Source organism: Vipera berus (genome assembly GCF_964194415.1).
Source record: "Vipera berus genome assembly, chromosome: W".
Lineage (NCBI taxonomy): Eukaryota > Metazoa > Chordata > Lepidosauria > Squamata > Viperidae > Vipera > Vipera berus.
Window position 1 is genome coordinate 30,011,918 of NC_138210.1, and position 122,775 is coordinate 30,134,692.

The 122,775-nt window shown below is 44.7% G+C and overlaps 1 protein-coding gene across 1 annotated transcript; it reads left to right on the forward strand.

Moving 5' to 3' along the window:
- Window positions 1–42,647: 42,647 nt before the first annotated feature.
- On the forward strand, window positions 42,648–109,722 carry LOC308676252 (importin subunit beta-1-like; the record flags this gene model as incomplete). Its single annotated transcript, XM_081342066.1, has 12 exons — window positions 42,648–42,724; window positions 43,079–43,140; window positions 44,482–44,540; window positions 54,442–54,624; window positions 54,963–55,163; window positions 55,932–56,084; window positions 63,164–63,223; window positions 64,212–64,301; window positions 64,406–64,516; window positions 76,351–76,452; window positions 86,098–86,322; window positions 109,585–109,722. Exons 2-12 carry the CDS (start codon window positions 43,101–43,103, stop codon window positions 109,720–109,722), a joined length of 1,362 nt encoding a protein of 453 aa, XP_081198192.1. The 5' UTR covers window positions 42,648–42,724; window positions 43,079–43,100.
- Between the last annotated feature and the right edge of the window lie 13,053 nt (window positions 109,723–122,775).

Sequence of the window (122,775 nt, forward strand, 5' to 3'; positions counted from 1 at the left end):
GAGATGAAGCGCCGAAGATGGGGTATGGACAGTAGTTGGAGATCCAGCCGGTCCGAATCTGATCGATTGCGGTTAAGAACCTCAACGAGGTCTTATCTTGCCGCGATGGAGGCGGCGAAGTCTAACTACTTCGCTGCCCTCATCGCTTCCGCAGATAATCTCCCGGCCGCCCTGTTTAGGGTCACTCGCTCCCTCCTTAATCAGGAGGTGAGGGAGGAGCCCTTGCAGGGGCGGGCCGAGGAGTTTAGTCAGCATCTGACGGATAAAATCGCTCAGATCCAGGCTGGTCTGGACTCCGACTGGGCAGAGTCGGACGGGGGGGAGACGAGCGGTCTTGGAAATATTATCTGGGATGAATTCGATCCTGTGACTCTGGAAGAGGTGGACAGGATCATGGGGAGGCTGAGTTCCACCACGTGTTTGTTGGACCCGTGCCCCTCCTGGCTGGTGTATGCAGCTCGGGAGGGGACACGAGGCTGTATCCCTGCAGTAATAACTGCTTCCTTGAGGGAGGGTAGCTTCCCTCCCACCTTGAAGGAGGTGGTGGTGAGGCCCCTCCTCAAGAAGCCTGTCCTGGATCCAGCTGTTTTGAACAACTATCGTCCTGTCTCCAACCTTCACTTTGTAGCGAAGGTTGTTGAGAGCGTGGTGGCACGTCAGCTCCCTCTGTTCCTGGATGAAACTGACTATCTGGACCCGTAGCAATCGGGTTTCAGGCCTGGGTACAGCACAGAGACGGCATTGGTAGCGCTGGTGAATGAACTCTGGCGGGCTCGGGACAGGGGTTGTTCCTCTGTCCTAGTCCTATTAGACCTCTCAGTGGCTTTCGATACCATCGACCATGGTATCTTGCTGCAGCGTCTCAGGGGGTTGGGAGTGGGGGGCACTGTTCTACAGTGGTTCTCCTCCTACCTCCTGGGCCGCTCATAGTCGGTGTTGGCAGGAGGGCAGAGGTCGGCCCCGAGGCCTCTCATTTGTGGAGTTCCTCAGGGGTCGGTCCTCTCTCCCCTCTTGTTCAACATCTATATGAAGCCGCTGGGTGAGATCATTCGTGGTTTTGGGGTGGGGTATCATCAGTACGCTGATGATATCTAGCTTTTTCTGTCCACCCCGAACCAACCTAGTGATGCCCTCGACGTGATGTCCTGTTGCCTGGAGGCGGTCCGGGTCTGGATGGGGAGAAACAGGCTTTGACTTAATCCCGCCAAGACTGAGTGGCTGTGCATACTGGCATCTCGGATTAACCAGTCTATTCCATCGTTAATTATGGGGGGTGAAGTGTTACCCCCCGTTGATAGGGCTCGCAACTTGGCTGTCCTCCTGGATTCACGGCTCAGTTTGAAAGATCATATAGGAGCCGTGGCCAGGGGGGCTTTTGCCCAGGTTTCCCTGGTGCGCCAGTTGCGGCCCTATTTGGACCGAGATGCCCTACGTACAGTCACTCATGCGCTTGTGACCTCCTGGATAGACTACTGCAATGCTCTCTACATGGGGCTGCCCTTGAGGACCACTCGGAGGCTTCAGCTGGTGCAGAATGCGGCTGCGCGAGTTGTGATGGGGGTTTCCCGATACTCCCATGTAACGCCTCTTCTCCGCGAGCTGCATTGGCTTCCAGTTGCCCTCCGGGTGAGATTCAAGGTGCTGGTGATGACCTATAGAGCCCTAAATGGCATGGGTCCGGACTATCTTCGGGAGCACCTGCTGCCAGCATCAACTTCCCATCGTCCTGTGCACTCCCACAGGGAGGGCCTCCTCAGGGTGCCGCCGGTCAGGGACTGCCGGCTGGCGGCCCCCAGGGGGAGAGCGTTCTCGGTGGGTGTGCCTGCCCTTTGGAATCAGCTGCCTGTGGAACTCCGGATGGCCCCCGACCTTTGCTCGTTTCGCCGGGACCTAAAAACTTGGCTATTCGAGCTTGCCGGCCTGGACTGAGGGTTTTGGGTTAAGGTTTTAATTTTTAATTATTATTTTGGGGCTATTTAATTTAATTTTATTTTAACCTGTATATATTGTACTGTTTTAATTTGCCCTGTAAACTGCCCTGAGTCCCTCGGGAAAAGGGCGGTATATAAATCGAAATAAATAAATAAATAAATAAATAAATAAATAAATAAATAAATAAATAAATAAATAAATAAATCTCCGCAGGACACAGCGATGGCCGAGATCCTAAGCGGTGTGAGCACCCGTTACAGGAAAAATGCAGAACGTTTGCTGAACAAAATGAAACATCATCAGCACATCTCAACCTGGGATGATCGCGGTACCTTTTTATACTTTGTGGCAGCCCCTTAGATATTGGAACACTGCTATCATGTCACCCCTCACTCTTCTCTTCGTTAAACTACACATACCCAATTCCAGCAACCGTTCCCTATATGTTTTAGCCTCCAGCCCCCTAATCATCTTTGTTGCTCTTCTCTGTACCCTTTCTAGAGTCTCGACATCTTTTTTACATTGTGGTGACCAAAACTGGATGCAGTATTCCGGGTGTGGCCTTACCAAAGCATTGTAAAGTGGTATTAGTACTTCACTTGATCTTGATTCTATCCCTCTGTTAATGCAGCCTAGCACTGTGTTGGCTTTTTTGGCAGCTGCAGCACACTGCTGGCTCATATTGAAGTGATTGTCTACTAGGACTCCGAGATCCCTCTCACAGTTACTACTATTGAGCAAGGTACCACCTATACTATACCTGTGCATTTTTCTTTATTTTACAGTAAGGCAGGCATGTCTGCATGCACTGGTGACAGTTACAGGTTCCAAGTCCCCTTCCCACCTTTATAGTTTTTACAAACAGCTTTACCATTTGATCATTTTTAATATCGGCATTGGAGTACATCTTTAAAATATTTTCATAGTCTACTCCTTTAGTCTGGTTCAGTAGAAAAAACACACAGTGTTGCCCGCAGGTCACAGCGCTGGGGTGTTGCAGTTGGCGTTGGTGAAATGTGTACTTCTCAGCTTGCTGCTCTAAAAACATCACTATGGAGCCAGGAAAGTCAGGGCTATCTGGCAGTCTTCCATAAGAATAAAAGAAAATCGCGATATCTGGGAGATGGGAAGTAGAGGGCCAGCCAGTGTTCACCAGGCAGAGTGTGAGGGTGGGTATTTACAATTAATCCAAAAGGTCTTTTGGAGATTTGTCTCTGGGGTAGGAGGTCACAAGGGTAGACCCCTAGAAAGGCAGTATTTCCAGAGAACAAGTGGCGGAGTTGCAGTGTGTCCATACTCAAATATAATCAAAAAGCACATTCCTTGTGTGACTTATTTCAATAAGGTTTTCGAAGATTGCATAGAGAATCATGTTGACGGTGTTGGGGAGGGGTTGCGCAAATCTTGGAAATATTATCTGGGATGAATTCGATCCTGTGACTCTGGAAGAGGTGGACAGGATCATGGGGAGGCTGAGTTCCACCACGTGTTTGTTGGACCCGTGCCCCTCCTGGCTGGTGTATGCAGCTCGGGAGGGGACACGAGGCTGTATCCCTGCAGTAATAACTGCTTCCTTGAGGGAGGGTAGCTTCCCTCCCACCTTGAAGGAGGTGGTGGTGAGGCCCCTCCTCAAGAAGCCTGTCCTGGATCCAGCTGTTTTGAACAACTATCGTCCTGTCTCCAACCTTCACTTTGTAGCGAAGGTTGTTGAGAGCGTGGTGGCACGTCAGCTCCCTCTGTTCCTGGATGAAACTGACTATCTGGACCCGTAGCAATCGGGTTTCAGGCCTGGGTACAGCACAGAGACGGCATTGGTAGCGCTGGTGAATGAACTCTGGCGGGCTCGGGACAGGGGTTGTTCCTCTGTCCTAGTCCTATTAGACCTCTCAGTGGCTTTCGATACCATCGACCATGGTATCTTGCTGCAGCGTCTCAGGGGGTTGGGAGTGGGGGGCACTGTTCTACAGTGGTTCTCCTCCTACCTCCTGGGCCGCTCATAGTCGGTGTTGGCAGGAGGGCAGAGGTCGGCCCCGAGGCCTCTCATTTGTGGAGTTCCTCAGGGGTCGGTCCTCTCTCCCCTCTTGTTCAACATCTATATGAAGCCGCTGGGTGAGATCATTCGTGGTTTTGGGGTGGGGTATCATCAGTACGCTGATGATATCTAGCTTTTTCTGTCCACCCCGAACCAACCTAGTGATGCCCTCGACGTGATGTCCTGTTGCCTGGAGGCGGTCCGGGTCTGGATGGGGAGAAACAGGCTTTGACTTAATCCCGCCAAGACTGAGTGGCTGTGCATACTGGCATCTCGGATTAACCAGTCTATTCCATCGTTAATTATGGGGGGTGAAGTGTTACCCCCCGTTGATAGGGCTCGCAACTTGGCTGTCCTCCTGGATTCACGGCTCAGTTTGGAAGATCATATAGGAGCCGTGGCCAGGGGGGCTTTTGCCCAGGTTTCCCTGGTGCGCCAGTTGCGGCCCTATTTGGACCGAGATGCCCTACGTACAGTCACTCATGCGCTTGTGACCTCCTGGATAGACTACTGCAATGCTCTCTACATGGGGCTGCCCTTGAGGACCACTCGGAGGCTTCAGCTGGTGCAGAATGCGGCTGCGCGAGTTGTGATGGGGGTTTCCCGATACTCCCATGTAACGCCTCTTCTCCGCGAGCTGCATTGGCTTCCAGTTGCCCTCCGGGTGAGATTCAAGGTGCTGGTGATGACCTATAGAGCCCTAAATGGCATGGGTCCGGACTATCTTCGGGAGCACCTGCTGCCAGCATCAACTTCCCATCGTCCTGTGCACTCCCACAGGGAGGGCCTCCTCAGGGTGCCGCCGGTCAGGGACTGCCGGCTGGCGGCCCCCAGGGGGAGAGCGTTCTCGGTGGGTGTGCCTGCCCTTTGGAATCAGCTGCCTGTGGAACTCCGGATGGCCCCCGACCTTCGCTCGTTTCGCCGGGACCTAAAAACTTGGCTATTCGAGCTTGCCGGCCTGGACTGAGGGTTTTGGGTTAAGGTTTTAATTTTTAATTATTATTTTGGGGCTATTTAATTTAATTTTATTTTAACCTGTATATATTGTACTGTTTTAATTTGCCCTGTAAACTGCCCTGAGTCCCTCGGGAAAAGGGCGGTATATAAATCGAAATAAATAAATAAATAAATAAATAAATAAATAAATAAATAAATAAATAAATAAATAAATAAATCTCCGCAGGACACAGCGATGGCCGAGATCCTAAGCGGTGTGAGCACCCGTTACAGGAAAAATGCAGAACGTTTGCTGAACAAAATGAAACATCATCAGCACATCTCAACCTGGGATGATCGCGGTACCTTTTTATACTTTGTGGCAGCCCCTTAGATATTGGAACACTGCTATCATGTCACCCCTCACTCTTCTCTTCGTTAAACTACACATACCCAATTCCAGCAACCGTTCCCTATATGTTTTAGCCTCCAGCCCCCTAATCATCTTTGTTGCTCTTCTCTGTACCCTTTCTAGAGTCTCGACATCTTTTTTACATTGTGGTGACCAAAACTGGATGCAGTATTCCGGGTGTGGCCTTACCAAAGCATTGTAAAGTGGTATTAGTACTTCACTTGATCTTGATTCTATCCCTCTGTTAATGCAGCCTAGCACTGTGTTGGCTTTTTTGGCAGCTGCAGCACACTGCTGGCTCATATTGAAGTGATTGTCTACTAGGACTCCGAGATCCCTCTCACAGTTACTACTATTGAGCAAGGTACCACCTATACTATACCTGTGCATTTTTCTTTATTTTACAGTAAGGCAGGCATGTCTGCATGCACTGGTGACAGTTACAGGTTCCAAGTCCCCTTCCCACCTTTATAGTTTTTACAAACAGCTTTACCATTTGATCATTTTTAATATCGGCATTGGAGTACATCTTTAAAATATTTTCATAGTCTACTCCTTTAGTCTGGTTCAGTAGAAAAAACACACAGTGTTGCCCGCAGGTCACAGCGCTGGGGTGTTGCAGTTGGCGTTGGTGAAATGTGTACTTCTCAGCTTGCTGCTCTAAAAACATCACTATGGAGCCAGGAAAGTCAGGGCTATCTGGCAGTCTTCCATAAGAATAAAAGAAAATCGCGATATCTGGGAGATGGGAAGTAGAGGGCCAGCCAGTGTTCACCAGGCAGAGTGTGAGGGTGGGTATTTACAATTAATCCAAAAGGTCTTTTGGAGATTTGTCTCTGGGGTAGGAGGTCACAAGGGTAGACCCCTAGAAAGGCAGTATTTCCAGAGAACAAGTGGCGGAGTTGCAGTGTGTCCATACTCAAATATAATCAAAAAGCACATTCCTTGTGTGACTTATTTCAATAAGGTTTTCAAAGATTGCATAATCATGTTGACGGTGTTGGGGAGGGGTTGTGCAAATCTAATTTCGGCTCTGAGGTTACCGTTCCTGATCAAAGAATAGTGCTCAGAGCACCCCTGATCAGGACTCAAGTCAAAACAATACAAAGTATTCCCTCGGTTAAACTCTTCCTGGATGATTAACAGTGGCCTGTCTTTCATGCCTTTGCCTGTGGCCTGCACCATCTGCATGTACTCTGTCACAAAAAGACCGTGCTCATAATCAGGCTGAAGAGGACTTCCGGTGACGTTGCGGACCAGGCGAGCGGGTGAAGAAAGTTCTCTTCCCCCCCAGCTCAATCTTTTCGCCGATTTGCGGCTAAACGTGGCCGTTGCCAGCCCCAGAGAGGCTGGTAAGGAAGAGCGGATGCGCTAGAACACGGGGAGCAGCGCGAGCTCTCCGACGATTGTCGCGCGGCTCTGATCCCAGGGCAAAAAGCTGGCCCCGTAATGGCAGCCCCAATACCACGACGCCACTAACTTGGACATTACCAGCTGTGCAGTGCGGGCAGATAAGGATAGTCTGCAAGCCCCAATAAAGAACTTTCTTGTTTATACCTGGCTTGGAGATCAGCTTTCCTCGGGGGAGGAGTGGAAGCTTCAGAGCGGAGCAGCAGTTGAGCTAGTGATTGATGGTGGTGAATTTTACTTTTACTTTCTTTTGGATCTAAAAACTAAGTTGGATTCTGGACTTTGCGATCTGTTTTGAGGGGCCTCTCCCTTTTTTTAGTTGGCTTTTCTCCTGACTGCTTTATCGAGCGGCTGTTTGGCTGTGCAAGGATTTGCCGAACAATTAACAATTAATATCTTGCTGGCTGATTAGTTCCTTTACATTTTTGCTGATTCACAGTGTGCATCTGGAGTGTGGAATATGCCTTTCACTATTTGAACTGGAACAGTGGCATTTTGAAGAAGGCTTTCGATTATTGGAACTTTTTGGACTCTGCTCCTTGATTTACACTGATTTTTTTCCTGTGTTTTTTTTCCCTTAATTGAGGTGATATTATTAACTCTAGACATAAGATTTTTTGCTTGTATCTCTGGATAAATTTATTGTTTATAAGTATTTTGGCTTTACAGTTAGATGAACTAATTCAAATAACTATTAATTTGGTTAATTAAACTCATAGGGGGAGGGGGAAGGTAGCAAAAAAGGGGGGAAAGGAAAAGGAAAGGAAAGGGGGAAAAGGGGGATTACTATATTGGGTGTGGGTAGTATATAATTTTTAAAAAGGGTTTGGAGACCTTATGGAAATGTCGAGTTCCTCTGCAGCAGTTAAACCAAAAAAGGGTTTCACAACGCCTCCTACACCACATAGAGTGATTGAAAGTATGGCAGCTGAGAAGTCTCCATCCCTCCAGGGGATTCAAAATTTAATATATTCTATGCAGGAAACGATGGTACGGAATCAGGAATCTATGGCAAAGGATTTAGCGGATTTAAAAAATGAAGTGGGGGATATGAGAGGTGAGATACAGCAATTAAATACTCGATTTAAGGAGATACGGGCAACTTTGGAGGAGCATGATGGGAAAATTCAAGAATCAGCAACCAAGATTCAAAAAGTGGAAGGGAAAGTGGAAAGGGTTGAGCTTAAACAAATAGTAATTAACAGGGAGATGGAAGATGAAATTATTAAATTGGATATGGAAAGATCCGCACTTCTCTTGAGGTTTCAGAATATTGGTGAGGAATCTGGTGAAAATTTGCTTGAAGTGATCTCAGGAATTGTGGCGGAGATGTTACAAAGAGAGGTTGAAATGGTACGCGGAGATATTGACGAATGCTTTCGGGTGTACACTTCCTATACTAGGAAATTTAAACTTCCAAAAGAAATATATGTTAGATTTAGTAAAAAGGCGCTTAGGGATGAAGTGTACCAAAAGTCTAGAAGCCAGACCTTCTCTCATGCTGGGAAGCAAATCACTGTGTTAAGACAATTACCCCGTAGGGTCAGAGAGAGAAGGCAGAAATATTTGGCACTGATATCCGAACTTAGAAGATTAGACATAAGATATAAGTGGCTAGTTCCTGATGGTCTCTCATTGACGTGGCAAGGCAAGAGAATTTGGTTGGACAACCCCCAAGATGCACAGGTTTTTTTAGCTAATGAGATCAAACCTTCGGGAATGGAGTCTGGGTACGAAATGGGAGTGAAGGAATCAGAAGGTGGTGCGACAGGGGGAAGGGTGGATGATGTGGGGAGCAAGGGAGACAAAGAGGAAAAGGAGAAGTATCAGAGAGTGACTAGACAGACCACCAGGGCAAGAATGGCGGAGAAATGAAAATGGGCGATGTATGATTACTTTCAGTTAATGTTAATGGTTTGAATTTTCCGGTCAAAAGGAAACGTGTTTTTTCAAAATTGTTAAAGTTGGGAGTGGATATAGTGTGTCTCCAGGAAGTGCACATTAAAAAACAACATGAAACTGTTTTGCATTGTCCAAAATTAGGTAATTTATTTGTGGCCTTAGCAGATAAAAAGCAAAGGGGAGTGGTTTTTTATGTTAAACAGTATCTGAAAGCTAAATTAATTTATCAAGGCGAAGATGGGAGAGTCCCAATGATTGAAGTCGAGATTGGTTGTCACAGGACACTGCTGGTGGGGATATATGCCCCGAATGGAGCCCAAAAGCAATTTTATGAAAGGCTGTATTATAGGTTGGTAGATTTGCAGTATGATCAAATTTGCATAATAGGTGATTTTAATGGGATTATAAATAAGGAGATGGACTATAATTGTGATCAGGAACAAGGGGCTAGGCGGCTGACAGATAGGCGGATACTTCCCAAAATATGTGATGAGATGAGGGAGGAGCTTGGCCTTCGAGATGCCTGTCAGGAGTTGAACCCAAACGGGAAGCAATTTACTTTCTTTTCTACGAGGCATAGATCTGGACATGGTGTGGATGACGGCCGAGATAAGATCTCTAGCCATTGTGGAAATACAGACTAATTTATGGGCTGATCACAACCCCATAGTGGTGGTATGGGGTGAAGGTAGGATTGGGAAAAGGAGAAGGTGGACCCTTGATGTAACAATATTAAGAGATATAGAATTCCAGCAGTTAATTAAGAGAGAGATGGAGCTTTTTTTAGGGAAAACGATAATGGGGAGACATCGTTACAAATCCTTTGGGATACGGCGAAAGCTTATATGTATGGGGTGGCAATTAAATTTATCGCGAGGAAGAAAAAGGTTAAATTACGGGAAAGGGAGGAGTGGGTAGAGAAATTAAGAGAAGCAGAAGGGGACTTACAATTACACCCATCAGATCGAAATTTGGGAGAGAAGGTTGATAGAATTAGACATCAGATTATGTTATTAGAACAGGTTGATTTGGCCCAGAAAATTCAAAGTGTCAGGCAGCACCATTTTGAGCACGCTAACAAAGCAGGGCATTGGTTGACTTACCAGTTGAAGAAAGAGAAAGAGAAAAGGTTTATTGATCAACTACAAGATGAGACAGGAGAGATTAGAGTAGATATGGATGGAAAGAAGAGGATTGCACAAGATTTTTTTTCACATCTATACTTTGGAGAAGAGCTACAGGAGAATAAGATCTTGGACTATCTGACTTATGTGGATCCCCCTGTAGTCCCACAAGACATGAGGGAGCTTCTGAACGAAGAGATAACAGAGGGGGAGATAGAAAGTGTGATTAGGAGTCAAAAGACGGGTAAGACTCCAGGGACAGATGGCTTGCCTGCCGAAATTTATAAATTGCTCTCAGAGACTTTGGTGAAATATTTGAAAGATCTATTTAACGCAGTTTTAGAGGAATCTGTAGTTCCCAAATCTTGGTCCGAAGCCTATATCACATTAATTCCTAAAGAAGGCACTGATCACTCACAAATCAAGAATTATAGACCTATCTCCCTTTTAAATACAGATTACAAGATATTTGCTTCTATTATGGCTGGGAGACTTAAAAGATTTTTGAGTAGCTTTATTCATAGTGACCAAAATGGTTTTTTACCATCTAGGCAGATTAGGGATAACTTGAGAATCAAAATCGATGTGCTGGAGTATTATGAGGCCCAACCCGATAAACAGTTAGCATTGGTATTCCTTGATGCCCAAAAGGCATTTGACAAGGTGAATTGGAGGTATCTAAACAGGTTAGTGAGGTACATGGATTTTGGTCCAAGGTTTTTGAATGCATTTCAGGCGATTTATAAGGAGCAAACTGCCAAAATTTTGATTAATAGAGAGGAATTGGAAGAGGTGAAAATAGAGAAAGGAACGAGGCAAGGCTGTCCTATGTCTCCCTTGTTATTTATTTTATCTTTGGAGCCATTTTTGAAAGCCTTGAGAGGAGACCCAGAAGTTAAAGGGTTGAGGATAAAAGAACAAGAATATAAAGTCCAGGCGTTCGCGGACGATTTAGTGCTTATTCTTGAAGAACCTATAAATTCGGGTAAGCGTCTCTTGGAGAAGTTGGAGGAGTATGGACAGGTTACAGATCAACAGAGAAAAAACGAAAGTTATGGTAAAGAATATGACGATAGCGCAAAGGCTGGAGTTGCAAGGCAAGTTGGGGCTGCAGGTGGAACGCAAGGTAAAATATCTTGGAATCTGGCTCACAGAAAGGTGCTCCTCAATTAAAGAAAACAACTATCAAAAATTATTGGTACAAATATGCAAGGATTTGGAGAAGTGGAACAAATTGCCCCTGTCTTTATTTGGTAGAATAGCATTAGTAAAGACGCAGGTTTTGTCGAGATTTCTTTTTCTTTTTCAAACAGCTCCAGTGAAGTTAGACAATTCGTTTTTTAAGAACTTGGAAAGACTTGTTTCTAGATTTGTTTGGGCAAATAAAAAACCTCGGGTTAAAGCTAAGATAATGCAAGGACCAAAGGCAGAGGGAGGACTTGGGCTCCCTAATTGGAAGTATTATTATGTTGCGGCATTGTTAGTTTGGATAAGGGAGTGGATGACTCTCCAAAATAGGCGGTTGTTAGCGTTAGAGGGACATGATCTATCCCAAGGGTGGCATGCTCATCTGTGGTGGGAGTCAGGAAGCCCACCGAAATATTTTATTAGGCATTATTTGCGTAATATACTATTAGGGGCTTGGTCGTTAGTTAGGAAGAAGTTTTATACGAGGACACCGTATTGGCTGTCGCCGATGGAAGCATTGACCTACCCTGATGTGTTTAACCCAGAAAAAAGGGTGATTTATAAAGAATTATTGCATTCAAATGGAGAATTTAAATCTAAATCACAATTGCAGGAACAGGGTATCCAGGTAGATTGGTGGGCGTATATGCGGCTTCAAAGTCAGTTTATGAAGGAGAGAGTGGCGCCAGGGTTTACTAGAGAAGCTCAAGGATTCGATAAGATTCTTTTCAGGAAAAGTGAGAAGTTGCTGGCAAAATGTTATTCTTTACTATTGGATATGGATGGGTTAAATGAACTTACAGAGGGCTTTAGGGTCGCATGGGAAAGGAATCTGGGTTACCAAATTGACCGTGATAATTGGCGGTCCATTTGGGAGAAAAATGTTAGGCTAACGAAATCTACTGCATATAAGGAGAACACTTATAAGATGATGTTTCATTGGCATCTCCCTCCAGCTAGATTGGGTAAAATGTTTTTGGGTGTGTCCCCAGCGTGTTGGAAGTGTGGAGAAAGAGAGGGCACCTATTACCACCAGTGGTGGACCTGCGGTGAAGCGAGGAAGTATTGGCATCGGCTTCATATATGGTTGAATGAGATTTCGGGACATTCTGTTAAACTGACTCCTGAGACGTTTTTGTTAGGCTTAAAACCAGACAATCTGAATAGATCTGCATGGTATTTGATGTCGCATTTGTTAACGGCGGCACGGATATTATGGGCTCAATATTGGAAGAATTCTGTTAGTCCTCCCGAGGATCTGTTAATCAAGAAATTTATTGATTGTGCGGAATCGGACCGTTTGACCATGCTGTTGAAAGATAAGGGGGATACAGATTATTATTTATCTTGGAGACCGTGGTATGAATGGTTGACAAAAAGGGATGGTTACGGGAAGGATCGATTATATAATGTAACAGCAACTTGTCTAAATTATTAGAATGTTTATTATTATGTTTTGTATTTTTTAAAAGAATTTTAATAAGCACTGTGATGTATTGTTATGATGTAGTTGTGGATGATTTCAATAAAATAAAAATATATATTCAAAAAAAAATAATCAGGCTGAAGAGGCTTTGCAGGAATCTGCTCGCCATCACAATGCAAGGCGCAAAAATTGACATTGCAGTGTTGAAAATTGAACGGGTTTCTTTCATAATCCCCACTAAAAGATGCATTGTCCACAAACCCAGTCACTAATTGTTTAGGTAGCTGACCCAGAAATAGATTTTCCTGATTACACACAAGGCTACCTGCAGGAATGCTGTAAACCTTCATCCCCACTCGGTCAATGGGGTATTTGGCATTGGAGGAGAGCAAAGCTTCTACATGACCAAGGCGCACTCCCGGGGCTACTTTTACACGTTTTACAAAGACAGAAGCCGCCAAGAGTTGCACTTTGTAATTCTCATTGCCATCCTTCATCACGCAAAATTCATTTCTGCTTCTTGTGAGTTTGACTTTCACATCAACACCGTTAATTAGCAGTCTGTCTTGAAAAAACAGATCGCTATGCAGAGGCCCTAGCAGGTCCCATTTACGACTACCGGCCTTGTGTCTTCCTCTCGCTTTAAAACCGGAGTTCCCAGCGGCTGTCAGTAGAGTACTCTCCATGAGGTCCAAGTCATCTTTGTAAAAACCACCAGCTGTAAATTGGGTACCCAGCGCATCACCACCAAAGTTCAGAATCAGTTCAATCATGGCCCGGTAAGAATAGCAATGATGGCTCTGTGTAATGAGCTGATCTCTCAAGGTAACATCCAGCTGATTAAACAGTGATGCTATGGGGTAGTTGGTCAGGGCCACCCTAGCCCTGTCATCAATATCCGATCCGTCAGCCTTTACAATCTTGCAACTCACATACAGCAGGGTGTTGTTTAAATCTGTGTAATGCTCACCATGCCCCGTGATAAAAAATTCCAGGGGAGCATTGGGTGTCAGCGCTGATAAAGGTGGGATCTCGACATAGGTACTGTTTTCAATACTGGTCTGTGTAGGTGCCAGTTGAAAAAGATCCAGTTCTGATTTAACACATTCCTCTGAAGCAGAATGAATAAATGCCATATCATATTAGAATATGTCTTCCTTGTCACAGGGCTTCCTCTTCTGCGCACGTCTCCTCTTGGTATGGCGGGTCTTTTTCACAAGTCTTCTCTTTTTAAACAGAATAGGCTGGCCCAATGTGTAATTCTTCTTGGTTATGATCATCCCTGATCCATCCTGCCCCCTCTCAACAACACGGGATACAAGATGACCCGCAACATCTCTGGCAATGTTTTTGGCAGCACATTTCACATGTGGCTTAATGATTTCTAATCCTCGCCTCAAAAAAGGCATTGCTTTTCGAAAAAGTCCATGGAACAGACCCCCTAAACCTGTCCCGTACATAATGGGGGCTCCTCGGAAACCTGAAAGGCCGCCACCAGCTTGTGCCCTGTAGTAAGCCACGTAGTCTTGAGGGTTCCCGTGCTCCTTGATCACAACCATCCTTCACTTTTCCGAGGTCTAAAATGAAGCTTGACAATGCACGTTTTTGTCCTGATCTGTTTTGATTTCTATGGTAATGGTATCGATGTGATGTTTGCTGACCGGTACATAATGTGGATGGTCATAGGTCATTGTGACGAAATCATTGTCTTGCCCTCGCAAAGGCACACAGCGCAGTAATGGCACATAGAAGTCGCCCACTATCTGGAGCTCTACAATGTCTGTGTAAACATATAAGGTGCTGAATCCAGGGAACATACCTAACAGATGTCCAACTTCTCTGCTAACTAGAATGGTGTGCGGTTCATCTCCTTTAAGATTAATTTTTCGACCCACTGAATCATAATGTAGGGTTGTCTTAGGTCCATCCTTGACGTTTGATATAATCTTGTTCATATTTTCTAACAGATGTCGGATGCTGTTATAGTACCCGCTTCTCAAAGAAAAATGCCATCTCTTTCTCTCATTAGCAATTTCAAAATATCCAGGTGAAGTTAATGTGTGCCAACTATGCAGATACTGTATCTCTGCTAGCGCTACTTCCCACGATCCTGGAAGATCCAACGATCTCGCTAATTGAATAGTAAAATTAGAATTTTTGTTTTGGGGGAAAATTGCTGCTGATGCATTGCTGGGTAGGGTGATGTAAAACTCCTCCATATCAAAGATGTTGTATTTCAGTCTCGTTAACCCAACTGTTCAACTTCTCTGGCCGGCCAGTCCATTTGACTAGAAACTCTCTGTGTCTCCCCCGCCCTCTTTTTTGGATAATTTTCTCTATCCTGTATATGCGCTGTTGGTCAGCAGGAACCTTTTGGAGCTCCTCAAAGTAAAAAGCCCCCTTTACAGGGTCACCCGTGTAATCATTTAATCTATACACAACTCTTTCCCCCCTTGACTCCAGTTCCTTGATGATGAATATCTCATCTGTATAGGTTTGCTGATAGCCCTTTTCAAACTTACCCCTCAGTCTGGATACTCTGAAATGATCTCCCACCTTAAGACATTTTTTCTTTCTTTTACTTTTTAAAGCTACCCCATAAAGCCTCATCCACACATCCCTTTCGTTAGACAAATTTACGGTATTAGGAGCAGTCCCGATGCTACGATGGTAAGTGCTATTGTACCCCTGAAGAGTATCTGCCAAAATGTCTACATACTGATGTGTATTTCTAGCTGTGAAATATCTCCAGAGTTTGTTTTTTAGGGTTCTATTAAACCTCTCTATAACGGCTGCTTTAGTTTCACTATGAGTGACAAAATGATGAATGCCATAATGTGCTAAAAGTTTCTTCAGCAGGGTATTCAAGAACTCTTTACCTGGTATGATAAAGTGGGCACAAAATATTCAGGAACCAATCTCGTTGGACACCTGGGAGATAATTTGGGTCAGAAATGTTAAATTTACTCAGGCTCAAAACTTAAGAGAAATTTTTTATAAAATGTTTTATAGATGGCATCTGGATCCCAAGAAGTTGTCTAACATGTATCCTAATTTACAGTCTAAATGTTGGAGATGTGGTAGTTCAGAAGCTACCTATTTTCACATGTGGTGGACTTGTAGAAACATAAAAGCTTTTTGGATCAAAATTTGGTGGAACATTCAAAAGATTTTTAAGAGAAAGATAAAGTTTTCTCCGCAATTGTTTTTATTGGGTATTGTTGTAGATTGTGATGTTAAAGAAACACTTGATGTTGAACATGATAACAGCAGCACGGTTACTGGTGGGACAATATTGGAAGAAGGATAGTTTGCCCACTATAGAAGAATGGGTGTTTAAAGTTTCGAATCTTGCAGAAATGTCTAAGATTTCTGCTTATTTGAAAGATCATTCACAGGAAAGATATATTTCAGTTTGGAGGAGATGGATAAATTATATTCAGAACAAATATGGGACTAAAAAGTTCCATTTAGCTTATGAGTAGATTTTAGTGGGATATTGTTATTGGTACTTTGTTTGTAGTTATGTTAAAGGGGAGTTAAAGCACATTATGAATTTGGTTAATTGTATATTATGCATAATTTTTATTTAGAATATGATTATTGTAACTATAATCCTGTATTTAGCTCTGGGAAGTGGGGGGGTTTGGGGTGGGAGGGATTTGGGGATATATTGTAAAATTTTGTTTTTGTAAAACTCTTTAATAAAAAAAAGAACTCTTTACCTGCATCTGTCTGTATTTTTCGGGGTGCGTGTCCTGTTTCAAAGATATTCTGGAAGGCAGCTGTAACTTCCCTCCCTGTTTTATCAGATAAAGGGGACGCCCAGGCATATTTAGATAACACATTGATAACTGTTAAGATGTACTTTTTTCCATGGTTCTCCTTTGAAAACTTGGAGACATCTATGAGATCAACCTGCCATTGATGATCTAAGCCAGACACTACTGTTTTATTTCTAGGAAAATTAATTCTTGCAGGCTTATGAAGCGTATAAGCGTCTTGCCCTGACAGCCACGTCTTGACTTGTTTCACGGTGAGGTTTTTATCATGTTTTCTAGCTTCCTGAAAAAGGCTATTCACACCTCCATAACTATCTACACATCCCGGTGTATAATAAATACGGCTTAGAAACTTTTCATGCATCATTATACTGAAAGAAAACTGACAAATGGTCAAGCGTTGACATTAACACAGTCTTTTATTGGTTATACAGAGTTCAGAGGAGTGGCACGGCTCCACCATCAGAAAAATACCCCTCATCTCCACTATCAGAATCAGAAGATAAACCCCCATAACAGGCTATTTTACAATACGTTGACCCGCCTGTACCCTCCAATCCGTGTCCGCAGTCGCAAGCAAGCCAGACTTTACACAAATTGCAGCTCTTTAACTCACAGGGTTGGTAGTGTGGTCTCTGGGATAGCTCAGAACCCCAGTTATAGTCTAGATCAGAAAAATCTGCAGAAGCTTTGTGACCACGGCGATTACCACAGGAATATAAAATCGGGGTGTCTTGAAGTGTTTGCTGTCTAGGCGTTATTAATTCGGAGTCTGCAAAATATAAAGCACATCCTGCTAGTATGATATCAGCGCCAGCAGCATTTACATTAACATAAATAAAAACATATTTTACTTACCATTGCAGGGAGATAATGTAGCATCATTCATCATTTCACAGGCTGTACGGTAAGTTAAAATTACAACACATCATGCTACAGCCAGGCAAAATGGGCCTGAATAAAAAATTTTCTTTATCATAACCCCGGCAACAGATTTTGTCACATTCTTCCGGCTGGGGCCTTGTGTCATCCCGTGTGACGCTCGCTTTTGCAGTTGTTTTAAAATCAGCTTTGGAACCAGAGGTTGCCATCTTCAAAACACTGCTGGAATTAAATCACTAGCTGTTCAGACCTGCCTGTACAATCTCCCCCGCGCATGCTATGACACATCTTTGAGCCTTGCGCCTGTCCAGAATCACGGGGTATGACATCCCGGACATGTCCCGAACAAGGCCTAACCCCCTTTTTTACTCTCAGGCACAAACACGCATGCCCGGATCCGCAGCCCTAACATGTCCGAACAAGTCTACCACCCACCTGGCTAGTTGCCTCTTGTGAGCATTTTAATTCCTGTTAATATTTCTTGTCTTTTTGCTGTAGGGGGTGCAGAATAAATTTTATTAAGGCCGTGCTTCGTACGGTTACATGTACATGCGGATTTGAGGGCTCAATTGACAAAATATGTGACTTTAGATTTTTACAAAGGTAAAAACCAGCTGCGGGTTTTAAATGGTTTCTTTTCCTCCACCCTGCATTCAAGAAAATGATTTTAAAACTTCCTAGAAATAAATAGCTTTTAGAAAAAGGGGGTTAAATGCAATGCCTGGCCACCTTTTAGGGCCTCCTTTTTTCCCTGCTTTTGAGGCGCTGATTTTTAAAACTCCACAAAAATTAAAAGCATCATTAGGCTAGAATGATTAGAAATAAAAAGCATTTTTTATTATTATTATTTTCCAGCTCCCCAAAGCAGGGCATGTTTCCTAAAAGCAGAGGCCTCTGTTAATTATTTACTTTATTTAGCTTATTCTGTTTGATTTGAATGCCCATAGAGTCAGTCTAGGGTTAAGCTAATCATGTACCCAGAGGGTTGCCTGCCTTGACTTATTGATGGGGTTAGGTTCAAGACGCCTTATCTGAAAATAGGGTTGCTAAAAAGCATTTATTATTATTTTCCAGTTCCCCAAAGCAGGGCATGTTTCCTAAAAGCAGAGGCCTCTGTTAATTATTTACTTTATTTAGCTTATTCTGTTTGTTTTGAATGCCCATAGAATTAGTCTAGGGTTAAGCTAATCATGTACCCAGAGGGTTGCCTGCCTTGACATTGATGGGGTTAGGTTCAAGATGCCTTATCTGAAAATAGGGTTGCTAAGGTTACTCTTGCTTATCCTGATGGGCTTAGGCCTACACATCACTTCCGCTCGCCTTATCTGAAAATAGGGCGGTTACTTCCGCATAGGGCCATGATCTGCTGACGTAATCAACACCACGTGGGTTTGTTTACTTTGATGACATCACTGATCAAAAGTACTGATAATTTTCATTAAAAAAGGTATACACTATAACTACTGTTGTATATAGATGCTCTGTTTCCTTTTTCTGCTGTTCAGGGTTGCTGCAGTGTGTTTGTGCTAGTCTGAATAGAGTTCTTACACAGCTTCTCTTGTGGGAGGTTGTGTTATTAATTTGGTAGTGGGGCACTTGATTGGAGTGGGTGGTTCTTCAGTACAATTGTGTTTCTAGTTTGCCATTGTGGTTTCTGCTGATCAGGATATCCAGGAAGGGTAGTGAATTGTTGCTTTCTTCTCCTCTAGTAAACTGGATTCCTTTGAAGATGTTGATGGTTTTGTGGGTGTTCTCTAATTAGTCCTTTTTATTATGGTAAAGGTGTCGTCTACATACCTGATCCATATTGTGGGTTGTATTTGTGGGAGTGCTATCGATTCCAGACGTTGCATTACAAGCACCACTATGAGTCCTAAAAGCGGTGAACCCATAGGTGTACCTTTGATTTGTTGGTAAGTGTTGTGATTCAGGGTCAGCCTGTAGGTTCGGCAGACGACTCAGAGGAGGAGGAGGGGGGTGTTGAAGAGCTTGCTGAGGGGATTGGACAGCTTGATGAGAGCCCCCAGCCAGGCCCCTCTCATCTGGTCACAACGCAGACCCAGCTGTGTGAGCCTGACAGCGTGGATGAAGATGACCCACAGTTGGCCCTGTTCAAGGACGCCCGACGCAGGAGGCAGTCAATCAGGAGTAAACAGAGGAAGGCAATGGGGCACCTCGGAAGGAGGCAGAGAGAGGCCACGCCCTGAACTGTATTTAAGAAGAATGTGTGGGAGGGCTGGTTTGCTGAAGGCAACCGCTTGGATAGTTCCTGTTTCATAGCTCCTGGTTCATGGTTAGTGTCTTGTCTTGCTCTGTTTTATGTGAATAAATTTGGCAGGCTTTATTCCAGCCTCTTGCCGTTTGTAAAGGGGTTGTCCCTGCTTTTGCTGCAGGGCCGGTAGCAGGCTGGTACAGAACAGTTTGCCTTCAGCCTCCCACCCCTTACTATCCTTATGGAGCAGCTACGTGCTGAGAATGCCCAGCTCACCCAGCAACTCACTTTGCTGGCAGCTCAGGTGGCTCAACTGCAAGCTCATGTCTATGCTGCACCCCCACCATCACCCCCACCCAGGAGAAAATGCCAAGTTGCGATGCCGGATAAATTTACTGGCAATCCAGAACTGTTTCCTGCTTTCCTGGGACAATGCCAGCTCTTTATCAGCGTGAGAGCAGCTGATTTCCCCACTGACCGGGATAAGGTGGGGTTTGTGTTAAGCCTTCTTTCGGGTGATGCAGCTCGTTGGGGCACGCCTCTGCTGGCTCAACCTAGCCCATTGTTGGACAACTTTGTGGGGTTTTGTGATCATATGCGTCTGATGTATGAGGACCCTATTAAGAAGCAGACTGCTACTCAACGCCTGAAAGCTCTGAGGCAGGGTCAACAGGGCTATATCACAGGGCTATATCACCGATTTTCGGCTGCTTAGCCAGGATTCCGCCTGGAATGAGGCTGCGCTTGTGGATGCCTTCCAGGATGGATTGTCAGAGGAGATGTTGGATGAGCTGGCCCGTGTGGATATTCCCTCAGACCTGAATGGGCTGATCCATCTCTGCCTGCGGATCGATGCTCGGTTGCAGCAGCGAAGGAGTCGCCGTGCCACCCCACAGACCCCTGCAGCCCCTGTTGTGCGTGAGCCCCCAGTTCAAAGGGAGCAGCTAATGGAGCTGGGTGCTGCCAGGTCTCGTCTATCGGTGACTGAAATGAACAGACGACGATCGGGGGGGGGGTTGTGTTTTTACTGTGGGGACCCTGGGTATTTGGCTGCTTTTTGCCCAAAGAAGCGACAGCGGGCATCAGTGACCGAGTCTGCCCCGAGAAAGTCCCCTACTTTTCTGTCGGGAAACGCCCCGAGCCCGATCTAGACGGTGTGATAGATCGGGCGTCCCACAACAACACTGAGCGACGTCTTTCCGATGCTGCCTGTGGACCTCCACGGCATCTGATATTGGAGGCACGTCTGATCCTTCCTGGCAAGCCAGAGGGGATTCCAGTCCATGCCTTAATTGACTCTGGGGCCACCACAAATTTTATGGACTCAGCATTTGTGGCCAAATGGGCTGTTCCCCAGTGCCCGGTGGATCCGCCCATGTTAGTGGAGACTATTGATGGTCGAGTGCTCCTGTCTGGGCCAATTAGGGCCACCACGCAACCATTATGTATGGCCATCAGTTCCCATGTGGAGGCCATCCAGTTCTATATCACCTCAGATCTGCACTTACCCGTGGTCTTGGGACTGGCGTGGCTCCGGGCGCATGACCCACAGATCTATTGGTCACAGAACTTGGTCACCTTTCCCAGCTTGCAGTGCGTGGACCACTCCTGCCATATCTGTGCCGGCGAGGTGGAGGGTTCCCCAGGGGTTTCCTTGCCTCCCGAACTGTCCGACTTTGCTGATGTGTTCAGCGAGACAGAGGCGGATCAATTATCCCCGCACAGGCCCTATGACTGCCCCATTGATTTAGTCCCTGATGCGCCACTCCCAGTGGGGCGTTTGTACTCCATGTCGGACCCCGAGTTGGCTGCATTGCGGGACTTTCTGGAGAAGAATTTGGCTCGTGGTTTCATCCGGCCCTCGTCCTCGCCAGTGTCTGCACCCGTGCTCTTCGTCAAAAAGAAGTCGGGCGAATTGCGGCTTTGCTGCGATTATAGGAAACTCAACGCCATCACGGTGCGCAATCGTTACCCGCTGCCCCTCATCCCCGAACTCTTGGACCGACTCCGGGAGGCTAAGATCTTCACGAAACTGGACCTGCGTGGATCTTACAACCTCGTCAGGGTTCGGCCGGGTGATGAGTGGAAGACGGCATTTGGTACTCGCTATGGACATTTTGAGTACACGGTGATGCCGTTTGGCCTGACCAATGCCCCCGCCGTGTTTCAGCATTTCATGAACGACATTTTCCGGGATTTGTTGGATCAGTTTGTCGTGATCTACTTGGACGACATCCTGATCTACTCCCCGTCGCGTGAGGTGCACCATCAGCATCTCCATCAGGTCCTGCAGCAACTCCGAGAACATCGGCTGTTTGCCAAGTTGGAGAAGTGCCAGTTCTACCGGGTGACCATCGATTTCCTGGGTCACCGCATTTCTCCTGAGGGCATCGCCATGGAGCCGAGTAAGGTTGAGTCTTTGCAGAGTTGGCAACCCCCGCATCGCGTGAAGGATGTTCAGCGACTTCTTGGGTTCGCCAACTATTACCGAACTTTCATCCCTGGGTTTGCTGCCTTGACAGCCCCCCTCACCCGGCTCCTGCAGAAGAAGACTCGGTTCCAGTGGAACGCTCCAGAACAACGGGCTTTCCAGACTTTGAAGGAAGCCTTCATGAAGGAGCCCATCTTGAAGCATCCTGACCCGCAACGGCCGTTTGTTGTGGAGGCGGACGCCTCCGACATTGCCATTGGGGCGGTGTTACTCCAGGCAACGATGCCCAGCGGTACCCTCTTCCCTTGCGCGTACCATTCACGAAAACTGAACCCTTCGGAGCGCAATTATACAATCTGGGAGAAGGAGCTGCTGGCCATCAAAGTGGCGTTCGAGGCCTGGAGGCATCATCTGGAGGGAGCGCGGCATCAAATCGAGGTCCGGACGGACCATAAGAATTTGGAAAGCCTGCAGACCGCTCGGAATTTGAACCAACGTCAGATCCGGTGGTCTCTTTTCTTTGCGAGGTTTGACTTCCGGGTTCGGTACATACCTAGTGGGCACAATCAAAGAGCGGATGCTCTGTCCAGGAAGCCCGAATATTCCCGAGTGGAAGACAAGCTTCTGCCCAGGACAGTGATCCCCATCGAGTCTTTTGCTGCGGTGCGGGAGCCGGTTGATATACGGGCTCGGATCCGGGAGGCACAGCAGCAGGAGGTGTGGGTGGCTCAGCGGAAGGAGGAGGTGGGGCCAGATTCTCCTTGGACGGTCACGGATGGACTCTTGTATTATCGTGACAGGCTCTACGTTCCGGGAGGGCCACTCAGGGGACTCATCCTCAGCCAGTGTCACGATAACTCGGTGGCGGGGCATTTTGGCCTGTTCAAGACCCTGAACCTGGTCTCCCGTACCTTCTGGTGGCCCCGAGTCCGACACGACGTCCAGTCCTATGTCACTTCCTACATCCCATGCAGGCAGGCCAAGTCAGCGACAGGGGCCCCGCCTGGATTACTGCAGCCCTTGCCGACACCCAAAAGACCCTGGGGGGCTGTGTCCATGGACTTTCTGATGGATGTACCCCCATCCTCTGGTTTTACAACAGTGTATGTGGTGGTAGACATGCTGACCAAGATGGCGCACTTCATCCCCTGTCGCGGCTTACCGTCAGCCCGCGCCACTAGTCGTATGTTCATTCAGCAGGTGTTTCGGCTGCACGGCCTCCCTGATAGAGTCGTCTCTGATAGGGGGGCCCAGTTTACAGCCCGCTTCTGGCAGGAGTTGATGCATGCGTTGGATATCAAGATTTGCCTCTCGTCCGCGCATCATCCTCAAACTGACGGGGGAACCGAGAAGGTCATCGGTATCCTGGAACAATATCTGCGCTGCTACGTCAATCTGCAGCAAAACAATTGGGTGGACTATCTGGCCATAGCTGAGTTTGCATTTAACAATTCGCAGCACACCTCCACACAGATGACACCGTTCTTGGCCAATGTGGGATATCACCCCCGGTTTTTCCCCCTTTCTCCCGTGGACTCACCGGAGCCGGCAGCGAACGACTTCCGGTCGCCTATCGCTTAACTCTGCCACGTTCCCTGCACGTGCACCCAGTCTTTCATCGGTCTCTGTTGGTCCCCGAGGAACCGGCCTGTCCACTCCGCCAAGCAGAACCTCCCCCATCAGGACCTCGTGATGGAGGCAGCACCCCCGAGTACGAGGTCGCCAGCATCAGGGATTCCCGTTGGATGAAAGTCATTTCCAGTACCTGATTGAATGGAAAGGTTACGGACCAGAGGACTTCACCTGGGAAGAGGCGACTGCCGTTCATGCCCCTGCGTTGGTGACCGCTTTTCATGAACAATTTCCATCCCGACCGCATCCGTATCGGCAGACCCGGGGGAAGGGCCCTGCGGTGCGGGATAGTGTTGTGATTCAGGGTCAGCCTGTGGGTTCGGCAGTTGGGTCAGACGACTCAGAGGAGGAGGAGGGGGGTGTTGAAGAGCTTGCTGAGGGGATTGGACAGCTTGATGAGAGCCCCCAGCCAGGCCCCTCTCATCTGGTCACGACGCAGACCCAGCTGTGTGAGCCTGACAGCGTGGATGAAGATGACCCACAGCTGGCCCTGTTCAAGGACGCCCGACGCAGGAGGCAGTCAATCAGGAGTAAACAGAGGAAGGCAATGGGGCACCTCGGAAGGAGGCAGAGAGAGGCCACGCCCTGAACTGTATTTAAGGGGAATGTGTGGGAGGGCTGGTTTGCTGAAGGCAACCGCTTGGATAGTTCCTGTTTCATAGCTCCTGGTTCATGGTTGGTGTCTTGTCTTGCTCTGTTTTATGTGAATAAATTTGGCAGGCTTTATTCCAGCCTCTTGCCGTTTGTAAAGGGGTTGTCCCTGCTTTTGCTGCAGGGCCGGTAACAGGCTGGTACAGAACAGTAAGTTTGTCCATCAAATTGAAAGTATGTGGTTAGGCAGAGGCTGATAAGATCCATGATCTTGGATGTTTCAATCTTTGTGTATTTGGTTAAGTCGGGTATTGTGTATGTAGAAATGCCAGGCTAGTATAGCCATCACAACACCAGGTGGCATTGGTCAGGCGTCCTGATTGGTCAACCTGTCTGGCGGGAAATATACAACACCGGGTTGGGTTTTACCTGGCCGGCGGGAAAATAGAGCAACCGCTTTGGCTGGCTTCATGGGCAGCAGTAGGCTATAAGAGGACACTGGGGGTTTTGGGACTCAGTTCCATCTTGTAATCAATAAAGGTATCTTGTACTATGTTGTCTCGTTCCTGTGTCCACGCGGTCGCCCACGCTACAACAGTGGCGACGAAGGTGGGATCTCGTGAAGTGCAGTAAGTCAGGACTCTGGAAAAGCCGGACAGCGTCAGCCACATAGGGCAGAGAGACTGCAGCACACCGCAGATGCACAAACCATTGTAACCCACAAGGGGGCGTTCAGAGTCAACAGACTGCAGTTTGGCATCTCAGCAGCCCCAGGTATCTTCCAAGAGGTGACGGAGATAACTTTAAAAGTTATTCCTGGGGTTTGTCCCTATTTTGATGATGTGTTAATTGCTGGAGAGGATGAGGGAATATTGGCTAACAGGCTAGAAGCTGTGCTTGAAAGATTTAGGGTAGCTGGCCTGAAGCTCAAAAGGGAGAAATGCTCCATTGGAGTGGCATCCATGGAGTTCTTGGGTTATAGAATCGATGCTTAGGGCATTCACCCTACTGAATCTAAAATCAAAGCAATTAAATTGGCTCCAGCTCCAAAAAATAAGGCAGAGTTACAAGCCTTTTTGGGGTTAATTAATTTTACCACACATTCCTGCCACATAAAGCTGCCATAGCTGAACCTTTGCACAGGTTACTAGACAAAAAAACACCTTGGGCATGGAAGGAGGTTCATGTTAAGAGTTTTGAGAACCTCAAACAGTTACTGTCAAGTGGCTCCACAGTAACGCATTTTATCGAAAACAAACCCATCTGCTTAGCTTGTGATGCATCACCATATGGGGTGGGCGCTGTAATAAGCCATGTGGAAGCAAATGGGGAACAGAAACCCATTGCATACTACTCCAGAACCTTATCCAGGGCAGAGAGGAATTATGCACAAATTGATAAAGAAGCATTGGCAATAGTAGCAGGTGTTAAAAAATTCCATGATTATTTATATGGAAGACACTTTACCATCTTCACAGACCACAAACCATTGCTGGGACTATTTACAACAGACAGACAAACACCGCAAATAATGTCCCCAAGGATGTTAAGATGGTCACTATTCCTCTCTGCATATACGTACAAAATTGTCTACAGACCCGGAAAGGAGATGGGACATGCAGACGCTTTAAGCAGATTGCCCTTACCAGTAATTGACCCTGATCCTGCACCAGTAGGTCAAGTCTTGGCCTTACAAGAACTCCCTGAATGCCCTCTCACGGCAAGGGATATTGCAGCTGGCACAGCCAGTGATGCTGTACTCTGTAGAGTGGCATTGTAGGTACAATCCGGCTGGCAAGAAAAAAACCCTGGGCCACAATTTCAGGCGTACTTTGTGAGGAGGAATGAAATGTCCTCACACAAAGGATGTCTGTTATGGGGCAAAAGAGTGAGAGTGCCAGACAAACTCAGATGTAGAGTCTTAAAAGACCTACATGAGGATCACCCCAGAATTGTGCGCATGAAAGCCCTTGCAAGGAGCTACCTGTGGTGGCCGGGCCTGGACAAAGACATTGAGGAACAAGTAGCGGAATGCTACCAATGTCAAAGATCCAGACCTGAGCAAACGCATGCTCCTGTGCACAGGTGGGAAACCACACACAACCCGTGGTCCAGGGTACACATAGATTACGCTGGGCCTTTTCAGGGGCAACTATTCTTAGTGGTTGTGGATAGCTATTCTAGGTGGTTGGAGGTGGTGCCTGTAACAAGTATGACATCTGCTAAGACCATACAGGTGCTGAGGGGGCTCTTTGCCACACATGGGTTACCTGATGTAATTGTATCTGATAATGGGCCTCAATTCACATCTACCGAATTCCAGGATTTCCTCAAGGCCAACTCGATTAGACACACAATGGCTGCACCGTTCCACCCATTCAGTAATGGCTTGGCTGAGAGAAATGTAAGATCAACGAAAGATGCACTGCGAAGAATTATTGCTGGTGATTGGCATCAGAGACTGGCGCAATTTTTGCTGGCTCAACACACTACACCCTGCACAGTGACGGGTAAGAGCCCAGCTGAGCTGCGCTGGGGAAGAAGACTAATAACCAGATTGGACAGACTACACCCAGACAGGGTGGCCGCAGAGGCGGAACAGCCCAACACAGCCAGGAAATTGTCTGTAGGTGATTTAGTGTGGGCCAGGAACTATGGGGTGGTGGATGAGAAGTGGATACAAGGGGTGGTAGTGGATAAAATAGGTCCGTTGTCATACATTGTTGAGGGGGAAGGGGGCCGGCAGGTCAGAAGACATATTGACCAGTTAAGGAAGCAGGCACCGGAGAACCTCGCACAACAACAAGAGGGTTATACACAGCAGCCAAAAGGGTCACCTATAGAACCACTACAGGATTTTTCGGATAGATGGCAACCATCACTCCCAGCAGCAGCAGCTAATCAAGTAGCGAAGCCAACAACATCCCAATCAAGGCCGGCAATGCCATCAGAAACAGACAGTGAAACTGTACCAGCAAAATGGCCTCAGCAGGAACTCACCACAGAGCTAACATGGGAGGGGGATCAGCCATTGGCCGGAGAGGTAACTTTTGAAAGCGAAGCAGCGGCTGGGAAGCAACCGGGAAGGCCAGGACTCACAAAACCCCGGCATACCTCAAGGACTATGTGAGGCTGTGAAGGGGTAGTGGGTAGGAAGAGTAGTAGGGGAATGTTAACAGTAGTAGTTGTCTCGTTGGGGGGGGAAGGGGTGTTGTGTATGTAGAAATGCCAGGCTAGTATAGCCACAACACCAGGTGGCATTGGTCGGGCGTCCTGATTGGTCAACCTGTCCGGCGGGAAATATACAACACCGGGTTGGGTGTTACCTGGCCGGCGGGAAAATAGAGCAGCCGGGTTGGCTGGGTTCATGGGCATCAGTAGGCTATAAGAGGACACTGGGGGGGTTGGGACTCAGTTCCATCTTGTAATCAATAAAGGTATCTTGTACTATGTTGTTTCATTCCTGTGTCCACGCGGTCGCCCACGCTACAACATCGGGTGTGCTGTGGAAGAAGGTTGTCATAGATTCTTTGACTGATTCCAGGTCTATGGATATGAAAAGGGGTGTGACATCAAATGAGACCATGATTTTATCCTCATGTATTGTCATGTTTTTGATTCTTTGAAGGCACTGTAGTGGGGAATTGATGGAGTAATTGCTTCCCCCTGTGAGGTGCCCAACCTTTTTTGTTATTTCTTTTGCGATGTTGTAGGTAGGAGTCTCTGGTAATGATACAATTGGATGGAGAGGTATGTCAGGCAACTGCAAAACAAGCTAACAGTAAACAGCCCAACCAAAGAACCTCCAAGACCACTACCACCAACACTGACAGGGCAAGCCACTAGACTAGAATATAAATTGAGAGCAAACCCCACTCCCTTACTAGCACTGATGTTACCTGGTTTGGGTAATGAAATGTTTGCAACAAAGCAATCAATCTCAGAGAGCACCAATGACACCTCATTTCAACCCTGAGCTATTCTCTTTTATCAGTCTCTTTCCTCTCCTATTCAGCTGTCATTTTTCACATGATTCTGAAACATGCACATTCTAAGTTCAGTACTTTCTTAATAATGCTGCTCTAAACTCGTTGTACCATACTGAAGTATAACTTATGCTAAAATTAATCAAGGAACTGTTTTGTGACTTGGATCCTAAGAACTGAAGAAGTGGGAGTAAATGGTGTATAAATTTCATGTAACAATAAGTTAACAAGTATAGACACAAGCTAAATTATAAGATACCCTTATGGGCAATACCGAAACACACAATAGAAAATATAAATGTTGGGTTTAAACATGATGTGACTACATATAAGGAAATTTTAAGTTTGGAAAGGAATGTATGGCATTTGAAGCCGTATAATCTTCTACGAGGAGAAAAGATTGTTCAAACTTGGTTTCAGTATGGGCAATTACAGGCCAGGTGGAAAGAAGATCAGAAAATTGGTTTTTCAATGACTGATGAAAATTTGGTAAAGCAAATTAGAAACCAGGGTCAAGCACATATTAAACAGATATATCTTGCACTGATAGAAATTGATTCAGAGACAGAACTTGTTAAAGATTGTATGATAAAGTGGGCTCAGAATTTTCAAGAAGTTATTACAATGGATACCTGGGAAAAGATTTGGGTGAGAAATGTAAAATTTACGCAAGCTCAAAATTTAAGAGAGAACTTTTATAAAATGTTTTATAGATGGCATTTAGATCCTAAAAAATTAGCAAGTATGTATCCGAACTACCAGCCTAAATGTTGGAGGTGTGGTGGTGAAGATGCAACGTATTTTCATATATGGTGGACCTGTAAAAAGGTTAAAGCATTTTGGATTAAAATCTGGTGGAATATGCAGAAGATATTTAAGAAAAGGATAAAGTTTTGTCCGCAATTGTTTTTACTGGGTATTATTACTGATACTACTGTTGTGGACACTAAGCTGATGTTGAATTTAATTACGGCAGCAAGACTTTTAGTAGGGCAATATTGGAAGAAGGAAGAACTGCCGACTTTAGAAGAATGGACTTTAAAAGTTTCTAACCTGGCGGAAATGGCAAAGATCTCGGCGTATTTGAAAGACCATTCGCAACAGAGATATATTGTGGAGTGGAAAAAATGGATTGATTACATCCAGAATAAATATGGGACTAAAAAGTTTCATTTAGTGTGGGAACGGCCAGAATTTGGTCTCCCAAGAATTTGGCTTTTCACCTTTCAGCCTTTCCGTGCCTTCCTAGTTGGGCCTCTCTGTAGCTTCAGTGCAGAGAACACTCTCCTGGCTGGGAGGGGGGCCTGGCATGTGGGAGGTTTGGGAAACGCTATGATAAAGACTTCACATGCATCTTATGCTATCTTGTTTTTGTGTGATCTCATAAGCACCTGAGTATCCAATTATTTCTGTGTATCCTATTTGGTATGAGACTGATGTAACTTTTTGTAAGATTGGAGGTGAATAAAAGTTCAGCGGGCAGTGCTCGGGGGAGTTCTTTTTCTGGAGATGAGGCTGCCTGGCTGGTTCAAAGCTCTCTATCGACTCAGGTCTGAATTCTTTTTCCTTCGTCTGAATTCCTGTCCCTACATCTGAATTTCTTTCCCCTTCATCTGGTGACCCCGACGTGATCTGCTGCGAGTGGATACGTCTGACGGTCTCCATACTCATCGCCTGGAACCCACAACTGGTGACCCCGACGTGATTCTGCGGAATACGTCTTCAGCTGTCCATCCTCATTCACCCGATGGTGGCCGTGCTCAACCTGGCTGTTCACAAGCAGCAGGTTCCCAGCAACCCAGCTGCTTCCAGCAACGGGTTCCCAGCACCCCGACGTGATCTGCTGTGAGTGGATACGTCTGACGGTCTCCATACTCATCGCCTGGAACCCACAATTTAGCATTTCAATAAGTATTGATGTGATATTTATATTGCTTGTAGTCATTTCATAAGAGTTAAAGTGCGATAGATTTAATAGCTTATTGTTGTTTGCATATGGTAGACTATGATTGTTTTTACTTTTATACCTTGTATTTAGCTCTGGGAAGTCGGGGAGGGGGGAAAGGGAGGGAGGGAGGTGTTGGGGGAGGGTTGGGAAGAGGGGGGAGGGTTGGGAAGAGGGGGGGTTGGGAGGGGTTTTGTTTTGTTAAAGATAAAATGTACTGAACAACTTTTCAATAAAAAAATAATAATAAGTTAACAAGCCTAGAAAGAAAGGGTGGGGGAGAAGACTCCAACCCTGAGAAAATTAAAATGTGACAGAAAACTAGGCTCTATTTGCTGATGTATTTATTTGATGGTCTACTGTTACCCTTAACCCCCCTCCCAAAATATCCAGATGTATTTTTTAAGTCACCAAATATTTGCCTACCCTTGAAAACTGGTTGAGCCTCCCTCTTCTTGAAGGTTGATTAGGAGGCTTAGCTGCAAAGATTTGTTCCCTTGTGTTTATTGAATTAGGCTTCAGGGCTCTGTCTAGATATATAAATCCTAACATTACTGCTGTTATGTTCTTAGTTCGGTTAGGCATTGATGAGGCAGAGTATTGAAACAGCAAGCATGTTTATTAACTCACAACAGAAGCAGCCCTAGAGGCTGCCGAACAGCTATATATACAGTTCACCTCTAGGCGGCAACCAATAGGTTTAAAGTAACAGTTTCCCACCCCAAACATAATTATCAGCTTGGAGACAGTCTGGGTTTCAGTAACAGAAACTGTTAAGCAATCCTACACTTAAATACAGCAATTAAGGTCACACATTAATCAAGTGATATCAACAGTTGAGGCCAATTACACCTCTTCCCCCTAGATAGCTCAAACTCTCAAATTCTTGACATAGTCCTGCAAGTACTTAGGCGGCCTTCGCGACTGACCCAAACGTCTAGGGGTTGCTGAAGCCTCCTGGTCTACCTGCTCGCCTGCTAGGCTGGGTAGACCAGGACTATGAGGCCTGGTGGATTCGGGTTGACTTGAGTCCCTTTGGCTGGCCTGTTCCAGTAGGCCCAAGCCAAAGCCCATTTGTGAAGCAAAGTCTGCTGGGCTGGCACTCGGCGCTGTTTGCCGGATCTGCTCAGTGGATGCGGACTGTGTGTCTGGGGAGAACTCATCTACGGCCATTCCTCAGCGGAGAGTCCTGTTGGAGTGTGTAAGCTCCTCTGTTGGGCCGCTGTTGTGCTGCCCCTGCTGGCGGCCCTCTTAAGAGTCCTGAGCCAGCGACTGGTTCGCTAGCCTCCGACGCAGCTGGTCAATGTGCCAGCGAATGACTCGCCCAACTTCCAGGATCACCTTGTAAGAGAGTGGCCCTGACACCTTAGCAACCACGGCTACCACCCACAAAGCCCCTTGCCCATAATTCTGGGCCCAAACCCAGTCACCAACTTGCAAATTTCGTGGTCACTTTGGCTGTGTTGTGTCCACGGCAACTCGATCAGGGTGTAGCCAGTCCAGCTTGGTGATCAAGCATCGGCCCCATCTGAGTTCGGCTGGGCTTCTGCCCGTGGCGGTGCAGGGAGTTGTGCGTTGGCAGAGTAAAAAATCTGCCAGTCTGTGGTGCCAATCCCCTGTGATGATCCGCTTCAGAGATTCCTTGGTTGTGCGGACCATGTGTTCTGCTTGGCCGTTTGAGGGCGGGTGAAAGGGAGCCGAAGTGGCGTGCCTTATTACATTAGCCCTGAGGAAGGACTGGAATTCTGCAGCGGTGAATTGGGCCCCATTGTCGTCTGGTAACCTGTGCGTTGCAAAGATCCTGTGCAGTTCCTGGATGGTCCTGGTAGTAGTCATAGTTAGAACTGGTGCGACTTCTAACCATTTGGAGTGACTGTCCACCACAATTAGGAACAGCTGTCCCTGAAAGGGCCCGGCGAAATCAATGTGGATTCTTGACCATGGTGTGTGTGTGTGTGTGTGTGTGTGTGTGTGTGTGTGTGTGTGTGTCCTCCCATTGGTGGACAGGGGCTTGCGGCATCTCAGGCCTGGATTGCTGGCAAGTGTAGTAGCCATGTACTTGGGCCTCAACAGCTTTATCTAGCCCTGGCCACCAAAGGTAGCTCCTTGCAAGTGCCTTCATCCGGACTATTCCCGGATGTCCCTCATGCCGAGACTCTAAAACCCTGGGCCTTAAAGAGCTCGGGACTATGACCCGAGTCCCCCAAAGGATGCACCCTTTATGAGCTGACAGCTCATCTTTCCTCATAAAAAAACTCATAATCATCATAATAATAGTAAAGTTGGAAGGGACCCTGGGACATTTGTCCAGCCATCCTGTGTGCACCCAATTCAACACGTGGCTAAGCGTTGTGTCAGCGGCTGTCTCAGCAGCCACATCCCTAGCGTGAAGGGGAGACTCCGGCAAATCCTGGATAGCCAGGATGTGTGCAGCCGGAGTGGGATCTGGTTCTACGTGTGGCAGGGGCAACCTGCTAAGGCCGTCTGTATGGCCCATTTCTCTGCCCGGTTTGTGAACCAGCCTGTAGCTGTAGGCTGAAAGGAAGATAGACCACCTCAGCATTCGAGGAGACAGAATCTGAGGTGTCTGTTTGTTCATGGTGAACAACCCTCGAAGTGGCTTGTGGTCCGTGAAGACCGTGAACTGGCAGCCATACAAGTAGACATGGAACTTTTTCACTCTGGTCACAATGGCCAGGGCCTCCTTGTCAATTTGCGCGTAGTTGCGCTCTGCGGACGACAGGGTCCTAGAGTAATAAGCAATGGGAGTCTGCCTCCCATCAGCCATTAAGTGGCTCAACACAGCCCCAACCCCATATGGGGATGCATCACATGCGATGCAAACAGTCAGCTTCTCATTAAAATGAGTGAGGACTGAGTTCGAAGACAGCAGTGATTTGACTGCCTTGAAACTTCTCTCGTGGATGCTGGTCCACTGCCACTAAGCCTTTTTATCCAAGAGCCGGTGTAACTGCTCTGCCACTGCGACCTTGTATGGAAGGCATGGTAAAAATTCAAAAGGCCCAGAAAGGCCTGAAGCTCTCCCTTGGATTTCAGACTTGGGGCCTGCTGGATTGCTTTTAGCTTGGAGTCTGCTGGATGAATGCCTTCGGCATCGATACGGAAACCAAGGAACTCGGTTGACTCTACCCCAATCTTACACTTTTCCTTTTTTAATTTAAGTCCCATGTCTCGGAACCACTGAAGGACGGCTTTAAGCCATTCAGCCAGAATCTACTGATTCCCCAGCTATGAGGACATCATTGAAATAGGGGCATACCCCTGGAATGCCCTTGAGCGTGTGCTCCATAACTCCCTGGAAAAGCCCTGGGGCTACACTCACCCCGAACTGTAGGCGCTTAACCTTCAAGGCCCCCCTATGGGTGACAATAGTCTGGGCTACCGCCATGGCCTCATCAACAGGCAGTTGCTGGTAGGCTTGCGCCAAATCTAATTTGGCAAACACACGACCTCCTTGCACTGACGCCAAAATATGGCTGACTACTGGCACCGGATATGCGTGTTGTTGAAGTGCCCTATTGATGGTGCACTTATAATCAGCGCATATGCGTACCTCTCCGTTGGCCTTAAGTGGCGTTACTATAGGGGTCTCCCACACCCCACTGTCTACGGGCTGCAATACCCCTTGTCTCACCAGCTTGTCCAGCTCTGCGTTGATTTTGGGTTTTAGGGCGAAAGGCCCTCTACGAGGCTTGATCCATATTGGGGTTACCATAGGATCAAGCTTGAGGGCGAGCGGAGGACCCTTGTACTCCCCTAGATTTGAGCTGAAGACATCAGCGAACTCTTGGCAGACTGAAAACAGGTCTGCCCCTTGTGTCCTATGAATGCCGGTCACTTTAATGCCCAATGCATCAAACCAATCGAGGCCTAAGAGCCTTGTGCGTTGGCCTTCCACCACTACATCTAGTGGACCCTGAAAACCCTTGAATTGCACCAGAAGTGTGGCTTCGCCTTTGACTGCCACCCGGGAGTTTTGGAAGTCTGTGAGCAGTAAATTAGACAGCCGGAGTTTGGCCCGTCTGTCGCTGCGATTGCAAATATGCCTGAAAGTTCCTTCGGAAATGATGAACAAGGCTGAGCCTGTGTCCAGTTCCATGTTGCCCCGGTACCTCTCTTGAATGTGTCTTCTGGTGGACCGTCCCTCTGGCAACATTGGCAGACAGCGGCAATGTGGCCTGGTTTGCCACATGCCTGTCACGATGCTGTTCAGAAACAGCATTCTGAGAGGCGATGGCGGCCTCCGCAGCCCATGCATCTATGGAAAGGAACTACCTTCTCAGCTGGCCGCGGTCTCTTCTCCGGTTGCTTCCGTAGGTGGTCGACTTCGTAGTCCGAATCGGTGTCTTCCGTATGCTCGGTGTCCTTGTGGTTGATGGTTTCTGTGCTGGGCGTGCTTTTGGAGGGCTGTAGCGCTTTAACAGCCCTTCCAGCTGCTTCATCAGCCATGACCTCCTTCAAGGCCTCCTGTAGTGACAGAGTCTCCTTTGCAAAGTTTTTTTTGCTGGAGCTCTCGATTTCTTAATCCACAGACTAAACGATCCCTCAGTCTTTCCTCCAAGTCCACGAAATTGCAAAGCTGAGACGCTTGCCGAAGAGCAGCTATGAATTCCGTTGCAGATTTTTTTTTAAATTCCATTTATATCCCGCCCTTCTCCGAAGACTCAGGGCGGCTTACAAGCTTAGCAGTAGCCTTCATTCTATGTATATGCCTGCTTATTAGGGCTTTCACACACACCCCAAGCAGCATTATTACAAAGTCAGCTTAATTGCCCCCAACAATCTGGGTCCTCATTTTACCTACCTCGGAAGGATGGAAGGCTGAGTCAACCTTGAGCCTGGTGGGATGCGAACCTGCACTAATTGCAGGCAGATGGTGTTACTTAAGGAGGCATTAGCCCACTGCTCCACCAAGGCTCTTTATTTGCTGGGCTGTTGCTCCCGCTGCTCAAATATTTGCCTTTACGCTATGAAAGATAATTTGGGCTCAAAGTGGTCCCAGAGCTTTTTCTTCAGATCCGCGTAGGTGACCGACTCGAGCGGCGCAGGGGCAACCAGGTTCTCGGCAATGTTGAAGGTGGCGGGACCGCACACGCAAAGGAGTGTCATGGCCTTCAGTCCGTCTTCACCGACCTAGTTAGCGTGGAGGTAATTTTCGATGTGAGAGATGTGGGAGCTCTATCTCTTGGGGTGCACCACGTCAAATTCTTCGAGTTTTCCAACCTTCACCATGGTGAGTTGCTTCTTGCTCGCAATCCCTTGTGCTGCTGGCTTCTGTGCTGGCCCTAGGACGGATCCTTAGGGTGTGGTGGTCTCCAGCGTGACTTGCTGGCAGACCAAGGGGGGGGGGAAACGTAGTTCCTGCCAGGCTCTGGTGCTGGCCTCACCCCCTAGTGACTTCAGGCTCTCTTGGTTAAGCAGCACATCCCACCTTCGTTGCCACCGTTATGTTCTTAGTTCAGTTAGGCATTGACGAGGCAGAGTGTTGAAACAGCAAGCATGTTTATTAACTCACAACAGAAGCAGCCCTAGAGGCTGCTGAACAGCTATATATACAGTTCGCCTCTAGGCGGCAACCAATAGGTTTAAAGTGAAAGGAATAAAATATTATTCAGAAATTTCTAATGAGTCTAAAGGACATTAGAAGAAGCCACCTGAAAATCCTAAGTAATAACGACTGTCTCTCTATCTCATCTAAAAGTTGACAAGTACAAATGTGACAAGCTGAAAACGCTAGCTAACCTAAACCGCAAGAAAAGGAAATACAGAAATAACTATAGGTGCCGAGCTTTGTTAACAAAAAATTAGATGGTGATAGATAGGATGTGTACAAAGGGGCTTCGTGGAACATGGGAGGGACAGTGGTTTTAGGCGGTCTGGATAGTTTATCGGATGATTAGGGAAGGGGCGTTGAGTGCGATAGGGGAGGGGGGAATCTGTGTCAGAGATAGGATATAAAAATGTGTCAAACAGCTCTGTAAGGTGTAACTGACCTCCTGTGTGGGTTTCAGTTCACCAAGCCTTTGCAAACGCTTCTTTTTAAATAAAAACTGTTACTGGAATTCCAAGTGAGTTTGTTTGTTTGGGATATTGAGCCACAGACAAAAGTAACAGTTTCTCTCCCCAAACATAATTATCAGCTTGGAGACAGTCTGGGTTGCAGTAACAGAAACTGTTAAGCAATCCTACACTTAAATACTGCAGTTTAAGGTCACACATTAATCAAGTGATATCAACAGTTGAGGCCAATACATTACAACTGCACTATTACTTTCCCAGTCCCCTAGTCTATGGTCTCTATAGTTTCCTATTTTCATGGCCTTCATAAATGATATGGAGATCTTGTCTTCTCTGCTTTTCCTCCTGGGTTCGGTTTCTCCGTCGGGTAACAAACTCGCCACGTCATGTTACGTGTTGCGACTTATCGCGACTCTTTTTGCATTGCTGGCAATGGGGTGGGCGCAGCTTCAGTATGATGAAACCGGCCCGCGGGCCGGCAGTGTCACTGCACGTTTTTTTTGTTCGTCAGAAAGTTCATTTCTAACTGTACATTTTCCCCTGCTCTCTGCACCTGTTGTGATAACTTATCTGATAACCATAGTGAATCCCATATGACTAGTTATGTTATGGTTTCAGTCTGTTTAGTGCGCATGTCTAGAAGAAGTTCCCACAGTTATTTTCTTTATTGTTTTATTCACTTTGCTGTTACTGTCTGTTACGTTAGGATGTAGTTAGCTAGCTCTTTTATAATATATATTTAGTTTATATATTTAGTTTTTATATTTTTGCAAGTAAAAGGTATTAAGATTATGCGTCGTGTTCTTATTGCCTTCCTGCATGCACATCATGCATTCTCTGAAGCACGGTCCTTCGCCCTCTACAAAGGTGATTTTTACCTTGACATTTTGGTAGCAGAGGATGGTTTGATTTATGTTTTTGGAGATGCATGTTTCTGCGGCTGTTATCAGTTAGTTAGTGCTAGCGAGGCAGCGGTGATTAACTGCTGAAACATGTCAGGAAGGAAGCCACGGCTGAAAAGGAGTCTGTCTGTTGGGCAGCTCCCTTCAACTTTAAGAACTCCGATAGCTTCGGCCACATGCCTTGGAGAAGACGCACCTGCTCCTGTCGACGATGCAAGGTCAGTCACTCCTTTTTCTACTTTTCCAAGCTCCCTGGCAGCTGCTTTTGGAAATGTTCACACTCCAGGGGCTCAAGATGAATTTCAAAGGCTTGGAGCAAAACCTAAAGTTCAGCCGAAGAAAATTCCTTCTGCTCCTTCAAGCCCCAAGCAAACTATACGAGATAGGGCTATGCAAGGCTACTGTGAACAAATTGGGGTTTTTGAAAGGCGTTTGCAGCAGGCAAAGGAATATGTGTCAATGGTTCAGCAATATGAGAGGAATTATGAGCATGAACCGGCCATATTGCCACACCCACAAGGAGAAGCCATATTGCCTCCTTCTTCCCCAAAGCCAAAGTCACGCCCATCATTGAGTGTCATGCAAGACGAATGGGAACCGGAGGCTCCTATGTCACATGATTATGGGCTGTCCCAAAGGCCATACAGAGCCACAGTGATGCCTGAAGCAAATGTTATAGCACCATCTACTGGTGAGGCTGCATTAAGACATAAATTGGAGCTCTCACTCTCGCAATTGTCTATGGAGGAGTCTTTGCTCAGAGATACAAGATTTCTGCCATTATCTGAGGCTCCAGTCCCTGATGGTGCTAGGATTCCTGTTACTATTGCTTCTCCTGTTAATATTGCTTCTATGCAAGCCCCTCTACCTGGCAGAACACAGCCATATTTAACCCACATGCAATTGCCACCGGGTTCTTATATGCGAAGGCCAGTGTCATCTGCAGGTTATGCTAATGCACCAGCCCCAGCGCCAGCGCCTCCTGCTGGCCAGGGTAGAATAGCAGCTCAAAGACAGTCACAGCCAGCACCAAGACTACCGGCAGCTTCAATGCAACTGCCGCATGTCCAGGCACAGACGCCACTGGTGCCCCCTGCAGGTTATGGTCGGATTGCACAACCTGCACAGCCAGTACCTCAATTGTATATTCCTCATCAAATACCTTCCATTGTACCACTGGCTGGTGACTCAAAATTAAAGAGGTCAGGACAGAATTACAGGGCATGGGTCAGTGAGGTTGGACTTTTGCTACGCAGAGAAGGTACTCACATGATGGTGTTTAATCCTCCTGCCCAGCCATGGACTCCTGACATATGGGACTTGGATAATAGAGCATGCACAACATTATTGATGTCAATGGACACTGAATTGCAGCTCACGTTTTCACAAGATGCAACTGCCCAACAAATTTGGACTTAGTTAGAGACATGTTATCGGCCTACATCAATTGAGTCTACATGTTTGCTTTTGTCTGAGTTCCATGGTTCCAGATTAAAACCTGGTGAACATATTGGAGCACATTTGACTAAAATGAAAGGTATTAGAAAAGAACTGGGTGAAAAAGGCTATCCTATTGATGAATTTCAAATGATCAGCATTATCATCAATTCTTTGAATCATGAGTGGAAAGATGCTATTTCCAAGATTAATCAAGTGCCTATTGCTCAACGCACAGTGGATCATATATGCAGAATTTTAGCCGAAGAAGAGGCACTTATGCAAGCTGCGCCACATTTAAGGGAACCACCTGCATCAAGAGCTTCAGCGAGGCATGCCTTCCGTGGAAGGACCTACGTTCCAAGGATGCCAAGATGCTACATCTGCAATCGTGTGGGACATGCCACCCGGGATTGTCCCCAACGAGTTCCAGCGCCCGTCACATACCAGCCCAGAGGAACAGATTCCAGAGGAGGCAGAGGTAGAGGCGGATGACAAGGTCGTGGTCGTGGTTCCAAGCGTGATCCACAAGCTCCACTTGTCACATTGGTTGTGACCAACGATCCACAGCCTCAACCAGAGTACGACAGACGACTTCTTTGGACTTTGGACAGCGGAGCAGCATTACATGTTACCTACAGAAAAGAGCTTTACACAGAGATGCACGAGCCTGAACCTGAACTTCGTGAACTTTACTCTTTTTCCAATCATCCTGTTCAGGTCATGGGAAAAGGAACTGTTTATATTGAAGAGCTCGGTGCTCTCATTCCAAATGTTTACTATGTTCCGTCTGCCAGTAGTAATTTGCTTAGTCAGAGTCATTTGTCTAGGTTTTCTCATTTTCAGGTCCACCATCTTGAAAAAGCAAGTTATATAGTCAAAGACGGAGATATTGTTGCTGAAACCATGTTGATTGGTGGTGTTTATTACTTAAAACCAAAGTCTAAGCAGCAAGAGCAGGCAAGTATATACGTTCCAAAGAGCACAGGCCCAGAGAGAGACGTCCCAGAGAGAGATCCTGTTGCTACTCCAAAGGTTCCTAATAATGATAAAAATACAAAAAAGACACAGGTTGCTCACAGCAAGCCTGGGGTTCCTAATAAAAATGCTAATGTTGAGAATTCACTAACAGGTAAACCTTTGCATTCCAGGTGTATCCATAAGTGGCACAGAAGATTGGGTCATGCCAGTTTCCGTGTTCTGAAGAAGATGCCAGAGTTCGCAAGAGGTTTGGATCTAAAGGGGTGTAAGGTGTTCTTGGACTGTGCTGTCTGCAAGAAAGCCAAATCCAAGGCAGCAGCAATTCCAAAACACGCTACACGCCTGTCAACACGCATTTTTGATTTGGTACACACTGACATAGTTGGTCCTTTTGCACCAACACTTGGTGGTAAAAGATTTTTCTTGACAATCGTTGATAATTATTCTAGATATGGATATGTATATCCTATGAAAGAAAAATCTGAGACCTTTCAGATCTTTAAAGACTTTGCTAGTCTTGTCTATACCCAATTCGATGTCAACATTGCCAGAATCCAGAGTGATCGTGGTGCTGAATTCATGTCTCAGCGTTTCCAGGACTGGATGCGTGAGAATGGGATAGTACATCAGACATCTGCTCCTTATACTCCAGCTGAAAATGGGGTGGCAGAACGCAGAAATGGAGTTCTGCAAACCATGATGCGTTGCCTCCTTGAAGATGCTAACCTCAGTCTTCCATACTGGGGTGAAGCTATCAAATATGCTAACCATATCATCAACCGCACTTGGAGTAGCGTGATAAATCAGACCCCTTATTTCATGTTGTATGGACACAAGCCTGATCTCTCACATCTCCATGTTTTTGGTTCCTATGCTATGGTGAATATTCCTTTAGCCCAAAGAAAGAAAGGGGGTCCTGCAGCAAAAAGGATGAGATTTATGGGCATTGATGATAATTCAAAATGGAGCAAATACATTGACTCTCATCATGTTATTGTGGTTTCACAATCTGCTACTTTTGAGGAAGATGCTGACTGGTCCAGGATTCATTCTAACGATCCTGGAGTTTATTTTCCTAGAGATGATGTTGCTGATGCCACACAACCTTGTGATCAAGATTCACAGGAGAATGTTCCTTCCACGAGTTCTTCTCAACCTACTGTTCCGTCTTCGCAAGCCGCCGATGTTGCTGCTGGCGGCAATGATGAAGACGAGGACGACACGGAAGAAGAATGGACGGTTGGCCCGAGACGTTCCAAGAGGACCACAAAGGGAATCCCTCCAAAACGGTATTCGTGGCAAGTAACAAAAACACCTGTACCTTTGATTTGTAATGTTACACTTCCACCTGAGAAGTTCACACAGATCAAACATCTTCCTGAATCAGAACAAGATAAATGGTTTGAGGCAATGCAGGCTGAAATGGACAGTCTAAAGAAACTCCAAGTGTTTACGCCTGCAAGCCCTCCAGCAAACAAGAAAGTTATTGGTACTCGATGGGTCTACAGGATCAAAAAGAAGCCGAATGGTGAGTCGTTGTACAAGGCCAGACTCGTAGCCCAGGGTTTCGCTCAACGTTATCCTGAGGACTATACAAATACATACTCACCCACAGTGCGGACTGAAAGTGTGAAAATTGCATTAGCCACTGCAACTATCCTTGGCCTGGAAGTTTTCCAGTTCGACGTTGAAACGGCTTATCTACACACTGATCTTGACGAGGACATCTACGTGAAAGGTCCTCCAGGTTTCCGACAGGAAGAAGGGGATACCTGGTTTCTACACAAAAGTCTTTATGGTCTGAAACAGTCTGGTTTAATGTGGTACTTATGTCTTTCTGACAAACTAAATTCAATGGGCTTTATTAAGTCCGAAACAGATGAATGCGTGTTTACTAAAAGATCCGGTAATAGGTATGAGATAATTCTTGTTTATGTCGATGATATTGTTTATATTGGTCCAAATAAGCAGATGAGTGAGGTTTTTGCTAAAGCTTTACAAAAGTTTTTCACATTGAAGTCTTTAGGATGTATTAACACTTATTTAGGTGTTCAAATTGCCAAAACTCAGAAGGGGTTTAGTCTCACACAAGAAGAGAAGATTGAACAACTGTTACATCACTGTAACATGGAGGACGCTAAGCCTGTGAGTATACCCATGCAAACTGATTTTCACATTTTGGCACATGAACCAAGTCCTGAGTTCGAAGATCAAACACTATATCGCTCAGTCATTGGGTTGCTGCTGTATATTAGTAGTTGGACTAGACCCGACATTGCACTTAGTGTTAATCTTTTATCACGACATGTAGGCAAGGCAAAACAGTTTCATTGGACATGTGTTAAAAAGTTATTGAGGTATCTAAAACACACCAAACACATGAAGTTGTTGGAACCCACACATACTGACTATGCAGAGTTATGTTGTTATGCAGATTCCGATTGGGCGAGTGATAAGAAGTCACGGAAAAGTACATCAGGTTACATGATGTTCTTAAATGGTTGTCCTGTTTACTGGCATGTGCGTAAACAGAATTTTGTTTCTTGTTCCTCTACAGAAGCTGAGTATGCTTGTGTGTCTGATGCATGCAATTCTTTAACCTGGTTTGATGCTTTAGTCACAGATATCTGGACACATCCGATTCGACCGATCACTGTGATGGAAGATAATGAATCTGTGGTTTATTTTTCTGAAACACGTTTTACAGGTTCAAGGTCCAGACACATTGACATCCGATATCAAAACATAAGGCAACTGGTTAAACAAGGTTTTGTGACATTACAGTATGTGCCTACACGTGATCAAATTGCTGATATGCCGAACAAACCACTTCCTACAGCCCAGCATGAGTATCTGCGTGAGAAGATGTGCCTTACTTGAGTCTTCACTTTGCTGACGAAAGAAGGGGAATGTCACTGCACGTTTTTTTTGTTCGTCAGAAAGTTCATTTCTAACTGTACATTTTCCCCTGCTCTCTACACCTGTTGTGATAACTTATCTGGTAACCATAGTGAATCCCATATGACTAGCTATGTTATGGTTTCAGTCTGTTTAGTGCGCATGTTTAGAAGAAGTTCCCACAGTTAATTTCTTTATTGTTTTATTCACTTTGCTGTTACTGTCTGTTACGTTAGGATGTAGTTAGCTAGCTCTTTTATAACATATATTTAGTTTATATATTTAACACCCCATGCAAACTATGTATGCTCAAAACTAACTCCTATTACCTTGATTGATCTTTTCCCTAGTACTGGTATAAGGGCATATGATTGCTGTCTTAATTAAGTGCACATCTTATTTAAATACAAAGTTTTTGAAACCATGCGGTCCTTTCGACCTGTCAGCCTCATGACGTACGAGCCGCAGCGGCCAACCAGCGTGGAAAGGAGGGGACAGCGGGCGTTGGCCGGTTGAAAAGGAGCGGTGGAGGTATTTCGTGCGCCTTGGCAGGAAGTGGAGTGCGTGAGCACGGTGCATACGCATGAATGCTACGTGCTTGAAGGCGGACTAAGGCCTGTCCAGTTAATCCGCCAGAAAATACGGTAGTGAATTAGCGTCCCCTCAGGGCAGTTGTGCGGGAGGCACGCTGTTCTGTATTTTATTTCCCTCCTCCCGTCTGAGTCGCACTCCCTGAATCGTTTAGTTATCGCTCGTTTAGTGGGCGCGCGTCCTTTCCCTACCCCTCCTCCTCTTTCCTGCCGCCACAAGGAGTTGTGTGTGAGGAGGGGGAGGGGAAGTTGTAGGGGAGACTCTAGTAGCTTCCGCCGGGGGTGGGACCTCCTCGCAGCTGAGGGGGAAGTAAAGAGCGCGCGAAGGGAGAGACCGGCCGGTTAATTGAGCGGACGGAGAGTGAGGCGGCGGTCACCGACTCCGTTCCCCTCTTTCCTCCTTCCTAGCTTCACCTCGTTGCCCGCCACCATGGAACTCATTACTATCTTGGAGAAGACAGTGTCGCCAGGTAAAGGGGAAAGAGATGCTACAGGCCTTTTCCTTACAGATGTGTTGCTAAGGGAGGAATGGTTGGGGTGAAAGCATCTCTTCCAGGTCGGGAGGAGGTTGGGGGCAGGGAAGGGCATCTAGTTATAGGGCATATGTGGCTCTGGGGAAGGCGTTTGCCGAAGCCGTTGTTCGGGAGGGAATGAAAGATCAAGGGAGAAGGTGTGGAAAGGGGCGAAGGAGGAAACAACGGTCCCTCCCCTTGAGGATTCGGGGCCTTTGGAAGAGTCAGGCCCAGTCTCTGGCCTGGGGGATAAAGGAACCACTGAATGCTTGGTTTGGGCCCCATGCTTGCTGGGAAAGGAGGGGCAAGCGTGAATTTCATCATTTGTGGGGTGGGAGAGACCAAGAATTCCCTAGCTAGGCTGGCAAGGAAGTAGCCTTCGGCGTAAAACTCTTTTTTTAACGCTTACTGTATCGGCCGGGTCAGTTGATGAATGTAATGGTGCACGTGTGTGGAAGAAGGTAGCTTTGGGCACAAGTTAATGGATTCGCTGCATGATACGAGAAGACAGGTTCTTTTTGAGGGTGGGGATAAAGTCGCTTTGCGTGGCATACGGCATACGGGATAAGGGTTGGGTGGAGATTCCGTAGCATATGACTGTGGGTCAAGTCGTCTCGTACGAGAAATTCTTCCCAGACGTGCTGGCTTACATAGGGGATGGAAACTGACGGGAGAATAAGCGATGGCCTCACGTCGTGCCAACCATAAGACCAGAGCCTCCATGAGGGTAAAGGTAAGGTGGCAATGAAATGCAGCGCACGCGTTGGGAACGTTAAGGCCCGGTATTTATGTAGGAGGTTTTTCAGGTCCGGTGTACGCCAAAATCGGGCTGAGGTTGACTGATAGGTAATTGTGGGATTTGACAATAGGGCTGGAGACATACTGGTATTTTGACAAATGTTGAGTGTATTTCTTCCCCCAAATCTTTAAAAACTAGATTATTCGTTGTGGATGGAGTGAGGTTGCGGTTATACTGTACTTGCAAAGTCCCCCAAGAAGTGTTTTTCTTCTTGACCCCCCCTCCCAATCTCTGTGTGGATCTGATTGATGGAAAATAAAGTTTGAGTAGAAGCATGTCGCGGCGGGGGAGGGGGAACTCTCCAAGGGGGTTGAAAACCTTCATATTCAGAATGGAGAGAATTGTTGGGTGTCTTGATTTAAGGAGAAAGAGCGGTTGAATAGCTGGAAAGAGGCAAGAACATTTGGGGGGTTATTGTTGGGTTGATATTGACCTTTGGGGTCCTCACTGACACACCTTGGTGTATTTTTCTCTCCCTCCCCCCCCCCCCTCTTCTGCAGACTGCACCGAGCTTGAAGCGGCTCAGAAGTTCCTGGAACAGGCAGCCATGGAGAACCTGGTAAGGGAAAACACAACAGTTGAGCTGAATTTGGGTGGGGTTTGCGAAAGTGCGATGTTTCCCCTGTGTGAAAAGACACGCATCAGACCAGGCCAAGCCGCCATAGAGGGGCTCAGCCTAACAGAAGCCTCTCTCTCTCTCTCTCCTCTCTCTCTCTCTCTAGTAGGGGGTGGGCAAGAATGAAGTAGCCAATGGTAAAGCTCTCGGGAGTCACACCATCCAATCGTGGGAGGGAAAATGAAGGAGAGGGACTTGGACTTACCGCGCTGCATGTATGGAGGGAAAGTGGAGAAGATAGATTTGATCTTCTGGGCCAGCCGGCATGTGTAGTGGGTTAAAGGCAAACGACAGGAGGTTGTTTGGAACGGGCTTTTAAACTCCTAACCAGACCTACTAGGTTTTGGCTTTTTCTGCCTCCTTCCCTAGCCTAAAGATTCTCTTGTTCTGCCTGCAAACCGTCCCCCATTTTCTGTACTTTTTCTGCTCTTCCATTTTTGTCCATTTTACCTTCTCTTGTTTTTGTGGTGGTTTACATAGATTTGAATAATTTCTATCTAGGTGTTGCATATGTGTGTGTGTGTGTGTATCTTATATGAACATTTTTTTAAACCTGGTTTGAAAACAGACATTGGTTTGCTTCGGTCTCTGAAATACAAATTATTTGTGAAATATTCCATTCATCCCTATGCTGAAAAGGATTGATTTAGAGCAATACTAGTAGCGAAATGAAAGTTCTAAGCATTTCATCTATAGCATAAATACCAGAATAACAAAGTCTAGTGCTTAACAGTGAATGAAGTCAAATCCAGTATATATGAGGGAGCCATGTAGGTAACTGTTATATTTAACTGAGTCAAGGTTACGGTACAGGTAGTCCTTGACTTATGACAATTGAGCCAAAAATTTCCATTGCTAAGCAAGACAGTTAAGTGAGTTTCCCCCCATTTTATGACCTTTTTTGCCACAGTTAAGTGAATCACTGCAGTTAAGTTAGCAACATGGTTAAGTGAATCTGGCTTCCCCATTGACTGCTTGTCAGAAGGTCACAAAAGGTGATCACATGACCTCAGGACTGCAACTGTCATAAATACATGCCAGTTGCCAAGCAACTGAATTTTGATCATGTGACCATGGGGATGCTGCAACAGTAATTAGTGTGAAAAAAGGTCATAAGTCACTGTTCAGTGCCCTTATAACTTTAAACTGTCACTAAAGAAATGGTTGTAAGTCAAGGACTACATTGTAAGGTCTTAAAGGAGAATAGCAATACAAATTGAGTGTAATTGCTTATGATGGTGACCCTTTGCTGTTGATAATTGATTAGTCAATATATGTGCACGTGTATAGAAAAATAGAATATAATAAAATATGTCATAATCTGTTAAACCATGGTGGTGCAGTGGTTAGAATGCAGTACTACAGGCTGCCAGCAGTTCGACAGTTCGATTCTCACCAGCTCAAGGTTCACTCAGCCTTCCATCCTTCTGAGGTCTGTAAAATGAGGACCTAGATTGTTGGGGGCAATATGCTGACTCTGTAAACTGCTTAGAGAGGGCTGTAAAGCACAGTGAAGCGGTATATAAGTCTTATTGCTATTGCTATTCAGGATGAACATTTGTATGGCATTTGTCAGAAGAGAGAATTGCTCAGTGGCCGGTCTTTAATCACATATTCTAGAGATAAGTTTTCAGACTATGGGATTGAGGCTTTACAGCAATCTTCAAGGAAATGTCTTAAGTTTATTTTGTTTCATTGTCAGAGTACATACATTATCAGTAATAGATGTCTTAGTATCTTCGATTTCATACAGGTACTTGGAACATTTTTTCCTTTTTTAATACTTAAATTGCAAGTTGACTTTATATTTTTAAAGGGTGTGGTGCACTTTTTCTGCACTTCAATAGTAAATCTGTGATACAGAAGAATAAAAAATGACAATTGTACATTTTGCTGAACAGCTTATTATTTGCTTTGCTAATGCAATAATCTTTGACAGCATTTTTATACAGTGTGATTGTTCCATCATTAAAAAGCTAAGTCAACATTTTGGAATACTTTCATAAGATATTATTCATACTGCAGGATTCAATCTGGGTTGGTCACTGGGACCAGTGGTTTTGTCTTCTGAGCTTTTGGACTCGTGCTGGAGCCCATCTTCAGGGAACTTCTCTCTACCAGAGTGTGTGCTTTGGGATGTTCTATGTGTGGTATTTAGAAGCCTAGAAACCACAGTTTATCGCAAGGCCACCAACACTCCACACATTCTGAATTTCAACAGCAACCATCCACTGTCACACAAAAAGAGTTGCATCAGAACACTATATGGCAGGGTGAGAACCCACTGTAGTACCCAGTAAGCCAAACAGCTGGAGAGCAGGTACCTACATGAACAATTCACGCAGGATGGGTACCCACAATCATTTGTCACAAGATGTCTGCACAACATGGTGGGGAGAGAAAGGAAAGAAACAAGGTACAAGAGCAGCCACGTGTCACAACCTGCCATACATCAAAAACATTTCGGAAGCTGTAGAACGCATCTTCCGAGATCTGCAAGTGGGCATTGTATACCACCCAGAGGGTACCATACAAATTATGCATTGTAAAGATTGGAGGTGGGAGATACTTTCAATGTAATCTACCGGATCTCATGCATGGATTGTCCCCGTAACTATGTAGGACCAACGGGGTGGAAGCTAACCACCAGATTGCAAGAACACAAGTGAGCAGTCAGACGAGGAGACCTGAACTCATTGGTAGCCTCACATTGCAGTGAACAAGGACATACATTCAGTTTTGCAGCTACTAAGATTGTTGGACGAGCAGGCACAAAAGCAGCCAGGGAAGTGATTGAAGCCCTGGGAAACAGGCCCCTAGTCAGTCAACAGGAGTGTTGATTTACCACCATCTGATCAAATACTTGGGAGGGCTTGGCCAGCCATCAACACCCAATCAACATCTAAGAAGTCACATACAACAGGCACCATATAAATACCACACATAGAACAGCCCAAAGCACACACACTGGTAGTGAGAAGTTCCCTGAAGATGGGCTCCAGCACAAGTCCAAAAGCTCAGAAGACGAAACCTCTGGTCCTGGTGACCAACCCAGATTGGATCCTGCAACTTCATCCTGGGACACATATATTCGCCTTTATTTGTTGTTATTCATACTGTTCTATGGTTGGTAGGTAGGGTTCTTTTTACAGTTAGATTATTCTGTTTTGGAGAATCTTTATCATCAATACACTTTACTGTTTTGATAATGTGTTACTAGTCAAATTTGAAGTCCATTTTACTGTGTGAAATACATCTCTCTTTGAAGATCTCACATTTTCAATGGAAGAACAGTGAGTTGACACTGAAGACTCATTCCTCAGACTCCCCCCAAATGTTCAGAAAGATGCAAAGCATCTACAGACTCCTAAGGGATTAGCATCATATTTTGAAAAAGGGATTCCATTTGTATACAATCCTCCTTTTAGAAGATGTATCCTAGTATCTCATTTTATCTTTATAGTAACTTTGAAATAGATTGGACTGGGGACAATGGATGGGCCTAGGTCAGGTAGAGAGCTTTGTGGCTGAACTGCGATTTGAAATGTGATTTCCACTGTTCAGCACCAACAGCAACTGCACAATGTATCTGCATTTTCTCAAACCTATGCCCTCTATATGTCCCAAACCAGGGGTCCCCAACCCCTGGGCCATGGACTAGTACCGGGCCATGGCATGCCAGCAGCCGGTCCGCACAAACGAGCAAAGCCCCATCTGTGAGATGCAGGCAGCACACAAAACCAGGCACCCTCCGGTCCATGGAAAAACCTCATGGCACCGGTCCCTGGTGCCCAAAATGTTGGGGACCTCTGTCCTAGACAACAGTTCTCATCTCTGGCCATCAGGGCCAATACATTCTTTCTAAGAGGCCTAAAACGTAAAAATACATTCAAATACATACGTTTTTAAATTAAGAATCAACCTTGACCAGAAAATAGAAAAAAACAATACTGGTTGATATTATAACATGTCTTGGCCTTAGAGATTCTTTGATAATTTATATGTTCTTAAAATGGACTGTGGTAATAAAGATTTCTGCTGAACAGTATTTTGTAAACTAAATGCTGAAATACTGATTATTTTATCAGTGAGTGTTCCACATATTATGCTTATTCTACTTTTCTTTACGCTGTCTCTTGCGATTAATAACCATGTATGAGGTTTGGGCTATAGAAAATAATTGGGAATAGATAAGCATCCATTTCACCCATTTCTTTGGCAGATATTAATTCCAGAATATGTTTTGACATGTTAAGGTATAATTCTCACTTTTGACCCTTGGTAGCAGAATAGTTTTGAAATCTGCAAAAAAATGTTGTAACATTTATTTACTCTCTGCATAACAGACTGGTAAATTAAGGTTTGGGGATCTTGACAAGTTGCTTACCCCTTGTGGCTTGTCACTTACCATCATAAGAAAGAGATAAACTTTATAGTTACATTCCTTGCCCCTTAATCCAGACTTACGTACATGTTCAAAGATAATATTTACAAAGTACATTATGATTGGACAGGAAAATGTATCAGGTGCAGCAATTAGAAAATTAAATCTGCTACCTCTATGCTGTAAAACTTTGAAGTGCACCCCTGATAAACTATCAAATACTTTTATATTTTTCTATACAAATTCTCTTTTCCCCATGCTTTTTATATCCATGCATTGGTCAGCTTGGGGAAAAAGAAGAGACAGAATAAGTAGTCCTGCAACTTGCATGATCTAAATGGTATCTTGCCTACTTGGCCAAGCTTTATTCTTGTGCCATTCTGACTATAGAGGAGGATAGAACGGCAAAATATAAGAATAATATTCTGGACTTTATAAGGTAGTATGAAGAAAGCGATCTGAATGATATGAAGTTCATAGCATGATCAGTGAAAGAATTGAGAGACTAGTTTATATTTTTTGTGAATGAGTCCTGGGAAAAGAGTTCTGTGTTGAGAAAAGCTGAAGAAATGGTTAAACATTCCCAGAAAGCAATATATTGAATCTGAGGAAACATCCAAGGGTAGTTTATGATATGGCAATGGAAATCCTGCTTTACAAACAAGTAAACATTTTTATTAGGCAGTCAGGAGCTTGAAAAATCCCCACAACCATCTATTTATTAAATATATCAGTCTTTCATACAGTAGTGTTTCAAATTTAATGAAACGTTTACATCTTGCTGTACTGTCTACTTCAGGGGTCTTCAAACTTGGCCCTTTTATGACTTGTGGACTTCAACTCCCAGAATTCCTCAGCCAGGCAAGCTGGCTGAGGAATTCTGGGAGCTGAAGTCCACAGGTCATAAAAGGGCCAAGTTTGAAGACCCCTGGTCTACGTCCATCAAAAGTTAATGGATATGGCTTAAGCATCTTAGTTTGTGCCTTTGTGACTGTTTAACCATGTCATTCTTTTCCACGCTTTATATTTCTTAATTGATTTTGATAATTTGCTAAATTTGGATTTTGAGTAAGTTTTATTAATACACTACATTTCCTTTTCACCCCATTACCCTTTCTGCAACCATTGGTGGTGACCTTTACTTGATGGCCAGCATAGCCCAGGAAAGAGTGTTTTTTAATCTATATAATGCTTTTAGTACTGTAGCAAATTGCTTCAGGACCAGACCTGGGCATTTTATGGCCTCCTGGCCACATCTGGCCCTTTGGCTGTCCCTGTTCAGCCCGTGTGAAGTCAATTGGAAATTAGAAATCAAATGTAAGTAAGTGTACGTCATGCACTGGATTGCTTTTATTTTGAAGGCGACTGCTATTTTTTCAATTTACATATGTGTGTGTGTGCCTATACACCTTCACAGCCCTATTGGTTTCTCATGTGCCCCCTTGGGAAAATTAATTGCCCACCCTTGTTCTGGATGCTTGTTGATATATTTGGTTAGATTTTTGAAGTCTCGTACTAGCTAAAAGTGGTGTAGTTTGTTCATTGCAATAACTGAAAGATCATTTGGTGATCATACTGAATTTATCATACTGAATTTATTTATTAGGTCATTTTTGCACATACACAACTTATTTCACATAATTTCTCAAAATAACTGCTGTAAGAACTGCTAGTAACTTCTAGTCCTTTAATTCCCCCCCCCCCACACACACACACCATTTTTTTATAGCAAAGCAAAGTTTTAAGTATCTTATTTCTTCTGTCCAGCAGTCAGATCAGTGTTATATATTCTATAGTCCTATTTTTCTGCTAGCCATAAAAGTCTATATTCAGGTTCTATCAGACTAAGGTAAAGGAGTCCCTGCAGATTTTACTTGGCTAGCTGTAGCCAAATTTAGGGGGTGGTGCTAATCTCTGTTTCAAGGCCACTGAGTTAGCACTGTCCGAAGATATTTCCACGGTCATGTGGCCAGCATGATGTCACAGAGCACTGTTACCTTCCCACTGAAGTACCTATTTATCTACTCACATTTCATGCTTTTGAACTGCTAGGTTGGCAGGAGCTGGAGAGAGGACAGGAGCTCATCCTGTCACGTGGCGCTTGGGTCTCAAACCCGGGCTGCCAGCTTTCCAGCTGACAAACCCAGCATCTTAACCGCTGAGCCATCGTGCTGCCCCATAGCAGAGTACCCACCAAATATTTAAAACTCTTCATAGAAAAACTTCATAAATGTGCTGCGGCTGGTCTATGTTAATGAGCAACAATTTGATATGAAGTCTAAAGTTGAGAGGCAAAAACACGTGCAGCTCAAATTAATTCCTGTACACTATATTAATAAACTAATGTGATTTTTGTCCCTCTTTAGTAATTTGGCTTTTTTACTCTTTTTCTTTCTCTGTTCTTGTTGCATTTATACAGTCATGGCCGAAATTGTTGGCACCCCAGAAATTTTTCCAGAAAATCAAGTATTTCTCACAGAAAAGTATTGCAGGAACACATGTTTTGCTATACACAGGTTTATTCCCTTTCTGTGTATTGGAACACAACAAAAAAAGGGAGGAAAAAAAGCAAATTGGACATAATGTCAAACAAAACTCCAAAAATGGGCCGGACAAAATTATTGGCACCCTTAACTTAATATTTGGTTGCACACCCTTTGGAAAAAATAACTGAAATCAGTCGCTTCCTATAACCATCAATAAGCTTCTTACACCTCTCACCCGGAATTTTGGACCACTCTTCCTTTGCAAACTGCTCCAGGTCTCTCTTATTGGAAGGGCGCCTTTTCCCAACAGCAATTTTAAGATCTCTCCACAGGTGTTCAATGGGATTCAGATCTGGACTCATTGCTGGCCACTTCAGAACTCTCCAGTGCTTTCTTGCCATCCATTTCTGGGTGCTTTTTGACGTATGTTTGGGGTCATTGTCCTGCTGGAAGACCCAAGATCTCGGACGCAAACCCAGCTTTCTGACACTGGGCTCTACAGTGCGACCCAAAATCCTTTGGTAATCCTCAGATTTCATGATGCCTTGCACACATTCAAGGCACCCAGTGCCAGAGGCAGCAAAACAACCCCAAAACATCATTGAACCTCCACCATATTTCACTGTAGGTACTGTGTTCTTTTCTTTGTAGGCCTCATTTTGTTTTCGGTAAACAGTAGAATGACGTGCTTTACCAGAAAGCTCTATCTTGGTCTCATCTGTCCACAAGACATTTTCCCAGAAGGATTTTGGCTTACTCGAGTACATTTTGGCAAACTGTAATCTTGCTTTTTTATGTCTCTGTGTCAGCAGTGGGATCCTCCTGGGTCTCCTGCCATAGCGTTTCATTTCATTTAAATGTCGACGGATAGTTCACTCTGACACTGATGCTCCCTGAGCCTGCAGGACAGCTTGCAATCCTTTGGAAATTGTTTAGGGCCGCTTATCCACCATCCGGACTATCCTGCATTGCAAACTTTCATCAATTTTTCTCTTCCGTCCACGACCAGGGAGATTCGCTATAGTGCAATGGGTTGCAAACTTCTTGATAATGTTGCGCACTGTGGACAAAGGCAAATCTAGATCTCTGGAGATGGACTTGTAACCTTGAGATTGGTGATATTTGTCCACAGTTTTGGTTCTCAAGTCCTCAGACAGTTCTCTTCTCCTCGGTCTGTTGTCCATGCTTAGTGTGGCACACACAGACACACAATGCAAAGTCTAAGTGAACTTCTCTCCTTTTTATCTGCTTTCAGGTGTGATTTTTATATTGCCCACACCTGTTACTTGCCCCAGGTGAGTTTCAAGGAGCATTACATGCTTGAAACAATCTTGTTTACCCACAATTTTGAAAGGGTGCCAATAATTTTGTCCGGCTCATTTTTGGAGTTTTGTTTGACATTATGTCCAATTTGCTTTTTTTCCTCCCTTTTTTGTTGTGTTCCAATACACAGAAAGGGAATAAACCTGTGTATAGCAAAACATGTGTTCCTGCAATACTTTTCTGTGAGAAATACTTGATTTTTTTGAAAAATTTCTGGGGTGCCAACAATTTCGGCCATGACTGTATATACATCATCTGACTAGTCAGATAAAGTAAATATACTACCAATACAGGAAGGCAACATATCCAAAACCAAGGTTTCTCTGATGCCTCCTAATTTGATATAGCTAATTAAAATCTTTATATTTCACAATGTTTGCAAACAGTGATGATCATTTGTTAACATGGAAAACAATTTGGCATTGCTGGAAAATTGGTCAAAAATTTGGAAACTGCAGTTCAATGTTTCTAAACGAAAGATCATGCATTTGGGGGAAAACGAATCCTCTGGCCGGGTACATTATTGGGGAGGGGGTTTAGTGTTAGACAGAACAACAGAAGAAAAGGATTTAGCTGTGCTCATAGCAGATAACTGCAAAATGAGTAAACAGTGTGTCCAGGCAGCTGTGAAGGAAACAAAATTCTAGGATGCATCACTAGCAGGATCACCAGCAGGAAAAAGGAGTCCTAATTCTGTTATATAGGGCTTTAGCCAGAGCCCATTTGGAATTCTGTGTCCAGTTCTGGAGACTTCACTTGATACCAATGAAGGAAAGAATATTTGTAGCTCAGGGTTGAAATGGGGGTGCACCAAGGACCCCTCACTTCATTTGATACTGATAAGATTGAGTGAGTGCAGAGATGGGAAAGTGGGGGACATGACTGAAACCTTTAAATATGTTAAGGATGTGAATAAGGTTTTAGAAGGCAGTATTTTCAATATTAAGCAAAACTCCAGAACATGGTGGCATAACCTCAAACTGACAGGAGGGAAGTTCAAAAGTAGTGTTAGAGTATTACTTCACAGAAAGAGCAGTGGAAGCTTGGAACCAAGTAGTGGGTCAGTCATCAGTAACTAAGTTTAAACATGCTTGGGATAAACACATGTCCATCATCTGACAATTTTTTTAACAAAAGAATTACAGTAATTAAAAAGAAAAAACTCAGGGCAGACTCGGTGGACCACTCTTTTTCTGCCATCAGTTTTCTATGTTTCAAAATACAATTGATGCATATTACACACACATAAATACCTTTGAGAATTGAATTTAAAGGTCATGTTGGCTGTGTTTGTGGTTGCTATCCATCACTTAAACAGTTGTTTGTACCTCCTATAGTTCCATGTTAACTTTGACGTTTGAATCTTTGAAAACAAGTACAGAATACCTTCCATTCAATTTAAAATGAGATGTAATTCTATAGAAATGAAATATATGAAGAAGACAGAGAGTACTATAATAGAGACCTGAAAGTAGTATTTAAAGATAAGGAATTTAGTGTTGCCTGGTGGTATGTGTGGATGAGGTATGTGTTGCCTGGATCAGAACTGAAAAATGTTTTGAGCTAGATTGTAAAAGATGTATATTTCTGCATTGACCGAAAAGAGAAAGATTTAATGAGTTTTGGTTACTGAAATTTCTTTCTTTACCAGCCTACTTTCCTTGTGGAACTGTCCAGAGTGCTGGCAAACCCAGGAAACAGCCAAGTTGCAAGAGTTGCAGCTGGTTTGCAGATCAAAAACTCTCTGACATCTAAAGATCCTGATGTAAAGACCCAACACCAACAGAGGTGGCTTGCAATTGATGCCAATGCTCGCAGAGAAGTCAAAAATTATGTATGTTAAAACTTAGCATTTTTAGTTCTACTTCCTAGTCCTGCTTATTTATCAGTATGGATGTTTTTCAGTAGTAAATGCATCTACTGGATATCTTTATTTGTATACTTTTTCTTCAATTTACTTTTCCTGTTTGTTCCCAAGCTGAGAAAAGTATCTCTTACAACCTCTAAAGGATGGGAGGTGTGCCTTATTTTAGGTGCGATACAGTTCAATATTATGTTTTTGTTCAACCTCAAAAATCGTACAGGAAGACACAACAGTCCATTGCTTAGTGCTAACAGTATTGCAACTTTGTGATCTTGCTTACTGATACAGTGATCTTCTTATCTTCACAGGTTTTGCAAACCTTGGGTACAGAAAACTACAGGCCCAGCTCAGCATCACAGTGTGTTGCTGGCATCGCCTGTGCAGAGATCCCCATGAATCAGTGGCCTGAACTTATTCCTCAGCTAGTAGCCAATGTTACAAATCAACACAGCACAGAGCATATGAAAGAATCAACATTGGAAGCCATTGGCTATATTTGTCAGGATATTGTAAGTGTTGCATTCAACATACTGTTCAAATGATACTGCTCTTTCCTCCTGTGCTTGTTATCCTCCTGCTCTCCATGGCCTAGTTTGAAACAAACACTCTACAATGGGCTCAATCCCCAGTTTTGTTAATGGAGTCAGGGAGCAGCGCACAATTGTAATGTTCCTAAACATGTTTAAATTTTTCCCACAAGATTGTAGCTGATTACAAATTGAGTATTGGAGGCTTGATCTGTCAAGCCAACTGGAGTCCTAGCATTTGTTCTCCTGGAGTATAACTATGCATAAGTACTGTTGTTTGAGGGAACAAAGCAAATTAAGTCTTGCAGCTTCAGTCAGGAAGCATGTACAGAACAAGAAAAATAAGCCACCAGTTTGATGCCCAGTTTTTCTATCATTGATTCTACTCTGTGATAAATGCACATTAATTTCATCAGGAATTGCACATCTACCCTTGGAAGAGATTCAAAGATTCTGAAGTATACAGTACTTTGGTAGGTTCCATCTAGCACACCTATCTCTGTGCTGGAGGCTGGAACAGAGGACTGAATTCAAGTTAGTCCTTGAATTCATCTTTCTGTGCCCAAATAACATGCAAATCACCAGAAAGTAAAATACTCAGTGACTGACATGAGGTGTGGTGATAAACCACCTCTGTTCTACTTGGGAATGCTTGGGTTTCTCAGTTTAGACAACATAGCAGGGTTCTCTTTTGACCTGGTTGTGCATTTCATGGGAATCCAGGCATAGTTTACAGTATTTTTTTTCCAGGATCCAGAACAGCTTCAGGATAAATCCAATGAAATTTTGACTGCCATTATCCAGGGCATGAGGAAAGAAGAGCCAAGTAATAATGTGAAATTAGCGGCTACTAATGCACTCTTGAACTCTTTGGAATTTACCAAAGCAAACTTTGACAAAGAGGTAAGTGGTCACATTTGTGGTATGAGGAAATAAATGGGTTGAAAAGGAAACCAATGGAATAATAATCCATTGTCTGTGATGAGAAGCCATGTACCACATTGAGTTCAGATGGACTCCCATTTTGGTTGAGACTTGGATTTGTATGTGTTTAGAACTTGCTTTGAAAAACTTACTCCTTTTGTATTTATTCAAGTCAGAATAATAAACATGTCTTAATTTTCAGTGACTCAGCTGTGACTACATACAGGATTCTGATAGCATAAGTTATCTTGTATGCCCCTGTTTGGAGATCAGTTTAATATATAGGGAATTAAACATTAGGGTATATAGTGTCAGTAATTTGCTTCCTAGGTAATATTTTTTTCTTATACCAAGTTTGTACTTTTGAGTCTTGGAATGTGATATTGGCAGTAGATCATTTCCTGCCATGGAATATGCATAACCTATTCAATTGGCTTTGTAGCATTTTTCTGATCTATTTCAAGCTACAGCCAATTGTACTATCTTTATGAATAAAATCAATAATATTTGCATGAGTGTCCAATGATCAGTTCATGATAGTGAATCAGTATGTGGCAGGTATCCTAGAATCAATATGGGCATTGTGGGAATATCTAGAGAATAATTTGATGAGGATCCAGCTTCAGTGTTTTCTCTGAAGTGCTGATAACACACTAGATCTTATTTTTTCTCTAATTGGAAGCAATATTAATAGATTAATTAGATTAATTGCTACTTATAAAAGAGTATTCAAAGCTAAAATGAGTATAACAAACAAGACCCAAACATTTTGCATATAAAAAATAAATTTTTCCCCAGTTATGGGAGACAGTGGGTCATTCATAAAACTTCTCGAGATTTAAGTAGTACAGTCAATTTCTAATTGATTTCTAAATTTCTAAATTTCTAAATTCTATCTGCTTATCTTCAAAAAGATACCAAAATGTAAGCCCTACTATAGGTCTCATATATTGATTGTGCTAAAGTCTAATGAAACACTTGTGATCTTTGTAGAGTTTGTACAATTCACCTCTAGGCAAGGTGGGTGGCACATTAATAGCGGATACCTTCTTTGGCAATAAGGGTTTAATTTACTGTGCTGTAAAACCATTCTAAATTTACACATACTGAATGCTATTTAGCACTCCATAAGTAGCTTTTAGTCAATGTTTTAATTGATAATAACATTTTATAACAGAGTTGGAAGGGGACTTGGAGGTCTTCTAGTCCAACTTCCTGCTTAAGCAGGAGACCCTATACCATTTCAAACAAGTGGCTGTCCAATCTCTTCTTAAAAACCTCCAGTGATGGAGCACCCACAACTTCTGAAGGCAAACCGTTCCAATGGTTAATTGTTCTCATTGTCAGGAAATTTCTCCTTAGTTCTAGGTTGCTTCTCTCTTTGATTAGTTTCAATCCATTGCTTCTTGTCCTGCCTTCTGGTGATTTGGAAAATAGGTTGACCCCCTCTTCTTTGTGGCTATGCTATGATTTTGTAACCTAACCCTTAACAGTTTGGGTCTGGTTGTTTGGTTGTTTTTTGGAAACTGCTCTTATTTGAATAACAATTAGATTTGCATGCAAAATGAACTCATTTTTGTCTGCCTCAGAGCCAACTGTGCCCCAACCTCTTAGGACAAATGAAATTTCTTCCAAGCATGGAAAATGTGATTGTTCCAGGCAGAATTGGTGGGATAAGTCCTGGAACAATTGGGGAAGGGGGGTGGAATGGTGGAATATGCTGTGCTGAGGCATAGGCATTGTTACTGAAGTAAGGGTGCTGGGAAGTTGGGACAGGTAGATCAACAGTGTGGAGGAAGAGAGAAGAGAGAGCAGTGCTCATCAGCCTTACCCTACTCACCCCATAAATAAGCTCTGGAATTTCTTCAGATTTTGTTCCCTCAAAATCCAGAACAACTGAAATATTTGCTTTTGGTTTGAAACAAACCATAAGTTTGTGCACATTCCTGTTCAGTGAAATGTTCCATTTTCTGCTATAGGGAACAAAACTTGATAACTGTTAAGTTTTTTGCTCCTTTGTTTTTCATCATAGGATGAAACGACAGTTAAGCACTGTGCTTGTGTGAACAAAACAGAAGCAATGGCTTTATTTCAAGGTTGCCATCAACAGCATAATTGCAAAAATACTTCTTTGACTATTGGTTAGAGGCTTTTTTCTAATACATGTACAGTAATTGCAGTGAATACTTTTCATTTGACATTTAACAGTTCAGTAGCATAGCAACACATCTTCAATGCCTTAGGCAAACTGCTTACAGAGTTTTAAGAAACAGAGCAACAAAGTTTTGTTTTAATTGGACAGAATGTCCTCAAGAACAACATAGCAAGATAATTGACTGCTTAATGCCCATGCATAGTGCATAATTTTGCATTTGGCAAACTTGAAAAAGAAAATGAAACAGACCAAATTATATTACAAATATTACAAATACATTTCTTTAAACTTCTGTATAGAAAGTAATTTAAAGACTGAAGGAAGCTTCTCTGATATGACACTATCATGGTAATAAAGTACTAATCCAAATTACCGTATTTTCCGGCGTATAAGATGACTTTTTAACCCATGAAAATCACCTCAAAAGTTGGGGGGTCGTCTTATACGCCCAGTCGTCTTATACGCCGGAAAATCAGTGGGTGGCGTCTGGCGGGAGCCGGCAGGGCAGTCCTGCGCACGCGCGCACTCCCCGGCTGCTCCTTAGCAGCTGGGGAGTGCGCGCGTGTGCAGGACTGCCCTGCCGGCTCCCGCCCGACGCTCTTCCCTCTTGAGGCAGCATCGCTCCCCAGCTCCTAAGGAGTCCTCGGGGATGCTGCCTCAAGAGGGAAAAGCGTCGGACGGGAGCCGGCAGGGAAGTCCTGCACACGCGCGCGCACGCAGGACTTCCCTGCCGGCTCCCGTCCGACGCTCTTCCCTCTTGAGGCAGCTGCTACCTCAAGAGGGAAGAGCCGGCTCCCGTCCGACGCTCTTCCCTCTTGAGGCAGCAGCTGCCTCAAGAGGGAAGAGCGTCGGACGGGAGCCGGCAGGGAAGTCCTGCTCCCGTCCGACACTGCGCTTCCGCCGGGCGGTGCTGGCCGAGACGAGCCAGCAGGCAGCCGCCGTCAGCGCGGCGCTGAGGGGCAGCGGCAGGACGGCCCAGCGCCTGCAGGACGGCCAGCAGCCCCATGTGCAGCAGCAGCCGCCGGCTCAGCAACAGGTCCGAGCGCAGGAGCCGCACCGCCAGGCTGCCCAGGAAAAGCAGCCACACCGAGAGGCTGCACGCCCAGTCCAGCTCCATGAGGGGCAGGGCGGGAAGAGGGACCGGGAGCCCGGGCCGAGCGCGCCTCGGCCGACGGTGAGAGGGAAGCGGCACATGAAAAAGAGGCTGCGGGCGGAGCTGCCCCGCCCTGCGCCGAATGGGAGAAGTTCAAGACCTGGGGGGGAAGCAGGAGGGGCGCCGGCCGTCGCGGGGTGGCGGCTGCCCTCCGGCGCTGCCTGCCGCCCGGGAAACGCTGCGCCTCGGGGGCCGGCAGAAGCGCGGGAGCAGCGGGAGGGCCGGCGGGGCCAGTCGGGCCTTCGCCTCCTCTGCGACGGACAGGGAGGGCAGGGCATGTAAGTATTTTCCGGCGTATAAGACAAAAAACCTTGAAAAACTTCTTAAAAGTAGGGGGTCGTCTTATACGCCGGGTCGTCTTATACGCCGGAAAATACGGTAGTTTTTTGCATCTTTTGTCTTGATGACTAGAGGCATTAGGAATAGAGATAACAACCAAAAGTCTCCTGTTTGTTTTTTTAATTCTGCTTTCCTCTGATTTTTTTTCTTTCATCAAAATGGTAAAGATGCAGGGATTCTAAGTATATGTAATTTCTACATTAAGTCCTTGCTTAATGACACCTCCCTTAGTGACCATTTGAAGTTATGACAGACTTCCCAAAAGCTACTTGCGACCCAGTTCCAGAGTTCCAACTGCTGCACACCTGTGGTCACACAACCATATTTCAGGTGCATGGCAACTGGCTCACCTTTACAACCAGTTGCAGTATTCCACAGTCACATGACCACACAATTTATGGTGTTTTTTGCCAGTTTCTGGCAAAAACCATACATAGGGATACATGGAGTCACTTAACCACAATGGTCGCTTAATGATTGCCACCACAAAAGTCATAAAATCAGGACCAGTCATGTGGGTACCTCAACTTATGACCGTCATGACTTATGTCAGGTATTCTGGGCTCTGTTGTGGTCACAGGTTGAGGACTACCTGTAAACCTGACTTGGCCTTTTGGTCCTTAAGCATCTGTCTGTAGATACTCTCAATGAGCTTGGTTCTACTCACACATGTATGCACTATTAAATGGAGACCCCAATGAATGAACTGGGTGATTCCAAGAAGAGTTAATTTCAACTTTTATCTTGCTGGAGTTGCATCTCCCAACATACAGGTTTCAGAAAAAACTTTTTAGTAACTAAAATACGTTTTGTACATGTAAGGGCTAATGTTATAGATTGGGGGAAAAATAACTAAAATATGGTAAACAGAACAATGCACAGCAAATTTTTGGTGAAAAAGTACAGTTCTGAGGGGGGGAAAACTTTAGAATTTTGTGAATATTTGTATGTTTTCATCATTGACTGTTAACCAGAGCCTTATAATTTATACCAGAGCTTTATAATTTATAAAGGATTCTGAATGAACAAATAAAACTCAAGTGCAATGTGTGTTTAATTTATTTCATAAAGAAATTAATCCAATCTGAGATTTGCCTCCCTGTCTAATTTATTAGTTAAAGGGATAAATAGGGTCATATTTTGAACATTTGGGGGAGCTCTACATCGTATTTTTCTCAAAAAATATTGGCTTTTTTCATCACTGAAACTTTCAGCACACAGATCCTACTGGCACATGCCTTGCTCAGAAGAATGTCTGATGGCTTCAGTAAAAAGTCATTTAATCTGTTTAATCTGGAAAATGATGTATGTTTTCTGAAACACTGGGGCTTCAGAAACCTTCATCTTGAAATTAATTGGAATAATACTGAATTTTCCCAAAAGCCATCCAGTCAGAATTGCCCATGAGCAGCAAGTCACAAAGAAGCCCAAAACAAACCCTTGGGATCTGCAGACCTCTTAGCTTGATTAAAGCTGGTGTTGATAAATAACAATTTTTAATCAAAATTTTTATACCGCCTATCTCCCCTATAAGGTGACTCTGGGCAGATGGGTAAGAACAGAATTCATGGAAATCTAGCAAGGTGGAAGCCACTGTTTACCAAGAAGATTATTGAAGCCTATCTCAAATTTGCCAGCAAGCACTTGGGAGGGATGTTCTGTAGATAATCATAAAATGTGGAGCTTTTTATGTTTAAATGTTTATATATAAGCTAAAAAGTATGAATTCTACAGAAGAATATCACTGTCCATCAGCTAAATCTGAAGTACACATGGATGATGCAGTAAAATAGTGATCCTGAACATACAAGCAAGTCTACAAGAGAATGCATGAAGAAAAATAAAATCATTATTTTGGAATACAGGTAGTCCTTGACTTATGACCAGTCGTTCAGCAACCGTTCAAAGTTGCAACAGACCCCCAGAAAGGCACTTATGACCAGGATTCAAAGTTCTGATGTTTATGGCCGTTTGCAGCATCTTACTGTCATGTGACTGCAATTTACAATGTCTTTTGTTGGAAACCACCATTTCTGGTTTCAGGCAAAAAAACTCCCATTGTGGGCAATGGGTTTGCTTAATGACCATGGTGATTTGCTTAATGACCATGGTGATTTGCTTAATGACCAAAAATGGGTTGTCACATGATGACCCACTTAATGACTGGCATGAGATATGACCATAATTCTGGGCTCAATTACAGTGATAAGGACTACGTGTAGCTGTGTCAGAATTGCCCTAGAAATGTAGCAGAGCATAAAATGAGAAGTTTGTCCTAGCAACCTTTTAAGTGTTAATGAATTGAAGCAATTTGCTATGGAGCAATGGGTCACAGTTCCTGCACACCAGTGTGAACACCATTAACAGGAAATGTTTGGCTGCAAATGAGGGCATTACATTTTTATACTGGTACATTATTACTTTTTCATATAACTTCCAACTAGAGACAGAAGGGTTTATGAGACACTTGCAAGCCTGAGTGGTTGAGGCTGCCTTGTAAAAAGCACTTCTCCTTTGCCTCAAGTAGACCAGTTGTTTTTAACTACCAAATCCTGAGAAACTTAAGTTTATGTGCTCTCATCTGTCAAGAGAGAAGGGTTTGCTGCTAGTCAGTTTCTAAAATCATCTTGTGAATCTACCAAATGAATTAGAACCAGCATAAAATGGTTCTGATCTTGCAATGAGTCGTGTGTACTTGTTTCTTGAACTTTATGAAGATATATTTGCCACAGTATAATTGACATGGCTAGAAAAATGGCGATAGGGTAAGCAGATTGTATGAATTACAAGGAATTTCAGCTACTGTCTTCCTATTGGATTTGGGTTTTGTTTTATCATCAGTGTACTGCTAAAGGACCTAAAATATGAATTAAAATCAATTTTCAAGTTAATTAAACGTGAAATAAAATTTCTTGATGGTCTAATAAGCAATTAAAACTTGTCAGTTTATCCAAACAATTTTATATTGTGGTTATACAGACTTCTTAGTGATATCTGTAATAAACTAATTCTAAAATTATTTCAAGCTAGAACTTTAAATTGTTTCTGGTAGGCTCAAGAATTTTACACTTTCAGAAAAGGAGTGTGGTTGAGATGACTAAGTACTTATATGAAAGATGCTGCCATACTGCAGTCATGTATTCTTCAATCAAGCAACTATTGGAAGGGGATTTTTACATTGTGCTTGCTGTGTAAAATAAAGCTGTGTATTTATACGAGTCATGGAGAAGCTCTATCTGTATAGTTGTTAAGAGTCAAAAAGAACTTGATGGCACATAAAATCAAATCATTGCATGCCAGAGGATTCTAGTAGGAATATTATATATTCTGTTGACCTTTATATTTTAATTTGCAGTGTACTTTATACCTTTTGGACCTAATTCTGCATTTTTTTTTATCCAAAAATTCCAGTCTGAAAGGCACTTTATCATGCAAGTAGTCTGTGAAGCGACACAGTGTCCTGATACTAGGGTAAGCCCAAAACTGTTTTCCAACAATCTGTAAGTGGGTGTATGGAAAGTATAAGGCTGTTTCCAAAAAAAAATATGACAAAACCTTTTAACTGATTTTCCCCCAATATTTTATACTGTGCTATCAATATATGCAGTACTTCCTGGAAGCAAAAACAAAATTAGATATCTGTCACAAAAGAGATTTAAATACAACATAAGAAAAAGATGGCAGGGAATGACACACATTTCAGGTATGAAAGTGAGGAGATTCATTTTGCATCTTTAGCTTGGTTTCAATCAGAGTGACAAGATTAATTATATACATTACAAAATTACATAGAGGGCAAGGGTTTTGAGGAGGTCTTTGGTAGAATGAAAAGGATTGGCATGATCAGTGAGTGAAACAAAGATCTTGGCCATAACAGTTGCTTTTTATAGGTAATAGTGGATAGGTCTCCTGTTGCTATAATGTCAGAAATAGTATAAAGGTAAAGGTTCCCCTGCACATGTGTGCTAGTCGTTTCCAACTCTAGGGGCCGGTGCTCATCTCCGTTTCAAAGCCAAAGAGCCAGTGCTTGTCCGAGGACATCTCCGTGGTCATGTGGCTGGCATGACTAGATGCCAAAGGCGCACGGAACGCTGTTATCTTCCCACCGTAGTGGTCCCTATTTTTCTACTTGCATTTTTACATCCTTTTGAACTGCTAGGTTGGCAGAAGCTGGGACAAGTAACAGGCGCTCACTCTGTTACGCGGCACTCGGGATTCAACCCTGCCAAACTGCCGACCATCTGATCGACAAGCTCGGCGTCCTAACCCACTGAGCCACCGCGTCCCTAGAAATAGTATAGGAGGATTTTATTATCTTTTAAACTTTAGAATTAGGAACAAACTCTTAAAATATTTTGTCAAACTAATTTGAATACTAGGTTTATTTCATGTGGTAGATAAGCCATTAATGTTTTCTTATTTGCCTACTGCGCTGTTGTTCCTTTGCTCTTATATTTAGGTGCGAGTAGATGCCTTACAGAACTTGGTGAAGATTATGTCCCTGTATTATCAATACATGGAAACTTATATGGGTCCTGCACTTTTTGCTGTAAGTACTGTTGGCATTTGAGATTGGATAATTATGCTCTTTAAATTAGTTTATTGTCTTAGAGCAGAAAACACTGGTTTAACACTGCTTTTGTTTTTCTAAAGATCACAATTGAAGCCATGAAAAGTGATATTGATGAAGTGGCTCTGCAAGGTATAGAGTTCTGGTCAAGTGTCTGTGATGAAGAAATGGACCTGGCTATAGAAGCTTCAGAAGTGAGTTAAAGAGTTGTCAATACTACATTTTCTGAATCCACTAATTATGGTAGTTCAGGCTTACAGCAGTCTTTATGACACGGGTGTTAAACTCACCGTCTCATGTGACGTGTTGCGACGTATCGCACTTTTTTTGCATTGCCAGGGCTGGGGTGGGTGTGCCCTCTGCATGATGCAACCGGCCCATGGGCCGGCAGTTTGACACCCCTGCTCTGTGATGAGACATGCACCACCACACTGACTAAAGTGATGCACAAATCTATAACTCAAGGTTACTATGAGCATTTTTTGCACTGTACATTTCAAGGATTCTGGGTAGATTTTCACATATATAAGTATTGTAATAGTACCCTATTTCTGCTGCATTTAACTTTTGTTTCTCCTGATGTGCTCAACTGCTACTTTCATGTTTTTTTGACAAACATGCCTTGCAGCAGACCACATACTAGCTGCTCTCTTTCTTCCAGCATTTGCAGATCTTAAAAATTCTCGATCCATTTCCTAGATAGACTACTTTTAAAATCTGTACTCCATGTAGGGTTTAGTAAACATCATTTAAGTTTCAAGCTGGCAGAATAGCATTGCCTGCTTATAAATGTACATGCTCATATTCTCCTCAGCCACACACATTTTTTAATATTGTAGGTATTGCTTTTAGATGTGTCCATAAATACATTGAACAACTAAGGGACATGACACATTCTTGTCTTATTCCCTAAGTTTGAGCTATTCACTAGGCATTCTATATATTCTAATGTATGCTTTATTTCAATCATGTAGCTTGTTTACTGCATTTAACAACTGACTTTCAACTTCATTTTCATGCAAAATATTCATGATTCAAGCCTGTTTACTTTATCGTATATAATTCCATTCTTCAGCATATTGCTATAACTCCTAAATAAATCTGTAACATATCACTACCATTCCCAAACATATAACATGGAGGCTGAAGGAGCCTGGATGGGGCACAGTGGGCTCCAGTTCAATCCAAGCAGGACAGAGTGGCTTTGGGTATTTAGTCTGCCTCGGAACAAGGTTCTTCTATCTTTGGTACTGGATAGGGAAGCACTACCCATTTGAGGGTCCTTTTGGACTTGTGGCTCCTGCTTGAAGAGCAGGTGGCAGCTGTGGCTAGGAGGGCCTTTGCACCCATTCCTGGACCAGTGGGCTTTGCTCACAGCCACTCATGCCCTCATTACATCTCATTTGGTTACTGCAATGCACTCTACATAGGGTTGCTGTTGAAGACCATTTCAAAACTTCACCTGGTGCAAAATGTGACTGCACAGGTAGTTGAAGCTACCCGTTATATGACACAAGTAACACCCCTAGTACAGGAGCTGCACTGGTTGCTGGTGTGTTTCCGGGTGCAATTCAAGGTATTGGTTGTCACCTTTAAAGCCCTACATGGCTTGGGATCCAGTTTATTTATTTATTTATTTATTTTATTATTGGGATTTATATGCTGCCCTATCTCCCGAAGGACTCAGGGCGGCTAACAACAATAAAATACAACGATACAAAAGTTTAAAAGAATTAAATTAACAGCCCCAATAAAATAAATTAAAATTGAAGTTAAAAATTAAAAAACATGTTAAAATCCCTGTCGTCAGTCCAGGTCAGCCTGATGGAAAAGAAGTGTTTTAAGGCTGCTGTGAAAGGACCGGAGATCCGGGGCCATCCGGAGCTCAAGGGGAAGTTGGTTCCATAGGGCTGGTGCTCCCACAGAGAAGGCCCTCCCCCTGGGGGTTGCCAGCTGACATTTTCTAGCCGATGGCACCCTGAGGAGGCCCTCTCTGTGTGAGCGTACTGGGCGATGGGAGATCATTCCCGGCAGCAGACGGTCCTGCAAATATCCCGGGCCTAAGCCATGTAGGGCTTTAAAGGTAAGTACCAGCACCTTAAATCTCACCCGGAGGACAACCGGTAACCAATGCAGCTCACGCAGGAGGGGTGTAATATGGGAGTATCAGGATGCTCCCATCACTACCCGCGCGGCTGCATTCTGCACCAGCTGGAGCCTCCGGGTGGTCTTCAAGGGCAGCCCCATGTAGAGAGCATTGCAGTAATCTAAACTCAAATACTTTGGCCACCTAATGAGAAGGAAGGACTCACTGGAGAAGAGCCTAATGCTGGGAAAGATTGAGGGCAAGAGAAGAAGGGGACGACAGAGAATGAGGTGGCTGGATGGAGTCACTGAAGCAGTAGGCGTGAGCTTAAATGGACTCCAGAAGATGGTAGAGGACAGGAAAGCCTGGAGGAACGTTGTCCATAGGGTCGCGATGGGTCGGACACGACTTTGCAACTAACAACAACGATACGGGAGGTAACGAGTGCGTGAGTGACCGTACGTAGGGCATCTCGGTCCAGATAGGGGCGCAACTGGCGCACCAGGCGAACCTGGGCAAATGCCCCCCTGGCCATGACTCCAATATGATCTTCAAAACTCTAAGTGAAAGTGCGTCACAATTGAAAGTAAAAGATGGCGGCTAAACCTCCCCCTAAAACTCTTCGGAGTGCTGGAACTTCCCCGGTGCAACAATCATCATTGCAGGCATTGCATCCTCCTGATGTAGTGACATCGAAGGACTTACAAGATGCTCTTGAAAAACATACACAGGTAATCTTGGAATCAATTTTGGAATCAATGGGTGATAAATTTGCACAGATGGAGGAGAAATTGAAGAAGTTGGAGGAGAGAATGGAGGAGAGGATGGAACAGAAGTACAGGGTGATGAAGGTAGACATTTTGTCTTCAGTGTATAAAGTGGCTGAATGTGTGGAAGATTTGGATGAAAAAGTCAAAGATTTGACTCAAAAGAATGCCATATTAGAAGCAAAAGTATTGGAGAATGAAGATTTAAGAGACAAAATGGATAGAGAATTGAGTCTTGCTCAATATTTCCAGATGCAGTTTGCTATTAGAATCAGAGGTTTAAAGGAGAATATTAAGGAAGATCTAAAGCAGCTGGTTTCTGAGGCTCTTGAAGTGGTATTGAATCAGCCAGCATCTGAAATAAAAGGAGGCATGGATAAAGTGTATCGTGTGAACTTATGGATTGCTAGACAGAGAAAGTTGCCTAGAGATGTGGTGGTTTATTTTGCAAAAAGGGAAATTAGAGATGAAGTTATACAAGCTGCCTATGATACTAAAGTCGTGATTGCTGATCAAGAAGTTCTGGTTCTAAAAGAAATTCCTCCAAAGATTTTAAGGAGAAGGAAGGATTTTACATTTCTTGTGCAAGAGCTCAAGCAACGAGATATAAGGTTCAGATGGGAGATTCCAGCTGGGTTGATGGTGATGCATGAAGGTAAAAGGTACCGTCTGGTTACTGTGATGCAAGCGCGTGATTTTTACAATAATGTTTTAAAAGCAACTCCATTAACACTTCTGGAAGCTGCAAAGGGATCTGGAGAAGGAGAATATCAAGAGGCTGAAGATGGACAGACAGAGGAGAATGGTGCTGGAGGAGATCAAGTTATAACACTTTTGGATGATCCCAGAGAACAGAGGGTGACGCGTGCTGCTTTAAAACGATCAAAAAAGATAAAAGAACAAGATCAGCAGAAGTCTATGGAACTTTCACAACGTACTTACAGCCAAGTAGTGGGAGGTGGGAAAAGATTTGGGTGAGGAATGTAAAATTTATACAAGTTTGAAATCTAGGAGAGAATTTTTACAAAATGTTTTATAGATGGTATTTAGATTTTAAAAAGCTAAGCATGTATCTGAATTATTAGCCTAAATGTTGGAGGTGCGGTGATAAAGACGTAATATATTTTTATATTTTCATATATGGTAGACTTGTAAAAAGGTTAAGGCTTTTTGGATAAAAGTCTGATGGAATATACTAAGTTGATGTTGAATTTAATTACGGCAGCAAGACTTTTGATAGGTTAGTACTGGAAAGAGGAACTGCCGACCATAGAAGAGTGGATTTTAAAGGTTTCCGACCTGGTCGAAATGGTGAAGATTTCGGCCTATTTGAAAGATTACTCGCAGGAACGCTATATTATGGAAGGGAGAAAATGGCTTGAGTTTATTCAGAATAAGTATAGGGTTAAGAAGTTTTATATTTGAATAAGTCTTCTTTCTTTGTTTTTTTTCTATATTAGTTTTTTTTATATATATTTAATATTACTAAGGTTTGTTTTATCCTATATAAGCTAGAGAGTGATAGATTTTAGAGTTTATGGTTGTTAGTATATGGTTGTTTATGATTGTTTTTTTTTATATATACCTTGTATTTAGCTCTGGGAAGTCGGGGGGGAGGGGGGGAGGGGGGAGAGGAATGGGGGGAGGGAGAAGGGGGGGAGGGGGGATTTTTTTAAGGGAAAAATTGTATGTTAAAACTTTTCAATAAAAAAAAAACTGAGTCGTGAATCCAGGAGGATGCCTAAATTGCGTGCCCTATCAACAGGAGGTAACACCTCTCCTCCCATGACCAAAGATGGAACCTCTTGGACTAAACAAGATGCCGGTATGTAAAACCACTCAGTCTTGGCCAGGTTGAGCCAGAGCCTGTTCTTCCCCATCCAAATCCGTACCGCGTCCAGGCAACGGGACATCACGTCGAGGGCATCACTGGGTTGGTTCGGGGTGGAGATGAAAAGCTGGGTATCATCAGCATATTGATGATACCTCACCCCGAAACCACGGATGATCTCACCCAGCGGCTTCATATAGATGTTGAACAGGCACCCCACAACTAAGGGGCCTAGGGGCTGACCTCTGCCCCCCTGCCAACACCGTCTGCGAATGGCCCGAGAGGTAGGAGGAGAACCACCGTAAAACGGTGCCTCCCACTCCCAACCCCTCAGGACGTCGCAGCAAGATACCATGGTCGATGGTATCAAAAGCCGCTGAGAGATCTAATAGGACCAGGACAAAGGAATACCCCTATCTCGGGCCCGCCAGAGATCATCCACCAGCGCGACCAATGCCGTCTCTGTGCTGTACCCGGGCCTGAAACCCGATTGGTACGGATCCAGATACTCAGTTTCCTCCAGGACCAAAAGGAGCTGCCGTGCCACCACGCTCTCGAACAACCTTCGCAAGAAAGCGAAGGTTGGAGACAGGACGAAAGTTATTTAAAATAGCTGGATCCAAGGCAGGTTTCTTGAGGAGGGGCCTTACCACCACCTCTTTCAAGGTGGCAGGGAAGCACCCCTCACTCAAGGAAGCATTAATAACTGCTAGGAGCCAGCCTCGTGTAACCTGCCGAGCCGCATAAACCAGCCAGGAGGGACACAGGTCCGACAAACATGTGTCGGCACTTAATTTCCCCATGATCCTGTCCACTTCATCCGGAGTCACAGGTTCAAACTCTTCCCAAATGTTCTCGGCCAAACCCATCGCTTCCCCCTTGTCAGATACTGCCCAGTCAGAGTCCAGACCAGCCCAAATCTGAGCGATGTTATCCACCAGATACTCACTAAATTCCTCGGCCCTTCCCCGCAAGGGGTCCTCTCCCGTCCCTTGATTCAAAAGGGAGCGGGTCACCCTAAACAGGGCGGCCGGGCGGTTATCTGCGGACGCAATGAGGGTTGCGAAGTAAGCACGCCACAAGATAAGATCTAGAAAAGGATCTTAACTGTGTTCGGTCAGACTCGGACCGACTGGATCTCCAAATGCTCTCTAGGTCCCTTACCTAAGGGACAATCTTCTCCTAATAGTTTATACCCGTCCAATTTGGTCTAGTAGATTGGGGATGCTGTGGGTTCCATCAGCCAAGGAATGTCAGCTGGCATGGACCAGGAGGTGCGCCTTTTCTGCAGTAGCCCCTGCCCTTTGGAACATTATTCCTTTGGAGTTCAGGATGGTCCCAACCGTGTTATTTTTTCATAAGGCTTTAAAGACCTGGCTATGTGCCTGAGCCTGGGGCCCTGAAAGTGTTAGGGTCCCCATTACCTGGTTGAACTGTTAATTTTTATGGGATTATTCTAATAATTTTTTGTTGCCTATATATATAATTTGTAACTCTTTATGTGTTTTTATGGTTCTAATCATTGTGATATTGTTTGGCACCCAGACTCAATTGGATTGAGATGGGCAGCTATAGAAATTGAATAGAGCAATAAAATGAACATACTTCATTCCCTCACTTCACTTTTAACCCAAACCTTTTCACCTCATCTACAGCCTCTTTCATAATTCCATCAAACATTCTTCTTAGTACTTCCTAATTAGCATAAATTTATAAATTGGAACCATTTCTATTTTTCCTATATTATTTCCTTAACACTGCCATATAATGGTCTGTCACACATTCAGACTTGTATCACCATTATATTGTTCTCTAATTCTTTCAATCAAACGGGGTAAGGTTATAAATACTTCAAGCCTTTTGACTTTGGATTGGAAGGGTTGAATCTTCTCTTAGGGATCAAATAGAGATAACAGAAAATAATAGTTCATGAAACTTTAGTTAGTTAACCAATTTATTTACCACCCCTCTTACCACAGGATAACTGGGTGGCTTACAGTATTAAAAAATAAAACTAAGTAAAATACTAGAAAAGTATAAAATTACAAAATGTAATAGCTAAAAGATGGGGAGGGAGGGAGTAGGATGAGCAGGGGGAGGTAGCATCTGATATTAATCAACCACCCCCAATATGAAGCCCCTACTTTGGAGTCCCAAGCCAGCTAGCAGAGCCAGGTCTTTAGGTTCTTGCAGAAGGTCAGGAGAGTTGGAGCAGACCTTACTCTGGGAGGGGGGTGGGTAAGATGTTCCAAAGGGCAGGCGCAATAGCAGGGAAGGCCCTTCTGGACCCTGCTGGCTGGAATACCCTGGCCAATGGGGCCCGCAGCATGCCTCCTCTGCTAGCATGGGTGAGATGGGCCATTCCCAGTGGGATGAGATGGTCTGTTAAGTAACCTGGACCCATGCCATAAACGGCTTTAAAGGTGATTACCAACACATTGAATTGTACCTGGAAGCAAATGGGTAGCCAGTGCAGCTCATGGAGCAGTGGTGTTATATGGGTCACACTTGGGGCCGCAAAAACTGCCTGCACTGCTACACTCTGCACTAGTTGTAGCTTCCAAATGCCCTTCAAGGGCAGCCCCATGTAGAGCACATTGCAATAGTCCAAGCGCAAGATGACTAGGGCTTGAATGACTGAGCACAGGGACTCCTGATCCAGGAGAGGCAGCAACTTGCGCACAACCTGAAATTGTGCAAAGGCTCTCCTAGCCACGACTGCCACCTGCTCCTTGAGCAGGACTCACAAGTCCAGGAGTACCCCCAAGTTGCGGACCGGATCCGTCTGGGTTAGTGGCACCCCATCCAGAACTAAACCTGTTGTTCCCTATCCAGACCCCCACAGCCTCCAGGCACCATGAGAGGGCAGCCACAGCATCACTTGGGTCACCAGGGGTGGGGATTTAAAGCTGAGTATCACCAGCATACTGTGGATACCTCAACCCATGGGGATGGATGATCTCACCCAGCGGCTTCATGTAGATGTTAAAAAGCAGTGGAGAGAGTACCAAGCCCTGCGGCATGCGACAAGATAACGGCTGAGGTCTGGGTCGCTCACTCCCTATTAACACTGACTGGGACAAGCCTTGGAGAAAGACAAACCAGCGCAAACCTGTGCTGCCCATCCCCATCCCCCATAGCCGGCCCAAAAGGATACTATGGTTGATGGTATCGAAGGCCACTGAGAGGTCAAGGAATGCAACGATGGTTGCACAACCCCCATCCTGCTCTCGCCAAAGATCATCAAGCACAACCAATGCCCTTTCCATCCCATAACTGGGCCTGAATCCTGACTGAAAGGGGTCCAGGTAATCCGTTTCATCCAGGACCCTCTGAAGCTGCCAGGCAACCACCTTTTCCACCCCCTTTCCTAGGAAGGGAAGACTGGAAACAGGACCAAAATTGTCCAGGCAGGTGGGATCAAGTGAAGGTTTTTTAAGGAGGAGGCAAACCAGGGCCTCCTTAAAAGCCCCTGGAAATGTCCCCTCCTGTAGTGATCACTGCCTGAACCCACCTACTAGTCACCGTCCTGGAGGCTTTCACCATCAAGGAGGAACAAGGATCTAACTGACAGGTGGTGGCACTGGCAGCATCGAGGACCATGTCCGTTTCCTCAGGTCCAACAGGGTCAAACCGTTCCCAGATAGCCAGGCAAGACCTCTTCCCAGGGATCTCATATAGATTTGCTCCACACATGGGATCTGTCTGGGAACAAATCCAAGTGATTTTGTCTGTCCAGTGTTGAATAAATTCCTCTGCACAGTCCTGAAGATGCTCGCCCAAGACCTCCTGTCCTAGTAGGGACTGGGTGATTCCAAACAGGGCTGCCAGGCAACACTGCAGATTCAATAAGAGTAGAGAAATAATGCTGTTTCATCGCTCTTACCGCCACAAGATAGGCCTTAATAGCAGCCCTAAGTCATGTCTGGTAGGAGTCATCCTTTGTTTTCCTCCAGCGGCACTCTAGGAGTCTCTTAACCCTTTTCAAAACCCACAACTGCTCCATGAACCATGGGTAGAGTTGGGAGTGATGGATCAAGAGAGGCCACACAGGCGCAATCATATCCAAATTCTCGTCCGCCCTTAGATTCCAGGATGTTACCAAGTATTGATGGAAGAAGATGAACTCAACCCAGACAGTATGATTTCCATAAAGAATTAATCTGGATTCAGTTGTCAAATAAAGCATGTTGGCTTATGTAGCAGAAGGGACATGCCTGAAGTACTAGAGAGGTACTATCAACTGAAGTGGAACATACACTGTACTGTGCTGTAAATGCTTGTCTGATATATCGATCACATTCCCAGGATATGCTTAGCCACATTGTGATTTTATGTAGCAAATCATGTGAACTCCGATCACAGATCAGACTTCAATCTGTATAATCATTGTTTGATTCTGGTTAATCCAGTATGCCTGGAATTTGCTGGTTTTTAATAGTCGGCACACTCTACCAGAAGGGTTTTTAGTACAGGTAATGCTCAAGTTACAAATGTAATGGAGCCTGCTGGGTAAGATGCGCTGGGTTGGAGAAGTTTATGCTCCGAGCAAAGTTCAACTTTTGAGCATGCAAGCATGCTTTTCCACCCCTTCCTTCTGGATTGGCGTTTGAGGACTTAAAAGGGACATCTCAAGCACGGGAAAATCAGGGAAGTCCAGGCAGTTCAAATGAATAAAAAGGTTTATTGCAAGCTTATACTCTCTACAAGAATCTGAACTACTAATGGTCAAAGCAAATAAGCAGTAGATGAACCACGGGAAGTCGGAAGCAATGGGTCAAGTGAGGCTATATAGGCATGATCCTGTCCAAAGCCTCAAGCCGCCCTCAGATTCCATGTTGTTACCAAGACTTCAGCTGTGCAGTGCAGCAAAGCCCCCAGGATATCTCCCAGTTCCCTCTGGAACCTATTAGGGTCCATCTGTCGCCGGGGCACACCAACCAAATGGGTCTGGCCTCCCTGTGGAGGGACGTGGCATAAGAGTGTCTCAGGGACACCAGGGTGTAATCTGACCATGACAAGGGGGATAATCTCACATCCCCCCAAAGATCACATTGCCATTGACCTGACAAAAAGATTATGTCTGGTGTGTGACCACTGTCCCAAGTTGGCCCCGTAATGTTCTGGTATAGGCCCATGGCCTCCATGGTGGTCATGAACTCCTGGGCTGCTCTCAAGGCTGAACCCAGGGATGGCAGGTTGAAGTCCCCCAGAACCATAAGCCTGGGAAACTCCACCGCCAGTCCTGAGGTTGCAGGGATGTTGCAACACAGCAGGGAGGCTGGTATACTAGCAACAATCCCAACTGATCCTGTGAGCCCAGCTTCAGAAACATGCTCTTGCAACCAGAAACTTAAGTATCAAGGCCCCTGAAGGCCAAAAGAGACTCTCTGATGACTACTGCCACCCCACCTACCCTCCACTGGTGTTTTGGCTGGTGCCAAACCCTAAATGTGGCTGGACAAATCTCTGAGAGGGCTCCCCTCTTCTGGAGTCAGCCAGATCTCAGTGATGTATGCTAGGTTGGCTCGCTCCTCAATGAGATCTTGAACTGGGGGAACCTTGTTAACCGACCTGGCATTCAGCAGCAGCAGCCGAACCTCAGGGCCTCCGAGGTTATGCTGTCCAGGAACTGGTAGTGACCTCAGGGAGCCGGAACGCACCACTGATACTACGCATTGGGGGCGTCTTCCCCTGTAATGGCCTGCCCCCTGGCTCCCATAGGATCCCATGCCCGTCACTACCCTGATGCATTGTCCTGCCCTACATCCCCCAAAGTGGTCATTCTCCCTCCCCCAAAACCCCTTCCTTGAAGAGTACAGTCACACTCATCCATACTCTCATAAATCATGGGGGGATCGATGAGGGAGGAAGCCTCCATGGCACTATAGCTTAGGCTGTCAGCACCAAGATTACTCCCCGCCTCCAGTCCTTCCCCAGCAAACACTATGCTCTGTCCCAACCTGGTCCCTCTCACTAGCCAGTTGGGGAGGCCCATTCATCCAAAACCCTCCACCCAGCTCTCATTCTGGGTGGGGGGCTACAAGCAACTACACAGGCACACTAGTCACTCCAGGCTCTCATCCTAGGAGTGGACTTCCACATACTTTCAGCCCTCAGTCTCACTGTTGTGTGACCCAAACTGTTGTGCCCAATGTCCATTGGATGGCCACAATTCTCCCCGAGTCTTTCCAATACCCCTCGCAAGGGCTCCTGGGCGATGGACACGGCTTCTTCGGGCTCTGCCGTAGGACGTCTCTTGGTGACTCCAGGGCCAGCTGCCATCCTAGATTTGATGTCTGTCACCTCAATTCCACATCCAACTCTGCCCTCGCAACTTGCCTCCCACCACCACCATCCTGGTGGTCCAGTCAGGGCTCCAACCCTCATGGAGGTGTCACAGTCCGAGTCACCAAGCAGCTGGTCTTTTGTGCTGGCCCATTGGGCTGGGTGCAGTGGCCACAGCCCCTGACCAACCTCCACCACGCTGAGCGGTTAGGTTCCAAACTGCTGCCATTTACTCTGCCAGAAGGGTACATATGGGGGTTCAGGAATTGCTCCAAAGAGCTGCTGCTGCCAAATTACCACCAAACCGCTGGACCTAAATGCCACCAAACAGCTGGGCCAGGTGCCAAGGCTGCTGTTCTTAACTGGCTCTTACCATGACCTGGCAGCCACACTCAAATTTGTTTCCCCAGCAAGTGCAGCTTGGATAGAAGTTTGTAGAGCCCTGGCCGTGAGCCCACAGGGCATCTCCCGATATCTCTAGGCTAGGGCAGTCACTGCTCCAACCTTGGTTCCACCTCTCCCTGTTGCCTCACTCTTGCCACCACTGCCATCAGTGTCATCACCACAAATGAGCCAGCAAACAGCTGATTCTTTGAGCCGCTGATCAGCTGAGCCTAATGCAGCAGCTGGTAGCATCAGTTCCTAGTCAAAATTCAGTGTTGAACAGCTGCACTTTAAGTTGCTGCCACTTGTTGCCTGGCTGCTTGTCCAGCTGGTGAGGTTCAGGGCCTTCCAGGCCAGTTAAGGGGGGAAGAGCCCCCCCATTCTTGTATTGTTCAGGGGGGACTATCAGGAGCTCCACAAACACCATCTGCTCCTGTAGGCAATACTGTCATAACTAACCAAGTTTATGTAATAGTTTTCTATGTTATCCATTGCCTGTTCATGTATTTGCACATACATTCAAATATATATTAACAAACAGCCTTGCAGTATAATGTCGTTCACAGAGTTTCAAAGGAAATCTAACCACAAGTACTTCTCTCAGTTCAGATAGGTAAGAAGCACAAATGCATGTTTAGCTGCAAATTAACACTTGTATTATTTCTTGCCTAGGCAGCAGAACAAGGACGGCCTCCAGAGCATACCAGTAAATTCTATGCCAAGGGTGCTCTCCAATATCTAGTCCCAATTCTGACACAAACATTGACAAAACAGGTAGGTAATGTATATGTCTGCACCGTTCTCCAACGTACAAGTAGTCCTTGGGATCAACTGTTGCTAAGCGATATAGTCATTAAGTGAGACACCATGTAAAGACTTATGATTTCACTTCTTTTTTAAAAAAACTTTTTATTAATTTTCCAATATTACAATTATATCTTTGAAAAACAACATGGTGTCTGGGTTACAATAATTCCATTACATACAAATTTGTATTAATACAAATCTCCAACTATTACAGCCAATATTTCCTCTCTTTTTTCCTTTAATACATACTGTCTTGTCTAAATTAATATACTTCTTATTCTATCCATCAGCTACTTAGTAGCTTTCTTACATTTATCAATAATTTTATATATTTATTTTGACATTCCATCTTTTGAACCATCAATAACCTTATAAATTTTCCCAGCTTTAATTTTGCATTGATATTTAAATTAAATGTTTAATATTTATCATTTCCAAATTTTTGAATGACCCCAATTCCCTTTGTCAGAATTTCCCCCAACATCTAGTGTTCCAGATACGTATCTATCTCACTTCCATATCAACAGATTAGTAATAGAGTGTAATATTCTTATTTTCATTACAATTTCCAAATATTGTAGATTCAATAACCAAGATTTCTCCCATTTCAGCATTTAATACATCCTCTCTCTTCATGTCCATTTTCCCATAATTAAGCTTATAATTTTATTCTTATCACTACATCTAAACATATTATGTTACATCACTCTTAACATATGTTTTAATCACCTTTAACCTTTATAAACAACTCAATATTTCAATTTAACTATTGACATTCATACATGTAGGTTTTAATTAGCCAAAATTTTTCTTTATCTTCACATCATAACAATATCTCATATTCAAAATATGGGTCTTGTATACTTAAATATATTCTATTTTAGACCTCATAAATATATCCACACTCCATTCTTCTTCAGTCTTATTCCGGCTTTTTTCCTTTGCCAAGTCATCTTCTGTGTCCTTGCTTCAGGATCATCAAAGAATTCTTGTATTGTATCATATTGGGATGACCATCTGATTGCCATTTTTAGAAAGTTGAGGGGTCTGGCAAAACTACCTGATCTTCTCTTTATTTTCTCCTCTTTATTTTTTTTGTACACGTTTTATTAATTTTTTAATTTTACATTCAGATATTTTTGAAGCAATATGGTGGTTGAGTAATCAAAAGTAAACAATAGCAAATAACAAATTATTTGTAAATAGCTCAAGTTGCGTCAACAAAGATTCCCTCTCCGATCCCTTAGTTATAACATAATCGCAACTGGCCTATCAATGGTAATGCTGTTAGGCAGGTCTTCCACTTTAAGTATTTAGGTATTCAATTTCAAAACACTGGTGCTTGGACTAGACATCAAACCCAGGTGCTGAATTCGGCCTCCTGTAGCCATCAGCAGATCCTAAGATTTTTCTTTACCCAAGGAGGCCAGTTTATCCCTTCTGCTCTGTGTATATACAAAGCCAAAACCTTGGCCCAAACTCTTTACGGAATTCCCATATGGATACGGGGCTTCAAGGATTGTATTGAAAGAACCCAGGCTGTTTTTCTTAGGAAACTTCTGGGTCTCCCTCCCTGTGTTGGCTTTGCTCCGATGTACCTGGAACTGGGCATTCGATCAGTTGAATGCATGGCGTGGATCAACAACTTTAAATGGTGGTTTCGGGTGCTCTTTTCGGCAGTCCCTGGTAGCTACCTCTCCCTGGTGTTTGCTGACCCTCATACCTCTCGTTGGGAGAGGGAGCTGACGAAGAAACTCCACTTGCTAGGTTTTACGGGGGATGCCTTGGGAGATTATGGCCTCAAGGACGCCCAGTCTAGGGTAGTCCAACGGCTTGTGGACATAGATTTGCAATATTTAAGAGCCAGAGCTAACAAAACCTGCTCCCCTCTGATCTTCAGCCAATCTAATAATTATGGACTGAGGATGGCTTCATACTTCTACACTCTAACCATCCCCAAATATAGAAGAGTCTTCTCCCTAGCCCGTTTCAATGTCTTGCCCTCAGCACTACTCGACGGGTGATTTAAGAGGCTCCCGATTAGCGAGCGACTATGCCTCTGTGATAGCGCTGAGGTTGAAACTGTGGAGCATGTCTTTTTATACTGCCCTATGTATAACGCAAGCAGAACTAAATTACTGTCTCTCCTTGAAATAGACCCTTCTGGTCCCAACGCTAGTAATTTGGTCTTATATTGTCTAGGGGATGGCTCCTCATACATCACTTCTCAGGTTTCTAAATTTCTTTTAAGAGCTGTAACTATTAGAGGAGAGCGTTGTAATTCCCTTCAACCAAGGCTTCTGGTGTCCAATTGTCTATGATTTTACTTTCCCCATGTTTTTCTTTTGTTGCACTTGTACTTTGGTCTGTGACTGCAAATAAATAAAATTATATATATATATATATATATATATATATATATATATATATATATATATATATATATATATAGATATAGATATAGATATAGATATAGATATAGATATAGATATAGATATAGATATAGATATAGATATATAGATATATAGATATATAGATATATAGAGATATAGATATAGATATAGATATAGATATAGATATAGATATAGATATAGATATAGATATAGATATAGATATAGATATAGATATAGATATATAGATATAGATATAGATATAGATATATATAGATATATAGATATAGATATATATAGATATATAGATACATAGATGTAGATATATAGATAGATATATAGATATATAGATATATAGATATATAGATATATAGATATATATATAGATACAGATACAGATACAGATACAGATATATATATAGATATAGATATAGATATAGATATAGATATAGATATATAGATATAGATATAGATATAGATATAGATATATAGATATATAGATATAGATATATAGATATATAGATATAGATATATAGATATATAGATATATGTGTGTGTGTGTGTATGTGTATATGTATATGTATATGTATATGTATATGTATATGTATGTATGTAAATTTTTTGGATTGCTAACAAAGAATTAAAGGGAGACTGATATGCATTTCAAACTTATTTGTTCTCATCAGTCAGCCATATATATATGTAGATCTTTGGTCATTCGGGTTTTTCCCCATGTAGAATTGGAGGTATCAGGGCAACGTTTCGACGAAACGTCCTCAAGACAGATCCCACCACCTACCTGGAAAAAACCAAAAAAACCCCCACAAAATCCAAAATAAAAGCCACCCCCATCAGTGAAGAGATCCAGCAAACAATCATTCCCAGAGAAAAATCATCCAGATGTCCTAAGCTCTGTGGTCTTCCCAAGATACACAAAGAAGGAACCGCACTCAGACCCATAGTCAGCTCTATAGGCTCACCTCTACAAAATCTAGCCAAATTTCTTGCCAAACAACTACAGCCTTACGCAAATTCCATCACCTCACACGTACAAAACTCATTCCAATTCATAGAGATCATAAGTAAACTAAACTTACAGCCCTGTGACCTACTTGTGAGCTTCGATGTCATATCCCTCTTCACCCAAGTGCCAATCAAAGAAGCCTTGACAGCTATCCTAAATAAATACAACCCCCCAAAACACATCCTAGATCTGACCAACCACTGCCTATCAAACACATACTTCATCTACAATGGACAAAGATACAAACAAATGGAAGGAGCACCCATGGGATCACCCCTTTCACCTGTCATCGCAAACCTCTACATGGAACACTTTGAAACCCTCGCTCTAGAAAAATCCAACCACAAACCCAAACTCTGGCTCAGATACGTAGATGACACCTTTGTAATCTGGCCACACGGCAAAGAAAAACTGGATGACTTCCTCACACACCTCAACAGCCTACACCCCAAAATACAATTCACCATGGAAACAGAAGCTAACAATCAACTTCCCTTCCTTGATGTCTTAGTCTACAAGAAATCCAACGGCTCCCTAGGACACACTATCTACCATAAAAAAACACACACAAACCGCTATCTGAACGCACTCTCACACCACCACCCAGCACAGATCAACTCCGTAGCCAAGACACTGATCTCCAGAACAAAACACCTAGCAGACGAACAACACCTAAAAACCGAACTACACACTCTCACTAATGTACTAACAGCCAACGGATTCCAAAGAAACACGATTACCAACTTAATCCGAAGAGAGACACCCACAAAAACCCAAGACAGAGAACAAGAAAATGGCAAAGCCCTCCTCCCATACTTAAAAGGGACCACAGACAGAATCAGCAAGATCCTCCAAAAACACAACATCAAAACAGCATTCTACACAGACAGAAAAATATCCACCATCCTAAGAAACCCCAAAGACATAATTGGGTTAGAAAACCAAGGAGTATACGAAATCCCTTGCCCCACCTGCCCCACCACATACATCGGACAGACCAACAGAAGAATAAGTGCACGCATTGAAGAGCACAGGAACTCACTCAGAAAGGGAGAACAAACTTCATCCCTGTTCCAACATTTTAAAGCCACGGGACACGAAATTGATTTAAAAAAAACCAGAACTATCGCCAAAATTGAACATTTTAACAACAGAATAATCAGAGAAGCCATCGAGATAGAAAAACGCCCCCACAGCATGAACAAACGAGATGATACCTCTCACCTACCAGCCATTTGGAAACCCGCCTTGATTGACAGACGAGTCCCAACCACCAAGAATGATACCAGACCCAAACCCATGATAACATCACATGACATCACCACCACACAACCATTCAAAAAGCAAATCCGAACCCATAACGATAACGACACACAACCACAAAACAGAAACCTAACTACAGCTGCAACATCAGCCACTTTAAACCCCTCCAAACCACACAATAAGCAAACTGACACCCACTATAAAAACATGGCACCACCACAAACACGGAGCCGAACAAAAGCAGCACAACTCACCAGTTCAGGTCTAAGGCTGGCAGCTGAGACCAGCCCATCCACTCAAAACACATCCCCACCCAATCAGAACACAGCCCCCATTCAAAACACACTCCCACCCAATCAGAACACAGCTAACCCCCCACCCAATCAGAGCACACCTCCACCCACAGACCACACCCCCTCTGGCAGTTTAAAAAAGAAGAAAAAACAGCCACTATCACACACTTCTCCCAGAAGAACGAAGCTGAAGCCACCAGCCTGAGGATGACGGATGAGATTTCGTTGAAACGTTGCCCTGATACCTCCAATTCTACGTGGGGAAAAACCCGAATGACCAAAGAACTACATACAAACACCCGCGAAAACCTCAGAAAACATATATATATATATATATATATATATATAAATTAATCAAATTAATGTATTTCTAATTGTGACATAATCAATTAGAAGAATTTTCAATATATTTTCACTTATACATACCTATGTCCTGTTTTTAAGTTGCAATAGAATATCCTAGAGTAGCCTATGATATATAAAAGAAAACTTAATTTTCAGGTAACCCACATTTCCCTATTTCAATAAAAAGTAATTATCCTGTCTACAGAACTTACATTGTTCATTTCAATACATTCTTATTTTTTGCAAGTAAATTCTATTTGTCATCTTAATAATTCACCAACTATTAGAAAAATATCTTTTGTTATATCCTTCCAAATTATATAATATAAATCAATTCTAATAGCTAACTTTCCCTTAGACACCTAAAAGTTAAATATAAAATCAATTTATATCTATATCATTACAACAAATATATTCTATATGTCATCTTAATAGTTCATCAATTATTAAAATAATGTCTTTTATTATATCATTCCAGATTCTATAATATAGTTCAGAGTTATGTTCTAATAGCTTAATTTTGTTTTCCCTTAATCTAAAACCTAAATATAAAATCAGTTTATATTTTTTAAGGATTCCCCTTAGCCCATTAAAAGATTTTTTTTAAGCTCTATTCTTACAAATCCCAAGACAGAAACTAACTCTCACCTCCTTCTTGTGCCAATCAGGCTTCCATATTGGTGCCTTTAGATTCTCAGATGTGTCTCCCTTCCTACACACATTGTTTGAATCCAGGGAGACCATCCAAATATCTGTTTTGCAAAGAAAGTGTCCCCTTTGTAGTCATTGAAGTGTTGCTTTAATAGCTCAATTTTCGATGTTTGGTGTAATGTAATTGTCATTAGTTCAGTCTGGTCTTTTTCTTCTTCCGATTCCATCTGGCTTAGGTAAGAAGTAGTAACTGGTGTTATGGCTATCATTTGATTGGCTGGGTCCTCAACGTACTGTGTTTGAAGGCCTTTAATATCTTCCCTCTTGATGTTGCTTTCTTCGGGTACTATTGTTTTTTGAGTTATAGGTCACGGTTTGGGCTTCAAAGTTCTCTGTAAATTGTATTTATTGTTCTTTAAAGTCTCCTATTTTAATGTTAGTTTCCACTTCTGTTTGTTTTTGGATTGTCAATTCATCATTTAAGGTCAAAGTTTGATTTGGTAGCTCTGAGCTGTCAGATTTATCTTGCAGTTTGGCTTTGATTTGCTCAGTCATTGCCAAGATTGTGTCAAGTATCAGTTTGTAGTTAAGTGGGATATATTCCTCCATTTTGTTGATGTTTACAGATAAGTCTTTCATGGAGGCTATTTTAATAAAGAGTCAATGATTGTCCATCTCCAGTATTCCTAAAGATTGTTTTCACTGCCAGTTGTTCCCAATTCTTATCTTTGAAGATAATGTCAAGGACAGCTCTGTTATTCAGTCAGCTCTCACAATAAAAAAAAGGTTTACTTGCTATACCAGGTTTCGCCACAAGATGTCATCAATAGCATACAGAATAAGATGTAAAATCTTTTTCCAGATTAATATAAAGCTTTTGTTCAATTAGTCCATTTCTCCCCCCCCCCTTAATTCACAGCTTAAGCAGAAAATAGGGTGGTAGATCCTCACAAAAATAAAAGCTTTTTAATAAGTACAAATAAGATTGCTTAATTTCTTTGCTTAGCCAGTTGATTTCTTTTAAGGCTTTAAGGCTTTAAAGTTTATTCCCCAAGTATGCAGTCGCCAGTCTTTCAAAATAGGGGGAGGAAATTTTCGGAAAAGTCCCACAGGAAGGTAGTTAGGGGAATAAGATAGGTAAGGTCTCACTGAGGTCCTCCAGATTGCTTCGTTGTGCTAGATGGTGCTTTGGGCTTTCGGCAGGGAATGGCTTCGGGCCAAAGGAGCTGCTCTGGATTCGAGTGGAGGGCTGCCGCCCTTCCGCAATCACAAGGAGGGCCTCCTTACGGTGGTCGCCCCTCCAGGGTGACTTTCGACCCTTTTCAGGGTCCTCCAAGAAAGAGAGATTAGACGGCAGGGAGAGAGCTCTTCCTGCACGTCCGCAAGCGCCACGCACGCAAACCGGAAGCCTCTTTATTTTCTCCTCTTGATGTAGTTGTCCTGGACTGTTTATCTTTTCTTCCATCTGTTTCTCATTTTGATCTTCGAATTCCTTCTGATTTATACAGGTTTTTTCCTCCATCCATTTTGTCAGATTTTTTTCTGAATTTTCTGTTGTCTGTACTTGTTGGGAGATTAGATCTTCTGTCAAAATATTTGATTGTTTGATTTTTTTCTGTTGTATTCTGTATAGATAGTTTATTAGTTGTAGTCAAAATTTGAGTTTGCTTATCTAAGACGCTTTCTAGTTTTTTTCCCAAAAGCTGTTATTTCCTCACCAGCTGTAAGAAGAATTTGGTGAGTTTGATAAGTTATTTTCATTTTCATTTTCAGATTTGTTTTTGCATTTCTTCCGTAGTAAAAGTCTGTTCCTGGTCTTCCATAGTGATGAGTTGAATTGAAAACTTTTACAGTTTTTTTCCCCTCAGTATTTATTTTATTTTATTTTTATTTTAATCCCATTTATATCCCACCCTTCTCCGAAGACTCAGGGCGGCTTACAATTTAAGCACAAACCAATGTGCTTAGCAATAGTAAATAATAGTAAATAAATAGTAAATAAGAAACATAGCTAAGACTCTCACAGCTGGCATTCAAGGTTACATGAATCTTATCTTGTTTTCTAAACTGTCAGCCAAGTCTCTTTTCTTTAAGAATAACACATTGCAATTTCAGGTTTGGCCACAAGATGTCCCCCAACTCTTTAGGGCAGGCATGTCAAACTGCCAGCCCACGGGCCGGATGCATCACAATGAAACCGCGCCCTCCCCATTGCTGGCAATGGGGAAAAAGTTGTGATACATCGCGTGATGTCGCGAGTTTGACATGCCTGGTTTAGGGAATTCCTTTCAATTATTTCTTCTATTTTAGGAGGAAAAACCCAAACTTTCAAATAAAAATAGGAAGTAAAAAGTAGATAATCAAAAGCTTTTAATCCACAAGTTTTAGAAAATAAAGTTCTAGTTGGGATCCAATTATTTTTTCAACGTTTTTAAAATCTCCCCTGTATATTCGATCGCCACTGTTTCTGGAGGGAGGACTAAAATCCCACTTCCCTCTCCACAGGGGGGAAAAGTACTTTAGCAGCTTACTTAGGTGGAAAAAAGTTGGAATTTAAGAGAGGTAGATCTCACCCAGTCTCTTCCACGCTGTTTTAATGTTGCCTGATGGTAAGTGTGACTTCGGCCAGTCTTTCGTCCACTGGTTTGAAGGCAGGCACTGACGGGACAGTTGCTGCTTTCCCACGATCTTGCAAAAGCCCCTCCTTGCTGGTCGCCTCTCTGAGGTGACTTTTCAGCCCTTTTAGGGGCCCACAGCGATGCAAAACTAGACGTGGAACACGAGAGTTGTCTTCCAAGCGTCCATAGCGGCCGTGTTGGCAAACCGGAAGTCAGACTTATGATTTCACTTCTCCCATGGTTGTTAAACAAGACATCATGTGACTGCGGCTTAAAATTTCACTGCTGGCTTCTCCATTGACTCTGGTTGTTGGAAGCTGGCTGTGAAGCATGCAAATAGTGATCACATCACTGCAAGGTACTGCAGTGGTTGTAAACACCAGGTGCAGATTGCCTGAATCTCAATCACGTGACAGCAGAAAAGCTACAACAGTTGTAGGAGATTGACTTAGTTGTAAAGTTATTTTCTCAGCATTGTCGTAACTTTGGTAACTAAACAGGGCAGTCATTAAGCGAGGATTATCTGTAGTTTCAGGGTCAGTTTTCACCAGGTTGGTAACCTCCACCTATATTAAAATTCATCATCTAGCTTATTTTATTCTTTGGTCTTCCAGCCAGATAATTGAAATCCAATTAACTTGAAGGCATCAGGGTGGAGAGGACTGACATTATTGTGAAAAAGTTGAGAACAAACTTAAAATGTCCTGGTCTGCAGAAAGAAACATGTGTTCTATTTTCAGAGGGTTTTTTTTTAGTTTAACCTATAACTTTTTTATACACAAAGATTCTGAAATATCTATGGTAATTCTGTGACTCAGAGATTGCATTCACTTCTAAATTGGCAATGCATAATTCTTCTTACTCATGGCCATATAGTATTCCAAAATGATTTCATGCTGTCTATTGTCTATTTTGAGATTATAGTGTTCCCACCTGAAACCTAATCAGATTTATTATAAAATCAGATTTTAGCCATTTCAAATATAATAAATCTTGAATACTATTTCTTCCCATTTTTCTCTACTTAGGATGAGTGTGATGATGATGATGACTGGAACCCCTGTAAAGCAGCTGGGGTCTGCCTGATGCTTCTGGCAACCTGTTGTGAAGATGATATTGTCCCACATGTTTTGCCCTTCATTAAAGAACACATTAAAAATCCTGACTGGCGATATCGAGATGCTGCTGTCATGGCATTCGGGTGCATTTTAGAAGGCCCAGAACCCAGCCAGCTAAAACCCCTTGTCATTCAGGTGAGAGAGGCTTGTGCTAAGAATGTGCCTATATTTTTTCTGAAATGAAGGCTTACAAGCTGTAGATAACTGTTTTGTAAATATATTATGTGTCTCTTTTTTACTAAAATATTCCATAATCTGAAAATAGCAAGGACCTGAGGAAAATAGCAGAAATTTACTTGGCATTATGCTGAATTACAGCTAAGACCAAAATGACTTTAATCTTAAATGTACTATGCATTTTAATTTTTGCCATTATTTTGATCAAATAACTACACATCACAATCACAATACTGTTCGTGCAACCATTGTTTTGTACAAAAGGTCTGAAAGCATTACAGCTTAATATAGTGCCCTTGCACTATAAAAGCACACAAACTTCTGAGAAAGGTTGCACTTTCGCTTTCCTCCCAGAAAAGGACAACTACTATAATTAACTTCTGCTTTAATTGCTCGTGATCAGAGAAGTGATTGGGTTCCTCTGCCTCCCTCTATGGTTGTGAGGAGTAAGAGTTATGAGAAGACAGTCTCTCCCATATCTGACAAAGCACCATATTTAAAGAACATCTGGAAAAGAAACATTTGCAAATCACATCAGATTCTGATACCAGTTCATAAAAATAAAATACAGAACAACTTAGTTACAGTGATTCTTACATATTTTGCTGTGCTAGACGACTAAAATCTGTATCAGCTCTTGTTCCATCCTTAGTAGTCCCGATGGAGGAACATCTTTACCAGCAGAAAAGAGCAAAACATTCAGAACCAGTACAAAATGTTTGTGCAACATACATGCACAGCATTTTTCTTGCAACTTTGTGATACAGTACAGTAATTCCAGACAGGCTATATGGTTACTCGTCCCAGGGATTCTGTGCTTTAAAGTGAGAGCTGCCAGTTCATTTTGTGCCTAATTCAAGGGGTTAGTGATTGCCTTTAAAGCAGTGTTCCCCAACCTTTCTGGCTTTGTACACCGGCATAGGGGGAGGGGGGTGGTTCCGAGTGAGTGGCCGGCAGGTCCGTGTGTGCAGCTCCATTTGCGCGAGCAGCATGCACACATGCCTGCCACTCACGCAAATGGAGCACATGTGCATGCGCTCACCCACAGTTTCTGTGGCCCAGTTGCAAACAGCTCTCAGCCCACTAGTGGCCTGCAGCCACTAGCTGCTGACAACCGAAGAAGAAAAGCACCAATTAGCAGATCATAAACAGCATGTTTGGAACTGGGTGAAAATATTGATCCTTTCTTTACTTGTTTACAACTGAATTTTCTGGGGAAGGCTGCCAAGAAGCTAAAAACCTCCAAATGTGAATGGAAGCGGAGTTTTAATTTCTATGGGGGACAGAAATACACAATATTTTTTTTGAAAATTTTTTATTAGTTTTTATAAGGTTAAGGAAAGGGGTAAGGGGATGGGAATTAGGGTTAGGGTACAGGAAAGATTGGGGGTGAGGGTTGGGGTTTCCCCCAATAACATTCAATATTTGGCAAACAGCATATTGTCTGGGTAAATATATATAAATAAAAGTAATAAAGCTAATAATTGATAACAATGATAGGTATAATAATCATCAACAATACTTAGTTTTCAATGTATAGTATTTTTCTTACTCAAATTCAAAATTGCATATCACATTCCTTTCTCTCTAACTCGCTTATCTAGCCATTGATAGAATTTATTCCAAGTTCTATAGTAAACTGAATGCTCTTTTTCTTTAATCTCTAATCTGTCCATTTCTGCACAATCCGATATTTTCTTGATTAATACTTCAGTCGGTAACTTCATTTTTCCATTATTGGGCATACATAATTCTCGCTGCTGTCAATACATGTAACATTAAGTATCCGCTCTCCTTGTCATAGTTGGGGCCTATCATTCCTAACAGAAACAATTCTGGTTTAAATTCTATTTGTTTTTTAATCATCTTCTCCAACCATAAATGTATCTTAAGCCAAAACCTTTTAGCTTTAGGACATGACCACCAGATATGGTAATAAGTACCTGTTCTTCGGTTACATTTCCAACACACATTTGAAGTATTTTTAAACATTTTGGCTAGTCTCATTGGTGTCATGTGCCATCTATAAAATATTTTATACAAATTTTCTTTATATGGTACAGCTTTCGTTAATCTAATATTTCTATCCCATAACTTTTCCTATTCTTCAAGCTCTATAGTATGTCCAACGTTTTTTGCCAATATTATCATTGTTTCTTTAACTTGTTCCTCCTCCATCTTTAAGTTAAGCAGAAATCTATAAAGTTTTTAATTCAGCTTTTCATCTGTTTTTAGCAATGTAAGATCACATTTTGTCTGTTCCTTATAGAGCAACTTGCAGACTTAATATGCAGTTCCTGGGAATACTACCATTTTCTAACTATTCTGGATCGAAGCTGTTGTACTTTAATTAATCTCTTGATAAGACCTCTATGGTCTATATAAACAGATATCATTAACATTAACATATCTCTCCAGATAGTTTTGAACTCATAGAGACACCTTTTATCATATAGAAATACCTTTATTGCAGGTAAAGTTGAATACAGTAGGTGGATGCATTCAGATGACCTTTGTACAGCATTTCCAAGATATTTCCAAGGTATCTCTAAGGTTAGAAAATGGTAGTATTCCCAGGAACTGCATATTGAGTCTGCAAGTTACCCCATGTCTTCTGGCTAATGGAGAATGGACTCTCTAGGGACAAAGGAGGAGGAAGTCCATCCCAGAAAGGGGAGGGGAAAGGAAATACATCATAGGGTAGGAGGGTCTGACTGCCCACATTGTGATTTCTCCACACGGCCACATGGTGGCAGCACAAGCCCCATTGTTGTCACGTCTTTTTCATATCTTGATTGGATTTGTAGGTATGGCCACCATGATAGGTCAATACCTTGTTGTTGTAAGTCTTGTCTAGATTTCAATCTTCCTTCATTGTCCAGTAAGTCTTTACATGTTACAAGTTTATCATAGTTAATTAAGTTTGGGTAAGCAAAGGCTTCCATTGTTGAAAGCCATCCAGGTATCTTAATATAAATTTTTTCTTTTATTTTTTCCCATTCTAAGAGAGGTGCATTTCTTATAGCATGATTCTGGAAATATCTATGCGCTTTATTCTCCCCATACCACAGAAAGGCATGCCAGCCAATCTGCAGGTCATCCCCCTCTAGGTATAGCAATCTTTTGTATCTAAGTGTTATCCATTATTTAATCCACGTTAAAATAGCTGCTTGGTAATATAATTTCCACTCTGGGAGTCCAAATCCTCCCCTTTCTCTAACGTCCTGTAGCAATTTCACTTTAATTCGTGCTTTTTTCCCTTGCCAAATAAATTCCAGTATTATGGTATTCAGTTCATCAAAGAAGGCTTTTTCTAATTTTACCGGAATAGTTTGAAATAAAAAAAGTATTTTTGGTAAGATATTCATTTTAATTGTAGCTATTCTCCCCAGTACTGACAGTTGGAGATTTTTCCACTTTTCTAAGTCCAGTTTTATTTGTTTTAATAATTTTGTATAGTTGTCCTCTTTTACTGTTATACATCTTGCTGTTAAGTAAATTCCCAAGTACTTAACTTTTTTAACTATTTGAAGATTTGTTTTTCTTGCAAGTTGCGTTTTCTGTTTTTCTGTTAAGTTCTTTGTCAAAACTTTAGTATTTTCTCTATTATCAGGCCTGTGACCTCACCATATTGTTCTATTGTGGCCAACAATTATTTTTTTTATTGAAAAGTTTTAAGATACATTTTAGAATACAACCCCCCCTCCCCCTCCCCTCCCCCCAACCCTCCCCAACCCTCCCCTCCCCTCCCCCTCCCCAACTTCCCAGAGCTAAATACAGGGTATAAAAATACAAACAAACATAATCTAAAATATGCAAACAACAATAAAATATTAAATTCTATCGCACTTTAACTCTTAGTAAAATAACTAAAAGCTAATTATACATCATATAAATCCATTACTTATTCAAATGCTAAATGAAACTTTTTAGTCCCATATTTATTCTGGATATAATCAATCCATCTCTTCCACTCCACAGTGTATCTCTGTTGCGAATGATCTTTCAGATACGCTGAAATCTTTGCCATATCCGCCAAGTTAGAAACTTTCAAAGTCCATTCTTCTATAGTCGGCAGTTCTTCCTTCTACCAATATTGCGCTACTAAAAGTCTCGCTGCCGTAATTAAATTCAACATCAACTTAATCTCTATAATGGTGAAATCTGTAATAATACCCAATAAAAACAGTTGCGGAGAAAACTTTATCCTTTTCTTAAATATTTGTTGCCTATTCCACCAAATTTTAATCCAAAAAGCTTTAACCTTTTTGCAAGTCCATATATGAAAATACATTGCATCCTCACAGCCACACCTCCAACATTTGGGCTGACAGTTCGGGTACATACTTGCTAATTTTTTTGGATCTAAATGCCATCTATAAAACATTTTATAAAAATTCTCTCTTAAATTTTGGGCCTGTGTAAATTTTACATTTCTAACCCAGATCTTTTCCCAGGTATCCATTGTGATAACTTCTTGAAAATTCTGAGCCCACTTTATCATACAATCTTTAACAAGTTCCGTATCTGAATCAATTTCTGTCAATGCAGTATATATCCTTGTTATATGTGCTTGACCTTGATCTCTAATTTGCTTTACCAAATTTTCATCAATCATTGAAAAACCAGTTTTCTGGTCCTCTTTCCATCTAGCCTGTAGATGCCCATACTGAAACCAAGTTTGTACAATCTTTTCTTCTTTTAAAATACTATATGACTTTAATTGCCATACAGTCCTTTCAAAACTTAAAATTTCCTTATATGTAGTCACATCATGTTTAAATCCCACATTTATATTTTCTATTGCGTGTTTAGGTATTGCCCAAATAGGTATCTTATAATTTAACTTATGTCTATACTTTTTCCAGACTCGCAACAGAGCATACCTTAAAATATGTATCTTAAACACATTATCCACCTTCTTATCATACAATAAATATGCATGCCATCCAAATAACAAATCATAACCCTCAAGATTTAATAATCTCGCTTGTGTTAAATTAAACCAGTCACTTATCGCTGACAAAGCAGCAGCCTCATAATATAATTTAAAATTAGGCATTTTAAGACCGCCTCTTTCACGCATATCTTGCATTATCTTAAATTTAACTCGTGGCTTTTTCCCTGCCCAGACAAATTTATTAACTCCTTTTTGCCATTCCTCCAAGTTTAAATCCTTTTTAAGTATAGGTATCATTTGAAATAAAAATAAGAATTTTGGCAAAACATTCATTTTCACTGCTGCAATTCTTCCCAATAAAGATAATTGTAGATTTTTCCAACTATCTAGCTCTTTTTGTACTTTTCCCCATAACTTTTCCTAATTATTTTTATATAACTTCACATTTGAGGCTGACAAATATATCCCCAAATATTTAACCCTTTTAACTATTTCAAATCCCGTTAATTCTTCTAAAACAGCCTTTTGAGATACTGTCATATTTTTAGTCAGTATTTTAGTTTTTTGTATGTTAATCTTAAATCCAGAAACTCTCCCATATTGCATTATTATCTCCATCAATTCTACAACTGAATAATCAGGCTGAGTTAATGTAACAACCAGATCATCTGCAAACGCCCTCAATCTGTAATCCTGATCTCTTATTTGGATTCCCCTAATTTTATCCGAATTACGTATTTTAATCAGTAATATTTCCAATGTTAAAACAAATAATAGAGGTGACAACGGGCACCCCTGCCTTGTACCTTTTTCAATATTACATAGTTCAGTCAAACTATTATTAACTATTATACGAGCTGTTTGCTTTTGATAAATAGCCCTGATTGTAAAAATTTATCCCCAAATTCCATTTTTTCTAGTACTTTCATCAAAAATTGCCAATCCAATTGATCAAAGGCTTTTTCAGCATCCAAAAAGATCAGCGCTGCAGGGATCTGATTGTTTCTTTCCAAAAATTCCAATAAGTCTACAATATGTCTCACATTATTCTTCATTTGTCTACCACTTATAAATCCAGTTTGATCACCATGAATTACTTGTTGTATTACCCTCATTAACCTATTAGCTAAAATTTTTGCAAATATCTTGTAGTCAGTATTCAAAAGTGATATTGGCCTATAATTTTTAACTTGGGTGACATCCTGATCTTCCTTCGGAATCAAAGAAATAAAAGCAGTCTTCCAAGATGGAGGTACCCCTCCTCCCATTTGGATTGTCTTGAATAATTCCCTTAAAGGCTTCACCATTTCCATCTGCAAATTTTTATAATACACAGCAGTCAATCCGTCAGTACCCGGCGCTTTACCCACTTTCAATTGTTTGATTGCTAAAAAAATTTCTTCATCAGTTATCAACTGATTCATCCCTTCCTTTTGTTCTTGCGTAAGCACGGGAATATTAGCTCTTGTCAAATAATCATCAATATCTGCGTCTCTAATCTTATCTCTAACATATAACTTAGAATAAAAATCAGCAAAAGTCTTTTTAATAAGACTCTGCTGATACACTATTTTCCCCTTATGCCCTATTCTATCTATATTAGCAGCCCTTTGCTTCTTTCTTAACAAATAAGCTAACCATCTACCTGGTTTATTAGCATTACAAAAAGTATTATGTCTAGCATACCGCAAATTAATAGCAACTTGATCTGCCATTAACTTATCAAACTGACCCCTAAGTAAAGTAATTACCTCTTTAATCTTCCTGTCAGATGGATTCAAAATTAAAGCCTTTTTTCCTTAATTTCATCCTCTAACTCTTTCCTCCTAAATTCCATTTTACGTCTATGTTTATTATTCAAATATATTAATACACCTCTCATGTAAGCTTTACTTGCATCCCAAACCATGTCAATAGAAGTACCTTTATGCATATTAATTTTAAAAAATTCCTTCATCTGTTTTTTACACTCTTCCACATTTTCCTGATATCTAAACAAGTTTTCATTTAAGCGCCAAGACCGTCTATCCCTATTATCTTTTTCTATCTCTAACCATACTGGGCTATGATCAGATATAGTTCTTGGACAAATCTTGATCTTCTTGATCCTAGAAAAAAAATCATTAGTAATCAAAACAAAATCAATCCTAGAAAAAGATTGATGCCTATCGGAGAAAAAAGTATAATCCTTTTCTTGCAAATTCCTTTCTCTCCAGATATCTCGCAATTCCAAGTCATCCTTCATCTCAAAAAAAGATTTAGGCAGTTTAGCATGACTTGGGGTGCTTTTAAAAAAAACCCGTTATCCATTTGTACATCCAAAACGCCATTCCAGTCTCCCATAAAAATACAAGATTTATAATCCCACTGAATAATCTTGTTATGTAATAAACTGTAAAAATCTCCTTGTTGTTGATTAGGTGCATATAGTCCAACCAAAAGCGTTTTCTTGCCTTCTATTAACAGTTCAATCATAACATATCTTCCTTGTTTATCTGCTTCAATTAAAGATGCTGTCAAAGTTTTCCTAACATAAATAACCACTCCATTTTTCTTGTCAATCGCTGAAGCAATAAACGGTGTGCCCAACCTCAAATTAGCCAAGTAGTTTTGATCCGACACTCTGATATGTGTTTCCTGTAAACAAATAACATCATTTTTAAATTGCTTTAAATATTGAAATACTTTCTTCCTCTTCTGTGGTGAATTCAAACCATTAACATTCCAGGTTAGAAGTTTTGTCGCCATCTTTTGCGACCTGAAGCTTTTGGAGCGCCTCTTCCAAAATCACCTGCACTCTCTTGGGTCGCGCTCCTCCCACTGCTTCACTGTAGGTAAGTTTTGGAGGTACCGTCACAGCTCTCTGATGCTCTTGCTCTTGTCTCATTCGTCTAGCTGCAGCACGTGTCATTCTTTGGTCTCTAGCCTCCTCCGGTACTGAAATTTGATCCACTCTTGTACCTTTCTAAGATTCTCCATCTTTCAACTGCATAATTCCTTTCGCACCTTGTGAACTCTCACTTTGTGGTTTGTGCACTCCACCATTCTTCTTATTAGATTCCAAAAGTTGTATAGGAACAGCTTTTAAAACATTAGCATAAAAATCACGTGCCTGTAGAACAGTGAGAAGACGATGTCTCGTGCCTGCATACATCACCCCCATGCCCACTGGAATCTCCCATCTGAACTGAATATCCCGTCTTCTTAATTCTTCTACCAGAAAAGCAAACTCCTTCCTTCTCCTTAGAATTCTTGGAGGGATCTCTTTTAAAATTAAGACTTCTTGTTCTGCAATTGCGAATTTGTTATTATAAAAAGCTTGAATAACCTTATTTCTAATTGCTCTCTTTGTGAAGTAAACCACCACATCTCTAGGTAGTTTCCTTTGTCTTGCAATCCACGAATTAATGCGAAAAATTTTATCTATATCTTCCATAATTTCTTCTGCTGAACGCTCCAAAACACCTTCCAAAGCCTCTGAGACTATTTTTTTCAAATTTTCCTTAGAATCCTCTTTTATCCCTCTAATTCTCACAGCGAACTCCATCTCTCTATACTGTACCAAGGTCAAGTCGTCGTCAATCTTATCCACCACATTTTCAGTCTCCGTCATTTTAGCATCTAATCTAATATTATTTTGGCTGAGATCTTCCACTCTCTCGTCCAGATGCTCTATACAAACAGCCATGCCTTGAAATGCAAGTAAAATGTCTGCCCTCATTTCTGTAAGCTTCTCCTCCATAAGTTCAGCTAATTGTTGAGATTGCTTTTTCAAAGCCTCTTGCAAAACATCCTGCAAATCTTTTACTGTTAAAGCAGGTGCAGGTGTAGGGGGGGGCATTAAAGCTTGTAACGAAGATTGCTGCACCGGGGAAGCCCCTGCGCTTCTAGGAACTTTAGAAGATTTGGCAGCCATTTTCACCCACTTGAAATTGTTGCGCACTTTCACTTTTAACAAACTCCACAAAGTCCACTGAGTTAAAGATCATATACTTGCTTTAACATAATTCTCCTGTACCGCTCTGCCTGCATCCAAGTAATCCGAAGTTAACTCTCGCTGGCAGGGATGGTTGCTACGCCCTGCTCTGCTCCAAAGCCCTGGAGCAGAGGCGTCCCGAGGTCCGGAGCAAACTCAGGCTTCGGGGGGGCTCAATCCTTCAGCCACCAGAGTTTCAACTCTGGTGGCCCGGGAGAGCTCTACCCCTGCCTGGGCGCTCACCCCCTCCTCTTCTCCCGAGGAGGGGGCTTCCGAGCCGCCAAAACAGCTGATCGGCGCTGTATTTGGCGATTCTACGGAGCGTTGGGGCTGACAGCCTAAATGGCTGCCGGCGGCGGAGCCTTGCCACCCGGAAGTGTGGCCAACAATTTTGTGCTTGTTTCAGAAATACACAATATTGAAGTGGAAGTAACATAAAGCCACAGTTTTGATAAATTTGAGAACTGAGATAATTGTTAAGATTTTCTCTTTGAAAAAAAAACATTGAGGTAAAACATAAGAAATCAATCCTTTCTCTTAAGAGTGTAAAATGGAGTTTGAGTGACATCTAGTGGTGGATTTGAGTTCAGCACTATAACTAGCTTCCTGGCTGCTTGGTGACTCCTAGCTTAAGGGAGAACAGCTGGCAATAAAGGGAAATATTTTGGCATACTTATCACCCTGGTCTTTTTGGACTATAAACACCTACTGAGCTTGGATTTTTAATCTCAAAAACTAGTGGGAGAGAAAGAAAAAATTGACCTTTGATTATGTCTGGCTGGGAGAGACTTTTGAGCAGTTTTCAGGGAGGTTGAACATTTTGAACACTTTGAACACTGTGGATTACAACCTTGCCTGACTGACAATTTTTGGATGCCTGAGACAAAGGATCACTATAAAATAATTGCTTTTGGGGCTGGACCTGTATCTAGAACCTATTGGATTATAAAGGCTACATATAGACCAGAAAAATACAAGAAACTTTGTTCTACTCTTACTGAGACTGGTGATAAGACTATTACAGTTTTCCAGCGCAAAAATAAGCCCCCAAAATAAGCGCACATTCAAAATGAGCAGGAGGCATAGTTTAGAAAAACTATCTACAGGTGAAACTCAAAAAATTAGAATATTGTGCAAAAGTTCATTTATTTCAGTAATGCAACTTAAAAGGGGAAACTAATATATGAGATAGACTCATTACATGCAAAGCAAGATAGTTCAAGCCGTGATTTGTCATAATTGTGATGATTATGGCGTACAGCACACGAAAACCCCAAATCCACAATCTCAGAAAATTAGAATATTGTGAAAAGGTGCAATATTCTAGGCTCAAAGTGTTCCACTCTAATCAGCTAATTAAGCCATAACACCTGCAAAGGGTTCCTGAGCCTTTAAATGGTCTCTCAGTCTGGTTCAGTAGGAATCACAATCATGGGGAAGACTGCTGACCTGACAGTTGTGCAGAAAACCATCACTGACACCATCCATAAGGAGGGAAAGCCTCAAAAGGTAATTGCAAAAGAAGTTGGATGTTCCCAAAGTGCTGTATCAAAGCACATTAATAGAAAGTTATGTGGAAGGGAAAAGTGTGGAAGAAAAAGGTGCACAAGCAGCAGTGATGACCGCAGCCTGGAGAGGATTGCCATTCAAAAGTGTTGGGGACTTTCACAAGGAGTGGACTGAGGCTGGAGTCAGTGCATCAAGAGCCACCACACACAGACGGATCCTGGACATGGGCTTCAAATGTCATATTCCTCTTGTCAAGCCGCTCCTGAACAACAAACAATGTCAGAAGCATCTTATCTGGGCTAAAGAAAAACAGATCTGGTCTGTTGCTCAGTGGTCCAAAGTCAAACTTTTGCATCTCATTTGGAAACCAAGGACCCAGAGTCTGGAGGAAGAATGGAGAGGCACACACTGCAAGATGCTTGAAGTCTAGTGTGAAGTTTCCACAGTCTGTGTTGATTTGGGGAGCCATGTCATCTGCTGGTGTTGGTCCACTGTGCTTCATTAAGTCCAGGGTCAACACAGCTGTCTACCAGGAGATTTTGGAGCACTTCATGCTTCCTTCTGCAGACGAGCTTTATGGGGATGCTGACTTCATTTTCCAGCAGGACTTGGCACCTGCCCACACTGCCCAAAGCACCAAAACCTGGTTCAATGACCGTGGGATTACTGTGCTTGATTGGCCAGCAAACTCGCCTGACCTGAACCCCATAGAGAATCTGTGAGGCATTACCAAGAGAAAGATGAGAGACATGAGACCGAACAATGCAGAAGAGCTGAAGGCCGCTATTGAAGCATCCTGGTCTTCCATAACACCTCAGCAGTGCCACAGGCTGATAGCTTCCATGCCACGCCGCATTGAGGCAGTAATTGCTGCAAAAGGGGCCCAAACCAAGTACTGAGTACATATGCATGCTTATACTTTTCAGAGGTCCGATATTGTTCTATGTACACTCCTTGTTTTATTGATTGCATGTAATATTCTAATTTTCTGAGATTGTGGATTTGGGGTTTTCATGAGCTGTACACCATAATCATCACAATTATGACAAATCACAGCTTGAACTATCTTGCTTTTCATGTAATGAGTCTATCTCATATATTAGTTTCCATTTTTAAGTTACATTACTGAAATAAATGAACTTTTGCACGATATTCTAATTTTTCGAGTTTCACCTGTATAATATATATATATAAACATGATACAGTTTCATTCAGCTCTGGGGAACATCAACAACTCTTAACTTGGGAATCAGAAAAAAACAACATAGAGAAGACTAAGACACGCCCAGACCTAGGCTGGATCACATGCCTCACACAGCCAATACTGTGTCTTAATCAAAAACAGTTCTCATTGGCTGGTTTGTTGTTATGGCTGTTCCAGTTCATAAAATTTCTTACACAGTGACACTCCTCCCTTTATGACTGGAATAGACATAAAACCAAATAACGTAATACTCTTCCCATGGTGTACTCCACCAAATGGCTTGGTCATTACATCTGCCAGATTGTCATCTGAAGAACAATGAAGCAAGCGAATTAGTTTACTTCTGATGGCTTCTCTGACATTACAATATTTAATGTCCACATGCTCGCTTCTACTTTTCACTCTGTCACCTGTTGCCATTTTAATGCAAGCAGCATTATCTTCAAATACTGTTACAGCTTCTTAAGAATTGTTCATCTTCCACACTTAAGATGATGTAAGCCAGTGCCTTACCATGCCTCAGTTGATCTGCAGCTGCTAATTGCCCTGGGGTGGATTAATCACAATATCCCAGAGCTCCTTAGCCTTCAGAAAGCATTCCCTTTTTGCAGCCCAAATAAGATAATGTTTTTGTCCCAATTGAGGCAGAGAGCTCTCCTTTAAATCAGCCATCCTGCAAGCCTTCAGCTGAGTCTTTGCCTTTTTCTTTCTTAACTCAGGCAGTCACAGCTCTATGTTGAGCCTCAATCCTTTTTCTTCAATCTGAACTTTCCTGTACTGTGTGCAAGGGCTGGCTGGCTGGGCCCATAACCTGTTAGATCAGGGCTTTTCAACCGGTGGTACAAGTGCCGCTTGTGGCACATTAACAAGTGGCAGGTGGTACACAGCCCTGCCTAGCCAAGTGTAGTGGGGGAGGGAAAGAGCCAGCACAGGCAAGGACTTACTGTGAGAGAGGCCTCTGGAGCTGCAGAGTGGCTAGGGCAAGGCAAAGGCCCCAGGCTCACTTCTGGCTCAACCTCCCCCATGAGAAAGGAGGAGGAGGGGGGCAGAGAGGCTATAAAAGGCAGTGTGGGCGGGAGAGGGAGAGAGAAAAAAAAGCAGCCTTGGGAGGAGGTGGAGTCAGTTCTAGAAGGCACTGAAAGGAAAGGAGGAGGAGGAGGAGGGCAGGAGGGAGAGGAGAGATCAAGCAGGCCGGCCATGAGCCAATCTACAACTGCTGTGGCAGCCACCTGTGCTGGCAGCAGCAAACAGGCAAGAAATGCAGTGGGAGAGGGGTTGCCCTCCAAGAGGAATGAAAAAAGGCAGCAATGGCTGGAGGTGAGGCATGGAGGGAGGGAGATGGAGAGTGGAAGGATTCTTATGTGCTTTTGTGACTTTGAAGTTCTGGGATTTGTGCAATGTGGGCTTTGTGCTCTTAAGGAGTGTTTGGCAATTTCTATTTGGCTGATGGCTGATGTCCCGTGTTAGCTTCTATTGCTCTGCTATTGTTAGCTGTAAGTTTTGCTGCAAGGGATTTTGAAGTATTTTTCTCCTGCATGGATTTTGCCTGTAGCATTCCTGTCAGAACCCATTCCGATCCACATCTTAGGAAAGAAAAACTCTTGGAGACAAGATTGTCCAAGCAGGAACTTTTACTAAGACATAGATGACAGAGGATATAATAGACAGGATCTGCCATTGACTTTGCTTGTCAAAAGGTTGCAAAAGGGGAATCACATGACCCTGGGACACTGTGAGTATCATAAATATGAATCAGTTGCCAAGCATCCAAATATAAATCACATGACCCTGGGCGTGCTGCAATGATCATAAGTAATTTCAGTGCAATTGCAACTTTGAACAGGTTTTTTTTTGGTCATCAAGTTTTTGACACCTTGCTAGGTGGTACTCGAATATTGCCATATCCTAAAAGTAGTGCAATTGGTGAAAAGGTTGAAAAGCCCTGTGTTAGATTATTACAGCTTTCCAGCGCAAAAATAAGCCCCCCAAATAAGCACACATTCAAAATGAGCAGGAGGCATAGTTTAGAAAAACTATATAAAATATATATAAACATGGTACATACAGTTTCATTCAGCTCTGGGGAACATCAACAACTCTTAACTTGGAGATCAGAAAAAAACAAACACAGAGAAGACTAAGACATGCCCAGACCTAGGCTGGATCACATGCCTCACACAGCCAATACTGTGTCTTAATCAAAAACAGTTCTCATTGGCTGGCTTGTTGCTATGGCTATTCCAGTTCATAAAATTTCTTACACAGTGACATAATTCACCAAACAATTGTTGCATACAAAAAGGACATAAAAATAAACCATAATGAGACTATAAATAATTTAGATAACATAGATGAGCAAATCTCCAAATTAAATCTACAACTAGAAAGTTCCCAGATAAGTACTACAAAGTATGAACAAATAAATCAGGCGATGAAGCAGAGGAAATGGACCTAGAGATGGAAGAGATAAAAGAAGGGAAATATGAACTACCATATACAAATAAAACACTGCAAGACTCACCCATAACATTGAAAATGCAAAAGACCCTTTATCCCTTAAGTCTGCAAAATACACCTGATGACAAGGAAGAAGATTTTAAGCAACAAAACATAGAGCTGTCAGGGGAAATATTACAACTTGGGAGACAAAAATGAAGAGAGAAATTGAGGGAGAAGGAAAGTGGGAGTTGCTTAAAGAATATAAAAGGGCGGAATTCCCCCCCTAATAATAATAATAATAATAATAATAATAATAATAATAATAATAATAATAATAATAATAATAATAATAATAACACCCTATCTAAATTCTCTTCCTCATGCCAAGCAACTTTCACAAAAATAGAAAATTCCTGGGCGATTTAATTGCCTTGGCTTGGAAAGCTACTTGGCAAAGAAAGAAAGCGAGAGTTAGATTTAAAAAATAGAAGATTTGACCCATTAGAGGGGGCATTATATGTTTAAATACTTGTTTCAATATGATTAAAAGAATGGATGACCCTTAGATATAATTAGACTTTTATAATGAAAGATAATGATTTTAAATTAAAATAGCATTTTTTTTCTTTTTTTGATAAGAGGATTGGTATGAATAAAATTTTTAGCTATATAAATGTAATTAATATTGAGAATATCATAACTGACAAAGATACTTCAAATATTGATGGGAAATCAAACTTTAAAAAGAGCACGAAAACCAGGATATTGATTTATGAATTGAGGTCGACCCCAAGGGCTCTCGTTTGTGGAGTTCCTCAGGGGTCGGTCCTCTCGCCTCTCCTGTTCAACATCTACATGAAACCGCTGGGTGAGATCATTCGTGGTTTTGGAGTTGGGTATCAACAATACGCCGATGATACCCAGCTTTTCATTTCGACCCCAAACCACCCCAGTGATGCCCTCGACGTGATGTCCCGTTGCCTGGAGGCGGTTCGGGTCTGGATGGGGAGGAACAGACTTCAGCTCAACCCTGACAAGACTGAGTGGCTGTGCATTACGGCATCCCGGGACATTCAAAATATTCCACCTCTTTCTATGGGGGGTGAGTTTTTACCCCCCGTGGATAGGGCTCGCAACTTGGGAGTCCTCCTAGATTCACGGCTTACCCTGGAAGACCATATAGTAGCCGTGACCAGGGGGGCTTTCGCCCAGGTTCGCCTGGTGCGCCAGTTGCGGCCCTATCTGGACCGGGATGCCCTGTGTACGGTCACTCATGCGCTCGTGACCTCTCGGCTGGACTACTGCAATGCTCTTTACATGGGGCTTCCCTTGAAGACCACTCGGAGGCTCCAACTGGTACAGAATGCGGCCGCGAGAGTTGTCTTAGGAGTTTCCCGGTACTCCCATGTTACACCTTTGCTCCGCGAGCTGCATTGGTTACCAGTTGTCTTCCGGGTGAGATTCAAGGTTCTGGTAATGGTCTTTAAGTCCCTACATGGCATGGGTCCGGAGTACCTCGGGGACCACCTGCTGCCGGCGTCAACTTCCCTCCGCCCCGTGCGTTCCCACAGAGAGGGCCTCCTCAGGGTGCCTCCGGTCAGAGAATGTCGGCTGGTGGCCCCCAGGGGGAGGGCCTTCTCTGTGGGTGCTCCGGCTTTATGGAACCAGCTGCCGGTTGAGCTCCGGACGGCACCGGACCTTCGCTCCTTCCGGCGCGGACTGAAGACCCATTTATTTGAACAAGCTGGCCTGGCCTGATGGGGGATGTTAGGGCTTTTTAATGGGTTTTTATATTGTTACTGTTTTATCTGGGCGATTATTTAATTCTCTTTTAATTTTTGTATTTTCTATTTATATGTGCCCTGTTCACCGCCCTGAGTCCTTCGGGAGAAGGGCGGTATACAAATTTAATAAATGAATGAAATGAATGAATGATATTGTTATTTGTATAATATTAGTAAAATATGATCAAGATGTTTATATCTAACTTTGGATACATCAATAGTACCAAGAATTGTAATTGTGTAATGAGGGGAAAATGGAAAAAATATGGGGAAGAAAGGAGGATCAGGGAAAAAATACTGGATTGTGCAATACTGAATAGATTTATATTGAAGAAGTTAATCTTAAATACTGTATGTGAACCCAGACAACATGTTGTTTACTAAGCACTAAAGATTGTAATTCTTGAAAATTAATAAAACATTTTTTAAAAAATAAACAGCAAGAATCAATGAAAGACTGGGTATACTTTCATAGAGGGAATCAATTGGAGATGGAATGTGACAGGATTGATTTGACGGAGAGCCTTGAATGGCACAAACTTAGTGTCTAGCTTCTTGGAAGGTGTTGAGGATGCTATGAACTTGGTAGAGAGCCAGACCTTGTCCCCTACTGCTATTGGCGGTTGCTCCCGTCTGTGGGCATCCACAGACTTCTTGTAACACTGCTTTGCTTGGTCAAGCTACTGCTTCAATAGGGCTTGGGCAGCGAGTTGCTCCTGCAAGAAGTCAACAGCTCCTGGGACTGGTGAGTCTAGTGCGGGGTGGTCTGGCAATACTTTGGGTGCATGTGTGTGTGCCATACATAGCTTGAAAGGGTGTCATTGAAATCAATGTGTGGAGAGACTTGTTATAAGAAAATTCTACAAGAGGGACCACTAATTTGGCTTTGTGCTTCAGTGCACCTCCCTCCACCACTAATGGGGATATGGTACCTGCTGGGGCTTCCTTAAAGGTCATCCATTTGGGTCCAGGAGAAGTGGTCTAGAAGTTGCTATGCCTTGATTCTAGTAAGTCCTGGTCCAGTTGAGTCGCTTCTAACCTTCCAGAGGGTGATGTCTGTGGTGCTGGCTGGAAACAAGGCTACAGAATTGTGATGCACTTGAGAAAACTGGTTTGCGTGACAAGGCATCTGGCAGTAAATTGTTTGAGCCAGATACATACTAAATATAGAAATCAAAGTGTGAGATGAATAGACTCCATCAAATTTGTCTGGGAGAAAGCAACTTAGTCTGTTGCAATACATGTAGGTTCTTATGGTCTGTGAAACGCAGATTTCACTGCCAGGAGTTCCTTGTTGAAAACATCATAGTTTTTTTCTGGGGTGGTTAAAGCTCTTGAGAAAAAGGCACAGGGCAACAGACTGTTTCCCTCCTTGCAGTCTTAGAGAAGAACAGCTCCAGTGGTGAAATCTGAGGCATCCACATGAACCACAAACCTCTTTGATGGATCAAGATGCTGAAGGAGGGGTTGCTGCGCAAAAAGTTGCTTTAACTCTTCAAATGCTGTCTGGTGTGTAGCAGTCCAAGCAAACCTAACCCCTTTCTTTGTGAGTTGGGTAAGAGTATTAACCTTGCGAGCAAAGCCAGAGATACATTTTCTGCAGAAGTTAGTGAAGCCCCAGGAGTGTTGGATATCTTTGGCAGTGTGTGGGGCTTGCCATTCTAGTACAGCTCTGACTTTCTGGGTGTCCATTTGTATACTGTTTGTGCAGATACAGTACCCTCAAAAGTGTTAACTGTTTCAGATCAAATGCACATTTTTCTGGTTTGGCAAAGAGATGATTGTCTCTGAATCTAGTGAGGACTATCTGGACATGTTCTGTGTGCTGGGATTCAGGGGACCACAGTGTATTCAAACTTGTCACACCTGGCATTTAGGTTGGTTAAGTATTCATGGACCTCTTTGATTCTAATCAGATTATAAGCATTGAAAAGGTCCAATCTGGAGAAAATGCATGCGTTTTGTTGTTGTTGTCAGTTGCAAAGTCGTGTCCGACCCATCGTGACCCCATGGACAACGTTCCTCCAGGCCTTCCTGTCCTCTACCATCTTCTGGAGTCCATTTAGGTTCACTCCTACTGTTTCAATGACGCCATCCAGCCACCTCATTCTCTATCGTCCCGTTCTTCTATTGCCCTCAATCTTTCCCAGCATTAGGCTCTTCTCTAGTGAGTCTTTCCTTCTCATTAGGTGGCCAAAGTATTTGAGTTTCAACTTCAGGATCTGGCCTTCTAAAGAACAGTCAGGGTTGATCTCCTTTAGGACTGACCGGTTTGATCGCCTTACAGTCTAAGGGACTCGCAGGAGTCTTCTCCAGCACCATAGTTCAAAGGCCTCAATTCTTTGGCGCTCAGCCTTTCTTATGGTCCAACTTTCACAGCCATACATTGCAACTGGGAAAACCATGGCCTTGACTATACGCACTTTTGTTGGCAGGGTGATGTCTCTGCCTTTTAGTATGCTGTCTAGATTTGACATAGCTTTCCTCCCCAGGAGCAAGCATCTTTTAATTTCTTGGCTGCAGTCCCCATTTGCGGTGATCTTGGAGCCCAGGGAAATAAAATCTGTCACTACCTCCATTTCTTCCCCATCTATTTGCCAGGAATTGACAGAGCCAGATGCCATGATCTTGGTTTTCTTAATGTTGAGTTTCAAGCCCACTTTTGCACTCTCCTTCTTCACCCGCATCCAGAGGCTCTTTAGTTCCTCTTCACTTTCTGCCATTAAGAGTGGTATCATCTGCATATTTTAGGTTGTTGATATTTCTTCTGGCAATCTTAATTCCAACTTTTGATTCATCTAGCTCTGCCTTTCTCATGATGTGCTCTGCATAGAAGTTAAATAGGCAGGGCGACAGTATACAGCCTTGCCGGACTCCTTTCCCAATTTTGAACCAATCAGTGGTTCCGTGTCCAGTTCTCACTATTGATTCTTGACCCACATATAGGTTTCTCAAGAGACAAATAAGATGGTCTGGTACTCCCATCTCTTTAACAACTTGCCACAGTTTGTTATGATCCACACAATCAAAGGCTTTAGCATAGTCAATGAAGCAGAAGTAGATGTTTTTCTGGAACTCCCTAGCTTTCTCCATGATCCAGCGTATGTTGGCAATTTGATCTCTAGTTCCTCTGCCTCTTCGAAATCCTGCCTGTACTTCTGGTAGTTCTCGATCCACATACTGCTGGAGTCTAGCTTGTAGGATTTTAAGCATAGCTTTACTAGCATGTGAAATGAGTGCAATGGTGCGATAGATTGAACATTCTTTGGCAATGCCTTTCTTTGGAATTGGAATGTAAACTGATCTTTTCCAATCCTGTGGCCACTGTTGAGTTTTCCAAATTTGCTGGCAAATTGAGTGTAGCACTTTTACTGCATCGTCTTTTAAGATTTTGAATAGCTCAGCTGGAATACTGTCACCTCCACTAGCTTTGTTGTTGCTCATCTTTTCTAAGGCCCACTTCACTTCACATTCTAGGATGTCTGGCTCGAGGTCAGTGACCACCTCATCGTGATTATCAGGGACATTAAGCTCGTTCTTGTATAGTTCTTCTGTGTAATTTTTCCACCTCTTCTTAATCTCTTCTGCCTCTGTTAGGTCCCTGCCATTTTGGTCCTTTATCATGCTCATTTTTGCATGAAACGTTCCCTTCATCTCTCCAATTTTCTTGAAGAGATCTCTGGTCCTCCCTATTCTATTGTTTTCTTCTATTTCTTTGCACTGTTCATTTCAGGTGGCATTCTTATCTCTTCTAGATATTCTTTGGAATTCTGCATTCATTTGGGTGTATCTTTCTCTTTCTACCTTGCCTTTCGCTTCCCTTCTTTCCTCAGCTATTTGCAAAGCTTCCTCAGACAGCCATTTTGATTCCTTGCATTTCTTTTTCTTTGAGATGGTTTTAGTTGCTACGTCTTGTACAGTGTTGCAAACCTCTTTCCATAATTCTTCAGGCACTCTTTCTATCAGATCAGGGATATGATTTAGTTCATATCTGAGTGGCCTAGCACTTTTCCCTACTTTCTTCAATTTAAGCCTAAATTTTGCAACGAGAAGCTCATGATCTGAGCCACAGTCAGCTCCTGGGTCTTGTTTTTACTGACTGTATAGAGCTTCTCCATCTTTGGCTGCCGATCACATAGTCAATGCCATTTGTAGTCTATCCCAAAGGTCTGAAATGAGTAGTAGTGGGTAGTGTTTTCTGACTGTCACCAAATTCAAGGCTTGAAAATTGTGGACTACGTGAAGGGGGGTTTCCACTCACACTTGGGGCATTAGGGTCTTGCTTTGGGGGGACCAAAAAGGTTGGCACTGAAGCTGGTGATTTCGAAGGTCAAAGAAAGCCTTTTTGCAAGTTAGAGTCCAAATATTGCTTCAAGGTTGTTAGCTCATTAGCTGACATTGGGTACTGCCTTTTGGCAGGTATTTTCACAGTCAGGAGCAGGTCTATGGCACAGTTGCAGTCTGGGGGAAGAACTGCTGCTTCCTCCTCGCAAAAAACATCTTGAAACTCTGTGTTCTTGCTTGGGAGATTAGGAATCTCCCTGCTAGTCTTCAGGGGTGACTGGTGGGGTGTTTTGGACAGACAATTCCAATGAGGAAGGCAATCAGGGTTGTTAAAAGTAAGTTACTGTTTCTTCCATTTAATCATGGGGTTGTGAAGTAGCATCCAATTGAATCCTAAGACTGGGAAGGTCCAGATGGTTAGTCATTAAAAGGGTTAACGTCACTGAGTGATTGCCCATGGTTAATTGCAGAGAGAGGGTGGAATGTGTAATAGGACCCGCTTTCAAAACATGCCAGTCAATAGTTTTTACTTAAAAGGGGAACTTCAAGGGAACCATTGGAATGTTCCGCTCCTCTGCTGTTGCCATGTTTATAACATTAGCTCTTGCTCCTAAATCTATCAGGGCAGGTAAGATTACTTCCTAACCAGAGGGGAGGGAGAGAACAGAGTCAATGTGTAACAACGCACCTTGGTGAGGTTGTACCTTGGTGAGGTTGTACCTTGGTGAGGTTGTGTGCGAGCCCCTTTCAAAGCTTGGTGAAACCCTCCTGTGAGCTCTTGCTGGAGGGGCTGTCACCATTTCCTTGGTCTTGGAGTTTGCAGTCCAGGTGGTTGGTAGTGAAGGAGCAGTTGGGACATTTATCTCCCCTCTTGGGTGGTTTTGAAGGGCAGTCCTTGACCATGTTTCTGGGTTCTCCACAGTAGAAACAGAGAGCTAACTCCCTGTGTCTTCCGTTCTTCCATGGCTGGGGCTTGTCTGACTGCTGCAATTTGCATTGGTTCTGTGTTCTATGTCAGGAACAGTTGGGGTGCATGGGGGTGGAGACGGGACCAGGTAGCTGAGGAGGTGGTAGGTAGTGATGGCTGGAGTGAGCTTGGGTTTCGGCAAAACGTGTTTCAATTGTTGTGGAGGCTATGTAGATTTTATCCAGTGTATGGGGAGCTCTGCAGGATGGGTTTGTTAGCAAACTTGTCATTTAGACCATGTCTGAACTGTGAAATCAAGGATGGCTCATTCCAATCCAAATCAGCAGCAAGCAATTTGAATTCTTCAATGTAAGATCTCACTGTGCTGTTGCCTTGGCAAAGCTGGTGGAGTTGTTTCTTCTTGTAAGAGGTCACCAAAGTGTTGTCCAAAACTGGCTAGAAAGTTTTGGAAGTTATCCAGGTCTGGGTCATTGTGTTCGATGAGGGGAAGAGACCATCTGGTGATAGAAGCCGTGAGGAGGTTGAGAATGGGAGATACCTTTGATCTGTTTGTCAGGAACTCTCCTGGTCATGTGCTGATGAAGATATTGCACTGAGCAAGGAAGTTTCTCATCTTGGTTGAGTCTCCTGTAAAACACTCTAATAAACAGCTAGGAGTTTGGGGAAGAAGCACACTGGCTGCTAGTATCGGAGCTGGTTCCCACAGACCTTCTCACACACAGACCCCTGGTTCCCCTTGTGCCTTTTCTCCCTTACCGGGTCCCCACATAGCCTGGGCCTCCTCCCCACCACGCATCTTCCAGCACTCCAGAGTTCTTCAAAAGGTAACTGCAGTGGGTGACAGGGTGAGGAAGAGGTCCAACCCCTTCAGGGACCTGATGGGGGATGGAGGAAAGAGGTGGGTGGAATGTTGCAGCATCCCTGCGGTCTGTCATGAAGATGAACAACTGCAGGGGGCACTGCATCAGCCGTAACTTTGGGACCAGGTCATCAGTAGCTTTGGGGGGCGGGGTGTCTGCTGTAACTTCAGTCGTTAAGCGAGGACTACCTGTACTGTAAATACTTACATTTGACTAGCTGCATACAGGTAGTGCTTTTTAGTGACTTTTTTAGCAACTGTTCACAGTTATGACAGTGATGAAAAAGTAACTCCTTACATTTATGACCTTTGCAGATCTGTAAAGCAAAGGAAAGCTGAAGCACAGTTGCAGTTTCAATTAGCGACTGCTTGGTTTAACAACCAAGTTGCCAGTCCTAACTGTAATTGCTAAACAAGGACTACCTTTAATATGTAATATATATGGCAGCCATTCTTGCTTAAATTAAGTCAAACTTCTGTTATGAATATATACTGTTATTTTTGTGATTACTGTATGTTCTCCATAAGTCTCAGTCTGATTTCAGTGCTAAGTTTGCCCTTGCAGCCATGAACTTAGTAATTCCTAGTAAAAATGTGATTTCATTTCACATTTGATTTCTAAAATGTTATGAATAGTGCTGTGTATTTCTTTCCAGTACTTCAAAGTACTGGAAAGTCACAACCTGGGGATGGGTGGCACATTGACAGCCTTCCCCCTGTCTTTTAAATTTTAACTTATATTATCCTTGTTTTTATCTGACTCCTTTTATTCATGTATCATGTTTTATATGGTTTTTAGGTTGTTAAATGCTTTTAACTGTACACTGCCCAGAGTGTCTCTGTGTGTTACAACCCAGGTCACCTAGGCAGAGGCAGGCTTCTATAGAGTCCTTTATTGCTCTGCTAATTCCACAACAAATGGCCCTGCTACACCCCAAACTTCCCTGAAGGCAGCCACCCACAGTTCAACAAACAAAGCCAGTAATCACCAGAGCCAAATTGCAAATGCAGAGAGGAAGTCCAGAAACAAGGTGCAAGTCCATAAAGCAAGGTCCATAAGGTTCCAGGTCCACAGGACAAGGACAAGAGTCCACAAGCAAGGGTCATATTCCATAGACACAAACAGGATTCAAAGCAGTTTTTCCAAGGCCAGCGAAGTACATGCCAAAGTAAAACAAAACAATTGTTCCTGACAACCTCCCCCGGCCTCTGCTTAAGTCAACCTAAGCCAGGTGTTCCTCGTGAGGAGGGGCAGGGCGACCTTCTCTCAAGCAGCCTTGCAAACCTCCTTTGAGCTTGCCTCCGCTCTACTGTCGCTCTACTGTCCGTGCCCTCAGATTGAGTGGGGGAGGCAGCTGTTCCTCATCAGAGGAGATCTGCTGCCTCTCACCACTACCTGTCTACAGCTGATCGTCCCTCATGTTTGTGAGGGCAAGCAGCTCCCTGTCTGGTTGACCACCTCACCCAATGCCTGAGGGGCCTGGGACAGCATTGTCCTCAGCCTTGACCTCCCCAAACATTCCAGGGGAGACTTGCCATTCCCGTCTGATGTTCCCGATGGGGCCATGACACTATGAGTGAGATGGGTGGTATCTAAATTTGGCAAATAAATGTCCACAACATATGGTGAGAGGCTTTTTCTCCCCTCTATGCTACAGTACTGCCATCTTTAGTATTATGTCCAGTGTCTTCTCTCTATACTTGTATTCTACCCTCAGACATGCCTTCACTTTGCTTGGTTATTAATAACTAATCCCAGTACCCTGCATATTAGATGCTAATATTCTGTGTTTGATTGCATATTGTTTAAGGTTCATTAAGTTACTCTGTGTGCTAGTTTTGTTATGCAAAAGCAGTACTACTGTCAGAACCCACTTCAGCCGTGGTTTGTGGTTGTGCATCTCCACCACCTCTTCCCCGGAGGAATATGATGCTTCAGTTCCACGCTTGCAGTGCGTGGACCACTCCCGCCATATCTGTGCCGGCCAGGTGGAGGGTTCCCCAGGGGTTTCCTTGCCTCCCGAACTGTCCGACTTTGCTGATGTGTTCAGCGAGACAGAGGCGGATCAATTACCCCCGCACAGGCCCTATGACTGCCCCATTGATTTAGTCCCTGATGCGCCTCTCTCAGTGGGGCGTTTGTACTCCATGTCGGACCCCGAGTTGGCTGCATTGCGGGACTTTCTGGAGAAGAATTTGGCTCGCGGTTTCATCCGGCCCTCGTCCTCGCCAGTGTCTGCACCCGTGCTCTTCGTCAAAAAGAAGTCGGGCGAATTGCGGCTTTGCTGCGATTATAGGAAACTCAATGCCATCACGGTGCGCAATCGTTACCCGCTGCCCCTCATCCCCGAACTCTTGGACCGACTCCGGGAGGCTAAGTTCTTCACGAAACTGGACCTGCGTGGAGCTTACAACCTCGTCAGGGTTCGGCCGGGTGATGAGTGGAAGACAGCGTTTGGTACTCGCTATGGACATTTTGAGTACACGGTGATGCCGTTTGGCCTGACCAATGCCCCCGCCGTGTTTCAGCATTTCATGAACGACATTTTCCGGGATTTGTTGGATCAGTTTGTCGTGATCTACTTGGACGACATCCTGATCTACTCCCCGTCGCGTGAGGTGCACCATCAGCATCTCCATCAGGTCCTGCAGCGACTCCGAGAACATCGGCTGTTTGCCAAGTTGGAGAAGTGCCAGTTCTACCGGGTGACCATCGATTTCCTGGGTCACCGCATTTCTCCTGAGGGCATCGCCATGGAGCCGAGTAAGGTTGAGTCTTTGCAGAGTTGGCAACCCCCGCGTCGCGTGAAGGATGTTCAGCGACTTCTTGGGTTCGCCAACTATTACCGAACTTTCATCCCTGGGTTTGCTGCCTTGACAGCCCCCCTCACCCGGCTCCTGCAGAAGAAGACTCGGTTCCAGTGGAACGCTCCAGAACAATGGGCTTTCCAGACTTTGAAGGAAGCCTTCATGAAGGAGCCCATCTTGAAGCATCCTGACCGTTTGTCGTGGAGGCGTACGCCTCCGACATTGCCATTGGGGCGGTGTTACTCCAGGCAACGACGCCCAGCGGTACCCTCTTCCCTTGCGCATACCATTCACGAAAACTGAACCCTTCGGAGCGCAATTATACAATCTGGGAGAAGGAGCTGCTGGCCATCAAAGTGGCGTTCGAGGCCTGGAGGCATCATCTGGAGGGAGCGCGGCATCAAATCGAGGTCCGGACAGACCATAAGAATTTGGAAAGCCTGCAGACCGCTCGGAATTTGAACCAACGCCAGATCTGGTGGTCTCTTTTCTTTGCGAGGTTCGACTTCCGAGTTCAGTACATACCTAGCAGGCACAATCAAAGAGCGGATGCTCTGTCCAGGAAGCCCGAATATTCCCGAGTGGAAGACAAGCTTCTGCCCAGGACAGTGATCCCCGTCGAGTCTTTTGCTGCGGTGCGGGAGCCGGTTGATATACGGGCTCGGATCCGGGAGGCACAGCAGCAGGAGGTGTGGGTGGCTCAGCGGAAGGAGGAGGTGGGGCCAGATTCTCCTTGGACGGTCACGGACGGACTCTTGTATTATCGTGACCGGCTCTACGTTCCGGGAGGGCCACTCAGGGGACTCATCCTCAGCCAGTGTCACGATAACTCGGTGGCAGGGCATTTTGGCCTGTTCAAGACCCTGAACCTGGTCTCCCGTACCTTCTGGTGGCCCCGAGTCCGAAACGACGTCCAGTCCTATGTTACCTCCTGCATCCCATGCAGGCAGGCCAAGTCAGCGACAGGGGCCCCGCCTGGATTACTGCAGCCCTTGCCGACACCCAAAAGACCCTGGGGGGCTGTGTCCATGGACTTTCTGATGGATTTACCCCCATCCTCTGGTTTTACGACAGTGTATGTGGTGGTGGACATGCTGACCAAGATGGCGCATTTCATCCCCTGTCGCGGCATACTGTCAGCCCGCGCCACTAGTCGTATGTTCATTCAGCAGGTGTTTCGGCTGCACGGCCTCCCTGATAGAGTCGTCTCTGATAGGGGGGCCCAGTTTACAGCCCGCTTCGGGCAGGAGTTGATGCATGCATTGGATATCAAGATTTGCCTCTCGTCCGCGCATCATCCTCAAACTGACGGGGGAACCGAGAAGGTCATCGGTATCCTGGAACAATATCTGCGCTGCTACGTCAATCTGCAGCAAAACAATTGGGTGGACTATCTGGCCATAGCTGAGTTTGCATTTAACAATTCGCAGCACACCTCCACACAGATGACACCGTTCTTGGCCAATGTGGGATATCACCCCCGGTTTTTCCCCCTTTCTCCCGTGGACTCACCAGAGCCGGCAGCGAACGACTTCATGGCAGAGTTACAGGCGATCCATCGATTGGTGCGACGTCAGTTAGAGAAGGCCAAGGCCGATTACAAAAGGTTTGCTGATCGGTCAAGACGGGATACGCCTCCACTATCGGTGGGAGATCGGGTCTGGTTGTCCACCAGGAACCTACCGTCAACACGGCCGGTGAGAAAGTTAGATCACCGATATTTAGGACCGTTCCCAGTCGAGGCTGTCATCAATCCGGTCGCCTATCGCTTAACTCTGCCATGTTCCCTGCACGTGCACCCAGTCTTTCATCGGTCTCTGATGGTCCCCGAGCAACCGGCCTGTCCACTCCGCCGAGCGGAACCTCCCCCATCAGGACCTCGTGATGGAGGCAGCACCCCCGAGTACGAGGTCGCCAGCATCAGGGACTCCCATTGGCTGAAAGGTCGTTTCCAGTACCTGATTGAATGGAAAGGTTACGGACCAGAGGACTTCACCTGGGAAGACGCGACCGCCGTTCATGCCCCTGCATTGGTGACCGCTTTTCATGAACAATTTCCATCCCGTCCGCATCCGGATCGGCAGACCCGGGGGAATGGCCCTGCGGTGCGGGATAGTGTTGTGATTCAGGGTCAGCCTGTGGGTTCGGCAGTTGGGTCGGACGACTCAGAGGAGGAGGAGGGGGGTGTTGAAGAGCTTGCTGATGATGGCTTTGAGGCTCCGCAGAGCCCTCAGCCAGGCCCCTCTCATCTGGTCACAACGCAGACCCAGCTGTGTGAGCCTGACAGCGTGGATGAAGATGACCCACAGCTGGCCCTGTTCAAGGACGCCCGACGCAGGAGGCAGTCAATCAGGAGTAAACAGAGGAAGGCAATGGGGCACCTCAGAAGGAGGCAGAGAGAGGCCACGCCCTGAGCTGTATTTAAGGGGAATGTGTGGGAGGGCTGGTTTGCTGAAGGCAACCACTTGGATAGTTCCTGTTTCATAGCTCCTGTTTCATGGTTGGTGTCTGTTTTATGTTAATAAATTTGGCAAGCTTTATTCCAGCCTCTTGCCGTTTGTAAAGGGGTTGTCCCTGCCTTTTCTGCCGGGCCGGTAGCAGGCTGGTACAGAACACTTGCCATCTGCCCTGCCTCACCGTTTTGATTCTCTCACGGGCCTTACGATCAGCCAAGGGGTCCTCGAATCGCCTTCTCAAGGATGACATGAACCGGTTGAAGTTGTTGAATTCTGGGGCGTCGGAGTCATGCAGGATCACCACTCAGTCTGCGGCCGGTCCATCCAGGGCGGATTGCACGATGTGTATGCAGGCTTTGTCGCTGGGGATGTCCCGTCCGTATTCTTCCATATAACAGAGGACCTGAGTGGCAGCTCCCCCCTCAATTTCGCTTCCAAAGGCAGGAGTCTTTAGATCGGTGCCTTTGCCACTGGCAGTATTGCCCCCCATCCTGATCCCCATCTGCGGGTCAGCAGGGTGTGGGTGCTGCTGAGGTGGTAGCTCCTGGTCCAGCAGACGCCCCCGGTGCTACAGGTTCTGGATCCCCCCCACTTTCTCTCAAGCTGCAGCTCCAGGCGCTGGTGTGGCTGCGGGACTCAGGTTTCTTCCCCCTTAGAGAAAGCCAAGGGTTTTTTTCATCAGGTCAATAGCTTTCACTAGGATCCAGTCTTGACTGTGGTGCATAACTCCCGTCCTCCCCGCTGACGTGCAGGGAATTCTCCATCTATTGGCTTCCATTCGGGTTGGTGGCTGCCCCATCTCGGTCACTTTCCTCAATGCCTTTTCCCACTCACTTTTCTTTCCAACTCCCATCGACCACTGTGGTTTGTGGTCGTGCGTCTCCACCACCTCTTCCTCGGAGGAATATGACGCTTCAGTTCCTGATAGTTGGTGGGATTTCGGTCGGGGGGAAAGCTCCCTTTCCATGGGGCTTCCCTCTTTCCCTGCCTCGTTGCTAGACATTGTATTTTTTGCAAAGTCCCCCGATAAGGTTCTTCCTTCCAGGTTCACTCTTAATGCAGATCCTGTCTAATGTCAGAAGCCACTTCAGCCCACATCTAAGAAAGAAGGACTCTTGGAGACAAGATTTTCCAAGCGGGAACTTTTACTAAGAAATAGGAGATAGCAGGCATAATAGACAGGATCTGAGGAATCCCCTCACAGATCGATATTTTTAAAGTGTCCCCAAGCAAACCCCACCCCACAGTTCATTCGGTCAGTTCGGGATCAGCCAAGCTCCAGGTGGTAAGCCCATCATGGGAGAGGAGAGATAACAGTCCGTTTGCAGCAGGATCATTTCCACCCCGCTCACACTTCATTCGGAGAAACAAACCAGATTCTGGAGAGTTTCATTCCTCCCTTTTCCACCCTCTTTCCTAGATGCCCATAAGATGAGAGGGAATGCCTAGCGAGAAAGCAATTGATTATATTGTAATGGATAGCAGGCAGGCGGAATAAACAAAGGTTACATTTAAGGGAGGAAATGAAAGCCATAAAGCTCCATGCCTGTTCCCTCTCCCCCTTGGGAATGGCAGAATCCAGGGGGAGATGAGATTTGGGGTTAGCTCAGAGGAGATTGTTGTTGTTAGCGGCGAAGTCGTGTCCGACCCATCGCGACCCTATGGACAACGTTCCTCCAGGCCTTCCTGCCCTCTACCATCTTCTGGAGTCCATTTAAGCTCACGCCTACTGCTTCAGTGACTCCATCCAGCCACCTCATTCTCTGTCGTCCCCTTCTTCTCTTGACCTCAATCTTTCCCAGCATTAGGCTCTTCTCCAGTGAGTCTTTCCTTCTCATTAGGTGCCCAAAGTATTTGAGTTTTAGCTTCAGGATCTGGCCTTCTAAAGAGCAGTCAGAGTTGATCTCCTCTAGGACTGACCGGTTTGATAGCCTTGCAGTCCAAGGGACTCACAGGAGTCTTCTCCAGCACCATAGTTCAAAGGCCTCAATTCTTTGGTGCTCAGCCTTTCTTATGGTCCAACTTTCACTGCCATACATTGCAACTGGGAAGACATAGCCTTGACTATACGCACTTTTGTTGACCGGGTGATGTCTCTGCTTTTTAGTGTGCTGTCTAGATTTGCCATGGCTTTCCTCCCCAGGAGCAGGCGTCTTTTAATTTCTTGGCTACAGTCCCCATCTGCAGTGATCTTGGAGCCCAGGAAAATAAAATGTGTCACTACCTCCATTTCTTCCCCATCTGTTTGCCAGGAATTGAGAGGGCCGGATGCCATTATCTTAGTTTTCTTAATGTTAAGTTTCAACCCAACTTTTGCACTCTCCTTCTTCACCCGCAACAAGAGGCTCTTTAGTTCTTCTTCACTTTCTTTCATTAGAGTGGTATCATCTGCATATCTTCGGTTGTTGATATTTCTTCCAGCAATCTTAATTCCAACTTTTGATTCATCTAGCCCTGCCTTTCTCATGATGTGCTCTGCATATAAGTTAAATAGGCAGGGCGACAGTATACAGCCTTGCCGGACTCCTTTCCCAATTTTGAACCAATCAGTGGTTCCGTGTCCAGTTCTCACTGTTGCTTCTTGGCCCACATATAGGTTTCTCAAGAGACAAATAAGATGGTCTGGTACTCCCATCTCTTTAAGAACTTGCCACAGTTTGTTATGATCCACACAATCAAAGGCTTTAGCATAGTCAATGAAGCAGAAGTAGATGTTTTTCTGGAACTCTAGCTTTCTCCATGATCCAGCGTATATTGGCAATTTGATCTCTAGTTCCCCTGCCTGTTCGAAATCCTGCCTGTACTTCTGATAGTTCTTGATCCACATACTGCTGGAGTCTAGCTTGTAGGATTTTAAGCATAACTGTCGCGTCCCGTGGGCCCGACATTCAGCGGGCCTTCAACGACCAGCACCGCACCCACGGACCCTCACGGCGAGGCACGCACACCCCTCCCGTCTCTCCGACGCACCTGCTCCGCGGCGGCCGACTCCTGCACCTCCTCCATCACCACAGCCTCCGCAATGGACTCCCGAACATTCCCGGACGGCTGGTGTGCGCGCGCATGCGCAGGACGGCCCTGCTGGGCTTCGCTCGGTGCCGGCAGGCTCTGCGGCCGTCTCGCTGGGGAACGGGCCCGTTCCCGCCGTGAGGCCTGCAGCCGGGTCGGCACCGAAGCAGACAAGAGGACGCGACCTCGGCGGACCTGCTGAGTGGTACTTCCTCCCTCCCTCCCTCTTACACGCGGGACGAGGGATTGCGGCCGTTAGACTGGTTGGCGCAGCCGAGAACCCAGCGGTGTGGGGGTCCGTGGGGGGTGGGGCGATGTCCGAGGGTCGGGGATGGGTGGAGCTTGCCCTGGGGTGGGGTGTAAGGGCGGGACATGATGGTGGTGGGTCGTGGCCATGGGTGGGGGCTTACCGGGACGGTGGGGGTGCTGAGTGTCAGGGCGAGAGCCGAAAGGTCCTTTCCGGGGAGGGGCGGGCCTTAAGTAGGAGATGGGCGGATGTGGGTGCGGTTGGGTGGAGTGTGGGCATTTGCTTTAGGTGGGTATTTAGCGGCATTGGTTGCGGGTAGCGGCCAACGCTGACTTTGTTTTCCCTGGAATTGCTGTCTGTGGACAATATACTTTTCCCTGTGGACTTGGCACTCGTTCCGGTTGTATTTTTTCCCCTACTCTCCGGACGGGGCTGAGAGAAAGTCAGCGTTGTTCCCCTTTTTGTTTTTCCCCTTTTGTGTGGCCGTTTGGGGAGAGTCGGCATGGCGGAAGGTACGGAAGGGACCGCTCCAGCGGTTGCTTCAGAGGACACGACTGGGGCTGCTGCAGCACCCTCCGAGGTGGTAGACGTGAGGGAGGATGCGCTTCCGTCTGTACGGCCAAAACGGCGGCCTCCGTTGCCTATGGACTTTGCGGTGGAGCCAAGGGAGGCCCGGAGCCGTGAGCATGCAGGGGAGTGGTGGCTGGGCTCCGCCCTGGGGCACAGAGAGCCTGATCGGGGCCAAGAGACCCGGCTGAGGGGCCCCTCGGTTTGGAGGGAGCGATGCCTGATGGAGGACGATGGCGAAGAGTGGAGCTACTCCACCACCCCAGGCAGTCGGACGATGGCTATCCTGCGAGACAGATTTGGGGAGGTTGGCGGCCAGGAACTAACCCCATGGGTGGGCGCTGCTTCCGGGATGGAACCAGGCCGGTGGTCTCTCGCTGGGGCCTCAGCAGGACGGTCTGGCCCGTTCTGTTTCCGCTTGGCCGGTCCACGGTTCCAGAGTCCGCCCGGTCTCGACATGCACCGTGAGGGTCCAGCCCCTGCAGCCCCTGGCTGGAGTGCTTCAGGGCTCTGGTTGGGAGCGGACGGTAGACCCGGCCAACCGTCAACACGGCCAGTTGGGGGGCCCCGGGTTTTGGCGTTGCCGGTGGGGCCATGGGGTCCTGGTGTAGTGTGGGGGCCACCACCACTACCAATAACATACGACGGCCACCCCAACCGCTTGGCAATGTTCTTGGGCCAGGTGATAAACCACATGGACCAGTACGCCCAAGGTTATGTGTCCCAGTGGGCAATGGTGGTGGCAGTGACGGCTTGCCTGCAAGAAGAGGCCGCGGCCTGGGCGGCCGAGCTATACAGTGACCACGCCCACGAGCTAGGGGATGTTGGCCTCTTTTTGGACGCGTTACGGGGGCGCTTTGAAGACATCTCCTGGGTGCATCGGGCTGAAGCTGATGTCTTGTCCCTGCGGCAGTGTGGCAGACCGGCAGTGGACTATGCGAGAGTTCCGTAAGGTCGCCGGGAAACTGCGCTCATGGCCGGAGCGCCTTCTTGTCCATCATTTCAGGGCCGGCCTAGATGGTGCCCTTCGCTGGGCTTGTGTGGTGTGCGGTGTCTCGGCTCGGCTGCAGGAGTGGTTCCGCGTGGCCGTGGAACTGGACGTCGGGTTGCAGGACGTTCGGGGACGTCCCGAGGGCGTTCCTGGAGGCCGGCGGTTCGCCGAGAAGGCAAAGTCAGAGGAGCGACCTGTGGAGCCGCCAGCCCGACCCTCCGCTCAGCCGGCATGAGCCGTCATTCGGTGCTTCAGGTGTGACCAACCGGGCCATCGGGCAGCTGAGTGCCCACTGCCACCTGCCCGGGCAGCCCCTTCTGTTTCCTCAGCAATGGGGTCCGTTTCAAGGAAGACCGCAGAGCGAACACGGGCTGCCCATCAAATAGCCGGAGATACGCCTAGGACAACAACCCCCGTACGAGTGGAAGTGCCAGCGGCTGCCCAACCTGGGCAGTACGAGAGCTCTGAGGAACAGGAACAGGAGGAGGACCCGATGGTGAGTGCTCCGGTGTGCCCTTTTGTATTCCCCGTGTTACTGGTTAGTCCATGTACGGGGCAAAAGAGGGCATACAAAGCCCTGGTTGATTCGGGTAGTACCCGATGTCTCATGAGCCAGGCAGTGGTGGTGGAATTGGGGGTCAGGACGAGGCGTCTGGCGACTCCCCTACGGTTCCAACAGGTGGACGGGTCTCTCCTGGGGGGGGCGCCCATCACCCATGTCACAGAGCTAGTCAGGTTGGAAATGGGTGACCATTGGGAGACCCTGCGGTTCATTGTAGTGCCCTCCATGACGGAGGCGATCATCCTAGGGCTCACGTGGCTGGACCGGTGGGGCCCCACGATTTGGTGGGAGGGGGGTTGTCGACACCTCCGTCTAGGGTTGGGACCCCAGCCCCCTCCGGAGCACACCTTTATGGGTCCAACCAATGCAGGGAAACGGGAGAGGGCCTGTGGGGGCGGGTTGGTTCAGGAAACCCAGGTGCCCCGGGACTATTCGACCTGATGGATGTGTTTGACGAGCGCGAATGCAACACGCTGCCACCCCACCGTTCTACGGATTGCGCTATCGAGTTGGAACCTGGTGCCAGACTTCCTAAACCTCGAATGTACGCCATGTCACCGAAGGAAATGCAAGAACTCCGGCGATATATCGATAAGAACTTGGAGAGGGGGTCCAGAATGGCGGCGCCCGTCCTTTTCCACGAGAAGAAGGACGGAGGGCTTCGGCTGTGTGTGGATTATCGGGGGGTGAATGCAGTATGTGTAGAGCATCTCTACCCTCTCCCGCTGATGAAGGATTTGCTAGCGCACCTGGCTAAGGGTCGAGTATTCACCAAACTGGACCTAAGAGGGGCGTACTACCGGATCAGGATTAAGGCCGGGGACGAGTGGAAAACAGCATTCAACTGTTCCTTGGGGAGCTTCCAATTCCGGGTGATGCCATTCAGCCTGCAGGGAGCCCCTGCTGTTTTCATGCAGCTTATCAACCAGGTCCTGCATGAGTTCCTATACCGTGGAGTCCTGGTCTATTTGGACGACATTTTGATCTACACGGCGACAATGGAGGAACACGTCACCTTGGTGTGGCAGGTGCTGGCAAAATTACGGGATGCACGACTCTACGTGAAGCTGTCCAAATGTGAATTTCACAAAACACGACTAGACTATCTGGGGTATAGGATTTCCGCAGGGGGGGTGGAGATGGACCCTAAGAAAGTGGAGGCCATCCAACAATGGCAAGCTCCACGGACGCGATGCCAGTTGCAAAGCTTCTTAGGCTTTGCTAACTTCTACCGGCAGTTTATTCCGTGCTTCGCAGCCATCGCCCTGCCGCTCACGGACCTCCTTCGTACGCGGCAGCTGTCGGTACATCCGCGACCCGGACTTAAACTGGCATGGTCTTTGACATGCCAACGGGCCTTTGAGATACTCAAAACCCTCTTCGCCAAAGAACCAGTTTTGCTGCATCCAAACCCCGACCTGCCCTATGTGGTCCAGACGGATGCGAGCGATGTTGCTCTCAGGGCCGTCCTCCAATGGAATAGTAAAGGGGTGCTCCAACCATGCGCCTACGCGTCCAAAAAACCTACTCCCACGGAACGTGCCTGGGCGATTTGGGAGAAGGAGGCTTTCGTGGTCCGCTGGGCCCTTGAAACGTGGCGACATCACCTGGAGGGGGCAGTCCACCGATTCGAGGTGTGGACAGACCATCAAAACCTGGAGGCCCTACAAGCACCCCAACGATTGTCACCCAAGCATGTCCGGTGGGCGCTCTACTTTTGCCGTTTTCGGTTTGTGTTAAAGTATGTCCCGGGGGGCAGGAACTTCCTGGCGGATGCTTTGTCCCATATGCCGCAATATGAGAGTAAAAGGGAAGAAGTCGTTCAGGCACTCGTACCAACTGAGGCAGGGGGAACGGCCTGGGAGGGGGACACAGTCCTGGCAACACAGGATGATCTGTGTGTAGGCCTTCAAAAGGTTCTTCAGGGGAACGACTGGCTGCAGGCCCACCCAGGACTTTTGACAATGCAGGATAGTTTGGCTTGGTATGGAACACGAATGTACGTACCTGCGTCTTTGCATAACGAATCTTATATCGTTGCCATGACACCAAACAAGCAGGACATTATGGGTTCCTGAAGACCCTACACCTGGCACGCCGGCAGTTCTGGTGGCCTCGTATGAAGAGTACCGTAGAAGACTATGTGCGGAGATGCCATATCTGTGCCACCACCAAACCTTCTGTTGTAAAGCCATTGGGCCTTCTCCAGAGGGTGGCTGGCCCCACATGGTCATGGCAAGACATCGCTATGGACTTTATCGTTGAGCTACCCAAGAGCAAGGGCCACAATGTCATCTGGACAGTCGTGGACTTGTTCTCCAAGCAAGCCCACTTCGTCCCCTGCAAAGGTTTGCCCTTGGCCCGGCGGTTGGCCTGGCTCTTTGTGACACATATTTACCGTCTACATGGTGTATCGCGTCATATAATATCAGACCGAGGAGTGCAGTTCACGGCTTGCTTTTGGAGGGAGTTTATCCGGTTCATTGGGTCATCACAGGGTCTTAGCACGGCATACCACCCCAGCACCAATGGAGCGGCGGAACGCGCCAATGCTGCCGTGGAACGATATTTGAGGTGCTATGTATCCTACCAGCAGACCAACTGGGTAGACCTTTTGGCGTTTGCGGAGGTGGCATACAATAACGCCGTCCACAGCAGTACGGGGTTCTCCCCCTTTAAGGTAGTGTCTGGCAGCGAATTTGTCCCTATCGCTGAGTGTGCCCCGAAGGACGGGGCCCCCTGTCAGCCTCAAGAATGGATGAGGCAGATAGAGGAGGCCTGGGGTGCAGCAAAGAAGGCGCTGGAACGAGCTGCGGTAACGTATAAGGAGCAGGCTGACAAAAAGCGGAGGGCATTCGCCGTGCCAAAAGTGGGGGACCTGGTATACCTGTCCACCAAATACTTGCGTGTACAGGTCCCCTGTAAGAAACTGGGGCCCAAGTTCCTTGGGCCGTTCCGGGTGGTGCAGGTGATTAACCCCGTAACGGTGCGGCTCCAATTGCCAAGAATCCTGGGCAAAATCCACCCGGTCTTCCATAGTAGCCTGCTGAAGCCCGCCACGGCGGCCTCTACTGCGGCAGGGGAGGGGGGACCTGAGCCTGTTCAGGGCGAGCACTTCGAGGTACAGGAAGTCCTCAACTCCAGAGTACGTAGGGGGGCCATACAATACCTAATCCGATGGAAGGGGTATCCCGTAGAGGAGGCGACATGGGTATGGAAAACGGATGTACATGCTCCTCGGCTAGTACGGGCGTTCCACCGACAACAACCCGACAAGCCGGGCGGGGAACGGGTGGAGGCCATGAGCCGGGTGGACGACTGCTTACCCTTTACCTCTTTCCCTGCAGGAGGCTCCCTGGTAGGAGGGGCGGCATGTCGCGCCCCGTGGGCCCGACATTCAGCGGGTCTCCAACGACCAGCACCGCACCCACGGACCCTCACGGCGAGGCACGCACACCCCTCCCGTCTCTCCGATGCACCTGCTCCGCGGCAGCCGGCTCCTGCACCTCCTCCATCACCACAGCCTCCGCAATGGCCTCCCGAACATTCCCGGACGGCTGGGGTGCGCGCGCATGCGCAGGACGGCCCTGCCGGGCTCCGCTCGGTGCCGGCAGGCTCTGCGGCCGTCTCGCTGGGGAACGGGCCCGTTCCCGCCGCGAGGCCTGCAGCCGGGTCGGCGCCGAAGCAGACAAGAGAACGCAACCTCGGCGGACCTGCTGAGTGGTACTTCCTGCCTCCCTCCCTCTTACACGCGGGACGAGGGATTGCGGCCGTTAGACTGGTTGGCGCGGCTGAGAACCCGGCGGTGCGGGGGACCGTGGGGGGTGGGGCGATGTCCGAGGGTCGGGGACGGGTGGAGCCTGCCCTGGGGTGGGGTGTAAGGGCGGG